General features: G+C 49.6%; 6 protein-coding genes and 2 long non-coding RNA genes across 12 annotated transcripts in view; 6 read left to right on the top strand and 2 right to left on the bottom strand.

The window, feature by feature from the left end:
• The window catches only part of TMCO1 (transmembrane and coiled-coil domains 1), a 19,032-nt gene extending 695 nt beyond the window's left edge, over positions 1–18,337 (top strand). The window contains exons 2-7 of the mRNA XM_084527195.1: positions 1,515–1,592; positions 4,958–5,017; positions 8,399–8,445; positions 9,049–9,116; positions 12,561–12,705; positions 17,984–18,337. Of these exons, the coding sequence (XP_084383321.1) occupies positions 1,515–1,592; positions 4,958–5,017; positions 8,399–8,445; positions 9,049–9,116; positions 12,561–12,705; positions 17,984–18,082 (497 nt within the window). The 3' untranslated portion in view covers positions 18,083–18,337. The remainder of the gene's footprint in view (positions 1–1,514; positions 1,593–4,957; positions 5,018–8,398; positions 8,446–9,048; positions 9,117–12,560; positions 12,706–17,983) is intronic.
• LOC311440372 lies at positions 12,714–17,627 on the top strand. The gene is made up of 2 exons (XR_014695368.1): positions 12,714–15,258; positions 15,956–17,627. It is a non-coding gene; the product is annotated as an uncharacterized lncRNA (long non-coding RNA).
• A 723-nt stretch (positions 18,338–19,060) lies between the features above and the next one.
• ALDH9A1 (aldehyde dehydrogenase 9 family member A1) lies at positions 19,061–26,091 on the top strand. 2 transcript variants are annotated; one of them, XM_084527194.1, is made up of 11 exons: positions 19,061–19,310; positions 20,628–20,773; positions 21,772–21,901; positions 22,203–22,337; positions 22,629–22,825; positions 23,051–23,191; positions 23,529–23,717; positions 23,943–24,030; positions 24,205–24,346; positions 24,899–25,011; positions 25,287–26,091. In XM_084527194.1, exons 2-11 carry the CDS (start codon positions 20,729–20,731, stop codon positions 25,379–25,381), a joined length of 1,275 nt encoding a protein of 424 aa, XP_084383320.1. In that variant the 5' UTR covers positions 19,061–19,310; positions 20,628–20,728; the 3' UTR covers positions 25,382–26,091. The 2 variants fall into 2 exon arrangements, with proteins under 2 accessions (XP_084383320.1, XP_084383319.1); XM_084527193.1 differs by lacking the exon at positions 19,061–19,310 and adding an exon at positions 19,897–20,140.
• A 228-nt stretch (positions 26,092–26,319) lies between these two features.
• On the bottom strand, positions 26,320–34,304 carry MGST3 (microsomal glutathione S-transferase 3). 4 transcript variants are annotated; one of them, XM_084527199.1, is made up of 6 exons: positions 34,232–34,304; positions 29,347–29,470; positions 28,572–28,645; positions 28,124–28,181; positions 27,041–27,113; positions 26,320–26,552 (listed from the first exon to the last, which is right to left on the bottom strand). In XM_084527199.1, exons 2-6 carry the CDS (start codon positions 29,461–29,463, stop codon positions 26,443–26,445), a joined length of 432 nt encoding a protein of 143 aa, XP_084383325.1. In that variant the 5' UTR covers positions 29,464–29,470; positions 34,232–34,304; the 3' UTR covers positions 26,320–26,442. The 4 variants fall into 4 exon arrangements, with proteins under 4 accessions (XP_084383325.1, XP_084383323.1, XP_084383322.1 ...); XM_084527197.1 differs by lacking the exon at positions 34,232–34,304 and adding an exon at positions 31,212–31,317; XM_084527196.1 differs by lacking the exon at positions 34,232–34,304 and adding an exon at positions 30,609–30,750.
• On the bottom strand, positions 31,467–34,695 carry LRRC52 (leucine rich repeat containing 52; the record flags this gene model as incomplete). Its single annotated transcript, XM_084527497.1, has 5 exons — positions 31,467–32,459; positions 33,505–33,997; positions 34,232–34,315; positions 34,438–34,570; positions 34,658–34,695. 5 exons carry the CDS (start codon positions 34,693–34,695, stop codon positions 32,206–32,208), a joined length of 1,002 nt encoding a protein of 333 aa, XP_084383623.1. The 3' UTR covers positions 31,467–32,205.
• A 30-nt stretch (positions 34,696–34,725) lies between these two features.
• Positions 34,726–47,843, top strand: NUF2 (NUF2 component of NDC80 kinetochore complex). The gene is made up of 13 exons (XM_084527192.1): positions 34,726–34,875; positions 35,036–35,110; positions 36,781–36,857; positions 37,576–37,637; positions 38,491–38,588; positions 39,197–39,270; positions 40,976–41,072; positions 41,836–41,898; positions 42,582–42,719; positions 43,594–43,734; positions 44,519–44,694; positions 46,396–46,531; positions 46,993–47,843. Exons 1-13 carry the CDS (start codon positions 34,753–34,755, stop codon positions 47,140–47,142), a joined length of 1,410 nt encoding a protein of 469 aa, XP_084383318.1. The 5' UTR covers positions 34,726–34,752; the 3' UTR covers positions 47,143–47,843.
• Positions 47,844–68,383: 20,540 nt separating this feature from the next.
• On the top strand, positions 68,384–82,561 carry LOC311440951. Its single transcript, XR_014695669.1, has 6 exons — positions 68,384–68,454; positions 70,053–70,385; positions 70,728–70,978; positions 78,481–78,632; positions 79,871–80,044; positions 82,437–82,561. It is a non-coding gene; the product is annotated as an uncharacterized lncRNA (long non-coding RNA).
• Positions 82,562–87,934: 5,373 nt separating this feature from the next.
• On the top strand, positions 87,935–135,652 carry LOC311440495 (uncharacterized protein; the record flags this gene model as incomplete). Its single annotated transcript, XM_084527496.1, has 9 exons — positions 87,935–87,984; positions 90,196–90,323; positions 96,370–96,522; positions 105,590–105,689; positions 122,940–123,104; positions 123,911–124,089; positions 133,828–133,922; positions 134,816–134,960; positions 135,264–135,652. The coding sequence occupies 7 exons, from the start codon at positions 87,935–87,937 to the stop codon at positions 133,875–133,877; spliced, it is 825 nt and encodes a 274-aa protein (XP_084383622.1). The 3' UTR covers positions 133,878–133,922; positions 134,816–134,960; positions 135,264–135,652.
• Between the last annotated feature and the right edge of the window lie 1,993 nt (positions 135,653–137,645).

Genomic DNA, 137,645 nt, shown 5'->3' with positions numbered 1-137,645 from the left:
GAGCCCTCCTGCATTGCGCTGGGCTCAGATGACGTACCCCTCGTGGCCTTGTAGAGGAAGAAGCTGTGTTACCCTCAGAAGTGCCCCCATGGTTCTGTTCCTTGCAGCTGGGCTCTCAGGCACTCAGTAGCACAGCGCTGTTGTCAAATCGAAGCCAAAAAAAAAAGGGCCAAGAGCCTCAGGTTAAGCAATTCACAAACCACTGGGGCAGGGCATGTGATGCAACTAGTTTGGGTCGTGTTTTAATGCACAGTGTTAAACTGGAGGGTCTCGTGAGGTCCCTCCTACCTGAATATCTCTGTTTGCTTTTTTGAGATGTGCTGTAACCAATAGTCAGGTCCTCATAGGTGCAGAAATTATTCCTTGGATCTTAATTAGGTGCCCTGAAAATGAAGAACAAAAAGGTGTTTATTGCCTTAATCAGCTCATAGGCTTAGGGTGAGCAACAACTGAGAAATAGAAGCAGGAAGGGGCTAAACAAAACCACAGAACAGAAGTGCTCCGTGAGATACCCAGTGACTTGCAAACACTTTTGCTTATTTATGACCTGGACAAGCTTGGGAAGCAGCACGCCCACGTGAACCTGATGAGGTTCAAGTCCAAGTGCAAGGTGCTGCACGTGGGCTGGGGCAATCCAGATATGAGCACAGACTGGGAGAACTCAGTGAGAGCAGCCCTGCAGAGAAGGACCTGTGGGTTGTGGTGGATGAAAAGCTCGACGTGAGCCAGCAGTGCGTGCCTGCAGCCCAGCAGGGCAGCTGCATCCTGGGCTGCATCACCAGGGGAGGGAGGGGATTGTGCCCCTCTGCTCTGTCCTGGTGAGGCCCCACCTGGAGTGCTGCCTCCAGGTGTGGGGCCCCCAGCACCAGAAGGATGTGGGGCTGTTAGAGCAGGTCCAGAGGAGACCACGAAGGTGATCGAGGGGCTGGAGCAGCTCTCCCACGAAGAAAGGCTGAGAGAGCTGGGGCTGTTCAGCCTGAAGAAGAGGAGGCTCCGGGGTGACCTCATTGCAGCTTTTCAGTACTTGAAGGGGACTTATAAAAAAAAAAAAGATGGGGAGCATCAGTTTGCTCAGTCAGATAATGATGAGGGAGAATGGCTTTAAACTAAAAGGGGAGATTTAGATTAGAGGTTAGGAGGTAATTTTTCATTCAGAGGCTGGTGAGGCACTGGAACAGGTTGCCCAGAGAAGCTGTGGATGTCCTGGAGGTGTTCCAGGCCAGGTTAGGTGAGGCCCTGAGCAACCTGATCTAGGGGGTGGTGTCCCTGCCTGTGGCAGGGGGTTGGAACTGGGTGATCCCTGAGGTCCCTTCCAACCCAGGACGTTCTATGATTATTTGATAGGCACCACTGGAGTGTGAAAAGGGGATTAGAAGTAAAGTGATGTAACTTGCTGGTGGTTATAATGTGGTTTTGCAGACATGACGTGTGTTTTTGCGTACGTATTTGCTGGCTTGCTTCTTTATTGCAAGAGGCCTTCGCTTACCTAGGTACCTGTTGGCTGTTTGTTTCAGGCATAACTTGGGTGCTGGTGTACCGAACAGACAAATACAAGAGATTAAAGGCTGAAGTGGAAAAACAGAGCAAAAAATGTAAGTACTCTTCAGACACGGGAGAGAATGTTTCTTCCTGCTTTAGCAAATGTCAAATTAAGGGCTCTGTGCTCTGAGAAAATCCTGCTGCATTTTCTGCTGAGAGGGAAGTGAACATTCTTCAGTTTAGGTTTCACAGGAGCTGAACTTTACAGGGTACCCAAACTGGTATGGAGCAGACTTATTTCTGCCCTTAATTTTCCTCTTGTTGGAGGCGGGGCTGGTGCTGAGATGAGTTGTGTTGTCCCAATTGCCCCCTCACCCCCCTTCCTGAAGGGCAGGACAGGAGATCAGTACTGGAATCTGTTCCTGAGCATGGGTAGCCAGTGTGTATATATGTTTGTGGATCCTTTAGATGCCTGAAATAAGTTCAAGGATGTGGTTTCTGCTTTTCAAGGAGAATGGGGAATGAGATGTGTACTGAGAAAGACCTAGAGTAAAAGGAATGCCATGAAAGGTAAAGCATAATAAAAATAAAAAGTGGCTATCAGCGATGGGGAATGAGTAAGGACAAAGTCATGGTAGGAAGGTCTGAGCTGTCAGCTGGTACAAGAATAAATTGTACTAGCATAAACTGGAAACAAAAATAGTAATGACTAGAAAAAATGTCCCAGATAACTTCTGTAGAGAGGAGGTTTTTAGAGGCCTGGGAAGGACTGAATAAATGATGAGGGAGGGTAGGAAAAGGGAGTAGAGGGCCAGCAGCCAGAAGATATGCATCAGATGTTAAAACTTGTTTAAATATCTGCCACGAAATGGTAAAATGGTGATTTGAACATGGCGTGTTTCAATGGACCTGTCTGCATCAGAAGCAAAGGCGCAGAGGAGAAACTGAGCTAAGCTTTCAAACTCGCTTGTATGTTCCCTGTGCAAGTTGCAGCAGTAACAGAGCACACAATGGCTCCGGGGCTGAACCAGAGCTGGTTTTACCTTAAAAAATATTTCCCTGTGCTGTCAGTGCTCCAGGTTTGTGAGAGCAGGATTAGCAAACCGTGTTCCTTCCAGTCTGGCTTACTGCAGCCTTCCCCTGGGCAAGGCAAGCTGAAGAGTAGGACTGTAGTCAGGCTTGAATCAGCTCCTAAATTAGGGGCTTTTGTCATCAAGTGGGATCAGATGGAGATTGCATCTCTGCCTGCCCCCTCTGCTTGATAAAAATGTTTTGGGTTGGAGGAGCTGCCAAAACCCAGCTGCAGACTTGGAGGTAACGTCCTGTGGAACTCGGAGGCAGTTAGCACGGCGTAATCTCGGGGGGTTAATCACTGCTCTAGGAGTTGAGTGCTGTTTGTTTTTATAGCTCTCCTGATATCTAGGTTCTAATCTGTGAAGGGAAAGATGGGAGGTTCGTGCATCTCAATCAGTTCCCAACCTCGTTTGACACTTCCCTCCCACCCTGCCCCCAAATCCCCTTCCTCTCCAGAAAAGTGAAACAGAACCGTGAGGAGTCACTAAAAATCCAGGCTTGATTTTTTTTTTTTTTCTATTTTCCTCTCATGCTGAGGACAGCTGGCTTACAGACAGGTTGTAAAGTAGACCACTTGAACCACACCTTTCAACTGTTATCCAACACATCTGAAACAGGAAAAAACACATTTGAGATCCCAAGTTCTCCCTTGGGAGCACTAGCAATCCGAGCAGTTTGCCAAAACAAGTGGGCCGAGTAGCATGCTTGACCAGACGCTGTTATTCATAAGCCTCAGCTTCGTCTCTTCCTATCCTCTTGTTTCTATTGAGAGCCACTGTTGTTGGAGACTGCTGAAGAAATGCTAGCAAGTGTCCTGGGATAAATGTGGTGGTAAACTTGCAAGGCTCGAGTAAGTCTGATCAGAAGGGTGTGTTTGGAAGGGTGACTCTGTGACTTACGGTCCTGCAGACAGGCTTGTGAGACTGCCTGACAGTTGTTTGCTCTGTGCAAACCATAAGGGCAGTAGGGCTGCAGGGATCCTCGGGGTTGGCATGAGGGTCAACAGTGCTCTTCAGAGTGAAGGTGGGACGTGGAGGAGCCCTCGTGTTGGGCCTGGGAGCAGTAGTTAGGCCAGAAGAGTCAGTGCTCTCCAGCTGGAGTTTGAGCTGGGGGCCGTGGGATTCTGTGGATTGGTCAGGGGTGGACTGGTGAGGATCTCCCCCCTGGATTTGGCACCAGCTGCTCCATCAGCCTTCCCTGTGAGCAGTGTGTGTTGTCTGGCATGCTCCAGCATTCCCTTTGAGCAGGCTTGCCTGGTTTGTGCCCTCCTTGTAGCCTGCCTGTGTAAGATGTTCTTGTTCTTTGGAAAAGCACGTGCCTTACAACATCGCTGCGGAAGGGATGTTTGGAAACCTTCTGTAGGTTTTCAGTGTGGCTGACTTGCAGGTAACAAGCAGGTCGGAAGCCAGCGTGACTTGTGTGTCTGTGAAGACTGTCTTTATTTCACTTGTGCTTTGAAATGAGGGCTAGAAAGTCTGTGCTGAGCTAGCACTAATGTGGGAGAAGTCCTCATGCTCAGCTCTCTAAAGGTGATTGTGTGAGCTAACAGGAGCCAGCTCTATCTGTTGGTGGAGTAGATACAATACAGGTACATAGAGCTGAGAGTAAAAAAGAACTCTTGGTGGATCAGAGCCATGTTTTATCACCCTGGCTTCTTGTAGTACTCATCTTACAGAACTTTAAGAGCTGTCTCTCTCTGGAAAAACTGTTCTTGCTGTTAGCAGGTGAGCCAACTCTTTCTAGATTGTTTGCCCTGCTGGTTTTATGGTATTTTTTTTTTTGCTGCAGTGTTAGTTGTTTGCAGCTGTTCGGTGAGTGTCTGACTTGGGGTTTTAGTAAGTATGAGCTTAGGCTCTTACTTGAAAATATTGGAAATGCTTCAGTACTAATTAATTGAAAGAGAATGGAGAGGCTGTGGCCGACTGCTTGGACAGCATTTCCCCTGAGAATTACATCCCTTCTTCACAGGCAGGCAGAGAACACAGGCTTTCCTGTGTTCTGCTTCCCACTGCAGATAATCTGAGCAGAGCTTGCCACAAAGCTCTTTTCATTAGACTTGCTGAATCAAAAGGACTGTCTAGTGCTAATGACAAATCAGCAAGGGTCATTTCAGCCAAAACTGTCCTCAGGCTGCTTGGTTAACAGCGTAACGGGCACTTGACAGAGTTTAAAATTAACCCTTTGAAACGTTTCTATACCTCATCCAAGATTTGGAAAATATTTTGGGTTTCAAATATTTGGTTTGGTCAGCCTTGGTGGTTTATAGCTTGTAGAGTCTGAACACACTCTACCTTGCTTCCTTTCATGCCCGTCCTATAAAGGTAGTAAAATGGTTTTCTTGTGCGGAACAGGAGGCTGGGATCTATGTAGAACTGATGGAATATTTTTCTTTGCATTTTTGCAGTGGAAAAGAAGAAGGAAACGATAACTGAATCAGCAGGCCGGCAGCAGAAAAAGAAAATAGGTAAGATTAGGAGGGGCGTGCAGTGCCCCAAGAACAGGGGAGCAGTAAGGAAGTGATTTTCCTTTCCTTCTGAAGTGGTGCTAGAGCTGGCTCTTGGCCTGTCGACTGGCAGTGAACCCTTTGGCCTTATTCCTCCAGGACAGGAGGCCAGCCTGTAGCTTCTTGATGCTTTTCATCAAATTCAGACTCCCATTACTATTATTGACTTCAGTTGCTGAAGTTCCTTGCTGTTCTATGTAGAGCTTGCATCAGCTCTGGCTGCATGAGTGACTGTGGAGCTTTTGTTTTTCTTCATTTGAACACGTCACAGCTTTAGGTGTTTGCCTGAGTTGACTCTAACTGCACTGAAATTTACTTAAAAATTGATAAATCAGTACTGCTAAATGATTTTCTTTTCCATTCTTTCTATTTCATCGTCAATATACTTATTTATTTCTGTGTGAAGGTAACTCTTTAAATATTGGACTGTGCAAGAACAATGTGGTAGATGTTAGGAAAACTTTCTAAAGCTGAGGTTCATTAATCTGCAGGATTATAAAGTAAAACACGCAGTAAAGCCTGGTTAAAATATTACAGAAATCAGAGCAGGAACACTTCTGAGAGCTCCTGGGAGTTGGCTTCCTCATTCCTGTGTAACACCAGGTAGCTGGATTAGTCATTTGATCTGCACAAAGCTTGGGAGTAATCATAAACATATCTTCAAACGGTTCTACCTAGGTATGAAAACCTGTTATTGCTAGACTTCTGAAGGGATGGGAACCAAAATTCTTCCCCTAGCATATCTTCAGTTTTTAGTCCTGAGTAATGCATGCATACTGTGACTGTTAACGAGATAAGGCAGTCTTTATAAAGTTGTTACGTGCTGTTGTTATCTATGGTCACTTTTAATTGTCAGTGACTTTTTTTGCAGGGCACTGTCCAAACTGTGTTTCTATCAGAGAATATTTAACTTGTGCTTGAATTAAACTAATAAACAGTAGAATCTGAGGAATTTAAAACTGATTTTTTTTTTTAAATACGCTGAAATAATCTTGTTTTGCAAATGAAAAACAAAGCACAAAGGAGCTGAGAACAAAACTTAGGAAGTGACCACTGATTTTGTTTGCTGTGATGCTTGCTGGCCAAGCTTAAGATACTCGGACTGTTGGGTTGTTTTTTGTTTTGTTTTGCAAGTGCTGCATGACTTCAGTGTCTCATTTGCTTTCAGGCAAGGCTGAATTCTTAGTGCTTCTGCAAAATCAGGTCTAAATGTCAAGCTGGACATCCAGAAAATGACTCATAGCCGTTAACTACTTCAAAAACTCTGATCTCAGTGACTTGCTGAATGTTAAATCATTCTGCAGTGTGTAGCGTTGGTAGAACAGCCAGATCACTTGAGCTGGAGTCACTTAAAAGAACTAGAATTGTAGAATTTAAAGAAAACAAAACAACCCAGGCTTCACAGATAAGCTGTAGCTGTGGTCAGGACCTGCCTCAGCTGCCATCCATCTTCTGCCCAGAACAAGGCAGGAGGTGTGTGTGTGACCTGACCTGGTCACGTTTGGAGGTGAATCATGCATATATACAGGGAGGGAGGATGAAAGTTGTGTGGGCATGCTTAATTTGGTGTTTCCTACTTACCGATTTCTATTAATTGTGAAGCGAGCCCATTTCAGTCATATCCCAATAGCCTTTTGTACTGCTGGAGCAGTGCACCTTTAATGCCACGATGCAGCTTTGTCACTTCAGCTGGAAGAGTGGGTTCGTTAACTTGTGGCTTTGCTGTGCTTTCTGCCTCCACCTGCCCCTAGAAGAAAGGACAGCGATCTTCCCAGCACCCGCAGAAGTGCTCGGTAGACAGCAGAAGAATCAATGCTGGCAAATAAGGTGCTTGCTGTATCCCCATGGTTTGTGTTCTGGTGGGCAGAATTAGAAGAGCTGGGACTCTAGGCTCTTCCCTGTTGACTCAGCCTTAACTAGCTTAAACTACTTAAATCTACTTAAATGCTTCTTATGTGTGGCTTGTGTGAATAACCACTTGGATAGGATGGTAGGACACCTGAGGGGGTTTGTTTTGAGTTTGTAGAAATGGGTGAGAAACAGGTCAGGTATATTGGGCATCTGGCTGTGTTCTTGATCCCCGTGCAACCTTTAGCCCATCTCCTAGGTGGTTAGTTATGTAGCAGAGGGGGGAAAAAACAAGTATTTGTGCCAAATCCGATTCCTAAAGAGCTGGCCTACTTGCTGAAATGTCCGAAAACAAAATTCTCCACCTAGGTCAGGAAGCAGGTGTCTGGGAAGTTCCTGCCCGAGGGGATGGTTTGCAGCTAAAAACAGCTGAAAACAGCAAGGAGGATTCTAAGAGGTTGGGTAGGGGTGTTGCTGTTGCTTTGTGGTAATACTGAGGCCCTGTATTCACCAGGTTTTGATTGGGACTTGAAAGATAACTGTCGAGCTTCTGTGCTGTGGGCCTCTGGTACTGAAACATCACAGGGGTCCATCAGGCAACGCACCCATTGAATAGCCCTTCCCTCCTTCTCTTCTCACACTATTCCTTGTTTAATTCATCTGCCCACAGCCTTACTCCAGCTTAAATGTTGCTTCAAAGCCCTCGTGCCCCTCTGGATCATCAGCCTGAGAGGAGTACAGGGGATTGGGTGACACGGGAAAAAGGGACAGAAGAAGTGACAGGTGTGGGTGGTCCTTGAGACCTGAGCAGTTCTCCAGTGAGGGGCACAGGAAATGCAATAGGGGGGGAAAATGAGCGCTTTTGAAGTTTGTGGTGACTTAAGGACAGAGTGAATTTCAAAAGAAGTGTTTTCTGCAAAGCACAGTAGTGTGTGTTTTGCTGGAATTCGTGTAGGAAACATTTTTCTTCTTTGGAGAGTCTTTTAGGAGTGACAGAAGTACAAAAGTCATTACTGAAACTGGCAACCTTGCTGGCTCTGTGTACGGTTTGGGAGTCCCAACAACCTCCAAAACGAAATCCTTGTTTATATAATGTGCTTACAGTGGTGAGCCTGTAGCAAATCGAGCCCGCTCTCTTTTGGAAGCATGCTTTGTAGGCACTGTCTTTGTTTTCTGGCAACATTGCTCGTGCTACTGTGTTAGTTGGTTGAGTTGGCAAATCTGACATTCTGTGCATTTCTTCCTGAAGTGCTGAATGTGTGATTCCAGCCTCCTCTTCTTTTGTGCCTGCGTTGCTGCGTGCTGCTGGGATGGAGGAGCAGTTGGCTTCGTACAGCTTTTCACTTGATACGTCTGGCACAGAGAGCTGGAGTTGGTTTTGGGAATGTTGCTTGTTTGGAGAGCCAGGAAGGTTAAAGCTTCCTGGAAATGAAAACACTTTGGTTTCTAGGCTGGTACAACTGATGATAACTGTTGTTGTTTTTGTCCTTCCAGAGAGACAAGAGGAGAAACTGAAAAATAACAACAGGGACTTGTCAATGGTAAGGAAACTAAAGCCAGTTCCTAACTGCTGAAGATCTCAGTCAGCAGCTTTCTGACAGAAAGACCGTTCAGTTGTCAGCTGTAGCAAGTCCTCCTTGCAGCTCTTTCTGGATTCTCTAATAGGTACAGACCTTAGTATGAGCCACAGAGCTCTCCAGCAGTTAATTTATCCCCAGCCTCAGCTGTTTTCATTTTTATAAGCCTCCGTGATGTTTTCGAAGTAGAACTAATTTGTCTGACTTCCTCCTGTAAGTTCTGTCTTTATAATGGGTTCCTGCTGGTTGTGTAGGCCTACCTGTGGAAGGTAACAGCACAATTTTTGAGCACTGTTTTTTTTTTTCTTTTTTTTTTTTTTTCCTCTCTCTGAATTGGTTCTTGACATCAGTGGTTTTTGCTTTGGCTGCGTTTGTGCCCAGTTTTTGATGGAATATTACTTTGGGTGTTCTCTGGTCACGTTTTACAATCCTTCCAGCGTTCTGCATCATCCTTTTTTTTTTTTTCCCTAGATTGCAGTGATTCTATACAAAGCCTCTTCTTGAGGGTTTCAGCCCCTAATCCCTCAGTGCAGGCCTGTTGTTCATCTCTGACCTTTCTGCTTGCAGGTTCGGATGAAATCCATGTTTGCCATTGGCTTCTGCTTCACTGCCTTGATGGGAATGTTTAATTCCATGTAAGTATCAACTTCCTGGATTCTTCTTAAGCTTTCATGGACTTCTCATTTTTCACTCCACCACCTGAAGTATTCTAGTGACAGGGTCTTCTCCAAGGCCCATAACTAATCAGTGTGAAACGGATCTCTCACAGCACGCATCTTCTTGAGAGTGGACACTGCATGCTGAATGCAATCGCATTCAACAAATGGAAAGCCAGCTACATGCAGCTCTAACATCCTCCTGTTTGGGACCATCTTCTAGGGCAGGTTTGGTTGATGTCAGGCAAGCAGCTGTGGTTTGCAGCTCCTTTGGCTCTGCTGTAATGTGACTGAAGAACACTTGCAAGCAAAACTGGGTCAGCTCTTCTGCTCTCAGAAATGAGCTGTAATTGCAGAGTTTGTTGCTGCCCTACTTAAGGTGATCAGAGTGGAGATACTAACAGGTCTAGGCATGTGCTCTAATCTTCTTTTGCTTTAAAAATGACCCGAGGTTGGTCTAGTTGAAATCAAACCCAAAAAACTCTGTTTTGCATGGTTATAGAAGGCTTGCTTCCAGACACATGAAACTGAGAGACTGTTCTTGGCTTTTAAAACTTGGCTCAGTCTTGAAATGTGGACTTCCCATTGGTTGTAAAAGCTGAAGATAATTCAGATATGGAGACTGCGTGGTATCTGGGCAATATACTGATGCTGCAAATGAGAATTTACGTTCTTGGACACCAAAACCTCTGGCTTCTCTGCTGGCAGTCCTCAGGATACAGCCGATTGTTATTTTACTGCAGATCTGTGGGTGGATAAATTGCAAACAGGGGGTAACATAATATCAGAACTGCCAGTGTGGACTCCTTATTCAGCTTAGTCAGACCTCAGCATCTAGCATTCTCTGGAACACTCTGAAACTGAGCAAAGGAGCACAGCACTAAAGGACTTTAAAATCTGGGTACAGTCTTGAGCTATTGTTGTCCCATCTGCAGCCCTGAGGGTGGATTGGAGGTGCATCTTGAGCCATGTGCCCAGCAGCACGGTGTCTGTAGTGCTGCACCTGAGGCATTCAAGTGCTTGGCTAGCTATTTTTGGTGCAATACAATTAAAAAAAACAAAAACCCACCCTATTCTGTTTTAGTCTCTTAGAGCGGAAAGAGGCAGCTTGGAGTATGCTGAGTGACAAGTGTTAGGGGACTGTACATTCACTGAGTTTTTTAGGAAGGAATTGGTTTTTGGTTGAATTTTGAGTAGCTCTTCCTTCCTTCCTTATGTATTATCCTAAAAAATGAGTTAATTGGTTTCTTCTCCTTTAGGACCACCAAGATGACTTGTCTTGTTCTTCTGAGGGCTCTTATCTGTAGAGATCATGCTACCAGCCATGGTGCTGATATGTAGCTTATGGGCATATCCTGCCTTTAGCTGCCTCTTTTTCAGAGCCCGTCCTGGAAACCTGAAGACGAGCATCCAAAGAGCAGTGTTAGGATTGAAACAGCTTTCTTGCTAAGTCCGGCAGTTCTGAGGCAACTGAGTCAAAATCTGGAGATTTGGCTGTCTTGCCTTTGGGGGTAGCTAGCTAGATCTTTGCTCTTGGTCTCAGTATGTTTGTATCTGAATGGCAGCTCTGCTGGCTTGTACCTGCACTGTCTGAAGCCTCTAGAATGGTTTGATGGAGTTGTTTCTCTTTCATGTACTGCTGTTCCCCTGACACAGTGTAAGAGGCAGCTGCTTGGCTCAAGAGAATGCTTCAGTTATGAATTCAGGAGGCTTTTAGGCACCGTGTGGGAAGCTGCTGCTGCTGCCAGGTCATTCACTGAAGTGCTGTGGGTGTGGTAAGAGGAGGAGGAAAAGGCTGGCTGACACCTGCAGTGACTATAGCCCCATTTCCTTGCCTTTCCTTTTCTTGAATGAGTTCATTGCTCTGGGGGGACAAGAGGAGCAGGAGTTGCATGGAAGTGACAAGGCGTGCCACCCCTTGGACAAGGGCTATGCAGGCACTGCTGCTCTGTGCCTGGGCACCTCACCTTTGCTAAGTCCGCAGCAGACAGCTAAGCCAGAACAGAAATTAGCCTGATGATTGCCTCTTTCTTGAAGTGGCAGTGGTCACGGACCCCACTGGAGGGATAAGTAGGAAGCTGGTTTAAACCCAGAGAGCAGAATTCCATGTGAAGGTGAGCAGCTGTATGACTGCTGTGGCTTAAAAGGTTCTCTAGGGCTGGGAGCTCTGCAGCAGCGTTGGCCTCCAAGCAGATGGGCTTCCTCTTGGGAGAGAAATTAGCTTCTGTGTGTCTCAATTTTCTCCTGTCAGAAGCTGCTTAATGCAATCAAGTCCCTGTTTTGCTCTGAGCTGCGCGTTTCGGTACCCCTTCTTGATGACTGTGAAAACCTGCTGGAGAAGAAAAAGCAGGTACCTTGGGGTGCTACTGCTGAAGTACTTGTCATTCTCACAGCAGGAATAACGCAGAGTTTGAAACCACTGGGGGATGTTACCGGGAGATAAACATCCGTTCCTAGCTCCTCTGCCAAGCTGCTTGTGAGATGTAAACAAAGTTGGCGTGTGTTTGAGCTGTAGCTGTGTGAATGCATCTCCACAGGAAAGAACGCTCATTTAGGATCTCTTGAAACAAGAAACACCTGTTAGAAAATCAGCACATGCAGAGAAAATAACATCCAGCTATGCACATGCTGATGAGGCATCGTACACGCTTTACTTCAAAAGATTGGGTCGACTGTCTGGGTTGGGAGAAATCTTTGCGAACTGGCCAGAATTCACACTCTGCCTGGTGCCCTGGAATGTGGAGCTGGAGGAGCTCCAGGAGCAGGACAGGCTGCTCGAGATAGGCGCTATCGTCCTGCCTCTGCACTGCCCTTGCCTGCAGAGCTAGCGCAGAGAAGGCTGTTTGGGTTAAAAAGCGTGCTGTTTGTGGTTCTCCTCAGCATCTTGTGCTGAGAAACATAGCTGCTCTAGGAAAGGAGCAGATGTCTTTGACTTAGGCTCTGCTTAAAATGCTGTTTTGCTTAAAGCAAAGAGTCTGTCTTCTTGCAGTAGCTGCAGTACATCGGGGTGGTGGTAATCCATCTTTTTGTTCCAGTGCTGACTGTGTTCTGGGGAGTGATCTGTTAAATCTGGTTTTTGAATAAAATGCCCCAGTAAATGCAAAACGCCGACAAAGATCTCCTGAATCAACAACTTGTCCAGCTGATCGCTTGTATGTCACTATTAAATGCTCTCACCGTGGCAAAATGGTTATTGAGGGAAGCCTACCAACCTTCTGGGTGATTGGCTTTTTGAGAGGTGCATTCACCTCCTGTAGTGTGTATAAAGGTGAGCTGGGGAAAAGCAGCGTGGCTTTTTTAGTCTTCCACATGGTCTTGTCTGCTCTGGTGGCTTGCTAGAAGCGTTCACTTGTTCTTTATATAGCCAAAGTCATTTTCACTCTCCCTATTTATGATCTGGTGCTCTTTTTTTTTTTTTTCCAGATTTGATGGCCGAGTGGTGGCCAAACTTCCCTTTATCCCCCTGTCATACATCCAGGGCTTGTCCCACCGCAACCTACTGGGTGAGGATTACACTGACTGCTCCTTCATCTTCCTCTACATTCTCTGCACAATGTCCATCAGACAGGTGAGTACACTGTTGTCTCTTGCATGCTTGGAGCAAGGAAAGCCCATGAAGAAGCTATCAAAGAAGGGTATCACTGCTGTCCAGTTTGCATGTGTATTCTTTGATCTGTTTGTGTTATTCCTGTACTTCATACTCATAGTAATTGTAGATTGGGATCTTAAAAGCAGCCACGATCCTGGACGGTGTGGAAGGCTTGATTGGAAACATCAGAATTGCACCAGGATGCTAAGACAGGGTTGGCAGAAATGGATTTCTTTGTGTGTGTCTCTGATTAATGTTTTTTTTTTTTTTTTTTTGCTTTTGTCCTTACTGCTTTTGCTGACCTCCTATTTTTTTTTTTTTTTTTTAAGGACATTACCTTCAGAACTGAGTATCTCCCAGTGTTAGGGAGAGACTCGGGAAAGGGGTTTGGTGCGATAAGCCAGGAGTAGGCTACGTATAGTTACCCGGCTAAGTTGGTTAGTTCTGCCTCTTGAAAAGAGAAAAGCATCACTGAGGATAAAAGGAAGCGCCTGTTCAGGATCAGGCTGTGTTATCCAGCTGGCTAGCACCCTCGTGTTGAGCAGCAGTGATGTGTTGCGATGAAGATGAAGGTTCATTAACAGTTTAATTGGCAGAAAGGCTGGTGAGGACAAGCGGACCTCTGCGGCGCAACCAGAAGTCTGCTTTGGTTGCCAAAGTTTCTCAGAGTGCTGGGGATACAATAATAGATTCTGGAATTCGGATGAATGCTGGTGCAACTAGCTGCAAGTGATCTGCCCTTCTGTATTTGTTTCCCTTTTCTTTGATTTGCTTCCTGAATTCTCGCTGCTTTTCTCCTTGACCGGCTTGTTGCTTTTCCTCGGGGGTGCCAAGGGACTCAAAGCAGATCAGCGAAGGGAAGTGGCGTGTTATGCCAGCTGTCAGAGGTTTGGGTGAGCTCGATGGAGCAACTTAATAAAGTTCCTTTAGTCAAAAAGTGCCTGCTAATGAGTCGACTTCAACGTAGTTCTCCGTTTTGGGTGCTTGTGTTGAAATGAATCTGTGCCTGGCTGTGTGCAAAAGCAAGTAATGAATTGTAAGGTACCTCGTGACCTCCAGATGATCCTCTCAACCTTTGGTTCATCCTCTCACTCGAAGCAGGGGCAGCTTCCAAGTGCCAAAGGCCAGGGACTTCCCCATTGTGTTCTCTGGAAGACAAATCTTGTTTCACTTCCCAATAGCTGGAGCAGTGCACGCTGCTTTGAGAGAAAGGAGACCTTTTTACGTCTTTGGATCATCCTCCTGCGATGCTGTGGTCCGGTACTGTTCTTTGAGGCAATCTTCTGTGGTGCTGCTCTGTGACTTTACCTGTTGCATGGAAAGTCCCTTTTTTCTAGTGGTGCAGACTATTACGTGAAACTAAATAACACCATCTGTGAGAATTTTTTTGCACACGTTGAGTTGGTAGGGGAACTCCTTTGCTCAAAAATCCCCCGTGGATTTTTTTTTTTGTCCAGAAATAAAATTCCTGTGGTTGGTTCTAGCCCTGGGCATTTCCTGCTGTGCCTGTTGTGAAATGAATAGAACCAAGTGGTTGTCCACTCTGGTTCTGGGGAGAAATGTTGAGCTAGTTGCAGTGGATTGGGCTTTCAAGAGGAAATTCAGGCAAAAAAAATATCCTTTTGCAGCAGAGTTCATGCCGATGGCCCTGTGAGGATGGAAGTTAACGTTGCTTTGCAGAAAAGGGTCTTTCTGCACTGAAGCACTAGACAGTGGCCTTTGTAGTGCTGCCTTATTGATGTGATCGTGATTAACTGTATCTGAGATTCTCCATCTGCCAGGCAGCTCCTAGTTTCTTCCTCCTTGCTGCACAGAGGGATGGGCAGACCAGCTGCACTGCTGTGTGCGAAAGCTAGGAACTGGAGCTGTGATTCCTGGCATCCTGCTCTTGTTTTTAGTGCTGTTTGAATGCACTTGGATGGTAACAGCGTGGGGAAGAGGACTTGGAAGGGCTGAGAGGCTGAGGGAGAAGGGAAGAAAGCAATTGAGGGCTTACAATGGTGCAAAGACTTTGCTTTTGGTGCTGTGACTATAGAGGTGAAAGTTTTGTGACCCTGTGTGCAGAAGGGGAAATTTCACTAGGCTGGCTTCAAAGCAGCTGCTGGCCTGAGGGAGGAGAGCTGATGTGGGAGTGTCTGGTATAGACAGGAGAAGGAACAGAGCTGTGCTGAGAGTCAGGGACCGGGCTGTAAACAAGTGAAGGGAACGACACAGCCCTCAGCCCTCCCTTAAATCCTGGAGCTGCCTGGGAAGGGATCAGAGGCAGGGAGAAGAGACTTCTCTGTGGAACTCCGAAATAAGGAACTCTTGTGTACGTGAAAACAGGTGATCCTGAGGGAAATGCAGGGGAGTACGTGAGGGTGGGGAGACAAACTGGCTGTTAATTAAGCTCCCGTTAACGAGATGGGTGGCAGCAGGCAGTCTCCTCACGCAGTCCTCAGGCATGTGGGGGTGCTAAACTCTTCAGACACTGACTGGGAAGCTAGCGCTGCCTGTGACCTGGCCAGCATCTCCCGAAATAGTCTCCTCGCAGTGAGTAACTTCCTTTGCGCTGTTCCTCGCTCTCCCTGGCACGTAAATCCTGTCCCCCAGTTCCTCCTGCCTTCCTGTTTGGAGAGAGGAGGGTTGCTGGGAGAGGCCTTCCGAGGGTCCTTGAGCCGCTGGGTTTCAGCTGGGAAAGTCCGCTGGGTGTGAGGCACGCCGTCAGGGCTACATCCTCTGGCCCCATTCCTGTCACTGAACTCCCAGCCTTCACCTGTGAAGAGGAGCAGGCTGCTGGTCCTCGGGCGTTTGCTGCTCTTCGCTTCCTTTTCACACAAGCCTGAGCTGTGGACAAGGCCTCTCCTCTCAAATGTCATCCCAGGGGGGGAGAGGGAGCCGGCAGATATCGCTCCTGCTGTGAGTGCACTTTCCCACATGGCCTCATCCAGGGGCAGGGAACCTTTTGGATCTAAGTTTTATCATCTTCCTTCCGTGCTCCTCAAGGTAGTGGTCTTGTTTGTGGTGGATGTAGGCTCTGCAGGCGTCCTTGTGCAGAGCAGCCGGGGTGGATTCCTCCAGGCAAGGCCTCCTGGAGCTCCCAGCTGTGTGGGTGCTGGGATCGCTGTGCAGCAAAACTGCGTGGCAGCTAGTGCAGAGGCACGGAGAGGACTCCTGGGGAAGGGGAAGGCCTGGAGTGTGACTGGAGACTTGAATCCACGTGCAGACAACTTGTCTCTCTTCCTCTTAGCTCCATGCAAGCAGATGGAGTAACTTCAGCCCCGTGGTGCTCTGCCCTGATACTCAGAGGAACAGGGAGGGAGGTGGCTGCTGCTTTGGATGCTCTGCTAGGACCTCGTTCTGCTCCACGCGTGAGGCAGTACAAAGCTGGTAGGATGCTGCTCCTGCCTGCTGCCAACTCTGCAGCACCCTCTGCTGTTGCCTAGTCTGTCCCAAAGCTGCTCGTTTCCCCCCTGTCCATCTCGACGGGAAGCTCTTCAGAGGAACCACACAAAGGAGTCTCCTGCAGTGAACCACTCTCATGTATCCAGTTGCCGAATTTCATGAGTGGCGAACTTGTGTAGGCTGTGGACTTGACTATGCTATGGATAAAGCTAGTCAGTGGTTGTGCAGGGCTCCCTTTTGGTCTGTCTGGCCTCACTGAAGTACAGAACCACACAGGTGTGCCTGGGCTGCTTCCACAGCCACCTTGGGGCTGGAACCAGTTGGTGTTTCTGTGCTGCAGAGCCCGAGCTGGTTGCTGACTTCTTCCTGGCAAGTCTCAGGTGCATCTTCCCTGCAGGCCGGGGATACCGAGGCATAGCACAGCGCTGCTGCTCACGTGGATATTATCCTGCATGGCAAACATCAGCTGTAGTGAAAGGTTGTCTGGTAAACTGTGCTGTATTCTGCTGCTTGTCACTGGGGTTTGTTTTGAGCAGGTACTGTAAAACTGGTGCCACTCCTGCACAGTGCTCCCCTCCTCTACTTTCATGCTTGTCTGTTCAGTCTGAAGCCTTCCTTTCCTTAGCCTCTACCCAGAATGATCCTTTCCAGTTACTCTAGAATTAAAAAGCTCTGCTTTTTTATCTTTGTTATTCTCCTTCCATGATCAAAAAAAGTTCAAGAACTCAATGACCTCGTTATCTGACCTGTCCTGACAGTTATTTTGGGGAAGACACTCAGGTTTGAAGAGAATCCTCCTTCCTCCTTTTGTTGTCTGGATAGCCAGCCCTCAGCAGATGACAGGAGGGGGCACAGTTGTTTTCTTCTTTCCCTTGCATCAGACGTCCTTGTTTTGCCAGCACTGCATAAGCAGCTGCTTGAGCTGCAGTTACTTGCAGCAAAGGATGAAACTAAGGGAAAAGTTAACTTCTGTAGTTGCACTGTTGAAGATTTTAAAGGGAGTGTCAAAAAAAAAACAAACAGGAAATCTTTGAACTTTTAAATACTCTGTTGTGAGCTGTTCAGCCAGTGCCTGACTCTTACTACTGAATTTCTTCCTTGTTGTTTTCTACCTAAACACCTTGCTCAGATACAGGTGTAAATGCAGAGGGCATTTCAGCAGTCAGTTTCTTGGTACGTGTGGCCTGTTACACAGTACGTCTCCCCCAATCCACTGCTCTTGTCTGCATCACCAGCGTGCAAATTAATTCTGCACCTAACTGTCTGGCTCAAACTTGGCGTGTGCTTTGGTTGCCACGTTGCTGACCCAAATTCAGACTGCACTTCTTCCTCGCTAGTTTTCAGGCTCTGCTGGATGGCACTGCCATTGACAGTGGTTTCTAGAACTCGTGAAAACTGTGGGCTGCTTTGGTTCTGCCTGTGAGCACACGTTAGGAACCTGCTTCTGTGTACACTCTGCAGCTAAACTGCCAGTCTGACTATTGCAGGTTGAAGACACCAGCCCCTAAACAAAGCCATGAATGCATTAATCTCCCAGCTGACTGTGTGCTGTCCACCTGGAGGTGGGAAAGCCCTCAGCCAAAATGAGGATTTAGTCATGAGGCTCCAGCTGGGGTAGAAGAGAGGGGCCCGGCTATAACTGTAGCCATTAGTGGTGGTTGTTTGGCTCTGTACTAAAGCATTTTTCAACCTTGCAAGGTCAGATGTCCACGGTATGTTGGGCAGTTTGGTAATAAGACTGTGTGGGTGAGGACCTGAATCTGCTGAAGCTAGCAGGAAGGCTGCACTTGCAGGCAGAGCTGGGATTTCTTCCTCTTTGGTGTCTCCCTTGCCATGGCCTTACTGACGTGCTCTTCTGCTCTTGTTTTTGCAGAACATTCAGAAGATGCTCGGCCTTGCTCCATCCCGGGCTGCCACCAAGCAAGCAGGGGGCTTCCTCGGCCCACCACCTCAGGCAGGGAAGTTTTCCTAAAGCACAGTTAGAGCCTTCACTGCAGGTCTGACAGCCGCACAAGTCTGCCCTGGGGAGGTAGAAGGATGGGATTCTGCACCAGGCTTCACATGTCAAAAACCAGCCTATGCAGTATCTGCCACAGTCTCGGAAACACCTCGCCTTTGGAGTATTCTACCAGCAGCTGTTTGCTCATCAAACCAAGAAAGTTCTCAGAAGATGACTTGACTTTTTGTCTCTGGTGTTTCTGAGAAATAAACGGCATGGGCATGTTGATTTAGATGTCTGTTAATTGTGCTATAGGATGAGTAGAACTACCTTGGTGTAGCACAGTTGGCATGGAAATCAATTAAGATATCATGAACAAGATCTGCAGAACAGTTTAGAAAACTTGAGACAGTTGTGCTGAGAAGTGTCCCTTGTCTTAAATGTACTGGCTGTACTCCTGTGCAGTGGAGAGCTGGGCAAGGAGGTGTGCTTGGTTTTGTGTAACACTTCCAGTGTGCAGGGTGAGGTTTTTTTTTCTTTTATTAGCTCAGGTGGCAGGGGGCCCAGGAACTGCCCCTGTGCCAAGCTGCCCTTTGGGTTGCAAGTATTGCTGGATGCCTGCCCGTGCCTTCCTGGCAGAATGCAGTGCCACAGAGATTTGTAGCGTCGTACAGCTTCTGTTAAAGTTGCTTACTTCAGCAGAATCTGCTCAACTGCAGAAACAAACCTGGCCCTCAGTTTAATGAGTAAACTGTTAAATTATATCAGTGCTGTCCACCACTGCTGAACCCTTTTTATTGCCTGAGGGGTTAGGACAGCTGCGTTTTTGTTTGTGCCCCTTAGTTTACTGATCATCAGTCCCTTCAGCAGTATAAATCTTAAAAATTCCTCCTTCCTTCATAGGCCAGTAGGTTCCCTGTGCTGTCTTACACTTTGCCAACTAATTACCTGGCTCAGTCCTGGTGGCCAGGCCTTGTTCAAAAGGGCTGAATAAATTTTGCTGCTGCTCTCAAGTTAGGCTGACACTTTCTTGGAGTGTTGCGGTACCTGTAGGGGCTACTGATTCCTTGCTTCTGTGACCAGAAGCGTATAATAGGGAACATCTTCCTAGGAGGTTTTGATGAGGTGCAGGGCAAGGGGATAAATCTGACATTAAATCCTACATGTTGCAGCAGTTCTCCCTGAGAAGCACGGAGCATGAGGATGCTGCATTTTTGACACGGTGTAGATGCAGCCTTCCCCAAGGAGCATCCATAGTTGTGTAAGTCCTGTTTCCTACGTGTGGCCTCTGTGTGATGGCCTGACGCCGCTGCAAAGCCAGAAACACCCAAACCTGCTGCACCAGCCTTGCTGCGTTAGTTTATCCTGCAGCATGCGGTCAGCAATCCAGCAGGGTGAGCGGGGAGAGCTGGGAGAGCCAAATCTGATGGGGCATAGCAACAAACTGTGCCTCGCTGGGCGAGGAGGTGCTGCGTGCAGCACAGGGACCTTCCCCGTGCCATCCCAAACCCTGCCTCAGCACCACGCTGCCTTTGGCTGAGCACATGGGGCATCGTGCTGTGTTTTATGCTGTGAGGGTGATGCACATCCAAAAATTATCTGAAAATTAGGGCTTTGGTGCTGTGCTGGCTCGCCTGCTGCAGCAGCTCTGTGGGGTTGCTGATCCTAACAAAGGGGGAACAGCTCTCTAGGTCTGAACTCTAAGAACCCACAAAATACAACGGGGGGACACCTACCTTTTGGGAGAAGAAAGAACGGTTTCGGTTCCACCCTCTTTTACACCTGTGGGCCCTCCGAGCCGCGGGGGGGCGCCCAGGGCCGGGGCTGGGCTTGCCGGGGGGGGCGTTCCGGGGCTCGGGGGGACTCCCCCCAGCTCCTGGCCACCCCCATTGCCCCGCAGCTGGCCCATGGTGGTGCCGCGGCCCCTGCTGCAGCCCCTGGTGCCCCGGCTCCGCCGCCTGCTGCCCGGCCTCGCCATGAGCAGCGCCACCGGCTCCTTCTCCCTGCAGCAGCCCCTCAATTACCGGGGGGGTGCCCGGCTGCAGCCCGCCGATGGGGGGCAGGTGGAGGAGGTCTACGAACCGGCCACAGGTGGGGGACACGCGTGGGGACACGGCTGTGCCTCGGGGGGGCTGCCCCGACCCTCGTATCCTCAGCCCTTGCAGCCTGGGACTGGCTGAGACCGTCCGCCAAAGTGCCGGGGTTTGGCTCAAATGATTTCCAAATTAATTGGTTTTGCCTCGCCTGGGTTTTGGCAGACCCCAGGCAAGGTGGTGAGGGGCTCACGGAGATGAAGAAAGCGTGGCAGGGTGCTGGTGGTGGAAGCTCAAGGGGGGGGAGCGAAAGAGTTTATAATGCCAGGAGCTAATTAATAACTTAATGTGCATTAAGACCCCTCCAAACTACAGCATCTCGCTGAGAAACCGGTCACAACTAAGTGGGTTTTGTTGGGAACCATTGCATCCGTAGCCTGGTGCGGGTGGTGGGACTGAAATTTGTGCTGCAAGATGAACGGTGTGTTCTGTGCCCTTCCTCTGACTCAAACATCTCGTTTGTTTCCTGCTTAAAATGTGCCCAGGCCGAGTGATAGCCAAGCTGCTGTGCTCCGGGGAGAAGGAGGTGGACCTGGCTGTGCAGAGCGCGAAGGCTGCCTTCAAAGAATGGAGCCAAAAATCAGGCATGGAGCGGTGCCGGGTGCTGCTGGAGGCCGCCAGAATCATTCGGGTATGTCAGGGGCTCGCTTCACGTTTTGTCTGCCAGCATTTTCATGGGTTAAGGTGGCTGCGGTTCCAGCAGCACTTCCCGAGCCCCAGGAGGAGCACAGGAGGTAAAACCCCACCTTTGACCAGCAGAGGCCCTTGGGCAGGGCACCCGGTCTTATCAGGCTTGGCTCAAGGCCGGTGTGTGCTGCAGCACCTTTTCTGCCTAATTCTGGTAGAAGACATAAAGCTGAAGCAATCCAGTCAGGACCCTGCAAGGCAGGTGATTTCCAAGCTGAAGTTGCGTAGCTGTCACGTCCCTGAACTTTAGGATTTCAGACCCTAATGTCACGTGGCGGGAGCGTATTTTGTTTTAGCAATAAGACAACGCAGGAATGCTGTTTTCTTTCCCTTAGACAGCAGATAATACGCGTGGGGAGAGGATACAAATATCCTAGCTTTGTCACAAACTTGTCTGTGAGATAACACATTCCTGGACATCAAAGTTAATGCCCGTTGAGGCACAGGTCTGTAAGAAACCGGACTTTGCCCCGGTGTGTACATGCGATAAGAATAGTGTTTTCTTTCTGCCAGATTTCTGCTCCTGCCAGACTCCTGCATCAGGCTGATATTTCTGTTAAAGGACGCCTCCCAGCTCTGCTGCTTTGTCCGTCTTTTGCTAAATCCTCTGGATCGGTTTTGGTCTTGCTGTTTGCTGTCCCTCCCAGCTTATTTCTGTGAATTCCAGTCATTGTTTACCAGCTGGCTTTTCAGCTCAGTTTTGCTCATCTTTCAGATAAACAGAGCTGTTAAGCAAGACCAGACTAGCAGTGAACCCAGCAGCTCTCTGTTTGGCATTCTCCCAATGGCCTCTGGCAAATCGATAAATTACAGTTGGGAATCTTATCTTTTAGATAAAATGATTACTCAAGGCAGAGCCTGGCTTGGAGGTTGTGTGCTTGGGATGCAGCTAGCTCCTTGTGGCTTCTCTGATGTGCTGTCATTGTGCTGCGCCCCTCACAGGAACAGCGAGACGAAATTGCCACCTTGGAAACCATCAACAATGGGAAATCCATCTTTGAAGCCAGAGTGGACATCGACATATCCTGGCAGTGCCTGGAGTATTACGCAGGGCTGGCAGGATCTCTGGCTGGTGAGAGCTTTAGGGGAGTTGGCTCTTTATTCTCTGTCCTGCCTCTTGTCTTCTCTGGTACCTTCCATGACACAAGACCATCTTTGGTGTCGATTCCTCTAAGAGAAGGACTGCTCCTTTTTCTGAAGATCTTGGGGGAATTTTCAGAGCTCTCTACCTAACGCTGCCATGCTCTGTCAGCTTGTTGGGGTAAAAGCTGTGTGTGTGTGTTCCCAGACTAAGTCAGATCTGGCCCCCGAGGCTCTGATTAAACAGCAAGGGGCTTTGTTCCTCTCTTACTTCTGTCTGTCTGTCTCTGCAGGTGAACACGTCCAGCTTCCCGGGGGATCCTTTGGGTACACTCGCAGAGAGCCCCTGGGTGTGTGTGTTGGGATCGGAGCCTGGAATTACCCTTTCCAGATTGCCTGCTGGAAGGCTGCCCCGGCCCTGGCTTGCGGTATGGAGACTGTGCCCATGGAAGCTCCTCTCTGAAGCCGAGTGATCCTGTGGGGGAGTGAGATTTGGGGGACAGAGACACGGACAAGGATCACCTCGAAGGAGGCGTTGAAGGGGTCGCAGAGCCTTTAGGCAGGAAGGGAAAGGAAATGGAAGGGGGAACCTGGCAGGTGTGAAGAGGGCAGGGGACACATCAGAGACAAATTCGTTGTGTAGGGTGATTTTTTATCGGTGGTTTTTATTTCCCCTGATGCAGTTTGGGTGTTAACCCCACCTCGCCTCTGTCCCTTAGGCAACGCGATGGTCTTCAAGCCCTCTCCCTTCACCCCCATCTCGGTGGTGAGGTTGGCAGAGATCTTCACCCAGGCCGGTGTGCCCAAGGGGCTCTTCAACGTGGTGCAGGGCGGGGTGGCCACAGGCCAGTTCCTGTGTCAGCACCCAGATGTGGCCAAAATCTCCTTCACTGGCAGCGTGCCGACTGGCATCAAGGTAAAGGCACCGTCATGCTGGGGGACACACGGGGGCTGTTCCCTTTGAGAACGTCTGCAGTCTGAATTAAATGAGTCTAAGGAACCCAGCCTGCCCTTTGTGTGCGCTGGCTGCTTCTGTTGTTGGTGAAGACCCCTGGTAGCTCTCCCCTTGGGTGTCCCTTACCCCCTCCAGCCTCCGTATTGCCCGTGTGTCACTTGTCTCTTGTGTCCTTGCTTCTGCCAGATCATGGAGATGGCAGCTAAAGGGATCAAACCCATCACCTTGGAGCTGGGAGGCAAATCCCCCCTTATCATCTTTTCGGACTGCGCCCTGGAGAACGCTGTGAACGGAGCCCTCATGGCCAACTTCCTCACGCAGGGCGAGGTGCGTGGCCGAGGGGAGCGGGTTTGGCTGCAGGTTTTGTGTGATCCCATTGGCAAACTGCCTTACGTGGGTCATCTCTGGGAGCTGAACGGGCAGCAAATCGTCTCCTGCTGGTGACTCGGTGCGTTTTGGCCACTTGGTGGCATCAGTTCTGCTGTGTCCAGAGCAGGCAAGAACAGCAGGACTGCCTGCCTGCTCTCCGCTGTCCCCAGGGTCAAGCTGGCTGGTTTAGCAGCTTTTTTAGGGGCTTTTCAGGGAACCCCTGCAGCAGGGCCCTTGCAGGAAGGCTTGCAGAGTGCAGCGTGCCTTGTTGTCAGCAGCCTGTTCTGTGTCCCAGGTGTGCTGCAACGGCACGCGGGTGTTTGTGGAGAGGAAGATCCTGGATACCTTCACAAAGGAGGTGGTGAAACGCACCCAGAAGATCAAGATTGGAGACCCGCTTCTGGAAGACACCCGGATGGGAGCCCTCATCAACCGGCCCCACCTGGATCGTGTCCAGAACTTTATCAAGCAGGCGAAGGAGCAGGTGAGGTCGTGCTGCTGCCTTGAGACTGCCCTAAAATAATGTCTTTTTTTTTGTTGTTAGACAAGCAGACCGATAGCTCTCTTTTTTTTTTTTTTTTTTTGAGGGCCCAGGCGTGGTTTGTCTGATGGGGCAGCACAGCAGCAGGGATTGTTGTCCCAGAGCTGCTGCGGCTGGGCAGGATGCACCCATCCGTGCCTGCCCACCTCCTGCTCGGCTCTTTTTCAGGGTGCCCAGGTGCTGTGCGGTGGGGACCTTTACGTACCGGATGACCCGAAGCTGAAGAATGGCTTCTACATGCGCCCCTGTGTGCTAGGTATGTCCTGGAAGTTCATGGTGCTGGCATCTTCCACGTGGGTGTCCCTGAACTCCTGGAGAAAGCTGCGTTCGGCGTGACCCATCTCCGTGTGTGCCCCCAGAGGGCACTCGGGTGGGTGTGCTGGAGGTAGCTGAGGTGCCTGAATTAATTGGGAAATCTCTGTGCTTGCAGGGAACTGCACCGATGACATGACGTGTGTGAAGGAAGAGATCTTCGGGCCCGTCATGTCCATCCTGCCCTTTGACACCGAGGAGGAGGTGGTGGAGAGAGCCAACAACACCAAGTTTGGGCTGGCTGGTGGCGTCTTCACCAGGTACAGCTGGGCAGCGCCGTGCTGGGGGGAGGTCAGGGGAGGGGAGGAGAAGGGAAACAGTGCAGCAACCTGGTGCTCCTCTTGTGGAGTCTGGCACGGGCATGGATATCTTCTGGGAACGCTGCAGAAATGCCAGAAGGGAACTTTGTAAGCGACTGCGCATCTCCTCGCAGCTCTCCTGAAGGGTTAGGTGGGCCCGGCCGTCCTTCAGACTCCTTCCAGCCCGTGCTTGGCCTGCTGCCCGCCTTCTGCATCTCCAGGAGGTGTTCGCCAGGAGCCTGCCATGCTGCTGAAAGCGTGCAAAGATGGCTTTTGGCTGCTTGCCGTAGCCTGCTCTGCTGCTGTCCTTGTCCTGCCCTCTCAAATCAAGCGCTGTTCTGCGTGTCCGTGGGGATAGGCGCTGGATCCTCGGAGTGGGCAAGGACTGAGAAGGGCAGGACGGGCCCCAAAAAGCACTGCAACGTGCTGGGGGCCTTTCTGTAGCAGGATGTCAGCTGGCATGGGAGGAGAGGATGGAAGGGAGGCTCTGGCTGAGTTGCCCTTTCCCTGCAGGGACATCCAGAAGGCTCACAGGGTCGTGGCTGCGCTTAACGCCGGGATGTGCTTCATTAACAACTACAACGTCAGCCCCGTGGAGCTGCCCTTCGGAGGATACAAGGCGTCAGGTGAGCAGCGTTTGGCTCTGCTGCGCCCAGGGGAGAGTGAGGATGCGCCTGTGTCTGCGGTGGCAGGCCTGGGCGGCCTCTCTGCTGTGTCACGGGGTGGATACCTCACCGGGGGATGAAAGGGAAGCAGGAGAAGGGGTTGTGGGTTTGTGCTGAGGAAGGAGGAGATAAACTTTAGTATCACCCTGGTCTGGCTCCGTGCTGGTCCCAGGGGGCACGAACGATGCAGGATGGATGCCTGGAGCTGTGCTTTCACCGCTGGCTCGTCCTTGCAGGGTTTGGCAGAGAGAACGGACGGGCGGCCATCGAGTACTACTCGCAGCTGAAGACAGTCTGCGTGGAGATGGGTGATGTGGAGTCCGTGTTCTAGTGGCTCTGGGGCCATCCGGAGGGCGCGCCGGCTCAGAATGGTGAATCATTTACCCAGCAATAAAGTGCTGAGAGACTGTAAGTGCCTGGGGGTGGGGCAGAGCGAGGGCAGCATTTGGCCACCCCGCTGCTGTGAGGGGAAGGGAACCTCGGAGCTGGAGGGAGCAACCTGGCTTTCAGCAGCTGGCACCTGCAGCTCCTTCATGTTAGCAGGGGCTTCCCCCCAGCAGATCTTGAACCCTGCTCTCTCTCACCTTCAATCAAGTTCAGTCTCCCCTTACCAAGTGTGACTCTCAGTGCACCTAAAAGCCCTGGGACACGTTGCTGTGCTGTAGCTCTGTAGACCGTCTTTTCTCTGGCTATATAAAAGCCTTAAGAGGAGCCTTTAGTTTTTCCCTCTAGCCCACTTGTGAACCAAAATTCTGTTTTTTATCTGTGCAACACCTCCAGGTGGGACACGATACTGTAGGGGTGGAGAGCTGATGCTGCCCGTGGCAGGCATGGTGCTGCAGATGCTCTCCTCACACAGCACAGAGGATAATCAGAGTGGTAGCGAGCGCTGACATAGAACAGCTTTTGCCTAAGACAGGCAGGCATCTATTTGATTTCTTTCCTATAAGCCTACTTCTCTTTATAAACGTGATGAAATAGCAAATTTAAATGTTTATGTAATCTTTTTTAAGTAATCAAATAAATACTAACTCTGCAACATCTTATTGGCGAGTGACATGAATCAAGGAGCCCAGAAATACGGTCTGGTAGGGCTGGGCTGTTGCTGTATGGGTTAAGCAAATGGGCTGCAAGATTGCTTTTCTTTCACCAAAGCCATAAAAGCTGGAACATCCCTGCCCGACAGGCAGATTTCTATAGTCCTATAAAATCAGTCGTTCTGGCTTGCTGCAAAACTCAAGACAGCCCTCTGCAACTTCAAAATAAAAATACAGAACTGACAACTTCATTTTATTGAATGAGGAGAAAAACAGCCAACAGGCAATGAAATGCTGTACGAGAAAACAGAACAAGAATCCCTTTGGGTTCCCAGGCAGCCACCGCGATGGTCAGTTAGTCCTGGCAGGTCCAACCAAGGTGCTGGAAAGCTGAATACACGCCCGTGCCCACCAGTCCAATGAGTGCAGCAGAACCGATGGCCCCTCTACTTCGATTTTTTGGCTCTGGAAAAAGACAGATTTTATCAGTTCAGCAGCAGTACCTGGCTCTCTCATCCAGGCCGCTCCCAGCTCTGCCGCACACGACCTTAACTTGCTGCAAGCGTGTTCAGCTTTGGCTGACCTCGCCCTCACCTTCAGAAAGGAAAGCTGGGGAACTGCTGTGAGCGTGACAGACCCGAACCAATACAAGTGCACACTTGGGATGAGCCCCCCCCAGTGTGGTTTGCTGTGACTAGTGTGGGAAGCAGCAGATGAAACTGAAGAGGGAGCAGGAACTAGAGGTTACTCTAATAATAGCCCAAACTTGGTACGCCTTGAGATTAGAGCTCTTGCTATTGTCAGGCAGAGCACAGTGCAGCTTGCAGTCTGTGCGCCTGCACCCTCTGCTCCGCACCCTGACGGGAGGGAAGCTTTGTGCTGCCTCCTTGCCAGGAGCTGGAGAGGAGGCTGCAGTTTCCACGGCCCTGCTGTGCCGCAGGATGAGGACCCACCTCCTGTGTAGTAGCCGTAGGCATAGAGGATTCGCCCGATGATCCAGGCAACGCCCAGCCCCGTGGCAATCCGCTAGGAGGAAAGGAGAAACGTGAAAGGTTTTGGAGGTTTCTTGCTGGCACCTGCTCAGCTGTTACAGCTGCCCTGCTGCGAGAAGGGACCACAAACTACAGCGGGGGTCCTGACCCAGCTGGGAATCAGCCTGGGAGAAGGGGGTGAGTGGTGTGGGGAGCCAGGGTGAGTTTTGGATCGGGTCCCTTTCGAGGCACCTCTGGGGTGCCTGTGATGTGCTGCAGGGCCTTGCAAGCCCCCCTCCGCTGGTGCAGGCAGGTGCGCAGGTTTCCCTGCTGCGGATTTCTGCATTGCCACTTCATTTAGAGCTTGCTGCAGTGTGGCTCCAGTTTGTCAGATCCGCGTGTGCCACTTCCTTCCCTCTCCAAAAAGGAATGTTCAAGATGGACCCGATTTGTCTGGTGGTGGTAAAGAAGAAGCTCCTGGTTTTAGGCTCTCCCAGATGAACTGCCTCCTCAAGAGCTGTCTATCTCTTCGATTTAAAAATAATTCAGGCTTTTTTTGCATCCTTCACACACCTCCTTTGGTGGTGAAGGTGGGTGGGAAGATCACAGTGTTCCCCATCTATTTTTGTTTAAAAACTCTTTTTAAAAGTGTGTTTAAAAAGGAAGTGACAGGGTCCCCATCCTGTACAAAGCCAGCTGCTGAGTGGCCCTGCTGTGAGCCCAGCAGGACCCTGCAGGCTCGGGAGAACCAGGCAGGGTCAGAGGGACCCTCCCCAGCTGTGGGCTGGAGGCTGTGGATGCTGCAGTTTGTCTAACCAGCCCCACTCAGGGGAAGGAAAGGGGCCTAGAGGCTGCAGTAGGGGCAATGATTTATGAAATTCTTGTGGTTCCCCTGCACGAGAGCTCGTACCACTGCATTTTCAGAAGGGGCACGGCCGTGCAGGGGCATGTGGCTGGGGAAGGAGCCTGGCTGCCTCCAGAGGGGCGGGCTTGGCCTCCTGCCTGCTCTGAGTCAGGGATTAAGGGCAGAGTTCAGTCGTGCAGCCCTGCGAGCTAGTCACTTACCGGGTGGTAGATGCCCCCAGTGGCTAGGAAGAACAGGAAGGAGGGATAAACTTCCAGTCTGAAAATGAGAGAGGAGGTTACGTTTGTTCGGATTGCTCGTAGAGAGAACATCTAGGCATGCAGAGAGCTGCGAGCATCCCTTGTCAACTGAGGGGCCTGGCTGCTGTGAGCCTCCATGCTGAGGAGAGCTGCTCGGTGCTGTGGCCAGAGATGGAGGCACAACTTTTTGCGCAGGCTTTCAGGGACTTCATCCCTGCCCGTGCCTCTGTCAGGCCGCCCCCCTCTTCTTTCCACTTTATGCCCGAGCTGCTGCTAAATGCTGCCTACCCCCAGCTGCCCCAGGAGCTGCTGCCCCAGCCTCCCTCGGATGTGCTCTGCCCCGCGTTAGCCGGGTGGACCCTGACCACGAGGAACCAAGGGCAGTACGACAATCGCACGCGGCACTCACGTGTTCTGGTGCGCACGCTGGATGCAGTTGAACATACGCCCGTGCTCAGGATCTGTGCTGTACATGGTGGGGTACTGTCAAAGAAACGCAAGAGCAGAACGTGAGCAACGCAGCCCAAACTCCAGCAGCGAGATGCAGGCCCTGTGGCACCTCTCCCAGGAGCCCTGTGCTGTGCTGCTGCCTCTAACACGGACTTGCTTCAAGTTAGAGCCTCACTCCCTGCCCCGCGGCCCACAGCTATGTTGAAACTGCTGCTTGCTCCCGAATGCTTTTGTTCCACTGAGATCCCTTTGCTCTCAATGCTGCGTCTGCCTGCTTCGCAGGGAAAAAAGGCCGTGTGGTTTCTTGCCTGTCAGTGTTTCCGGGCTCGAAGCCTTCTGCTTTCAGCCGTCTCAGCTCAGTGCCAAGCGCCTGTTCTGCCAAGCCCTGATTTCTGCTGCGCGTCTGCTCCAGTTTGGAGAGCCGAAATGTCGGCTCCATCCCTTCTACATCCACACGGCGGGGTAGGAAGTGCCAGCGGGGCATCCAGAAATAAACTAGGTGGCACCGAGCTTATCTGTAGCACTACAGCCTGGGAAGGCAAGGCCTGTGTGCCCTTCTGGGCCGGGGAGGGGATGAAGGAGGGGTGCTGCAGCCAGGCTGCGCTGTCCCTGCTGCAGGAGGAGGGGATCCCTCAGACGGGGATCGCTCAGCAGGGCCTGGGGCTCTCCCTCCCCACCAGCGTCGGAGCTGCAGCCCCTTCCCAACCCCTCTGCCCGAGGAGAGGAGGACTCACCTCCACGTTGTACTTCTTGCGGGCCTTTGCCACCTTGATGGCGAGGTGCGTGACCAGGACGAAGCTGGCAGCCCCCGTCAGGATGACGTAGCCGTACTCTTTGGAGAGAGCTGCCATGGTGGTGCTGGGAGGAAAAGAGAGCCCGTTACTACTGCAGGGGAGGACTGGAGCAGAGGCAGCTCAGTGCAGGCAGAAACACGTGTGTGTGTGTGTAAGAACTGCTGAGTCCTCCTAGCACAAGGACTGGCTGAAGGAGAGGAGAAACTCTCAGGGATTTTTTACCTTTTGGTGCCTGCTGGGCGTTAAGCAGAACAACCCCTTGCAATTCCTGCGCTTGCAGGAATTTCTCCACAGCCTGGCTGGAGACCAGGTCAGCCAAATTATGGCACTGTGCAAAGCCCTGCTTCACCTCCAGCCTGAGCAGCGCAGCCAGTTCTTGTCCCACCACCTTAAAAAGCTTGCAGCAGAACCAGGAAGGGGCCAGAGTGGCGCTGCAAGGGTGTTTAAAGATCTGCAACAGCTTTCATGTGAGGAACAGCCGAGTAAGTCCAGACTCATCTCGGAGAGCAGACAAGCAGGACTGGTATTCAATGAAGTCTGTAAAAGCTAAAGAGGGCGGACAGAAACCGGTTGTTTGCTTCCAACGCCAGAACTCAGAGCTACCAAATGCAGCCAGGACAGGGATTCAAAACAAACAGAGGTGTTTTTTCACGCAATAAAATGGCCAGACGAGCGACGCTCGCTCCCAGCAGCTTCAAGGAACGGGCTCAGAGTCACAGAGAGCGGCCCCACCACCATCTGGCAGCGGTCCCCTTGCACCATCCCCACCTCTGATTGCACCCACGTGAACGGAGCCTGTGCTGTGTCATGCACAGCACCAGGAGGCAGCGGGCACCTCTCTCCCCAGCACTGAGCCGATTCCCTCTCCAAACCAAACCAAACCGCAGCCCGTTGCCGTGATGCAGCAAGGTTCTGGTGTCTCTGGCGCTGTCCCACCAGCACGATCTGTTGGCACGGGGGACAAACGTCCCTCCTGGAGGAAGCAGCACTGCCAGCCCTCCTTCTGCACCAGCACTGCTCAGCAGGGAGCAGGCGGTTTATTTCCCATTTGCGCAGGGATTTTGATCAAGACAACAGCTGGCTTTGTCCACGTGAAGTTTGGTCAAAAATTCTTAGTAAGCATGCTGAAAGCTCTAAGACAGGTCAGCTGCACCCGCGTGCGACAGTTAGAGGCAGTTAGAGGTCACGCTGTGCATACAGACCCTTCCTGCCGCACAGCGCAGCTCCACGGTCGCATTTCCCCCTTCAGCTGCCAGGCTTGGAGAAGCCCCACGCGGCAGCAAGGACGGGGCCTTTCACCGTGCTACGTCCTTTGGAGTTTTACCTTTTCTCTCAGTAGCAAAGGGCGCAGCACAGCATTAAGCCAGGGGTTATAAACCTGCTGCTGGACCTCTGCTACCGCTGCAGAACTACGCGGCGCCTTTGCTCTAGCAACCAGGAGCCAAAGCGATTCCAAGCCGACACCTGCGGCTGCTCCCTGCTGCTGCTGCCTCTCACCAACCTTTGTCTGCAGCGCCAGGACTCTGCCCACGAGCACCGGCGCCCTGCACAAGCCTAATTTTGCATCTTCCCTGCGGCAACGCTTGGGCCTGGGTCCGCGGGGGATGATGCAGCACGGCCGGAGGGCTGCGGGAGAGCTCCCAGGGAGCGCTTTCCCCCCAGAGCAGTGATTCCCAGCAGGCTCGCCACAACCACACCGCAATAAGGACTCAGCAGGGCCGCCCCGCCTCCCCTGCAGCCCCACACCGGGCTCCCGACCCTCCCCGCAGCCCCCCGCAGCCCCCCGGCCCCCTGCCCACACTCACCCGCACCCCGGGGCCCGGCTCAGGTGCGGTGCGGAGCAGCCCGGGGCGGGAGCGGGGCCGGGACCGGGCTTGGCCGCGCCCCGAGGCGGAGCGAGGGCTGCGGGCTCCGTGCTGCCCCCCAGGGGGCTGCGCCCTCTCCCCAGGCCGGGGGGGATTTTGCAGGCTGCTTTTGGGGTGCTCTCGTGGTGCTCGTGCCCCGTTCTGTTCCCTCGCAGGCGGTGCCGGGTGGGGAAGGCAGCCCCTCACTGCTGTGCGCTGTGCCAGCGATCCGCAGGATCTCGCTTACACCCTGCAATGTTCTGGCCCGGGGGGAGGCACGAGCCCCTGTCAGCACTGGGGCTGGGTGTAAGCGGTGTTTTACCTTAAAAAGCAACGCAGTTGTAGGGAAGCGTGGTACAGAATGAATTAGGAGGTGGACTTTTTTTTTGTTTCTGAGTGTGTCCATAAACTGGGAACCACCACAGCGGGACAGAGCGCGCTTTTTGCTGTTTCAGGTATAATGGAGAAGCCAGCAGGCCCCAGGGCCCTAAAAGTCCTGGGTTTAAGCTCTTTGCTCACACGCCTGCCTTCCCACAGCAGGGAGCTCTCTGGGCTGGTCCCAGTCTGGCCTCGGTGAGCTCCCTGGCTACAGCACAGCTCCGGGGCCTCTCCTGCATCTCCGAACTCCTCACACCTGTCCCCGTGACAGGGCAGGCCGCACGCTGACCCTGCTGTCCCGCAGCCTCGTGGTAAAACAGGAGCATAAATGCTGCTGGGGGTGCATGGCTCTGTCCGCACGCCCTCACCGAATGCTCTGCCAAGGTCCCAGCGGAAGAAGGAAGGCGGAGGCAGCACAGCGAGTGAAACTGGAGCACAGAGATTTTCATCTCTGGCAGTTTTATTTCACTTCAAAAAAAAAATAGCATCTAAAGTGGGGCATAATGTGGGAAATCATCCAGGAAGGGCCTGCCTTCAGTTCCCAGGACGGCGTTCGGAACGCTTTGTAGGGCTGGTCCTAAGCGACCGCGTCTTCCTCCTCCTCATCCTCCTCCCCCTTGGAAGTGTGCACTTGGTAGATGACGGCACAGACGCCGGCCAGCCAGGCCACCACGGTGCCAGCAAAGAATATGCAGAAGCCAACGAAACACAGGAAGATGTAGTCCTGCTTGTGCAGCTGGGTCAGGCAGCTGGAGTGCAGCTGTACCTCGGCTGCAGGCAGCTTCCAGGCGCGGAAGGCTTCGGGTGTGTAGCAGGTGATGTTGTCAGCATCTGCAGAGAGAAGAGCAACGGCACGGTTCTTTTGCCTGTTTCTAAGGCATTAGTGAGTAGGAGTGCTGCTAGAAAAAGGACGGAGCAGTTTGCTAAATTGGAAAATTTCGCCACGCTTCACAGCCTCCTCCCTCCACAGCCCAGGAAAAATCAGAGTTGCACCTCTGCCAAACCACAGCTGCCGGAATGATTTCTGTGGTGGTGTCTCCATGGGAAAATATCGATGGTCGGATTATGGGATCGTGACAAACTGCTATAGCTCACTTTTATTTCAATAGAAGAGCACTTGTAGGTTGCTTCTTTTTTTTTTTTAAAAAAAAAAGCTTCTGAAGTGACAGGGCTAAATTGAAAGAGGCCCTTGGAGACTAGAATAATGAGGCTTGCATGCAGGGAGTCAAGTTTGAAAACTAGAGTGGTTTGCAATTAGGCATAGTCTCACCTGCTTTGTGAGAGAGAAAGAGGAAACTCATTACTGATTCGGTTGCACTGAAGTAGTGACTGTGTCCTGTCGTATTCTAATACAACAGATGCTGGCTTTTCCCTCTGAAGTCAGCAAAGGCTGCTTGTGGTGGAAAGCACTGTCTCCTTTTTGTTTCTGTAGAAGCACAGCATGCCTTTGGCCACAGCCCTCTCCTCTGCCTGCAGTTTAACACCCTGCCAGCCACGGTTACAGCGCCAGGCATTTCGTGTATGGAAATGGGTCAGCAGGGAGCAGTGTGCTCACAGCCCCACTGAGGTCAGCAGCAAAACTCCTGCTGGCTTCCACAGCAGCACCCTGACTCTTCCTGCAGACCCTGGCCAGAAGAGGGGCTGACTGGGTTTTAACCCAGCTTTTCAGCATCGAGCAGAACTGCTGTAGCAGGACTGCAAAGAACAACGGCCTCCCAGGGGTGCTGCACAGAAACAAGGGCAGTATTCAAGGTGAATGAGACACTGCAGGAACCGGAGAGCCCAGGACTGGAGGGGCTGCACCAAGGAGGTGAGAACAGAAGCAGGAACAGGCTGCAAACATTGCCACAGTGTGGAGGGGGGTTAGCTGCCTCACCTGGGAAATGCACGTTGCTGTCTGCCATCCAGGTGATGAAGACCAAAAAGGAACAGTTGCAGTGCCATGGGTTGTCACTGAGCCCCAGAAACCTCAGGTTGGGCAGGTCCCGGACGGTGCTGGTGTCCAGGAACGTTAAGCCAGTCCGGCTGACATCCAGGTGCCTCAGCCAGGTGTTGTTGGCAAAAGCATCCTTCTCGATCGCTACGAGGTTGGGGTTGTCCGAGATCTTCAGCACCACCAGGCTGAGGAGCTGCGAGAAGGTGCCGAAGGTGACCTGCGTCAGGTTGTTGAAGCTGAGGTCCAGGTAGACAAGCTTGGCCACGCCGATAAAAGTGAAATCCAGGTCGTCCCCTAAGAGGTTCTTCTGGCAGTCCAGGTAGACCAGATCAGCCAGGAAGCTCAACTCCACCGCCGGCAGGTAGGAGACGTTGTTGGCTGCCAGAATCAGCTGCCTGGTGTCCAGCGGGATGGCTGCGGGGAACTCCTGCAACTGTCGCCCCGTGCAGTTCACCTCCAGGTACCCGCAGCTGCACCCGCTGGGGCAGTGCGCGCTCCCCGCTGCCAGCCCCGTCCCCAGGAGCAGCAGCAGGAGGAGGAGGAGGAGGCTGAGGGGCCGCCGTCCACCTGAGGGAGACATGGCCTCCCGCCTCACGCACCGCTCAGCCCTAGGCGGGCAGCGTTACCATCGCCGCGGAGCCGTCCCTGGGGAAGCGCTGGGACTCACCTGACTCCTTGGCACGGCGCCTGGCTGGAAGCTGAGCTCCCGGCGGGTTTTCACCTCAGAGCGCTGCGGGGTCTCTGCAGCCACCTGTGGGGAGGGAGGAGGGGAGGGGAGGGGAGGGGGGGGCGCCATTTTACCTCAGGGCAGCTTCTCCCCCTCAGCCGCGTCCCCAAGGGAAGGGGGCCCCCCGCCCGCCGCCCTCCTCGCACCTTCCTCGTCTCCTCGCACCTTCGCCTCCTCCTGGCACCTTCCGAGCCTCCTCGCAGCTCCCGGGGCCGCTGCCCGCCCGCAGGGGGCGCCTCAGCCCCGCTCAGCCCCGCTCCTCCCCCGGCCGCCGCCTCCCTCCCGCCTCCCCCGGCCCCTCAGCGCCTCACGCCGGGCGGTTGGCCGTTAGGGGCGGGGCTGCCTTCACTCCCGCCTCTTAGCCACCCATCCCCGCCGCTGATAGGCCGGCCCCAGCCGTCCATCACACCGCCGGCCAATGGGCGGCGGCGGGGGGCATTTTGAAGCGGCGCGGCGGCAAGATGGAGGCGCTCACCTTCCCCCGCTACAGCCCCGACGACATCGTCACCTACCTGCGCGGACACCTCCTGGCCGGCGCCGAGGCCCGCGGCCTCACCAAGGCCGACCTCTTCGCCAACCCCAAGGTGCTGTGTTAATGGCCGGGGGCTGCGTTCCCGTAACGGGGTGTCAGGGCTCGAGCCGCCGCCGGGGGGGGGGTTGGGGGGTGTGTGAGGGTCGGTCTCGGGGTTAATTACCTCAGGAATTAGCCGGGGAGGTGCTGACCCGCCTCCTGTCCCCTCGCAGCCCGAGGTCCTGCACATGATCTTCATGAGGATCCTGCAGAAGGTGTATGGGATCCGCCTGGAGCACTTCTACATGGTACGTAGCTAGTTGTGGATTTAACAGAACATAAACAGAGAAAAAAACCCTGCACTTTCCACACTATGTGTTCAATTGTCTCCCTTTTATCTTATCTGGCAAGTGACATACTGTGTTTTTGTCTAATCAAATGAGCAGGAGCTTAGAAATCCCTCCTGTCTTGCAGAATACCTGGTATAGGGCATCTTGTGTGTGTGAGGATTTGTATTTAATATGTTCATTAATATGTTCGTTAGGCCTCGTAAGTGAGGCGGCTTACAACGTTTGCTGGGGCAGGACCAAATGTGTGCCTCTGCATTAGCCGTCAGCGTTACCACCACAGGCTTCTTTCAGTTTGGAAGAACCTTCCTAGGAAAAGGCTCTTCGCTGAGGCAGCGGCTGGGAATGCTCCCCAGAGGAGTAGTCACTGCACCCGGCCTGCTGGAGTTCAGGAAACCTTCAGGCCACGCTCAAAATACAGTTTAATTTTGGAGTGGTTCTGTGTGGAGCCAGGAGTCGGCCTGAGTGATCCTCACCAGTCCCAGCTGTGGGTATTCTGTGGTCTGTGAGGTGCTGCTGAGGCCCTGCTGATTTGGACAGCCCGCCTGGTCTGGAAGCTAGCTTCAGCCTAAGTTGCTTGTAGAAATATATAGTGGTTTTGTGGGTGTCCTCCCTCTAGGCATTTTTATTTTTGTTTTATGGCTAGGAGAAGGCCTTCTCCCCAAAGGAACTAGAGGACATGAAGAGCTCACTCACTACGGTAAACTATAAGAAAATTTTCTGTGGTTAAGCTGTGGATTTCAGCTGTGGATTCTTCTCTGATATGCTGCAGGTGCCAGAAATGTCTGGAAGGCCTCAGAGGGGCTGCACAAGCCCTGTGGAGGACTGTTAAATCTCAAGGTGTTATCTCTGGCCTTGAAATTATGTTTTGTCTTCTTGGGCATCTGGCTTTGGCCATTGCTGAAGGAGGGTCTCTTACAAGGACTGGTCTAGAAGGAAAGTAAAATGTGCCTTTTGTGTTTAATCATTTCCACCTCTGAAATTGAGAAGAAGGCAAGGAGAAGTGCAGTAAGTGGGCTGGGCTAACTGATACCTTGTTGATTAACATCTAACTTACCTTGTTTCTGCCAGCCAGGAATGGATTCCTGACAGCAAGAGTAAATGGTATTGTCTTGTGCTGGTTTTGGATAAGCTGAAAGGGAAAATCATATGGGCCTGTGACAACTTAGTCCTTCAGACAATAATATTAGCTGCAATATTGTATTAATGTGATTTAAATAATCAGAAAAGGCAACAGTGTTCTACTGTCTTCTTCTGAATTCTTCATTTTAAGAGTTTAATGTTTGATTTTCAGATCTTTAAAGGAAGAGACAGTCTTGCTGTTTGTTAGGTGTGTAATGCAGAGACTGTTGTGATTCTATTTTAAACAAATCAAAATGGTGGATTTAAATTGAATTCCGGCGTTTGTGGTGTTGTTGCTTTAGTTACTGTTGTCTTTTTCATTTTTGACCAGCCAAAATTGACACTGAAAATACTCTGCTAACTAACTTGATGACATCCTTCTGCTTCTAAGCTGTGTTCCCCAAGTTCTATCTGTATGCTTAACCTATTTGAATGATTTTATGTTGTGGAAGTCATCTGTGGTTTCTTGTAAGTATTCTCTACTGACGTGTTGACTCTTTATTCTTCAGATGCCTGTCAACGTTGAAATAATGTATCCGCAGATATTTGAAGGCTTTCTACCTGTTTGTAATTTGTATATTCACATGTAAGTACAAGATAGCATCTGTTCATTTGTTCCTCCTTATAAAGGTTCCATTTACTAGAAACTTTTGTGGGTAGTGGCTCTGCCACTTGTTGGCTCTGAGTGAAGTGAAGTCCACATAAATGAGAGACAGCAATGCTGTAATGCAGGCTAATTCTCAGCAGGCACCAATCTTGTCAAAAATGTATTAGCTTAGCTATATCAAGCCTCCTGTGAGGAGGCTTATTTTAGTCTTATTTAAAAACAAACAATAAAAACCGTAGCCATGCCCCCCAAACAAGGTGGGGTATTATTCTGTTCTTTTACTGGCTAGAGGTTCGTTACACCTGGCAGAGGGATCTTGGGTACCTGTTGCATGAATCTACTGTCTGAATTCTGTTTGGACTCCTTTGCTGAAATGTGTGCTAGTTTTCCCCTTAAAACAGAGATGAAGCTTCAAATCTGACTCCCTTAGTTAAGTGAAGGAGTTCCTTAATTAAGATAAAAAGTTGATCTAAAGGCAAGTATTTTGTCTATAGAATTCCTTATGAGATACTGTAAGAATACCAGTTTTTAACACTGATATCTAGTCCTACTATTTATTCTCCTGAGACATATTGTGTCATGTGTTTGTACATGTGCTCTGGAGTGAGAGGACAATAACTATCTTCACTAAATGTATATAGCACAAAAAGCGAGTGCTGCTGACTGGAAAATAAGGCTGTATTCTGTTTCCTTACAGGGAGCGCTTCCTTCCAGTGTGCCGGGTTAATGACTTTCAGATTGCTGATGTTATAAATCCAAGTAAGCGAGTGCATTGTCAGCCTTGTGTGTCCTAGGGTGGATATCTTGATATCGAGGTGCTTTTTCTCATTTGGCATAGATGGGTGATTGCTCCTCTGCTCCTCAAGGTGGTCTTTAGATGATGGTTCCAGTGAGTGGTTTTCCACTTTAGTCCCTATGTAGGCTTGTCCAGTTAAATAACTGAGGAGAGTCCCATGTACTGGTCTTGTCTCTTGATCTGGAGAGCAAAGTGTGACAAGCTTTTAATAATGTAGGAATAGGTGGTAATGAAACTCATATGGCATTCCAGAGTTACTAGGAAGAATATCTTATGCCAGTGCCTAGAGCTAATTAAATTTTTGCTTCATTCTTTCCAATACCTAACTTTGGTGATTCTGGTGTAAAGAAACTTAGAGTTCTTTAGAATTGCCTTCTCTATCACTTCTGTGTCTGGCTTGTCTAAGACATTTGAGAACGTTGTAATCATCTTTCACGCAGTTCACTGGGAATAGAGCCAAAATGTCCCTGCAGTTCTAACAGCTAGCTTCAGTTAGCCAGAGTTACAGTGAGGTTCAGTCTTCAGGGCTGTAGTCAAACATTGACGCTTGATTAATTGTGGAGCTGTGTTACTAGTCTTTCTACTAGGTGCCATTTTTATTTGTTAAGTAACAGAATTGCTGAGACCTTGTAAGTTCATAGCTTGGTGCTGCTTTTTGTGTGGTCCATGAAACCTTTGCAAGGTAAGCAGGGAAATAACGAACTTGCATGTTTTTTTAATTTCTGTCTCTTCTCTGAACTGTGTTTTGCCCAACTTCTACATGATTGCAATGGAGGTGTAGACCAAAATAGTGATGTCTGGTTGTTTCCGTTTCAGAGGCAAAGAGGACAGCTCGCTTCTTGAGTGGCATTCTCAACTTTGTGCATTTCAGAGAATCCCGACGTGAGACCTACTTGGAGCTGCAGATGAACTATGTAAGATTGGGTGCATGTTACTCCAGGTGCTTGCTTAAGTATATTTAATGCTAACCTACAATTGGGAGCATAGAGGTAGGGGATTTTTTTAAGTGTGTGTGTAAAATAACACGAGAATCTTAAATATAGCTGAGCAATATAGGAATGTACCCATTTAATATTAAATAAAACTTCTTGTACAGCTACATTAGACATTATAAGCGTACACAACTACTGTAAATGGCTTAAGAAAAAAACATTGCTGTGCTCTTAAGGAAACATTTCAGTTAAGAATAGTGAGTTGATGGACTAGTTGATAATGTTGTAAAAGTTTCTGTATGGTACCATGGCTGCATTTCCACTTAAGCTATCATCTGAGTTTTTTCCAGTAACTTATTTGATTGTTCAGTTCAGCCTTGTAAGTGAAGGTTTGACAAATCACTTTGAGAAAATATAGATGTAGCTCTTGTTGAGCTGAAGCTAGGGCTGCAGGCAGTTTCTTTTCTGAATATCTCAGTAGTTCAGGGATTGTGAATGTTATGTGAAATAATGATGAGTAGAGTTCTAACAGAACTTGAGGAAAAACTATACTCCTCTAAAATAAGTCTTCATGAATTCTTAACTTGCAGAAATTAGCTATGGAGAAACACCAGCAACTGGAAACAGCAAATCAGGAGGCAGCTGTGAAGCTGGAGAAACTGAAGTAAGTGTGAGGAGCAAGTGTTGTGAGATGCAGTATTTCTTGGCTTGCTCAGTGTGTGTGCACAATGGGACGCCTAAACAGGAACTGGATATTTGATTTCAGTGATCTGATGGAATTGGCTGATAACAACTGACTTCTTTGAACTTGATCGCAACATTGTGCAGTTCAACTAGTGCCCAGAATCCCCTTCCATCTGTTGGAAAGCGCTTTTTAGACTGTGAGAGGCATGATTGCATTCAGTAACCTGTTTTTTGGTGTGTGTGTGAGACTAGATTGCTACAGATAGTGGGATCTAAGTGCCACAGATCTAAGATGCTGTGAGTTGAGATACTAATTAACCTTTGATAATGGGAGTGAAACTCATAGCTCATTGTCAACATTTTTCTTTCAATTGACAACCATCTCCTCCAGCAAGTGCTGTCACCAGGTGCATCCACATGCCTGTGGTGGTTTCACCCTCCTTGGCAGCTGAACTCTGTTATAGCCGCTCTCTTACCCACCCCTCCTCAAAGGAAGAGGGGGAGAAAATATAATGGAAAAGGGCTCAAGGGTTGAGATGAGGACAGGGTGACAGCTTGCCAATTACTGTCTCATGGGCAAAACAGGCTCAATGTAGGGAGACTAATATATAACTTACTGCCTATCACTAGCAGACTAGAACAGTGAGAAACTAAAAGCAAACTAAAAACATCCTTCCTCCCATCCGCCTCCTTCTGCCTCCTCCTACTGAGCAGCACAGTGGAATGGGGACTGTGGTCAGCCCATAACATTCTCTCCTGCTCCTTCAGAGCCACTCTGCCCCTGCTCCACGTGGGTTCCCTCCCACGGGATTCTATCTCTTCCAAACTAATCCTCTGCTGGTTAGCCTCCTTGGGAAATAAGCTCATAAGTGCAGAGATGTTTCTGTTGTGTTACACTCACCCTTAAAGAAGTAGTTCTACTGGTATTAGGCTAGAAGAATTGCTGGCAGGAAGTTAAAAATGTGACTTTAGGAGTATGTAATTGCTTTGAGAGAATATTTTGTAAATTGGGGGACTAGGATGAAACTTTCTTGCTGTTATAGTTGTTTTTTAGTGAGCTGTTTTTATTGCTTATATAGCTGTAGGAAGTTCGTCTTTGACTTAATGGATGGGTAAAGTTGCCTTCCTCAGTTATTTGACGTGGGTGCCCCATTCTCTGTTTCAGGCCATTTAGTCATACTGACTGTGTCTTTGCACCATTAAGTTTTGTTTTGCTTGTAGGTAATAGGATGAAAAGATGGCTAGTTTCCAAGATAGCTTTCTGTTAAGAAAGCTCTTCCCTGATAACTGCTCCCAGTATGTGCAAGGCAGGAGGTTTTCTGGCTAGCAGTAGTTTTATCCCAATACAAGCTGTTTCTGTGGCACGTAATATGCAAACACCGTAAATCCAAATAAATTGGTAGAAGTGTTGTGCTTTTGTACTTGTCTTTATTTAACGTTATCTTAAAATTTACAGTCCTATATTAAGCCTGTATCACTTATTTCTGAAATAGCTCTTCAGAGTATGCTTTACCACCAAAGCTTTGTAAGCAGGGGAAAATAAGTTGTATTAATTTCAGGCTGCCTTAACCTGATCCATGATGTTGCTGGCTATAAGCTCTTTGAAAGAGTGTTTTATCTGCTGTACACTGCTGACCTGACTATAATGATGCTGAAACTATCCAACACCTTTATTTTTTGTTTAGTACTGTTCCAGTTGAACAGCAAGCAGAGTTCAAGCAGCTGTCAGATGACATTCAAGAACTGGAGCAACTGCTAAGCCATGACTATCGTCGGAAAACAGTATGATATCTTTGTTATCCTCTGAACTGCTGCCATTGCTTCTGATCACGGGTGTTCCTTAGTTCTATTCATTCTTTGGGTTTGTCCCCTGCTTCTACAAAGAATAAGAAGGACTTTGGTTTAAATCAGAAAAGGTCATTGCAACACTGTGTCCTGTCTAATCCCTAGCATTACCTGTGAGGAGTGTGAAACATGCATGATATCAGAAGTGTATTCAGCTCTTCCTTTTTAAAATATGGTATTGTGTTGACTTGAGAGGTCCCTGTAGTATTCTTAAAAATGTGATGCGTATGTTTCTCTCTTAAACTGTTTTTCCTTCTGAATTCAAAGAAGGAACTGGAGGTGAGTCGTGGTAGGAAATAGGATGATAGTAGGAAATAGGGTCACCCCTGTGGAATGACTAGCAAAAAGAGTAGGGTTGATCATGGGGTGGGGTAACTTTCCAGCAGCAGCACCTTTCACCTGAGATCTCATAGGTAACCCTTTCAGCTGCATTAGAGTGAAAAATATCTGTGGTTAGTATTTTTGTTACTTTAAGCCATGTCACCATTATTAATAACATTAACTATGTGCTTGAATTCTGTATTACCAGGGGCCTGGTGTTAACTTTTCTCAAAAATGGTGCCTTTTAGACTGCAGTTTTGTATTCCAGTCATGGTGCTCCAAAGAAACTATCAGTGGATCTCTCATAGACAAATCAATGATAGAAGGGCAAAGGAGCTAGTAGCTGTAGAGATGTTTAAACTTGTTACTTTTTTCTCAGGCAGCTTTGCAAGAAGTGATTTCACAAAAAAAGTCAGATATTACAGAGAGGACCCGAAAACTGGTAAGTACACCTCTGTGTAGGCCTTAACATAAATCTGTGTTCAGCTAATAGACTGGTTTTCTTTCTAAGATCAGATTATTCTTGGAGCTAGGTAATATTAATATTGTGGTGATTACTAGCTGTCTTTTCTTTCAAAAACTGCTTCAGCAGTTTTTTTTCTGGAAACATTTCTGCAGTAGCCTGCATTGTTACTTTTTTAAAAAGCCCATCCTTGCAATGTAAAGCTGTGCGTTCAGGAAGCTCATCATGGGCAACAGTTCTGAATGTTTGAGAGGCTACAGGCTAGTTTACGTTCATAGAATGGCTAATGAGGCAGCCACTGAGCTGGCTGGAGAGAATTTAGGAGGTTTTTGAGGGGTTGTATGGGAGGCTCTGTGTAGGAGCGATCTGCTAGCCATGGGTGTTACCTGGAAGGACTTTTGTGGAATGCTCGTTAAATACTGTTCTTGCAACTTAGTGCTGTACCACTGTAGACATGTTTAGGGAGCAAAGTGGACTATTAATTGTTTTGAGTGAGAATGTTATGACATTTATTTAAAAAAAAAAAAAACAACTCTGAATAAACTTCCTAATGAGGAATGGCTTACAGAGAAAAGAATGTGTCTAGCCTTAAGATCCTGACAATTCTGCTTTACTGTTAGCAATGTAAGTGAACAAAAGTACATCTTTGTCTTGAAAACTAGAATGAGCTTAAAGTGACAATGGCTACTTTGAAAGAAGAACAAGAGCAGCTAAAATCAAAAATTGTGGAGAGTCCAGAGGAAATGAAGAACTATATGGAACTGATGAAAGAGACTGTCAACAGACTCAAGAAATCCAAGGTGAGGTTTTTCTTCCCTCTTCCATGTGAGGAGGTATTCAATTAGAAAGATGCATGTTTTACTGAACTTACATAGTCTTCAACTGGTTCTTGAATAAGTTATACTTCTAGCTAAAAATCAACATACTGGTGGTTAGTCTCAAATGAAATCAAAACTTCACAGAAAACTGCAGACTTCTGGTGTTTTTTTTCCTTTTTGAGAAACGAAGTTGCAGTCACTGGTGCTTAGTCTTAAGAATAATTGTTTACTTGTGAAACTAGGTGTATAGCTCTTGAATTTATTCTTTCCTAACTGCTTGCTCTGGAGAGATGCCAGTATTTTTGGCAGCTCACAAATGTTCTTAGATTTAAAACGGTTGCTTGATGCTACCTCTTTTCTCATTCATGGTTTCTGGAATTGCTGTCTGTTTCTACTATTATGGTGAACTCTGAGCTCTCTTCCTAGTGTTTTTGTGCTTTTTTTTTTATGGCAATGTCTATTTAAAAAAGTTTGTTCATGAGCACTCATGAATCTGTGAAGCTTACCTAACTTTCTCTCCCTCAGGACTTTTGTTCCAAAACGTGGCACTCTTATCGCTGTAATTCCAGATACCTGTTTTTGTTTCATATAACTCCTGTTTTTGCTAGTATTGAACTTCTTCACTGTACAGTTTTTCTGTCCTCATAGCTTTTGTAGTAAGCTGGCTGATTCAGTGCAAATCACTTATGTCAGTTTTCCTGTGTTTTTGTTTACAAAGATCTAATTTCAACAAATACACTGGAATTAATATTTAGTATGTTAAACAATGAGGGAATGGGCATAAGTCAATATAAATTAGTGCTGTATGAAATAACTGCTGAATTCCTAAGTTGTTCTATTAATACTTCTTTTAAAGGAAGAGGTTATTGAGAAATATGAAGGTTACCGAGACCTAGTTGAAGCTCTGCCAGCATGCCAGTCGGAGGTGCAGTTATATCAAAAGAAGATGGAAAGACAGGAAAAAAATGTGGAGATACTGGCCAGTGTGTTATCAGAGGTTTGTATTCCCCTTAACCAGATACAGTGTGGGTAAGTTTAATATCAATCCAAGTCAGGCAATCAACAGTAAACATCTGCTTTTTGAAAGTGTATCTCATCTGCCCCCAAAAGAAAGAATTCAGATAACTTCAACATCTCATTATGAAAAATATCAGTAAAACAGCTGCTGCTTTGCTGTATGTCGCTAACTAATGTACTGTTGACCATTTTTAATAATCAAGCCTTTGTTGCCATAGAAACCTGACCTAAAATAGTTAGAACTGTCTTGGGGTTGTTGGTAGGAAATGATGGAGTAGGAAGAAAAGCGAGACCCAGTTTCTTCTGCCTATAGGATAGAAACTAGAGCAAAAAATTACCACTTCAGGACTATTTCACATCTGAAGTGCTTTAATTTTACTGATGTTACTAAGCTAGACTCTGACTGGTGAAATGGTTATCTTAATAAAGCACCTTGCTAGGTGCTACTCAACTGTGAGAATGCAATTGTTAAGAGCATTTGGGGGAAAAAATTAATCTTTTGGGGGTGTTCGTATAACATATTCAAATTACAGTTGCCTAAGAGTTACAGCAGACCTCCTAGTAGCTTCTAGAATTGACACAAGTAATAGGATCTTGTCCATTCACATGTATTTCTAATCAGAAACTGGAATATTAGAGGGAGAACTGGTTAGTAATCAATCTCTTAAAAAGCAAGAAGACGGTTCTAATCTTAGTCAACTTCTAACAGGATATACGGTTTTATTTTCCCTATTTAATTTCTCTTTACTTTTTACATGCTGTAGGTCAGAAATCTGGAGGACCAACTTGAGAGTGCTCAGATAGAGCTGAAAAAGGGGAAGACAGATGAAGTGTCCTTGAAGAGGCTGGTCACTGCAAAACATGAGAGGCTGTCTACAGCTGAAATAAGGATAGAAAAGAAGCGTGAAGATGTTGAGCAGTATAAGCAGTCTGTGTTAGAGTACGGATGAGTTGTTTTTTTTTTCTGCCTGGTGCTACTTTATGTCTTTATGTGCTACCAAAGTTCATGTCTGGTACAAGTGTAGCTTAGCAGTAAGAGGAAAATGAGTGATGTGGGATAGCTTTGCATGAAGACCAGTAGTGCTGCAGGCAGGGACTTGGTGTCTCAAATCAATAATTGCAATGTGACTTGACAGCAATTCTTTTATTGGATCACTAATTTAATTTATAATGCTTATTCTGGATTCTTTTATCTTCTTAAAGAGAATGTCACATTGGGATAATTTTCCAACATATCAGACTTCAACAGAGCCCCATTTGCCTTTCATGAATTTTTCATAATTTCCCTTGCCACTTTTGCTCATTATCAAAGATGTTCAAGACCCATGGGGAAATGGGGCTCGTATCTCAGAGGAGTATTATCCTGACATGATGCTTCTAAAACAAAAGGAAAAGTGTCATTTGATCAAAGCCTCTTAGCCCATCTTCTCTTCTACTGTATGCTAAAGGCAAGTTGCACAGCAGTGTTTACAGCGCAGCGGTCGCTTCTGCAGTAGCAAACTGCAGCGTTGTAAGGTCATGGCTTCACTGCGAGATTTGAAGTGCTGAACTGTAGTAGAGAAAGCTCATTGTATAACTTTTTTTTTGGTACACTGCTAGGAAATGAAACATGGAAAATTATTGGCTGGGGTAGCTTAACTATGGTTGAAAATAGCTTTTTCCGCATAGCTGAGAGGAACAACTAAGACTTAATCATGCAGAAAGGCTTGTGTGGTGTGCAACAAGGCAGCAAGATTCCCAGGCCTCTTTTGCTCTTCATGTAGGGTATTGTGTCAGCTAAAGGATATTGGAAGGAAAAGTAGCTTTTAATTTAAATAAGGAATGAAAATAATACTATCTAATGCTCTTCTATACTAAAAGTTGCTGCCAATTTGTTTTTAATGTGTTAGATATTTCCCTTGAGAATTGAAATTAGATGTTTTGATAAGAAAGGGGAAAGGGAGTAACCTTGGTTTGAAAACAAGTTTTCACTGGTGAATAAGAGAATGTGTCCTGATTGTTCCCTTGAGATAAGGAAGCTATAAGTAGGCTTTCACTAAGTTTGAGTGATTTCAACCATTCTTTAGAGAAAGCAGCAGCTAAAATTCCAACTGTAATTATTGTGCGAATGTTAAATATAAGTTGGTAAGTGTTTTACACATGAAATCAGAGCCGATCTCCTGTTCCCACAGTAACTCTGCTGATTACATGGTAGCTCACAATTGAAGCTATCTCAATTTACCTGCAAGCTGGGGTGAATTTGGAAATTGCATGCATGAATCTATGGGATAGAGCTCTATCTTGGTGGGAGGGAGTCTGAGGATGAGGAGAACATGTACTTAATGTTTCAGCGTAATTCAAAGTCAACCATATTGCTTTTGCCATAGACCAGCGGGTCCCAGGCCAGAGCTGGCCTTTAGTCAGGGCTCTCTGCTCACATCTGTACTACGTGGTTCAGAGGTTGGAAGATGCAGCATCCACCTGCCTGCTGGGTCAGTTCCATTGGAGTCCTTTGAGTTGTCTTGATTGGCAGCAACTGAGGATGTTCAATGTATTGCTGTAACTCCATTCTGAATTTTACTTCCTGTACCTATACTGTTCTAGGTTAAGGATCAGACAAATTGGTTGAATAGCTCCATACTAACTCTTCTCCCATTTCTAGGTATTGCAACAGAGTTCAGGAAAAGAGAGGTGCTGTGTATGATAAAGTGACAGCAATTCACAATGAAATTCAGCAGACAAGGTTCAAAATTCAGCAGCTGAATGAGAATGCTGAAAAAGAAGAAATGAAAGCCAAAGTGAGTTGTATGGTTTCCCTGGCTATATTTTTTTTTTAATGGAAAAAAAGTAGAAATCTTGGCAGGTTATAAGTAGAAGATGGCAGTCTGCTTTTAGCATCTCCTTTTATCTGCTCATTGCTGAAGTACCATCTGTGTTGGGAGGACAGGGGTAGCAGTCACTGAGGCAGAGGTCTTGGTGATAGAGATTAATACGGAATGGGGCAGTACCAGTGTGAATACTGTGCTAGTGCTGGTGTTTGACAAGGCAGCAATAGTGAGTGTTAAACAACATGTCGTAATACTGGGGTTTTGCTTGCAGCTGTTCCTATTCTTAGATTGTTTTGTAACTTTCCTGTATTCTGTGAATATTTCCTATGCCAAGGACAACGCTTTAAAATCACTTGTGACCACCAGGCCACCTTCACTTAAGGTTTATGCTTTGTAAGGATTTAAGTTGGAATTACTTTTTCTTCTTCTAGGAAATATACCTAAACCTGAAGGCTGGACTGGAGAAGCGTCATGACTCTCTCATAAAGACAGCAAAGAATTATGCAGCCTCAAGAGAAGATAAAATTGCTGAACTGCAGAAGGGGCTGCTTAGCATTCAGAGTCCTAGAAGTAGTTCTTGAACCTGCCTCTACTTGTATTCCACTTGCATTATATTTGTCTTCATATCTGAACTCAGCAGCTTGTGCTTTATGTGCAATGGGTAATTATTCCAGGCAAAACCCAACTTTCTCTAAAGCCATGTCAGGACATATTTAGCTTTCTAGACAGATCCTGATGCTGTGAGCTTCTTAATGTGGGTAAGAAAATGCTCAGTTTCACCTGTTTGTATTGTTTTGGTCGGTACCTAATTTGAGCAGTAATACTCAAGTCTTGACTTTTTTTTTGCCATTTAGACAGAATTCTGCTTTCTGTAGGAACTGTTATACAAATTTTAATCTTGGATGACCAGTCTTTTTGGGCTGGCCTGAATGAACATACTGTTCAAGATAAGGCAGTAATAGCTGGTATTCCACGGACACTACTGAATTAAATCCTGATGGAGCAGAAGCATCCATGTAAATGTCAAATTATTCTAGTCATATTGGTGACTGTAAATGTTTAAAGGTGTCGTTTTAGTTAACAGGTGAGTACCTCTAGTTGCTGAAACTTGTTTCTACTCTGCGTAGTATTGGACCCTCATCTGTGTTTGGGTGCTTAGTACTTTTAAAATAAAAAAAGTTATACAGATAAATATTTGTAACACCACTTGTGGTGGCGCTCAGCTTGCCATAGTGTTTTGAGAATGTTTTTGGTTACTTCAAGAAATAAAATGTTAATTTTTTTTAAAACAGCTGATACAAGGATATTTAACCCTATTTCTGTTGTGCTTTTTCCCTCCCTACTTTCCAACTGACTTAGCATAACATTCCAAGTGGGAAATAAAATTTGGTTTGTACACTTCTAGGAATGTGTACTAAAAGCTTTCATAATGAAGGGGGGAGGATTCAAATCTGTATAGACAACATCTTCCTGACTTGTGTAATTCTTCAGCTTCTCTTGGAGGTGCTAGCAAGTCAGTTAGGAACAGTGGGTGATCTTCTGAAGCTCTTACTGAGGCATTAGACTGTTCTAAGGTTTTTCTTTGAGTTTTCTTTTTACATCATAGCACTTAAACTTCAGTGAAAGTCTATGTTAATCTGCAAATTTTAACCTAGTACAAAGTTTCTGGTACAGCTTTCCTATTTCCACCACATACAGTCTTGAGTGTGGTAGGTCACTAATGCAACTTAATGTTTTTAAGAGAGTGAATGTGTTCTTCATCCCAACAGTGCTGTGCAGTATTTCTCTGGTGTAGAGACGAGGTAAGTGTAACTGCTCATGCAGTTGATCTTTCCAAGAGATAAAGGTGTTAAGTACATACAAGGCACAGAAAAACTTTGTGGATCTAGTGCACTAGGCCACATGTGGAATAATTAGTGATGTTTTGGGTATTGTGCTTTGAAAGTGAGCTTTTGTATTGAAACTGTATTTCCATGTTGCATGTTGAAGTACTGTTCTCCATGTGCAGGGGTGGAGAAGCCTTCTATTTTTTTCTCCATTTTCTAAGCCATAGCATAGACTCTAGTCTGACACAGCTCCATTCTATGGGAAAATGCAGCTTTTCGTTGGCAGCACTCACTAATGAATTTGATGTCTGTGTAACGCAGCATGACTAGTGTTTAGGTATTTCCAGACTTAGAGTACTTTGGAATCTCCAAAGACAGCAAGGATAGAATTTTCCTTAAGCTTTTTTTTTTTGCAGTATCCCTGCTTCTCATGCCTGTCTAGCCCACGTGGCAGCCAGCAGCAGCACAGGAAGCTAAGCGTTCCTTCTCTCAACTGCTCTGAGAATTTTGGGGTGTGGGTTGTGTTGTTTTACTTTGGGTGATGTTATACGAGTTCAAGAACACTCACTTGACTTGAATTCTGTAAACATAGCAGCAGTGTTTGCTTTCTCATATCGACTGGTTGGAGGTGTTCAGCTGCTTTAACAGCTTAGATGTTACAGCAGCTCTGATGAAAGAGATTCACAGAAGCTTCAATTAGATGCTGCGAGGACTGTTTCAGCTACCAGTGTATTTTGACAGGAGTAGCTGGGAGGAAGCTGTGTATAAAGATAAGGATTCTTAGGTGAGAAATTATGCCTGCATAACCCAGTCGTTAGGGATCTAGGACAAAGTAAATGCTAAGTTCTGGTTCTGCTTTCAGGAGTTTTCTGACACCAGCTGTTGGGTGAAATAAAAGGCTGTAGTTTGGGGCGAAACAAAACTTAGGATATCCAGGGAGGTATTTATGTATTTCCAGTAGGCTCTTGAGCCTTCAGAGAAACTTGTCTACTTGTTCCCAAAATACCTATAAGCAAAACATAACAGAAGCTGTATTTTATCAAGAGATACGTGATTCCTAGTTGTGGAGCTACCTGCTGCCTTTCAAGAACTTGTATTCGTCTTCAACCATATGGCAAGGCAGTGGGGGGAGTTTTGTGTGACCTGAATAGCAGCGCGGGGAGAATGGCTTTGCTAAGGCACCATAGCTCAATTTCCCTCAAGAGGGCAGTGACATTCCAAATTTTCTTTTTTGCTTGTTTGTTTCTTTTAGTATTACTTCTGTCTAAAAGCCTATAATCCTCTGCTAAGCCCTAATTCAAAGAAAACAGCAAAATTCCTTGTTGAGACACTAGAGTGAAATTAGCAAATTAGAGATGGAAATGAATCATGGAGCTGATAGAGGAGAATAGGCAGGCGAGGCTTAGTGGAATGAGAGCTTTGCAGCCTTCCCTGTGGTCTACTTGTGAAAATAATTGAGTGTCAGCAGCTACTATACAGCTTGGCATAGCATTGTTCAAATTAGTAGCTTGATTTTTGCCCATGCTGCAGTGCTTCATGTACAACATAAAGCTTGCAGCAATCTCGCATTGTATATCTTGGGCTGACGGGCTTTCTGGACTTGCTTGTTTCAAATGTGTTTAATTACTGACAATGTCCTATAAGCAATAAGAAACCAAATCTTGAAAATAGCAGTCTGTTAACACTGTTTTGAAAAGACACAGTCTCTGCTCTCCGTACTCTTCCTTTAGATGGGCAGAAGTGGTTTGGCATCTTATGCCTGATACATGGATCTCTTCAGGGTGAAATCTTTAGCATTACAAAAATATTGACTGCACACACAAGTGTATTTGCAGCTAGATACTGAGTTTAAAGAACAACATGAAAAGTTTTCTTGACTTCTAACCCTGTAAGCAAAGCTTACTCATACTGAGTGCTCCCTCCCTATCAGTGTCTGTTTAGTAATGTATGTGCAGCGTTGCCCCTTCCACTGTGTATGGCATCAAGTAATTTTGGCTACCCACCTGGGCAGGAGGAGTTTGTTGTAGCTCAGCAAAGTCTTTAACTTCTACTTTGCTAGTTTTATTTCACTGTTCCTGTATGTTTCTCCCTAGTTCTTCCTTCTCCTCTTGCAGGAGAGAGGGAAGATGCTTTGTTCTCCTTTGGCCATAAGTCTGTAGCTCCCTACAAGCTTTATCCTTGGTAAAAAAAAAAAAAAAAAAGGGAAAACTGCTGTTATGTCTTCAGCTTTAGACATCTCAAGACATTGTCTTGCTGTGCACTTGCTTTGTGCTCTGATTTAGCATGGTCTGGGTCTTGCCAGAGCTGTTCTCTAGGGAACCTGCAGAGATCAGGCAGTAGCTTAGATCACTCGGAACGTAAGTGTGAATGTAGGTTATTGCTCAGAAGGTCACTTTCTAGGAGTGGAAAGTTTAAGATTGTCTCCATGCTCACAGTCTGTCCCATAGCTGCCTCCTTTACAGCTGAAGAATTTTAGCTTGGGATTTAAAAAAAAGTATATGGTGGGAGGTGGGTTGATGAGAAGGCATGGAGCTTATCAACAAAATGATGATATGCAGCTGCTGTACTGGTGGGAGAGTGCTGTACACTAACACAGATGAAAATATTTCCTAACAGCTCAGATATATGAACAGCCAGAATATATGTGGACAGCACAGCTTGACCTTCCTGTTATTTGTGAGTATCCTTCCGTTGTACAGACTGCACACCATAAAAAAGGTGTCTCCTGCCCACTAGGATATGCCATTTTAGAGGAAGGACAGACAGGCCTTTGCTCCAATTTCTTAAAGAATTGGAACCACGTTTGGTGCCTGTGAGAGTAGAACACATAGTGATATGGGAAATGAGTCAGCAGCTTGGATTATGGCTTGGCACTGTATGTGAACACAGCCTTAATTTTAAGAGGCTGTGTGTGATACCTCTTCTCCTCTTGGTATGTATTGTGGTCCTCGTGAAGGAAGAAGGAAGCCTCTTTCTCCGTCCTGGTCTGTCACTTAAAGATAAATATCTATATGTATTGCTGGAAAAAAATGGTCTTTAAAACTGTTTTGGAAGCTCTCTTTCTGTCAGGCTTTGGTCAAAGTGAGGAGGATTGGGTTAGGTCAGCAAGCTTTTATTTTTCAGCAGTTCTTTTTGCTCTGGTTGTAGGATGGGCTGGAAGAGGAGATGTAGGTGTTTAGCCACTTGGTGGGGCTCTTGGCACAGACAGTGGTGATGAATTCATGTTTTGTTTCTGTCACAGCTTTGCTGAGGAAGCCAGAGGAAAACCGCTGAATCTGCAGCCTCAGAATAACAACTTTGCAGCTTGACATTCCTATAGGCTAGGACTAGCCAGGACCAGGTAAACTAAAAGTTAATTATAAGACTTTTTATAAAGATTTCAGAAAATTGATGGTCAGCTTTGAGCAAAGACCATCCAAGCAATGGTAAAAACCACTATGTCCATCTTAGTTTTGTCTTCTATCTGGAGGACGTGAAGGGTATTCTGAGGTCACCTGTACCTGTGAAATGATGTTCTACTACACAGCAGTGGGAATAAGCTTCAAATTGTTAAGGGTAAGCCATCTATGATAAAAGCGTAAAATCTACATTGTAGATACTTGGGATTAAACCTAGGAAAACCTGGTTAAAAGACCCACCACATTCTCCAAAGCTAAAAAGGGAAAGCTACATTACGTGAGACCTTTTAAATAGAAAACTATACATGAGCTGATGAAACTCCACAGCATTTTGCACTTAGCTGATCTTTCTTCTGTGGCTTTCAGTGAGCCCTCCTCATTTCTGGGATTTTAGCACTAACACTTCTACATGAACGTTGGCAGAGTATTGCTTCTGGTAGACTTTCTGGATGCCAGTGGGCTGAAGAAAGTGGTAGGTACGTATCAGCATTGCTGCAGTGTGCTTTTGTTTCCTCAACCCAAAGGTGTGAGTGCTCCTGCTGGCTTTCTGCAGCCCTTTGCTCAGTGCCAGTAGGGTGACTCCAGAGTGGCAGAACCCAGTAACGGGTTTTTAAGAACTGTGCTGATCTCTTACAAGGTACAGATGGAGTTTTCAGTTGGTGTGTGTGATTTGAAGGGGATTGGACTGGGTTTCTTTCACTGTTTATCACCCTGTAGTGCCAGTGAGCCAGAATCAGGTTTGGCTCTTGCTGTGCTCTCTATTGTGTAATGGTCCTTGAAGCTCTTTGCCATAAAGTGCTGATAGCCCAAAATGAACAGAGCAACAGGTAAGTTGTCGCCTTTCTGAAGTGACACCAATGTCACTGTCTGTCCACAATCCTTTGCCAATCTGTACTATTGAGGCTGATTTCTCATGTGGCATCTTCAAGGTGTTTGTGTATAGTTAATGATGAAGCCTGGGCTATGTGACACAATCCACAGGACCTTATATTCCTTGATTTGATGTAATTGCCTGACCGTACCGCAAGTACAAAGCCCATTTGTAGGGATTTTAGGTTTCTGTTTAGGTTTGGTCTCACTCTCTACATGTGAAGTTTGTGAGCAGAGCCGTTGCAGTTTGCAAGCAAATCCCTGAAATGCCTAAAGTGGGACAGGTCCTTGCAGAACCTAAAAAAAACAATCACTAGGGGTGCACATTGCTTACTCTGGGAGAAGGGAGACTGTAGGTGTGGTTTCTCCTTGAACAAAGCCCAAGAAGGCTCAGTTCTCTTCCCCCTAGGCTTTTCTCCCTTTTCCCCCTTGTTCACAAAGCAGAAATAGAGCCAGGTGTTTAAGAGCTGAGTTTCCTGGTGGGGAGCAAATCATACAGTACTTACTGCACAAGCTGAGTTCAGAGGTTGTGGCAGTGATACTGCAAAAGGGTTTATACTGAAAAATACACTCACAAAGAGAACTGGACACTGAGAAAAATAATTCTTGCAAACTGCAAGGCCCACTGGCGGAAATTGGGAGAGGCCGGTGTTTGTAGAAAATGAAGTCACTGCAAACAAAAGGAGGGAAAACCCAGGTTATGTTGAGGTTTCCATAGCAACCCAATACTTTTCCTGGAAATCTCAAATGATGAGATCTAATCTATCTGCTGTTTAACTCTTACGTGCAAAGCCCTCTCCTTCTCAGCCTACCTGTAGTCCTTCACGGTGTGCTCCGTGGGGATGGGTGTGCTGTCACTGTGCAACAGTCTGCATGGGGAATGATGTTTCTGCAATGAGGCAGAGCCTGTCCTGTTCCCAAGTGTGTAGAAAAGGAAGAGCTCGTGAGGCAGAGGCAGTTACATGGGCTGGGTAGGGATGCCAGCTGATTTGGGGAGGGTTCTCTTTTCTGCAGATCCCAGAGAGGAAGGGGTAAACCAATACTGAGAGCAGAGTTGCCAGGCAGGTGCGTTGCTGAGATATCCCACCCCTTGTAGGGTTTACCACGTTAAGGTGTCTGTGGAAGCCATGCAGCTTAGTGTGCGTCTGAGATCTGTAGGAAACTTTGTGTATATTTGGAGAGTTCATCCATGTGGCCTGACTTAAATGGCTTAAATTGGTATCTAGCTGTCCCTATTTGTCTGAAGGGCAGTGGATGTGGGGAATCTGTGATGGCTGGGGAAGATTTTGTGGAGGGAGGGGCAGGGTGTTTGGGCATGATACAGGCAGGATGTCAGTACAAACCTTTGGGGTTTCCATTATCATGATGTTGGTTTGAAGTGACTGGCTGGTGCTTCCTGCTTGCAGACTTGGTGCTAAATTGATCACTAAATTTCAGAGTTCCCATCAAACAACAGTGATAGACACTGTTTTACTTCTTTCTATCAGGGCTTATGAGTTGAGGGCATATGAAGATTCAGAGAGATTTTTACCTGTTTCTAGAGATGCTTCTATTTGGTATCTGCATGTTTCTTTTGATGAAAGGCAAAGCACTGGCAGGGCTCTGTTGCATGTTGTGGCCTTTGTTCTTACTGCAGGCCTTGGGACACTGTCAAGTGCTGTGGCCAGAGGTATGTGACATGCATGTAGCTGTTTTCACTTCTTTCTGTTAGAAACCTGTTGCATGGCTGATCACACAAGCTATTGAATTCTCTCTTCTGCACTCTTGATCTACCGAGTTCAGTGACTTTGTGGTTTTGAAAGGGGAAAGCAGATCATCCAAAGGATGACGTGCTCACTGTATGACAGAGACACAGCCATAGATGGGATTTGTGTGTTGTGTTACAGCCTTGTTAAGGGTCCGTCTGACTGTGGCCAGCCCCTCTAACGTTCAGCAAAAGCAATATTTTGCTTTAATAGTTGGGCTTTGATTTTTTTGTTGTTGTTCTGTTATTAACCTGCTGACGCTTATTGAATCCTAAAGATTAGTGGATACCCAGCAACTATCATCATGATACTTAGAAGAAAAGCTGTTCAGAGGGGTTCAAAGAGCAGCAATCCAGGTACATGCAAGCAAATAGGAAGCAGTGCTTTAAACCAGTATCTGTTAACAAACCATCCCCCCTCTTTAAACATTTATTATATTTCCTCGTATTTCTCCTGACAGCCACCTGTTCAACTTCTGACCTGTTTGTAAAAATCTGCACACCATCTATCAGAGGGATACGTGCACTTACAAACTTCTGTTCTGTGGGCATTAAGTAAATTATTTCTTTAAGATCATATGGCAGATCTATAATTAATTAAACCCTCCATGATATTAGCGCAAAATAATTTAGCCTTTCTAAAAAGGTAAATGTAATTTGCCGATCTGGTATTTGGAAGAATGCTTTCCCCAAAATCAATTCCTTTAGTTTCCAGAGAATAGAAATGAGAAGCAATCTCATTTTAATTATATCTCTTTATTGCTAACAAAGGAATGATTTATGCAATTAAATTAACTGGCTAGAAAATTATTCTCAGCTGGGCTGTCCTAATTCTTTGCTTTCTGAATTGCAGGCTCTTACACTTCTCTATGTAGATTAATTTTTCTGATATGCAAACAATGCTCCTTGTGTTCATTTTTAACATTTTTTATTCACAGCTCCCCTTTTCTTAGTGTCAATGACATGAGTAATATTTGTGCACTGCTGGGCTCTGATTCAGGCCTTTTTTTATGTAGAAAGATGGAAAAAATCTTTTCTTTTGAACCTCATTATTGCCGGTGCAGAGCAAGGTTTTGAAGTTTTCTTATCTATTGCTGAGAAACAGCAGCAGGAACATGGAGGAAATGCAAAGATGTCAAAAGATGAAAACTTCTGAAGGAAAATGTATCAGCATTGAGAAGACAGGTGAATTTGCAGCTACTGTTAAGAAAGCAGCATTATGCATTTCTCTGAAGCCCATCTTCCTGTAGCTGGGTAAAAAGCTGAAACACAAGGAGGGGGGGGAAAAAATGTTTTGTGTTGCACACAGACTTAATAAGGAAGGAATTTAGGATTGTTTTTTCTGCCAGGGATTGCCTTGCAGTGGCTGGCCAGAACATTGGCTGGTAATATTTGGGCTGAGGGGAAAATTACCATGTAACAACACATTGTGACCATGTGCCAACACAGTCTGACATCTTCTGAATGGGGCATTGGTGTAATCTGCTGCTTTAAAACAGCAGTGAACATATTGCAGAGCACGTGTTGGCTCTGTCTGAGCCGTCCTGCCCTCTATCAGTAAAGATGTGTCAGCTGGTCAGTGTTTGCTGTGTTGGCACTCTCACACTGCTATCAGATGGCTTTGAAATAAAAAAAAAAAAAGCAGTTTTGTCTGCTTTGGTATGCAGTGTTTTGGGTGTGGGAAGGTCTATGTCCTTGGGATTTGGGGTGGCTTCTGGTTTTTGAACTTCCAGATAGGAAGGATAGAGCTGTGTTCTGAGCAGGATGAAAAAGCACCTGGATTTTCCAAGGACACCTATGGGACGAACCATTTGCAAAGAAGTTTGCCCTTGGCTGATAGTCACAGTGACTTCCCTAGTCCTGCAAGCTCTCTGCACTGGGTGGCGCAGGTATCCTGCTCTGCGGGTACCTTGGCTTATACAGCATAAAAATCATATCTTAAATGTCTGAGGATGTTGTTGGGGGCCTGCTCACAGGTAGTCTGTAGAGCACGCTATGAGCTCAAAGTGATCTAGACACATTGAAGAAACGGTTAGAAATCAATAAGATGAAATTCAGGACAAAAGCTACCTTTAGGGGGAAAACATCTGATTTGAAAAAAAGAAAAACTGCCTAGGGAAGCAGTATTGCAGGGAAGAATATGGGTCCATAGTGAATCACAGCAAAGTGAGTCAGAGTGATGCTCCTTTAAAAAGAAAAAGTAATCTCGTTCCTGGAAATATTAATAGGAGCATCATGTGCAAGTGCTGAGGGGGAGACACTACTATTCTGTATTATTTGGTGAAGTCTAGGCCAGCAGGATGCACAGTTCTACATGCTGCAATCTAAAATCCCCAAATGGGAAAGAACTGGGAAGGCATGACCTGTGGGATAAGTAATAATGAGCTCCATAGAGGGAGGACAAACAATTGAATTTACAGTAAGGGAGAGCTAAGCTGCTACTAGGAGGACTTTAGCTGTGAGTTACGATGCTTGACACTCTCACCCCAGCCTGCCAGGTAAACTCCTGAACCCACTGGCTGTGTCCTTTGGTCCCCCCAGCTCCACCACCTTCTATTAACAGAGCAAGACGAAGCTCTCCTTCTGCTCCGCATTGCTCCTTGATTGCTGCAACATATGTAGGTAGATGGGTTTGTACCTGTCAGCCTCCTTTAGCTCCTGTTCCCTTCTACTTGTGGAGTGAAACAACTTCCAACCCTATCTTGGAACAAATTCCAGAGGGGGCTGATATTGAAAGCTGCTTCTAGGGAGGGCTGATGGAAAGGTTTCATGTCTCCACAGCCAGAAATCCTCCATTCCTTATGGAGTAAGCACTGGGTGTAAACCTATGAGGAACAGAGATCAATTATGGAGCAAGCAAAGCGATGTGCTGGTGGTGGAATTGAAAAGACAACAAGGAAAGGAAATTAATTATAAAAAACAACAACAAAAAAAAACCACCTTTCCTACAGTTAATTGCAAGGTGATGCTTCACTGGTACCTCAGCTCAATACTGTTGTGAAGGGCACTTACAGACCACTGGAACCCTTCTAATGAGGCACAATGACAACTGCAAAAAAAAAAAAAAAAGCACACAAAAGAGCCCACACCAAAACACCAGGCCAGTCCTCTGCTTTATTCTATTGAAATAAAGGATGTGAATGCTGCAGTACCAGGAATTGTTCAGCCATGCTACATCTCCATGGAGCTGGGAGGGGGGGAGAGCCAAAGAAAAGCACTCCAAGTTGCAAAAATGGTTTAAAAATAAAGGTTGGAAGTGACACTTTGCACAAGCACAGTACTGTAATAGTAACTCTGACCTCTGGGCTGAACAGAGAGTACATAGGAATGTGTCATGCTTCCTCTTCCTATGGTTCTCTGTGTCTGCATTGCCCTGAGAACCAGGGAATTGCTAATAGTACTGGAAGGAAAAGCACCCTAGAGCTGTGGTCTTCCCCCAGCCATCCTCCTGGGGAATGTTTAGGGTTACCCTGTGCAGCAGCTCCTGAAGCAAAGTTGTAAGGATTAGACCTCAAAAAACCCTCTGCTACAATCTGAGTTCTGGACTCTTTAACAATGGAAATGAGTGAGTTCCCTCCAGATCCCCTAATAGAATTAATCACCTCTCCATGGACCATTTCCCAAATGTGCCAGGATTTAATTTCACACTGACTGATATCCAGATGAAAAGCTGTCTTCCCTGGTAACAGAAAATCTTGCCTTCTGGACGGCTCCTCTCTGCTGAAGGTGGCTGTTCTCCCCGTGAGAAGATCCCTGCTGCTGTGCTTCCCTTGGTGATCCTATAGGGTCCTACAGAGATGGCTGCTTAGGAATGCTTTTCCCATCCCAAATAAGGCTTACTGCTTTGTGAAGCTACTGTAGGTGTGCTTTCTGCATACGCTTTTCTTCCAGACACAATGTGTGGTATTAGAAGAACAAATTAGAAGAACAAATGGGATTTACCTGGCATAAGAAAGGTGCCTGAAGCAGGTTAGGGCTGTGCTCTCTGGGATTCCTTGGAAAGCTGGGTGGTATTTGAGGATTGTGTCCATTTCTCCATGGCTTCCTTAAAATAGGAGAGAGAGAACACCGAAGAATAAAGAACAGAACAAGCAAAATGGGAATTCTCACTTTTTTCACTCAATTTCACCATTTTTTTTTTTTAATGCCTAAGATTTCTTCTACGTTTATTCGTGCTCAGGTTCTGACTCTTTTGAAGCAGGATCCAGCTCAACAGAGCTTGGATTTCCTAGCATCAGAGAGGGCATTTGAATAAAAACCAGTATTGTTAGTTTCATTGTCTAACATTAAATTTTTAATGAACATTTTAATAAATATTAAATGAATAGCTAATATTCCTTTTTAAATAACACCAATACTTTTGTTTATGACAAATCCTAGCTATCTTAGTGCTAATAACAAAATCAAGTCAAAATAATTTGAATCACTTCACTGGAAGATGCAAGTACTAGAAAGCTTTATGTTGGCCTCGTATCCTTACTTAAGTATCCGACTGGCCATCAGTTGGACCTCGTACTGCTGATGACCAGGCCAAGCCCATTTTCTGCCTGCCTTATTGTGAGTTTACCCAGTCTCTTTAGATTTCACCAGTCACAGAAGGCAGGCAGGCTGATCAGGCACGACCTGCTCTCGGTAAATCCATGCTTTCTGTTCAGTCACCACCTTGTTCATCCTGTGCTGTCGTGCCAGTGTATGTCGTAAAGCAACGTTGGATAGAAATCTGCCACCCAGGTCTGCTGGGATACATCAGTCCTGAGCCAGGGCCAGCCTGCTGCTGCTTGCCCTCCGTCCTAACCATTTGCAGCCCTTACCCTGAATTTTCTCTCTGATTTTTTTTTTCTTTTGCTCCAAATGAACTCTTCCAACGAGAATGTTAGTGTCTAGGTCTGTCTTAGCATAGAATTGGCCACTCTATTGATTCTTAAAGGCTCTTTTGAACTTTTAAATATGCAAATAATAATAACTATTCCTGGTAACAATGGGCGTAGCATGGGATTTCTTTATTTTTTTTCTTAGATTTCTCTGTCCTCTGCAGATGCCACTTTAATGCAAATCCAACTTTGCGGATTGTGTTACCTATTGAAAAATAGTTTCAATTAGAAATTCAATCATACTGTCTTGGGGGGATGGAACTGACAGTTTCTTTGAATTTTGCACGTTATAGAAGGCTCCGAAGTGCCATAAATCTGCTAATTGATTTCTGTACCTGTAATGTTTGATTAGGTGTATTTTATTGTCTTCTTGGTTTTAATTAACCCCAGGCTTGTCAAAATGCTTCCACTGACAAAGAATATATGATGAACTGAGATAAACTCTATTAACAGAGGCTGACTTTTGTCAGTAATTGCTATCATGCATAAGAGTTATTAGAAATTATCGCACACAAAAAGAAACTGTACTTTTGGTAACAACTTTTATGGGCTGCTATAAATCTGTTGATGGCCCCCTACATGCAGGAGATAAGCGGCTGTGAATGACAAGGGGTCCGAAGGAAAATCAATCATTTGCTACATGTCTTATAAATATTAAGAGTGACAAAATGGGAAGAGTTATGAAGTTTAAGTGCTGAAAATTGAATGGATGCTAATGCACCTAAATTTGTTCTCATTAGAGATTGTGAGGGCTGTAGAGACAAGGGCACCGCTACCCTGGGAAGCTCTTGGTTTTAGTGAAGCAGAACGTGTTAACTCAATGGCAGAGCGCTGAAAGACTAATGGGATATCGAGCCTTTTGCTTCAAGGCCCTTGGTCGGCGTCCAAATCGGGGCTGTTACCACCTGGGGGCTGTCGGCTGCTGCAGGGGCAGGCACCCAACAGGCACGTTACGGGTGTTTGAGGACGGAGGCGAGCAGAGGGATCGCTGGGCTGATGCTGCTGAGCTTTTATCCAAGAAGCAGTTGCAGCAACTAGCTGAGGCGTTCTGCTGAGCGCAGAGGAACTTCGTGATGCTGCGAGCTATTTGTAAGGTCTGCTTTTGGGGAAGTTTTATCTAGGAATGCTATGGCCAACCTGGCTAACGATCAGGCAAACCAAGAAAGAAGGGCTTGCATCTTCATATTTGCTAACGTATCCACCTGTAAGGACTTATTTATCTAAGATCTAAAGACAGAAACGTATGTGAATGTATGTGGAAGTCTCAGCATAAGTATTTGCAGCTGAACTGCGACTCCTATTGCAAATTTCTGCCACTGTTTGGTCTCTGGACCCAAAGTTTGTCCCAGGCTCTGTAGGAACGTGATGTTGGTTTGGGTGTAGTCAAACACTAGTAGCAGAAACACTGCATAAACTTATGGTTTGTATAGGTAAGACAACGTTTGCTAGTTGGCTTTTTTTTGTACGTGAACACAGGGGGAGCAAATACAAAACTAGAGAGCTGCAGAGGTGTACGTGCCTAGGAACTTCTTTGTGCTCTCTGCCAACTTCTGCCCAAGCTTTGGACACTTGTCTGCAGCAATTTTATAGCTGCTTAATAGATCTAGATCTGTCTTGCTCAAAACAGTTAAATTTAGCTTGACTTTCCTCTATAGCTGAGAGGGTATTTTAAACTGATCTTCATTTTCTCTGCTGCTATTTTTTTTAAAGAATTGTCACAGTGACGTGACAATTTTGTGTGACTGCTTGAAGAAAGCAGGAGGGTAGTGGAGCCTTCTGGAGGTCACGGGCAGTCCTAAAAGCTGTTTGACCTGACATTGTTAGGATATATACCATATGATTAATATCCTAGGGAGCACAAAAACAGCTCTGGAGCCTTAATGTATCCCCAAAAATAGACTTTTGGGGGCAGTCCTTATTGGGTACTGGAGAGAGAGCTGAGGATGCCCTGCAGTGAGGAGGTGAGGCAGATCTCTCAGCCTTGGTGTGTTGGGAGCAGTCTTGCAGGCTGCGGGCTGACTTGCTGTGTATGGTGTCTGAGCACTGCTTCCCTGTGCTGCAGCTCTCCTCCTGCACTTGTTAACTCCCCTCGTCATCGGGGGCACTTGGTGAGTTTAGTACCTTCATCCTTCTTTGTTTGTCTTAGTTATATAGCTCTGTTTAGGAGTTTCCATGCAAGTCTCGTGTGTGTGTGTGAGTGCACATATATCTCTGTTCCCTCTTGGGGCGTGCTGAAAACAATCCATTCAGAAACCAGGTGTCCTTGTCTCTCTTGGCATCTGCTTAAATATCAGCCAAGTAGGAGAAGGTAAATCCTAGGACGCTTTAACAACTGCTTGGGTTGTGAAGCCCTCAGCTCCATCTGATGGGATTTGAAGGTCACAGTGGTTGCCTACATGTGAAAGATGTGTCCTTATTCCCCATAGGTAAAACAAACCAAAATAATCTATTTTTAGGGGTCCCCAAATTGAGCTGATGAGAAGCGACGTGTGTTTCAGCCTGCTGAGACCAGAGGTCGCTGTTTAACTGGAAATGGAGAACCCTTCGCTCTTCCAGAGCCACTTTCTCTCTATTGTGTCCCTCTCTTCACCAGCTCTGGTAATACCTCCGGCTTCTCTTCCTTTACAAAACGACCATTCCTTTAAAAAACAGTAGGCTCCTGCAAATGAGGGGCTGAAGAGATGCAGCTGGAGGAGAATGCAGGGCAGTGCAGTCGAGCTCCGTTTCTCAGCAGTTTGGTCTCACTCCCTGCACCTACCAACATGTCCTGCCAATGCCCCTCAGTCTTAATCTGCAGCCTTTCGCTTTTATTAATTCCTGGTCCCCAACGTAACCTTGCTCAGAGCAGATATCTCTTCCTCTAGCCCTGGTGGCTGGCTGAGAAGGGAGAAACGTGTATAACGTTGAGCAGCAGAGTAGCAGCCGTGATGGTGTGAGGGTGAGAAGGACCTGTAGGGTCTTGTAGGTGATGTGGTCTCCCCGCTGTCTGGAGGAAAGAGATGGGGCAGAATCAGATGTGCTTTTGGGTAACTGCCCTCCTGGGAGTAAGGTGCTACAGGACAGGAGCACACACAGCAGCAATGCCTGGTGTTTTTTTTAGGTGGCCTGCACGGTGTTTTCCAATGGTGGGGTGTGTGCAGCTGGATGCTTTTGGCCTTTCCTCACCACACAAAAGCCTTTCCTTCCTTTTACAAGGAGACTGATGAGGGTCAGAAACCTCCTTGCACGTGTGCTCTGCAGGTGAGTCTATCTTCACTGTACTCTGCTGGCACGGCTGCTTGCCAGACGTGCCTTGTATGTGGACAGCTGGTAGCATGTGGGTTCTGGGTCAGACTTGGTCTGGCTAGCAGCACTGCAGGGAAAGCTGTTTTGAAGCTCGTTGAGCCCCATTTTGGCTGGACTAGGGGTTAAACTGCTGCTGCTACACACAGGTGCACTCCTGCAGAAGGGTTTCTTCCTGATCTTCTCCTGGGCAGGCATAGAGTTGCACCGCTGAGCCTAGCTGATCCTGACCTGGCTTTGAACATGTCTGCACAAAGCCTATTCCTGGAGAAAAAGAGCTGGCAGAAAATGCTCAGCTTCCTGGCAGAATCTCTGTGTTATCCCATAGGTCGTCATTTGTCTGCAGCAAGTAGCACAGGTGAATTAGCATCTTCTGTCAGCATTCCTCAGTGCTTGAAAATACCTGGGCTTTTAATTTCATTGCTTCTCTCTAGAGAAAAAGCAAATGAGAGCTTCCAGCAGAGATGATGGACATTTATGCCTTTCTTCAAGAGAGCGGTGAAGCCATCCTGCTGCACAGGCTTGACCAGGTGGGACATTCGTGGCAGCGAGAGCCTGGGAAGCAAACAAAATGTGCTTCACATCACTCCATTGATTCAGTATTCACAGCGTACTGAGGTCCAGCGGTATGTTCTCCATCGATTTATTATAGTCAATACTTATTATTAATAGATATGAAACAGATGAGACCTGAGCCTTCTGATGTTGTAAATCGATGTGGAACTACACTCCCCAAACCTGCAGTCGTATTCTCAGCAGAGTTGAAAATCTGAAGTTACAGTTTTAGCCTGATGCCTGGACTTGTAAAATTAATGTTTGTCTTGGCAGAAAGGGGTCTTTCATTAGTCCTGCTGTTCCACTACGGGTGGGGAATAAACGATCCACTATTTGGCTAGGAAGGGTAGCATGGTGTGGTTCTTTTGGCAAATGCCATGCTGCTGAGTGACGCAGTCACACCAGTGCAGCTGCCCTGCGGACTGGTACCTCTGTTTGGGTGGACTGGGGTTGTGCCTCTTTTTCTTGGGAGCAGAGCTCTGCCTGCAAAGCAGTGGGAGTGCAGGGAACACTCTGGTGTCTAAATAACTTGCAACATCCCACCACGTTACTACACAAAAGGTCTGAGTTAATGATCCAGTTGATTTACAAGTCAAGTGCGTGTCAATAGAAATTAATATTCACTGATGAGCCGAGTTGAGAGGCCTGGATTTTTTTTTTTTTAATTTGTTTCTCTTTAATTGTTTTGTGTGTCAGGTCTGTGGGTGAGTTTATATACTCGTGCATGGATCGGAAGGTATCTGGGGATAAATAGCATCTGGTCGATTTGGGGCTGTCCTGGAAAATGCAGTGCAAGAAATCTTGTGTGAAAATGCCTGAGTACTGCGCTGTTCTGCAAATGTCTCCTGGTACTGGTACGTGAGCATGGGGAAAAAGGAGATTCCTCATCAAATGTGACTTTGCTTAGGGGTGCAGACTGCAGGTAGGTGAGGCCAGGTTCTGCACGTTGGTTTGTACACAGTTGAGCTGCCCCATTGTAGAACCACAGTAAGAGAAGCTGTGGTTATCAGGGGAAGGAGAAGGTACCTTTTTTTAGTGAAACCAGACTGACTTGTAGGTAAAAACAGGCTCGCCAAGTGAAAGCTGGTGGCTGTGGCACGTCCCCTCCCTGCAGCAGGAGGCAGTATGGAGGGGACTTCTGTTTTGGTAGTCAAAAGTGGCCACTTAAGCTGTGTTTAACCCAAAGAACCAGTGTCAGTCACCTGCCAGATACACGGGTAGGTGTTGGCTGGCTGGGGGCAACTCCTTGGCCCCTGTAGGAATGGCTTTGGACACCTCTGCTTTTAAGGTTGTTTTCTTCCTTGGGCTGGGCTGACTTATTCCCTGCGCTGTGCCCGAGGCAAGCGGATGCATGAACAGTTCCCCATCAGCCCTGGTCCCTGTGCGGACCTCCAGGGATGTGTCATCCTTCCTCCCTCCTTGCAGCGAGTGTATTTTAGCAGAGGGAACAGGTAGACGAGCATGTCTGATCTCTTCATTCCCCTGCTCAGCATTAGCAGGGACGGGGTGCAGATGACTTGTCAAACAGACACAAGGCGCAGAGCTCCTGGCCCTGCTTTCTGCTCTCCGAGGCCCTGTAAGGTCTGTAACATCCCCAGGCTGTCCCTCTCCTGGAGCTCCTCTCTTGCACAAGCCAGTATTTAGCAAAACTCCTCTAATAGCATTTATGTTCTTAGCCCAATTTCTTTCAAAACTGCCATCTGCTGTGAGCTTTGGGAGGGATTAAGAGCATGAGAAGTCTGCACTTTTAAATCCCGTGGAAAGGAGACATGGCAGTTTGAGTGCCTGCAGGCAAGGAACAGAGGAATCTCATCACTGCTTCTGTTTTGGGGCAGAAAGACTTACACCCTAACCAAATTTAAGACTGCCTCCTTCAGCAAGGATTTTTCCTAATTGGGGGAAAGTGAGGGAAATCTTGCTCGCTGTTTTGTTGTCTCATTAGGTGATGCTCTGAGATGCTTCCAACACTTGAAAAAGGAATAAATGAGGCTGCGTAGAAGATGATGAATTCCATAGAACCAGATGCTGCAGAGATGGAGCTGAGCCTCCCGCTGAGTAACCAGTTCTTTCCACTTCAGCATGAGATCTGTTCTCGCTGTTAGGGAGACTTCTGCAGGGTGGTGAGCCAGCCAGGTACTTTCTTCTGAATTCTTCTGAATCAGTGGTGTGGCACGTGATGAGAGGTGAAATCATCTGGTTTGGGAGTTCAATACTATGTGTGGCTCTTCAAACTGAAATAGGGATGGCAGATTTCAGAGATGACCTCTTAGCACTGCCGTGGGAATTTGGTGATCCTGGAGTTAGGCTTGGAGGATCCACACAGGATAGATTCAGCCTATTTAGGGTTCCAGATCAGCACGTGAGGCTCTGGTGGCTGCCACCTGGAGTGAAGTCCTGGCTGGGTGAGGAGTAGGAGCAGGGCCCCGTGGCCAGAACACCTCCACCTGGGTGAGAAGGAGTCTGTGTAGCTCTGGGGAAGCTGAAATACCAGAAGAGTGACATTTCTTAGGTATTTGTAGAGAGTCTGTGCAGAATGCGTAATAAAATTTGAAGTATTTTTTTCCTGTGACGCGCTCAGCCTTTGGTCCTGTGGTTTTTGTAGCTCTGTGCAGGGAGTGTTGCATCACAGCATGAAGGTAACGAGTGGGACAGACCCTTTCTCCTGCTTTGGAGGGCTGTACTATGAATTGGTTTTGCATTTAGAGAGGACCTGAGCGAGCTGTGGTTGAAGGACAAAGTGCAGTGATGGAAACACTTCTGAGAAGCAGGATCCTGAGGTCAATTAGTGCATGAGCAAGGATAAGAAAATGGAGGTTGAAAAAGAGTCAAAGATATTTACAGCCTGCGTGGCCTTCCCTCTCCTGGTGCTTTATTTTTAATGGCTTGCTGCTTTTACCTCTCTTTGTTTAATGAATATGTTGCTGAGTTATTGGAAGCGTAAACTGCATCCTAAAGCAGGACACTCAGGGTTTATTATATTCATATAACTCAAAAAGAGCAAAATTGATTTTTTTTTTCCTCCCCTCTCTCCTTCTCCCTCTCATCCTTAAATCTTGCAGCGGGCCTAGCGGTGCTGACAGGGGTGAGGCTGACAGCAGCGGGGATGAAGAAGCTGTGTGCAGGTAATAATGCCAGCCGTGGGCAGTGACAGCAACCCTCTCCTCCTTGCCCTGCGCTTGCTTTGCCTCCAGCCACCTCTCCTTGGTGGCTCCTGGGTTTTTATCTGGTGGGCGGCTGACTGCAGGAGGCCTGTCCTGGTGCTCCCCCTGGCATGAGGAGCTGCTTGAGCACATGGATGGTGTGTCCTGCTCCTGTCCCTGGGCTGTTCGGGAGGGACTGACAGGCAGTGCTTTGCCCTCCTTGCAGAGTGGCATTCCCAGCTCTCCAGGCTGGCTGCTTTCATCTGGTAAGTTTTCTGCTATTGCAGGACTTTCTGCAGCGTGCTGTGGGGTGTAAGAACTTTTTGACCTTGTTATGAAATCTTAGGCTTGATGAATTTTGAGCGGCCTACTGTGGTGGGGGAGAAAACAAAACACTGCATAAAACAATCTTTCTAGGTGGTCTTGTTATCTAAGCATCTCTGGGAGTCTCTGCTGCTTGTCAGTCCTTTCAGTGAAGTGGCAGAGGCTGTATTTGGCTGCTTGTGCCCTCTTTAAAGCACCCCACATCGACCTCTGCCTGCCCTCTCCTGGGCGTACTCCCTCTGCAGTAGTGCAGAGGTGGCCCAAGTGTAGGGCTGTGCCCAGAGCCTCGCTGCCTGCTGGATCCCAGGTGTCTGCCCCGCAGCCTCCCCACCTGTCTGACGGGAGCTGGCTCCAGAGGCATCCCTGCTTTGTCCTCCCGGGATGGAAAAGGAGGTGAGGAGAAACCCAGGGGGGACAGGGAGACGTTAGCTCCCAGGGAGAAATAAAGGACCTCACCCTCAGTGTGAAGCAGCCAGAGGTTTTCATCTCAGCCCTGGTTAATGAGGGCATTTTGATCTACAATTGTTGACTGCAGAAAGAGCCTCCCTGATAAAGGGGGAAGGGATGTCCTGGGGGAGAGGGTCGCTGAATATGCATGGCCCCGGGTCTCTTTGTTTAGCTGATATCTGACTATATTTATTCTTCTAGATTACACATTCTGACTGCGGAACAAAGGGCTGGCAGGAGCTGCTCTCTTGTGCTTAATAATTTGAGTGAATTTACATTTCAATGCAGCCCTGTGCCACTTCCCACCCCCCGTGGAAAGAGCAGAATTTCCCTGTTGTGGGGAGGGGGAAAAGAAATTCCCACCCCGATGGCCGGGCTGGGAGATTTATTGATATTCCTCTCTGAATTTATTCCTGGCGAATCCTATACGTGTCTGCGTGTGCCCACCCACCCGATGCAGAGTTGTTTTCTTCCCTGCCACCTTACCCCATGCCTTGCTCAGATAACTGTTTGCCCCACCTCCCCGCTGAGCAGCGTGATTCATTGTCAAGTAATTAACCATCAGTGCAGCAAGTACCTGGCTGGGCAGAAGTGTGAAAGCACATCGACACCTAATGGGAACTGGATGTGAGATTTCCAGGTTGAGTGGCACGCAGGAGGCTGCAAAGTGACAGCTAGCCAGTGCCAGAACCCCTCAGACACGCTCTCTGCACTCAACTTTGGGTGAAAAAAAAGCCACTTGCTGAGTCAGAGGAGGGTTACGGAGGGGTTCAGAGCTGGCAGAGTTTCTCACTAATCTGTTGACTGGGTTTGGATCAGTACCTGAGCAAATGGCTTGAGCTCATCTCTTGTTTCTGAGGTGAATTTTCCTTGTTCTACAACCTCAACTTGTCTACAAGTGTGGTTCTGTGTCACAGTGTAGGATCCCGGGCCAGGTGTGCACAGTTGTCCTATGATAGCTACCATTCAACTTTTATGATAGGACACCTGTAGTGCCTTTATTCTGCCCTTGGTGGTGTTCGTCCATCTGGTGAACCTCCTGGGGACAGGACCTTCTGAGCAGACAGCCCCAGCGCTCTGCACGGCATTTGGGTCTCTTATCTCTACTGTGCTGTGTCAGCTAATTGTAACAAAAGTTTGGTTTAGGCAACAGATCCTCCGTTTTGTGTGTGCGCATGCAGACAGTGTGTACCTCCTCTTGTGGAGGACGTCTCTGCTTGTCTCGAGCCCCTTAGGAGATGGGTTGTGAGCCCCTGAATACAGAACTTTGGGTGGGATCTGCCTGATGAGCAGTGGATCAAGTCATATTGTTCTCCCATTCGCTCCTCTTCCCTTTAGTTGCACGTCCTCTCATGGCACAAAAGAAGATGGACCTAGAAATAAGGTTCTCCAGAGACTGAAGAGCAGGACGGGATGAAAGGAACAGCCTCAGACACGTGAGTCCAGCAGCCTCCTCTTCCACGAGCTTGTTGCATTTGCTCTTTGGGCAGTCAGGTGATTTTGTTCTGAATCCTTCTCTTGACATCTTCCTTTTGAGTCTGTATGAGGACTGGTGTGCAGTATGGGGGAAGTGTGAGCTCTTGGGTGAGCTGCAGAATGCATCCGTGTGTGAGGGAAGCCGCTTCTGGCCAGCTCCAAAGGTGTGCACAGTGGCCTTTTGCTCTTCCAGTTCAGGCATTCTTTCCAACCCGAACTGCAGAGAAACTTAGAAACGGGATTTATTGCCAAGTTTTACCATTTCTGTGTACAATGGCACGCATCGAGCTCTCTGTGGATGTGCTGCCTTACGCAGCTCAGAGCAACAGGGCTGATTTCTTGGCTCTGCATAAAGCAGAGCAATGATCCTAAGCTAACCAGTTGTCCTGCTTCTAACAGAAGAGCTCACGTATGCCTGATGCTGCTTTCCTTCCCGCTACCCTTTCCAGTTTGCTCAGCATTACAGAGTGCAGGATACAGCGGCCAGAGAACGTGGGCAGCACCAGGACCCTGTGCTGAGTCCCACTGCAGCACAACGGGGCATTTCCTGCTCCACAGGGCTCCAGTCTAAAGGGTGAAAGAGTGGGTGGTTGGCAGTAATTGTCTGAAACGCTTCCTGGAATGGGTGCCTGTTAATTTTAATGGGTAAATGTATACATTTATTTTTCGTTTGTGTTGTAGCGTGCATGTAAATGTAGGAACAGCTATACATATGGATGTTACATATCAGGCGTATACAGTCTGCAATATACACGAACACAATGCAGCACTAAATCAGGGGGTTTCGCTTCTCTTAATTACCTAATTATATTGATTTTTACATTCTGTACATCTTGGTTTTATCTGAACTTTACAGAAGGTGTAAGCAATACACATCTTGTCACATCCCATTTTCACACTAGCGCTGTTGCTGTATGAACCATTGCTAGAAATAAAACACGCCTAGAATAGTCAGCCATCTGTCTGGAAAGCACATGCAGTCCCAGATGGCAGCTTCTCTCCCGCTCGCTGGTAGCAAAGTCCTCTGTCTAAGGAACACGGCAGAAATGTGTAACAATTCAGCGGGGATGTGTACAACGTGCAGCCCTCCCCCATGCTGGGCCCCAGGGCCTCCAGCAAGGGAAGAGGAGGGGAACGTGGAGCGCTGCGTCCAGCCCTAGGGGGGCAGGTGCTCGGCTCCCGTGGAGCAGAGAGATCAGCATCAGAGCACGACCTCCACAGCAAGCCCCTCTGCCACCCATCTCTATGTGAAAGAGGTTCCTCAGCCTCTGTGCACTGCACCTTTCTGTGAAAGGAGCGCAGGACCCTGGCAGGTGATGTTAAAGCCTGTTCCCTCTGGTGTTGTGGGACTGTTCAGAGGAGAAACGAGGCTGTTTCTGCTGTAGAGCTGTGTGCTGGGTCTGGGGACGGCTTGGCCACCCAGAACTGACACTTGCCAACCTCAGAGGCTCCCAAGCTGTGTGCACAATCCGTCGAGGAGCCGTGTAGCTGCAGCTGTGGGGTGTGCAGGGGGTGTAATGAGCGGTGCAGTCCTCTAATGTGGTGCTTTCCTCCTCAGGGCCTCTGCAGGAGCACCAGATACCCACCTGAGCAGCTGCTGATTCGTGCAGCCCCCAGAGCTGAGGGTTCTGAGCTCTACCCATTGCATTCACGTGGTCAGAGGGAAAGACAAGAAACAGCAAGAAAAGGTCCTGCTGCGACTGTGCAAAGGTTCAGCCTGTTTTGGAAGCAGGAGAAAAACAACCACTCCTCTCTTCCTCTTGGAAGTAATTTTGCCTTTTGGCCCAGCCTTTGCAAAATGAAATTTTGAAAGCCTTGCTGAGCTCGGGAGCTGGCGGGAGCCATCATCCAGCCAATTCATCATCACAGAAGCCCGGTGTCTAATAAGCAGGTAATGAATGCACTAAGTGTCCCCACCTTTAACTTGCTCGTGTGCTTCTCCACAGAGGCAGGCCCAGGCTGCAGCTGCTGGCGAGGAGACGTCACTGTGCCTGCTTAGCAGATGATGTCAGGCCTGCAGGAACGATAACTCTCTGGCTTTCCTCTCCTGGCCGCCCTGCAGCACGTGGGGAGGGCAAAGTGTGGGGTGGGGGGAAGAAGTTTTGTGGGCAGTGGGGCCTGTCTGATTCATGCAAGTTACGTGGCAGGTTGGGGCAGGGCATGGATAGGGTTTTACTTTGTCATATGAAGCTTTGCATCTTTGGTAGAGGTGCTAAAATTGTTGTCTTTCCAGGTTTTGTCCTACACGTGTGAGGTGATGGGCAAAAGATGACCAGAGGAGGACGCTTAGGAAGTACAGAGTATGTTGAATGGAGATGCACAGGGTGATGCTCCCCCTGAGAGGACACCTGTGGGGCACAGCGTGGTGCCAGGAGGACCTTCTGACAGCAGGGACCAGCCCAGCAGAGCAGTCCCAGTGGGACTGGGACCAGTCACAGCCAGAGGAGGACGTGGGAAGGGCAGGAACCGAGGACCGCCCTTAGAGTGAGTAGGACCTGCATGGACATAAGCTCTGGGACAGCCCCTTGTGACTGACAAGCCCTTGCTGTCAGTCTTTTAGCTTCCCTGGAGCTCTTCCCGAGGCACCTCACCAGTTTGGGGCGAAGGTGCTGCTTTCCCTGGGCTGCTTCGTGTCTGTCCGGGCTCAAGCAGAAGGTCGTTATCGCAGGGCCCCGCTCAGCAAAGCAGGGAAGCCCGTCCCTATTTGTCACCGAGCGTCAGGGCCTTGGAGGTGAATCAGATGCACTGTATTAATAGATCTAATCATCGCAAGCCTTGGTTGTGCCTTATGTAGCAATCTGTTTCCTGGCTGACAGCGTGCTCGCTGCTAGCAGGAGGGAGAGACGGAGGAAGAAGCATCGCCCGTCCGCAGCTCCGCGGGGCAGGACCTTGAAGGTGGCTGAGCCCAGTTTCTTCTCGCCTCTTGGGTGGGTGAAATCCCGGCCTCGTGGCCATCCTGGGCAAAGCCGACAGGAACAGGGCACAGCCAGGCAGGCTGCTGGCTTTTGGACAGAAAACTCCCCCTGCTTTTAGGATGGAGGTTTCTCTTTTTCATGGGTATCCTGGAGAAAGAGGTCTGCTTCTCGTTTTAGCCTGCTTGGCAGCCCCTCACTTTGCGTTTCTCTTTCTTGCTAGCGCTGGTGCTGCTGCTGGCTGGTGTTTCAGATCAGCCTCAGATCAATAGGGAGCACTTGCTAGCATCATATTAATTGAGCCTTCTGCTTAGAGCCCTTGTGCTATTGATTGTAACAGTAACTTCAGCTGGAATTTGGGAAGCAGTTACTTGAAGTCTAAAAAATGAGAAGAAAGCAGAAACACTGGGTGATTGGATTGACTTCGTTTCCAGCAGATTACACTGTAATAATTGCGTGTGTCCAGTCTGCTTTCATTACTTGTCCCTCCAATAAAAGCACCAGGAATGCTTTCACATTTCGATATGCAGGATTATGGGGCTTGCTTGGAGCAAGCACCAGAGTACACTGGGCAGGAGCAATATGAGAGACTTTATCTTAATAACTGGCAAGGAGATACCCACTCACCCTGCTGTCTGCCCCATTCACATCCTTTTCTTTGCTTTCCTTCCTCTTTAAAGAAAAAAAAAAAAGAAACAAAAATGCCAATTACTGACTGAGAACATGAATTTTTCATTGACCTCCTGTAATTCCCCACAAAGCTGAGGAGCCTGGAAGGTAATGAAATGAGATTTCTTCAAAGAACAAATGAACGGGAGGAGATGACTGGCTGAGCTGAAAGCCCGGTGAGATGCAGGCGTTTTCTAGGGCCTGCCTTTGGGGTGAGGGAAGGACAGAGATGCTCTGGGGTGAGGAGGGATAAGCAGGGGGCAGCTGGAGGGTGGCTGGAGGCTCATTGCACATCTTTGCTTTGCTCCCAGGGTGAAGGTAACACGCTCCCTCAACAACCGATGAGACTATGAGATGCTGTGGGATACCCTGAGGCTTTGGGGCGGTTTTAGTGTGAGCGTGCAGGGCTGTTGTTGTTTTTTTTCTGACACACAGCCTTCTGCTGTCCCTCTGGGTGTGGGGTGAAGCATCCCGAGTGCACCCAACCCGAGGGTGCTTTGGCTGTCAAACCTCTTGGCGTGGTTGGCAGAGCTCTTTGCAGAAGGGCCCTGCTTTCTCCTGGCTCCAAGTCAGCTGGGGTCTTGCCACCTTCCTGCACACCATGGTGGGGCTTTCTAGGATTGATATTTCCCATATGCTTTTTTTTTTTCAAAGCTCCCCACAAAATCTGCTCTCAAACTCATTTTTTATTTTTTGTAAAAGCCCCCCCGTTTTTTAAAAGGTGCTGTCAAGCAGCACTTCTTAAAATTCATGGTGGATCTCCTCCGCCTGACTCTATTACCCAATTTAAATACACAACAGCAAGAGGGGTTGAATGCTACTATGTTAACATGGTGCCAGAGACCTCCATGAGGTTGTTTGTTAAAAGCAAATTGTACCTGTTAAGGGGCTGGGAAGGGGAGCACAGCTGCTGTTAACTGCTTTACCAAATTGACTCTGACTCATTCGTTTCAAATGAAAATTGAAATGCTTTTGACTTCTTCTTTTTCTTCTTTTTTTTTTTTCATCCTTCCAGTGGCAAATTTGCTTTACTTAACGCTAAGTGGGGATCATTTCTTGTGATTACTGAAAAATGCATCATAACTTTTGATTACGCTGCTATTAAGGATGCAGAATGGCAATTGCTGCTGCTCGCAGAGAGGGAGAGAGAGGAAACGCTGCTGGAAAAGCTGGTGTAACCCTTTGCTATGCTGAGTGCAGTGGAGATGTCACCGCTGTAGGTCTGGGGCCACCGGCTGATGGGGCAGGACCTAGGGGTTAAATTCAGGCTGCCTGCAAGCAAGCATGAGTGCTGCTGATCCCAGAGGGCTGAGGGGAGAGCTGGAGTGCTCTGGGTTCCCTGCAGGGAGCCTTCTGCAGGGGCTGACAGACCTCTCTTTAAAGGGGGACACCTTGGGAGCATGGGTGGAGAGGGATGCAGGAGAGGGACTTTGGAGAGCTCAAAGACAGCCTCCAGGGCTGGGGAAGCTGGTGCAGGGAGATGATGGGGGTGAGGAAGGGCAGATTGCTTTACAAGGAGTTGTCTTTCGTTCCTCATGCAGAAGTTTCTTGCGTTTCTTAGGCACCCCCTGCTTTGCCAAAGGGAATATTTGCCTTCCAAGGTGTCTGAAGACCTGTAAGATCTGAGTAGAGAGCCAGGAGATGGAGTTTGTGAGATAACTGTGTGCACAGGCTGGGCAGCACTGCTCCTGCAGGCGGATGGGCTGCAGATCAGCACCAAAGCCCTGACCTCAGGCTGGGTGCCAGCAAAGCTGGTGAGAACATTGCAGGTAACGCCTCCTTGGGTGGGAAAAACACACAGGGCTACTGCAGAGAGCCTTTCCCTGGCCTTGGTGAAGTGCAATCATGTTTTATTTTGCTGCCTAGCATGGCGGGCTATAAACAGAGCCTGCATGCAGTGGTGTAAACCTGTGTGTGTGTCCAAGGTTGCAGAGGACTGGGGCAGTTACCTGCTTGGAGTCGAGGAAAGGACGGGCAGCAGATGAGAGGGGCCACTTTGAGGCAGGACATTCTGGTGACCGATTGCTTAAGTGCTGCTCTTTTATGGCTCCTTTCCAAGGGGTCTTGCTTCACTGTTTTCACCATTTGTTTTGTAGCTTTCCCTGCCCTCCGAGTGCTTCAGTCCTGTTTTTTTTCACTGAGAACTACATTTCCCAGAGTTCCTGTCCTTAAAGGACCGAAGCGCTGTAACAAACAATACCGAGCAGCCTCGGGAGAGACATAACAAGAGCAAGAAATGTTAGAAGTGAGACTGCTCTTAAATAGTAAGCACAGAAGAGCAACCATGGCAGATAAAGGTTTAGGAGATGAGGCTGTCTTAAGAACCCTTTGTGCTGCTGTCCTTGTTGCTGTAGGGGATGGCGTGGCCAGCTGCAAACAGCTGGTTCTTCCTCCTGCCTGCAAATAGGGGAGCTGTTAGTGGGAGTGCAAGCACAGTCCCAGGAGTTAACTGGTCTGTGTTTGGAAGTGAGCCTTGTTCGGCTCTTGGCAGACTCAGGAAGATGTTTCTGCCCTGACTGTACCTCACACTGCATCACACAATGGGGCAAGTTCGGAGAGGACCTCTTAATCATTCTGTGGCTGCCTGTAAGCCTCCTAAAAACAGGGTCAGCAAGGCTGGGAAAGCTAAAGGTCTAGCAAGGAGGCAGGGAACAACCTGCAGAGCTAAAAAGGAAGAAATGTAACTGCTGTTAGTGCTGATGAGACATCATCGGCCTGTATGGAGAACTGTGATCTCTGCTTTTCCTTCTTCTCTGAGCACCAAACTGAGCTAGATGGCAGACAGCCTTGACTGGTCTATCCAGTGAAATCTGATACACAAATATATGAAGGAGCCTGCTTTTAAAGAACGGGCAGCTGTTTTAATTGGTTTCTTAGCTAGGAAGCTCTCTGCGTAACTCCCCAGCTCACCACCAAGCCTGTTTCCAGTTGGAGAGAACCTAAACCACGGCCAGGTTGGGCTTGGCTTTGTCCTGGGAGCAGGAGGATCCTCGTGGCCGGGGGCTGTGGCTGGCAACACGCCGGAGGGCCACCCAATCTCGGCGTTCCCAGAGCTGCATATTATACACACTTACCCATCCATATATATCTGGATATGTATATATATAAAATACATATATATATTTTTTGCTGGCAGCTGAGATAAAAGGGATATAATGAAAATGTAAACGAAAAACTTTACACCAGGCATGGCCTGACAGAGGGAAGATTGATATCCCGTGATGCTTTGTCTTGATGAGACAATGAAAAATAACCACCACGGCAGCTGTGTCAATATCAGACTTGGTAATGCACCACTAGCTGTGGGTTTTTATTTAATCCGCTTTGCTTTAAGATGATAACGGTTGTTACTTTTCAATGCCTGTCTGTCAGCACCCTGGCATTGCAATATTCCTCCGCAGCTTTGCGAGCGGGTTTCATTTATTTTAAAATACCATTTCACACACTGCTGACTTTTAACAGTGTTCCATGTGAGTTTGGGAGATTGAATAGTGACAGAAACAACACTTTTTATGAGAATACAGAATATTAAAAATGGGGCACAATATACAGATGGCAGTTTTCACTACAGCTTGTTTTTTTCCCCCCAACCTGCTTCTGCTACTCAGCTTCCCACTGAATGCATTTGTAGTAACACCATAAATGTCACTTTCGCTGACTGCCTTTTGGCATTTTATTTAAATGGGAATTCGGCTCTTGCTGCTGCCACCACTGCATTGAGCTCGTGTTTTGCAGGAGCGCCGCTGCGCGCGGTCCTCCTGCATCCGGCGCGTTTGTCATCAGCTTGGCTCAGGGGGCTGCCAAAGCAGCCACCCCAGCTGTGCCAGCGGGCTGGGGTGTGCATCTGTACGCACCTGTGTGTCTTTGGGAGGACCCAGGATGGTCACTGAGGAGCTATCCAAGCGTGCTTTCCACGTGGTGAGACACTTTCCTTTCTGCTTGGCTTCTCTAAGGCTCTCCTCTTGCCAGCAAAATGCAAAATCGCTTGCTGCCGCGATGGCACCAAGAGGCAGATGATATCGGGAGTTAGTAACTATTGGTTTTTAACTCCTGGGGCTCTTTTGGCTGCTTTCTGCCTAAAAGCTGGCTGATTGCTTTAGCTCGGTTGCTGTGGTGTTGAAGGAGCCCTGTCCCCTCCAGGTTTCCTGGGGCAAATAGCGGCGGAGGCTTCCCGCAAGGTGTCACAGCCACATGACAAATCCCGCTGCGGGCCTGGCTGCTGCTCCTCTAGCCGTGTAGATCTCAAAGACTCGGTGTATGAAGATGGGTGACAATCCTTGGCAGTCCCGATCCATCCTTGTGACAGGAGCTGCTGTTCTTGGAGTGCTTTCCTGGAGGACCACATAGTCTGAAAAAGGAACAGGGAAGGAGCTAAAGTGAAGACTTGCTTAGGTTTGCACCCCAAAACATTTCTCTCAGGGCAGCTGGAAATGACCAGCGACCTCCTGAAGCATCTCTTCTCTTGGGAGCAGGCAAGAATTTTGCTGCCTTTCTCCCCTTAGAGACCTCTGAGGGAAGGGACTGTCAGCTGCTGCTTGTGTCCTGGGTGCTGTGGGTCACCTTGCCAACCTGAAGCATCTGTGCTCCCTCCCTTTGCTGCTGCACAGCAGCTTTTTGAGCTGAGATCCTGTAAAATCAGGACTCTACCCAGCAACCCGTCAGCTAGAGCTGTGCACGTCCCTTATCAGCACACAATTCCTTCATCATGGGGACAAAAAGCTGGGACAAACCTCATCCATGTGTTCCTTCTCCCTCTTCCTGCTGCCACAGCCCTACTGATAGCCTGTCCTCTGTGATAACTCGCTATCTGCTCTAATCACAGCTGCTGGAGGAACGGGTTGCACTCCTGTCTTCATCTTCTTCTAACACTTTGAGACTCCAAAACATTTCTGAAAACCTGTAATTGCCCCATTCCCCTTGTTTTCTGCTTGCCTTTGGGAGTGTCTGAGCGTCTGAACACAACTGGGCTGGAACAGTTCGGCTGAATTGTAGGGGGTGATTGTGGCCGAGCTGGGAATCCTGCAGTCTGATGAACATCAAAATGTTTTTGTTTGAAAAATGGAAATACTTGTTTTGCTTAATATGGGAAAGTGGATTTTTAAAAATGATTTTGCCTTCATTTGTCATTTTGAGATTATCAGTGGTTGCAAGGAAGTGCAACCTACTTTCAACATGTGTACCCTATAGCGGTCCTTCAAGTCACCAAATGCTTCGTAAGGTTGCTTTTAGATTTGGAAGATGACAGATGTAGGATTGTAATTTTGATCTCTGTAAAAATGCTTTTTATTTTAACCTTTGAGCTTCAGGCTCATTGCACAGGTATACGGGGACATTTCTATAAAATATAACGACCGGAAACAATATTGTTTCCTCTCTCCTTTAATATTTGCAGTTACAGATTCTGTTATTGCAGGACTAAGTGCACCTGCGTGTCTTCAGCCCTTCTGGGAGGCTGGAAATTTGTCCTTTCCGATTCCACTGGGGCACAGCTGCTATTTCTGGCTTTGTAGGTTGCAATGGCATCAGACTCGCAAGTGGTGATATTTTAATGTACATAAAGCTGTTTTCCGCTGCAGGCTGAATCTTCTCCCCTCTTGGCCCCAAGGGAGCATGTAGCAGGGGGTGGGAGGAGCAGGATGAGCCATTACTGAACAGGTTGACTTTTTGAAGAAAATGTGAGCTGTTTGAAAATGCTCTTACATGTGCAATGTTCCAGGCAATCCTGGGAGATGGATGAGCAGCGAGAGTGCAGGTGAGGCAGGCAGAGGCACAGGAGAAAATGTTGCTTTCATGTCTCTGTCCCAACAGGAATAATTTCCACATAAATAGCACCTCTCTGTTATTTAACACTTAAATCATCAAAGTGTCCATCAGCGTGGGGCTCTTTTGTGCGGGTGCTCTACAAATGTAAAAGTGTGTGAATGGGGAAGCGTGGGATGGTTTATGGCTCTTGTTCTAGGACAAGGAAATGTAGTGGGTGACCTCTCTGGAGCCCTTACACCCCATCATCTATTCATCATCTATCGGGACCGTTCCTCGCTGCACCAAGTTTATCATATATATTTCATCAGGTAGGAGCCTGGTGCCCACAAATCAGATCTATGGCGTGGTTTGCTGGAGCTAACCTAAGGGAACTAAACTGTCCTCCTGGTCTCTGGGTAAAATCCCTCAAGTGCAATTCTGAACGTGACGGCGTCGTGTAAGTCAGTAGTAATGCTCTATTTGCATGATCTCCCTGAAAAAAAACGTGTGTGTTTTTAACCTGATTCCTTCTGGATTCCTGGGAGACAACAGGGCAAGATGGATAATGGGGCTAACAGCCTTCATTGTGAGGCTGATACCAGCTCCTGAATGCTTTAGCCTTGCTCTAGCATTTCCTAAAAAGGTTGCTTTCTTGTTTTCCAGGGCCACGGTGTCTGCATGGTGCACGCAGATGGTTGTCAGTGCTCGTTCAGAGGTTCCCCAGCCTCACCTGGCATGGCCCTGCAAGGGGATGCTGCTGGACTCATCCTGCCACGTGGGACTGGCTCCTCACAGCCCAGCAGAGCAGCTCCTTGGTGAGAACTAGCAGAATGCAGTAATTAATCTGAGACGAAAAAAGAAGGCCACTTAATAGGCCCTACCTCTACATGTCTCATTTGTTTTCCGTGGGGCTGGGCAGTGACACCCCATGTGAAACAGATGGGGAAATGCAGCAGGTAAGGGATATTGTTAGAGCTGGGTGAGTTGTGGTGCTGTGGGAATCGTGGGTCACGTCTGCGTCTCAGCTGTGCACATGAGGAATGTGCCTCAGTGATGGACTGCGTGCCTTGTGAAGCTGTCTCTTAGCTCCCAGCATGGCGTTTCTGAAGCTTCAGGGAATCAGGAGGAGCACCAGGCAGCAGGATTTTCTAGGACAAACTGAAGTGATGCAAGGTAGTGTCCTTGTTTTGAGCTCTCTCCATCAGGAGGTGCAGCTTACCTAGGTAAGGTGGTTACAATGGCTCCCCTACATCTTGCAGGTGAACATTTTTTTTTTATAGCCTGTCTTGGTTTTCTTGCCACACAAAGGCACTGTTTAATTGCTAAGGTTGCACGTTCTCCTTGGTGGAGCTGTGGGATTTGCCCTCTGGCTTATTTGTCCAACAGGAGGCAGGATTTTAGCACAGAACTACTGGTGGGAGGCTGGGATTTCTGAAAGTGGAGCTCAGCATGCTTTCTGCCTTGGCTGCTGGATTTGTGGGTACGGGATGACCCCGACAAGCTTCATCAGACGTTTCTGGCACCGATCTGATGAACGAATCTGAATCTGATGCCTCGATCACTCTGGCTGCCTTGTTACTTCTGCTTGTCCATCCCAGCCCCTTTGATACAGAGCCCCATGTGTTGGTATTTTCCACAAATATAGTTCAAGACTCTTTGGAGGTCCTGAGCCAGGTAGTGACTGTGTTTGGCTGTGTGGTGGCAGCAGGGATAGCCAGCAAGCTGTCTGTGCAGAAAAGTCAGGCACCTTCCTGACCTGCAGGCGTGCAGCTGCACCGCTGGACCCCGGCTTCTGCAGGGGATTGTCAGAGGGCATTTCCTCTTTGCCTAGTGGTTTTGTTCTCTCTCCCAGCAGGATCTGTTCAGGTGCACCCACTAAGTCAATTCACCATCGCTTCCAAGGATTTAGATTTGCATTCCCACAATATATGGGAGGAAGGACCTGGTTTAAAGCTCAGTGTTCTTAGCCTTAGCATAATGCTCTTGTGTTTCCAGGGTATTTCCACACCACCTAAACAAGCTGTCCTCTGTTTTGTTTTCTTTCCACAAGTAGGAATGGATCATGCCTATCGCTCATCTGCTGTGTGCTGCTGGGCATGGTGCAGTTGGCTGGTCTGCCAGCCTGTCCATATGCTTTGCTGAGAGTGATTTCTGCTGTCCCTGTGAGGAGAAAACTTTGTCCAAGGAGCAACAGCAGCCATTGGAGTATGGAAAATCACAGAAGGAAGTGAGTAGGTCCCAATTGCCTTGGTGCTGACTCCTGTTGGCTGGGGTGGGTGCAGAGTTGGGCTCTCAGGACCACAAACAAAATCAATTCAGTATGCACATAGGAAGAGTGGATCTAGGGAAGGATATTGTTCTTCCCTGCCCCAGGCTGGGACCTATTCTAGCACTTTTGGGGCAAGAGGTGGCAATTTTGTTCCAGACCTGGTTCTGTAGTTGCTGTTTTCTGTCTCCCTTTGCTTAATGCTGCCTGATTTTGCTTGGGCTCTAGAGCTTGTGGCCCGTAGATGCCATGCCTTGAGGAAGGGTGAGAAGAGCTGTGAGGTGGAGCCTGAGCCAACCATGGATGGTCAGAGGGCTGGAGGGACTGGGATAATCCACAAAAGGAGCCTGTGTGTTGTGTTTGTCAGGGGAAGGAGCTGTAGGGAACTGCAGCAGCCCCATGGCCATGAAGGGCTGGCAGGTCACCTGTGCGAAGTGTTTCCTCCTCTGCACCTTGCTCCCCAGCATCCCAGAGTAAACTTCAGGCTGGCTGGCACAGCTCCGATGTGCGCACAGACAGCCTGCAAGAGGTCTGAGCTGTGCTGCAGGCAGGGGTTACCAGTTCTCCGTTGTGTACCGTTGGGAGTTTCTAGCACTTTCATCCTTTGTTCCAACGCTGTTATTATTATGGATAGCAATATAGGTACCTGGTAACTCTTTCGTGGCAGTTACTGTTTCAGAGGCTATTAAGCTTGCAGATGAACAGTTCTTTGTCTAAGTTAGCGCCTAATCTTTCACATGACAATATCTTCAGAGCTATGCCCATCTGGAGGCTGAGGCAAAATCAGATTCGCTTTCTGTTAAAACTGCAGATTTGGAGAATTACACTGTGTCAGCAGGGGAGGGGGGGAGAGATTTTTGGTAAGAAGATGAAGGAGATGTGGATACAAAATGGCAGCATTAAATCTTTGTCAGGGGATTTTAGGAGGGATAATGTCTTGCTACATAAAAAAAAAAAAAAAAGAAAAAAACACCAGGGAGATAATGGACATTTATGTGAAAGGAAATGATACATGATTTTTGAGCATGCTGGAATCTTCCCCGGGTAATGGACTACTTGTTCAGATGTCGTCTTTTAAGTTCGTTAGCTTTGTTCCACCCTCCACTTGGTATTTTAATATATGTTCTAAAACACTACTTGCATTATATTTCTGTCCCTGTGTTTGAAAATATTGGCTGGGACAGTTTTAGTTACCCTTGTATTATCTCCTGCTTGAGATTTGAGTATTAATATGATTTGGAGGATGAAATACAGGTTCACATATTTACCATGCTGCTCACTGTAGAGCTAGGAAATTACTAAGTTGACACCTTCCGTTTGTCTCTGTTTTCAGTTATGTGTGATGTTCCCTGCCAAATGGGGGTGAGTTATAGATGGGAACTGTTGGGGTTTTAATCTTTGATGCTGCATGTTATGTGCAGAGTTTTTCAAAGGGCTCCAATTCTGTTTCTCGGATGAGAGTTTTGCTGTAGAAGTGAGCTTAGGATGGAGAAATGCACGCCCCTGGCAGTCCTTGGACCTCTCAGTCGCCCTGTAAATATTCTCTTGTTTTTTTTTTTGTCTTGCTTCCTTGTGTTCCTTGATCCTCTGTCTGCACCCGCCTGCCCCTCTAAGCAGCTTGCTGGAAATCGCAGCAGTGCTCCTGGAAGGAGAGGTCTGTTTGCTCGGTGCACAGAACTGTGGGGCTGCATAGATGGGATGATGCTTGGAGGGCATTACACAGTGGAAGATTGCAAACAATTCCTGAGTGTGAATAATTTCCCCTGCCATCCTCCCCTTTGTGGTTTCTTTTTCTAGCTTGATTATGTTCAGATGACTTTAAAAAAAAATAATCTCCCCAAATGCTGTTTTGTATTCCCACTTGATCTCTTCATACTCACGAATCCTGTTTTCTCATTGTGTTTTCGTTGTCTACTTTAATTTTTATTAATATGAACAATTTCTAAATGGTGTAGCAAGGTCTTTTTATTTCTTCCGTGCTTTTGTTTTTATTAAAAGACAACTTGTAAAATACTTGTAAAACGCGGTGCAAAAATGCCCTCATAATTTCCAGTTCTGCTGTATACGTCTTTCACTGCAGTGACCCTCTGACCAAATAATATCTGCAGCCACTTAGATATCCTCATTATAACCATTAGGTTAAATACTGAGGACAAAATGTACATGCTGTACCTTAAGTTTCTAATCACAACGGAGAGTTCAGATTGGTACTCTTTTTTTTATTGTAAGCAATTCAGTTTCTTTTAGGTAGTTAATTGGTTCTTTATTTATCTCTCAGCCTCTTTTTTTACTCTTTGTTTGTGAAACCTCTTATCCTCTACATTTCAGTGTTATCTTTTTTTTTTTTTTATAGACGAAAATGTGCAGAAATTCTACAGAATGCTTGTTTTCGTGGAGATTTTGATCTAAAAGTCATTTTTCCATTGCAATGAAAAATCCCAGCCAGCAAGCATGTGTAAATGAATCTGAAACTCCAGCTGAGCTCTGAGTCATGACTCTAAGTCCTAAGGTGAGAAGAGGGGCCGCTGAGGATTATGTGGGGGAGTGAAACTTAAGGAAAATTGCATTAGAGACTTTCCGTTTGTTTGCCTGCTGGTTTCAAGGACTTCAGAGCCACAGAGGTTAGAAACTTGTAATTATCCTTTAGCGCGATCATTGTGACTCTCATGTGATCTCTTGCTACCAGCAGCTGAAGATTGGAAAAACCTCCTAAAATACTGTGAGACAAGGAAATTAAGAGGGTTTAGGAATGTTGCATTACACCCCAGAACTTCCATCTCTTTGGAAGTGCTGGGGAACTGCTTTTTCATGGGTATGACCTTGGGTTCCAGGTGAAGAGGGCTCAGACATTTGTATGCATGGAGTTGCTGCAAAGCAAGCTGTTTCGTGCTAAAATGTGAGCTACACAGTTTCACTGTGTACTTAAATGTAAGATATGGTGTGTTGGCTGTCTAAGAAAAGTCTCGTAAGCAGGGGAATCTGCAGCTGAGTGAACTGAACGTGATATAACATTCCTGTCTAGCTGGGGAGCTGGAGGCAGGCATGGGCACACCAGCCAGCAACCGTGATTCTAGTTTAATGCCTGAACGCCAGCCTTGTAATTGGAGGTTGCCAAAAACCCATCTGACTTTCTTTGGGCGAAGGAGGAGGGTTTCGAGTGTTGAAGTGCCCATTTGATTGAGAAGGTGACGCTGGGGACACTGGTTTATTATGGACTGCCGAGGGCAGGAAATGCCAGGGCTAAACTTTAACCTTTCGGAGTCGAACAGAGGTTGTTTTTCTTTCCAATCAAATTGAGGCCGTTCAGGTCTATTCTGAGCTGTAGGCTCCAACCTTGAGAAACTTATTCATTGTGGGTCACTAATTACAGGCGGGAGGGAGGGCTGACATACCTCTCCTGGGAGATCTGGTAGAAAGGTCACACGCAAAACAGTTAGGGAGAAATATATTTGTTTCTTCTGCAAGGCAGTCGTCTGGGACGTGAGCACTCCTGTGCTCATTTAGCAGGGGTGTTTATTGATGGTGAAATTAGCCCGTGGAAGTCTGCTCTTGTCATAACTTTTTTGTGAAGTGTTGAGTATGGCTTCGCGTTCCTGCCAACGGAGAAGCTGTGCTGAAAACATGGCAAATGAGTCCTCGTAAAAATATTAATCCCAGTCCCGAGAGGGTTTGGTTTTCTAAGAGTCCGAGTATCAGTGCTGGGGAAATAAGTCCTCGTAACTCAAGGAGTTTGTCTCAGCACTTGTGGCAAGTCAATAAAGATGTATTAGAGGAAAATAATGATGGAATTGGTGTAAGGCTGGGAAAAATCACAGTGTGGCATTATTTTACAGAGGGAACAGTAAAAGCAGTACTCCGGGCTGCCCATGGGAGCGGAGCTGCCTGGCTGTCCCTGTGCCCGGGGCAGGACAGCCTGATGTCCTCCTGCACTGCCCAAGTGTCCCCATGGCCCTGGGCAGGTCTGAGCCTCATGAGGGAGCAGCTGAGACTTTCAGGGGACCTGCCCTGTGTCCCTGAGAGCTTCCTACGTGGTCTCTGCAGCCTCTGCGGGAGCTTCCTCTTGCATGTGTAAGCCTGGGGTGGAGAAGCTGGCTTGCAGTCACTCGTAGCCCCACAGGGAGCAATGAACACTTACGTTAGCTGTGCTTACAGCACGTTATTCCTTAGCTCTGCACTTACACAGCACCGCTAAGCACCTGCTAATGCTCTGGAGCATTTTTAACCATGCATAGCTTGATTAAATAAAAACGGAGCCAGATATGCAAGGAAAATGTGGCTGCGTTCAGGCAAAATCCGTGTGCCTGTAGCTAGATGCGGGTGACCGTAAGTGGGTGTTCTGTATCCAAGCCAGCTCCTGGTGATAATGTCACTCTGCTACCTGTGATTGTCATTGTTGGAACTGGGTAGGGCAAATGCTCCCTCCAGGCATTCAAAATTTCCTTGCTGCTTTACAGAGATTAAACAAAAGCAAGGGATGTGGCTCCTGATCACAAGCAAGTCTCTTTGATTTACAGCCTTGTGGGCAAGAGCAGAGCGACTTACAAACACTTGGAGAGCAATTTATAGAGGAGCACAACAGCAACAAAACGGCTTTGGAGGCTGCAAGGTGCTGATGAAATGCTTCTCTTGTACACCGTTCCCACTGGGACCCCCTCTTGTAGCTACTGTGTACGTTGTTGGAAAATCCCCGGGCTTTTTGGAAGGGTGTACACAAAGGGCAGGTGGCCCCAAGCTCGTAGGGGAAGGGTTTTTTTCCCTGGCAGTGCCCTGATGCTGGGCGCAGCCTGTCCCTGGGCTCTGCTGAGATGGGACGTGCTGGTGAGGCTGGGCTGGGGACGTTCCTGGCTGGGAGGAGGCCACCTGAGCTGCACGTGAGGGCCAAGGCGAGAGAAGAGCATCGCTCTAAGTAAATTGTCAGCCGCCTTTCTGTGTGTCCTCCCCTCGCTCCTGCTTTCTCCTCACCGACATATCAGCGATGTTTATTAAGAGATGACAAGTCTATCAGGCCTCATAAGCAGCCTTTCACAAGGAGGAGATCTTATATCCAGAGAGCATCATCAATCTTGTCTCTGCTCTGCTCTTCTGAGCAGCTGATAGCGAACAAGGCTCCATCCTCTTCCCCCCTCCTTCCCACCCCTTCCCCTCTCCTCCCCTCCACCAACCCTCTGCAGCACAGCGGGAGCCAGCAAAAGAGAGATTTGATTTGCATAAAGTGTGTCTGGTAAAGAAAGGGAGGAAGCAGGGAGAAACCCAGCTTCTCTAAGAAACCAGCTCTGCTCTGTGGAGGCATCCCCCCGCTGCCCGTGCCGGGCATGGTTTGGGGTCGGGGTGAAAGGCACCCTGATCTGCTGCCCGCAGCTGAAGGCTGGCTTGCTCCAGGGGGGAAATGAGCACTGAGCAGGGTCAGCAGAGAGGCAGAGAGCAGAAAATCACCATCCCTAGCTCAGAATGATGCCGCACCGGTGGGAGCAAGGTGTAGGAGCGAGGCTGCAGTCCAGCTGTGGCCTCGTGAGCGTGCCTCATCACTGCTCAGATCTCTGGTGGCACATCCATGCAGTGCAGCAGGCTCAGCTAAGGGCAGTGGCCGCTGCCTGTGAGCGTGGGCTGGTGGAAAACATGTCCTGTGCAGGGCAGATTGGTAGAGCAGCTGTATTGTTATCCCCTAGCATGCAAAAAGAAGGGCCAAATCCAGTGCAAGGGCTTATAAATCCCACCTGAGAGCAGGAATCGTCACATTTGTTTCCATGTCACAAAATTCATTGTGTCTTACATTTTTTTTCTTATTTTTCACGTTTAATATTGGTGGTGAGCTGATGTGTTGGAAAGCTGAAGTTCCTTTTTCCTCCCTGAACAAACCGGGTTTCCAGTTCCCTCCTTTTCCTCCCTGTTTCCCCCTTCTTTCCTTCCTTTTTTTCCCCTTCCCTTCCTCAACTCTGCTTCTATCAAAAGACCCTGCCTACCGAGGACTAGATTCTGTGGGTAGATCCCCTCCCAAAAAGCTAAAAAGATTTTTATTTCTCGGTGTTTCCAGGAGTTTTTGAAGCAGCGTTTCTAGCAGTGAGAGAGGGGGCTGGATGATCGGTGAGGGAGGTGGGTTTTGGGTGGTGGCAGCTGCTTGCACAGCTTTCCCTGCCGAAATCCTGGATTATGTGGATTTGATAAAGGTGATTTTGCAGCTATCAGGCTTGCAAGCGTGGGACAGAAACGTTGACAGGTTACGGTTAAAAAAACTTGTGAAAACTTGCATATCTGGTTTGTTTTCTTCCTTAGACTAAAAACTGTAGACGGTGCCCCAGATACAATCTGGATGCACCTCGCCACGTTTTGCATAGACAGACAATTTCTGTTTGAAGACTTATCAGGAAAGCTGGTAATTTCAAAGGGCTCCCATTAAAACTTTATGATGGGAAATTGAACACAAAGCTCGCAGGATATTCAAAGCATAAAAACTAACCCTGTGTGAAATTCCCCACCGCTCCCTCTAGGAGGATGTGTACTTCCAGAGGAGGAGGCAGGAGTTTATGCTCCATTTTAAGACTCCTTGAGCACAGCCCCAAGCGGGAGGGCAGAACAAGCCGCCTGTGTAACAGATCCTCGTGGGACATGCGCTGGAAAGAAATACGAGGCTTTCTTGGAGGCATTTGAAGTCTGATCTTGGTCCCTTGAGCTCGGTGGGAAAGCTGTTAGTGTGCACGGTGCAGCCGTGAGCGTGATGAGAGCTGAAGGGGTGCCGGGAGGACCGTGTGGCTTGGCATATGTATCTGTGCATCAGCGCTCGGAGCCCAAATTGCCTCGCAACTGTGAACCAGATTTGAGCTTAGTCAGGTTGAGCAGAGCTTTGATTAGCCACCCAAAAGCTTGCAGCTGTCCTCCCTGCCGCATTCCCCGGCTATCCCATGAGATGCGCAGACTGCTTTGGGATGAAGCAGAGGATGAAGTGACTCTTAAACATTTTGCAGGAATGCGGTCTATAATTTGGTTTGTACCAAAACACGGCTGAGGCAGAGAATCAGAAAGGAGAGAGAAAGAGGCAGAAAATGGCTCTGAAATAAAATTAAGCTTAAAAAGCCTGTTAGAAAGAAAATTATTTGCATTAACTGGTTAGGCACAGAGGAATGGCAGGAGCTGAACCAAGATCCATATGAGTCAGGCTGCTGGTCGTGATGGTTCCAGCCCAGTGTTTTAGTGGAAGGTGGAGGAAATTGTAGGGCAGGTGGCAGTGGTGGTGACTCACTTCCCTTCTTCTCGCTGTCTTTCAAAGGTCAGTTGAAGCCCTGGGGTATACGTCCCTCCCAAAACTCTGTAGCGTGATGATTGTCATTAAACTTGCTGCTTACAATATGCCAACATTACCCTTTTAATGCGTACACGTTCCCCTCCTGTCCGCTGTCTGCAGCTGTCTGACACATCTTCCCTCCGCCTGGCGCTGCCCTGCGCTCCCCGAGCCCAAGGGCACTGCACGTTGAGCTCTGCTTGCTGGGCTAGAGAAGCACCGACTGCTGCTGCAGGTTTTGGGCAGTCTGTATTTTTCCAGAGGAAGCTGGTAGTTACCTGCTGGAGGCAAAGGTTGCTCGTTCCTGGCTCCGTGGGGAGAGCCGGGCTTGCTGCAGCCTGCGGCATCCCTCTCCCCGGAGAGGTGAGCTGTGTCCCCGGACAGTCCCTTGGCAGGCAGAGGGTGAGGTGGCTGGAACAGATCCCCTTTTGCTCTCCAGCTCTCTAGTTCAGGTCCAGCTGCTCATTTCTCCATCAAATGGACTGAGTGGCTCAGCCCCTCGCAGACAGCCATCCATCAGGGGCTCGCACGGCCTCGCAGCACAGGCATGGCTGGGGAGGGGGGCAGCAGCAGCTGGAATGACCTTCCTGAGAGCTGGAATGACCTTCCTGTCCTCTGGGATCTGCAAGTGGGCAAAGATCACCTCCAGGAGAGGCTGCTGGAGAAGCAGATGAAGGAAACCTCCAGCTGGGGCTGCTGGGGGGCTAGAGGAGGGGGCTGCAGTCGCTGATGCTGTAGGTTTGCCAGCTGCAGGGACACCCTGGCTTTTTTTTGAGCTCTCCTGGGACAAAGTTTCTTGGGAAGTGCTTCTGGTGCAGAAGTTGGTATGGTCTCTAAAGCTTCTCCCCAGCTGCCACGTAGCATCTTATTACATTTTCTTGTCTGTTCGTGAGGAAGGGGCTGAGTTTCCCCCACCACTTTTTGTCACCTCTGAAGTTCACAGCGGTCCTGGAGAACCCCCTTCCCGTGTTAGAGATGCCACAGCATCGAGCAAGCCAGCTCGGTGGCTGCCTTGCGCTCCTCCTCTGAAGCTGGAGCACGGAGCTGGGGCTCTGGCTTCAAACACCAGCGTGGCTGCGGTTGTGCTGTGGCTGATGGGCCCTGCAGCCATTAATGAGCTCGCAGGAGCGCTGTGCCTCACGTCTGACCGCGGAGAGGAGCAGCTGCAGCCTCCAGGAGAGCCCATAATGAGGCCAGGATCTCCAGCACGGGGCCTGCTTTCTGTCAGCTCTTGGAGGAGACCGTGGGTAATTACCTCTCCTGTCTGCTCCTCTCCGCTGCCGGCTTCGCTTCAGGTTCAAACGCTGCCTGACAGGGAGAAGGGCTTTTAGATACATAATTTAAAATTCCGATGGCATGTTGTCAGGTCAACATGCTGCAACATGGGAAGAGATTTTACATCATAAGGACTCCGGTGTCACTCTTGGCTACGTGGCTCGCCCGGCGCATTTCTGCCTGTTTGAGGAGCCCGCGGTGGGCGGATTTCTGCCTTCCTTGGGGTTTCCTTGCTGGGGGGTTTTAGGGTGCCTCCTCTGCAGGCCTTCGAGGTCAGTGGTGGTCCCTGCAGTCTGGTATCACACTGGGGATCAAGCAGGCTGCTTGGGTTTATTTAACCCCTTGTACATGGAGAGTGCACCTTGGTTGTAGGGATGGGTTTGTGGGGTGGAAGGAGGGGACAGGGCTCTGGGGTCAGCGCTGTGGTGGGGCACAGTGGGGACTGTCCCCGGAGGCCTGTGAGGAGGCGGGATCCCCACAGGAATGGTGGCTGTGGTGGGCTGAGGTCTCCTGTGTGTTTTATTTGGGGTACAAGGCCCTGCCCACGATGGCTGTGGGGCAGTGTGGGTCCCTTCAGGTGGGGCGTGTGGCGCTGAGGCGTGGCTCTGCAGGCAGGCCTGGATTTCAGCCATGTCCCTGCTCCTTCCTATCACCTGCCTTTGCTGTTAAAGGCTGAGATGCTGTAGTGACCTCCTGTGTGTGTGTACACGTCTATAAAAGCGTACAGGCCCATTTCAGCAACAGAAAGTGTTCTGGTTTCTCCTTTCTCCTCTCCCCGCCGTCTCAGGCCTCAACGCGTGGCTCAGCCACCAGGCTCTCGTCTCGCTCCTGCTTCTCCGTGAGCCCAGGGCACGAGGCCTCATGGTATGTGTGACATTCCCTGCTTAGAGACGTGGTGCTTGGCTTCCTGGGCTCGGGGCTGATGGCACAGTGTCCTGTAGCTCCCCGGCACTGGGATAGATGGTTGCTGTCCTCTGTTTTTGGAGGCTGGGCCTGTTCTTGTCAGCTCAACAGAAAAGCCTTTTGCTGCAGCTGGCCTAAATACTGTAGGAAGACCTTTTGTAAGGTTCAGTATGATGTTTTGTCAGTTTGTGTGCACAATCTTGGCTTTAATAGGTTTAAATCTGTGCTTTAATCAGCCCCTGCGTCTCCAGCCTGTGCTTTGAGAGCCAGCTGATGTACGCTTTGCTGTGCCAAGGAGCGTCCAGCAGGAAGGGCATTACCTGGCCATCAGAGGGAAGGATCTAGGCATAATCTCTTCACCTGCCGTTGGTAGGACTGGCGAATTTCTGCTCTGCAAGGACACTTCTCATATGCTGCATTTTGCTCTCCCAAAGCCAGCACAACTGCCTGGCTGTTTTGCATGACAGCCTTGCTGGAAAACAAACCTAATCAAATAGCAGGGTCTGGCCTTGAAGTGGCCTGAGAAAATGTTCCTGCTCTGTGATGACCAAGGGACCTAACTTCTGGATAATTATCTACTTTTCTTTTTTTCTACTAGGCTAGAAGAGAGCAAATCTAGTGTGATTCCTGCTGAGCAGACCTTGGTAAAGCAATGACACAGATCTGCAGAAAAAGGAAGAGCCTGGGTGGAAATTAATGCAGAAGTGGCAGACACAGGTGAGTGTGTTAAGCTAGGGGAGCAGGGTGGGTCTGTGCTGCCTGTGAGCCAATGCAGGTGGGACGCAAAAGGTGAGTGATGGCCTTTGCATGCCTGAGTGCAAAGGTTCAGCTTCAGTCTTGATGTTTTTTGTTGTTTGGTGCCCGCCACCTCCCCTGCCTCTGCATGGTGTGCTGGGCGTGCACTGCAGCATCCGCAGCCAGCTGTGTGTCCGTGACTGGCTTTCTAGTTGAAAGTCAAGGTTGAACACGCACACCAGGCACACCTGCGCTGGAGCCAGGGTGGCAAGGTGGACAGCACTGCAGGGGAAAAACATTCTCCAGCAGTAAGGTCCCCGCAGCAGCCTGGATTTGGGGCTGTGTTTAGGAATGAGAGCAGGGTAGTGCCTCTGCCTGAACTGAAGAGAGGCTGAAACCTGATTTGGAGAGGGCATCCCAGCCATAAAGCAAATGCCTGGGATTTGGGGGTTGGTGTTTGGATTTGTTAGTGTTTTTTTTTTTTCTTTTTATTTTTTTTTTCCTTTCTCCATGACTGTTACCCTTTCAGCCAGGAGGTGGCTCTGGAGCACGCTGTGGAGCTGGGCACATCTCAGCGTGCAGTAGCCAAAGCGACAGGGAGAATCTGTGACCGTCACCAGTTTACAATGGAAGGCAGATGGCCTTTCTTCTAGCTTCCAGACGGGATGCGTGCGTGTCCTCTGACACACATATGCAGAGGCAGCTTCGATGCACTTCCAAATGCTCCTGACACTGTGTGCTCTGATGCAATGTTTAGGAAGTGGGGAACATGCTTCTGGTGCTGGTAACATAAGCTTGGCTCAGGCTGTCCTTTGGGAGCTGGGGGCGACTCCAAACACGCGTCATACCAGATGTAGGCTGTTCTCAAGAGCTCCAGACCTGCAGAGAAAGTTGTTGTGCAAGGCAGCCCTTCTGAGCTAAGAGGGAGCTGTCTTTGTGCTTGCCACAACCCCCAGGGGAAATGTAAGACAAAAGGGGCAAAGCAAGGAAAAGCCTTGACAGAAGAAGCACACAGGAGCATAACTGCTATCTAGGAAGGCAGTAGCAGGCCAGGCTTTGTGCCTGAACTGATGTCTGGGGCATACAGGGCTGCTAAATCTAAAGGACTGGCTTTGTGTCATCCTTGGGCAATAGTATGCAGGAGAACACGTGATATCTGGAAAACTCTTGACATTTAGTCCTCCTGTTTGTGAAGAGCAACATCATGGTAGCCCAGGGCTCTTCTCACGGTTGAAGCCTTGGGATGCCCTGGAATCAGGGAGTCCCTGCTCTTCTGTTAACACTGCGGTGTGACTCCTCAAAGAAGTGGAGAAGTTGGCAAACAAATCCACAAAACCCACCAGAGGCACACCCTCATGTATACTCCCAGATGTGCCTCCTTTAGGTGGCTTCTGAAGAAATTTAAAGGAATTAGCTCTGGAAATCTAACTTACTGTGCACTTCGCTGTTTCCTTGGAGCTCAGAGAGGGACCTTTGCTTGCAGAAACTGGAATTTGCTTTTTGAGGAGCAAGGAGGATCGTGGAAACCAAGCAGGCCTCAACTCTTCAAAGGACATTTAAGAAACAGGCCGAGAGCTTCCAAGGACCAGAACAGAGAGGTGCTCATTTTGTTTAGTGGAAGCACCATTTGGACTCCATTTGGGAGATCAGGTAGGGGATGAGGAGAGAAAGGGCTGTTAGCTGAGAAGTTGCCCCATGACAGAAGGGAGATGGGTGTTGTGGTGGGCATGGGGAGGCTTGGAAGGAAGCGTGGAAGCGGGAGACCGGGCTGTCCTGGCAACAGAACCGTGAGCTTTCAAGGATTTTGAAGTTTCCCCTTCCCAAACCTTTTGATTCCAGGGACCTACAAATGTCAAGGCAAACACTCGCCTGCACAAACAGCAAACTCTGTCCCTGTGCTTGGCTGCGCAGAAGAAGATGGAAGAGAGGAGATGGAAGGAGACTGCTTACGTGTGGGATGCTTTTGGTGCTCTCTGTGTGCTCCCAAGGCCTCGTCTCCTCTGACAACGGTGCTGGGTCAGGACAGTGCCCTGGGGGCGCTGCCTTTGCTGGCTGAACACAGACAGGGACAAGTTGTGCTCAGCATCGCTGTCAGCTGGTTGCAGGGAGCCCTGTGGTCTGGCACTGGCATCCTTATTGCCAGCTGCAGCGTTATGCTGCTGCAATTAGCGGCTGATTTGTGTGTGTGCCCTGCTCAGGGTCCGTGTCAGGTGGCTGTCATCGAAACCCACACCGCAGGCCCTCGGACAGGGCGCGTGAATTCGCCTGGACTCCTGGAAGTGACAACCTGTAGCAAGCAGAGGAGGGCAGAGCACGCTCGCTTAAAGCACGCTCTTATGGAAATGTGTAAATGCAGAGCCAGTGCTGCTCCTGAAGCAGTGGTAGCCCTGTGGGCTGGCTGGGGGCTTGACACAGACGGTGCTGCCCAGGAGAACATCTGACAAAGCTTGGTCTCTTTATCTCCAGCGCCCCAGCTGTGCTGTTGGCAGGGCAGGCCAGGCATTCGGTGCCCTTTCCGATGGCTGGGATGTGGTGGGAGCCTTGTGCTGGCTTTGTGGGCTCGGAGATAAGTTCAAAATGATTTGATTTGCCTGCTGACCCGCAGGAGTCTGCGGCACAACCGAGGGCTGCAGCTGAACCTCAGCCTCCTCTGCCGATCGCCCCACGCTTGGCTGGGAGCCAGCAGCTGCGGATGGGCCCTGCTGTGAGGCACTGATTGCTCTTCATACCCTATTTATGGAGGCGAGAGGTGAAGGAAGAGCAAGAGTAAGGGTTTTAATTGAACTCCGCACTCTCTGCTGTCTACTGGCTTGCAGTATGCTTCCAGTGCCAAGAGTAGAGTGAAGAAAGAGTTTTTTTTTTTTTTTTTCAGCATTGCTGCTCACAGCCTTCAGTCTGGAAGGAGACTTTGTTGTTTTGTTTTTCCTTGTGGCCTACAGGGTAAGACCCACCTCTGCGGTCTGAGAACTTGCAGGCATCGAACTGAAATCCAAACTTGCTGCCGAATTTCAAAGTGCGCGGCGAAGCCTGTCAGAGCTCGGGAGAAAGGGAAGAGATTCCCCAGGCTCCAGGTGAGGGGCAACTGTAATTCAGCCTGGGTTGCTGGATGCGGAGCCCGCTGTGGGCTGTTGGAGGAACACGCGCTCTGCTAGGGTTAAATGCTTACATGAAATCAATAGAAGTTTTATGGCCACCACGTGACTTTGGCTGGAACTCTGCCACCCGTAATAGAAGCTGTGTTAGGTCTCCCCCCTCCAACTCCAGGACAGATATATTAGTCTAGACAACTGAGAAATAGTGGTATATGGGGAGGCTGCGTTTTCATTATGTAAATGGAGCTCCACAGAAGGATTAATTGATTATTCAGTTACTGTGGCTCTGTCTTGGATGTCCTGGCAAGATGAGAGAACCTGATGGAAGCTCTCCAGTGATGCTGTGTGGTTGTACAAAGGAGTCCTTGAGCATCGCCTGCTCCCCTCCAGACAAAGCACAGCACGTTCACGTTGCCCTCCCTGCGAGGGGACTTGCATCCCAGCGTGGTGAGGGTGTTCCTGTGCTTCGTGCATGGTCCGTGTGCTGGTACGGCCAAAAGACTTCTCAGCAGCACCTCTGCCCCCTCCTTGACGCGCCGGAGGGCACGGGGTGTTTTTGTAGGTAAGCAAGCAGGGCTGCCACATCTTTATAACTAGATACGTCCCTTCTGGCCAGGATAAGACGTTATAACAAAGAGAGTAGTAACCGAATGGGAAATACCTGTAGTGTCCTCCACAAGGATGAGAAATGGAGCTGCACAGTCCGTTGGACTCGGGTTGCTGGAGGAAGAAAGGGCAGCTGTGGGGAGATGGATGCGCTCACTTTCTGCTGTCCTGTTGCATGGCATATAATTGCTTTATGGCCCTCTGCTGTTCCAGAACCGCTTTGATACCGCTGCCCAGATCAAATTTTCTGAAGAACATTTGAAAACAGATCGTAGCCTTTGGCCTGAAATTCATCACCTGTGGAAACTTTTGCAAACAACTCTGACACCTGGAGAGTGGGTGGGGAAAGGCTGCGATATTGGCCAAATGAAACTTTCGATTCTTTTTCCAGTGGGTAAATGCAGTTGCTGGAACAAAGTATTTCCTGATTTGAGTGGGAAACAACTCAGAGTTGTTCTCATGTTGAAAGTACAGCGTTTTCTGTTTTTTCTTTGCCTTGGAAGGCCCAATTATGCTGGTGAAAGAGGAAAATTTGCCTCTAATTCCATGCCTGTAAAATGGGAAAAACACCATTCAGCACAGCTCCTGGAAAGTGTGCAGGCTGTCCTGAGGTCCTGCTGGGAACAGGGTGAGGAACTTCCTGGAGCGCAAAATAAAGGCCAGCAGTGATGAGATGCTCAATTTTCTGTGTGAGGAGAATAATCTGTGGTGAACTGCCCCTCTTACCACGGGGGATAGAATAATGCTAGACCACTACCCTGAGAGATGGTAGGGTGGCTTTTTAGGTGCTGCAGCCACCTGGAGAGACAGGAGAGATCCTCTGAGCGTTACACTGGCAGGTGTCTGGGTCAGGGCTTCCACTGCAGGTGGAATTTACATAATTTATTTGATCTGCCGAGGCTTTGTTCAGTGTTGGCTGCGTAAAGGCAGTTCAGCACGTGCTCTCTGCTGGCACGCCTTGTGCTTCCCTAGCTCTGGGCTTTTTCTGAAATGGCCCAGCACTGGGGATTTAAGTGCAGTGCAAAACTTTGCAGACGTGAGGTTTGTTTGCAAGACACGGATGCATTTCCACATCCTGTCTCGTGGATTCCCGAACAAAGATGTTTACAGGAGGGAAAAAAAAAAAGCGCTAATGCTGTACGAGGAGGGGGGAAAGTATAATGTATTCTTAAAATGTTTATATGTCAGCAAAATGCCTGCAAACCATTCAATAGATTAATCCTGTAGCTGGCCTAAAAGGAATGGATTTCTAGCCATAACTGAGATTGGGAAAAATTGATTTCCATGTTCTTGTTGACTGAATGAGATAAAAACAACTGCCTTGGTGCTCATTACCTGGCCAAGTATTCAGATCTCTGCTGCAGAGCTGCAGTCGGTTTGAATACTAGACCAGTGCAGCCCAAGGCTGATGAAAAGGGGCTTCTCAGGAACCAAATCTTAAACCTTTCTCCTGCTGGAAATGGGACTGGCAGTGCTAAAATACCTCGTGGCTTTGTATAGATGTCTGGCCAGGTGCTTTGGTCTTTCAGCCAGAACCACCGAGGCACTTCTGATAATCAAAAATGTGAGTGGGGAAAGGACCTGGGTTAATTTTTCCACTTCAGAGAGCTGCTGCTAGAGATGATGCATGCCTTGCCACCTGGAGTCTGGCTATTAATTCAAGCTCTTGAACAATGTCTTAAACTCTTTGGGATAACTACTGCTCCTTGGCACTCAAAGCCGTCCGTCACAGTCGGATTTGGAAGAGGGGAATAGTGGTTGGCCAGCACTGCTGGTGGAAGTCCTTACACTGTGCTTAGGTGGTGTAGAGCTTATACCATCCAGGGGACCTCTCTGAAGTTATTTCCTCTAAATATAAAAATCTCACTTCAAAAAGAAGGAGTTTAAGGTGTGTGCTCAGGACCTATTCAGGGAGAGTATGTGCAATTTCAGTGCTAAGCAGCTCTTAACAGGGGGAGTAATGAGCTCACATCATGTTTTAGGTTGGAAATGCTTGTTGCTTTCCCAGCCTCTGACAAAAGTTCCCCAAAAAGATGGGAGAAAACGTGCTGGCCTGCTTTTTTCCCAAGTTTTGGCGCTGTGTAGGAGGGCTGACCGGCCCAGGGCAGGACGTGGACCAGTTGTGACAGCAGGGTGGCTCTGGCTTGGCAGGATGTGGCTGGTGTCATGGTGTGAAGGAGCTCCTGTACTCACAGCTGCAGAGCTCTGCAGTGCAAGAGATGCCACCTAGGAAGTACTTTGCATCTTATTTGTTCACAAATGAGCAGTGAGCGGGGTTTTTGCAGTTAAGCCGAGTGTCCAGTGCACCAGTTTTGATTAATCAGACTCTAGGCATGACCGGAGACTGGGAGTGCTCAGCATGGCCTAATCGGTTTCCCATTTCTGTCTTGTTTTAAGTACAGCTGGAACTGTCTGTGAAAATCAACCCAACCATCTCTTCAAACACTTGGGACCAAGGGCGATCTTCGAGGCTTCATTATTACACCGTTTCAGGAGCCTTCCTCTCCCCCGGGGCTGGCTCTGCTCGGAGCGCTCTCACGCAGGAAGCAGGAGAGGTAAGCAATACAAACTCGATTTGAGGTCTGGCAAATCCAGACAAATGCCTCTCAGATCCCCAGTTCCTCGCGCTGTGGATTAGCCCATGTGAAATGGTAAATCCCCGTCCTAAAATTCCTCGGGCAAACTGGGATTCGTGGCAGTTGTTGACTGCCTGCAAACAGATCACTTGATAACTCTCCACATTATTGACATAACTCTAAAAATGCGCTGCAAAAGTGTAAATAATAAATGTGTAGTATCTGCAGCGGAGCAAGTAAACACCGCCTGATGTTGTCTGATATTTCGCTGGCAAGGTGTCCTCAGCGATGCTCCAGCAGAATAATTTTCCAAACGAGTGGCTTGCGTGACAGGTGGATGTGCTGAGCTAATGCAGCCGCTGCATCCGGGAGAGGAGGTGCGTGGGGCCGGCGTGGTTTTGTGCTGGAGGCGGCAGCGAGCAGAGCGCCGCAGGGAGGTGTGAGAAAGCGCCTGGCAAGTGTGCCCTAGTCTCGCTGACACGGGCCTGTTGCTAAAAGCTTTCTTCCTGTGTGGTGGGGATATATCCGCTTCTGAGGCCGAGCGACACGCTGATTAATAATTCACGCTGGCAGCATCGACTGGTGGGAGCTAATCTGAGAACACCTCAGCAAAAGCCCTTTGTGCCTTTGCCCTGGGTGAAGAAGCGGCCTTCCTGCCCAGGTGCCGGGGTCAGAAGACTGTCTCCTGCCAGCGAGGTGGCTGCTGGTACGTAGCCAAATCCTTCCAAGCCTACCAGCCAAGGCTTTGCTCCTTGTTACCCAGAGCGTGCTCCGTTCTGCTGCTTTCTGGGCTGTCTCCAGGTGGCCAGAGCCCCAGGCTGCTAAAGAGCAGCTTCTGCTGTAGCTCGTAACAGCTGGACTTGTGTCCCTGCTGCCCCAGAGATGCTGGGATCTGAAATCCTCCTGTGACAGGATGCTCTCTGGAGTCAAATGCTGGCTGGCTGATCCTCTGCAGTCACTCTTCTGGCACATTGCTCTGTGTAGGCACTATCTGCATTCTTCCTGGGCTTTGTGAGGTAGGAGAGCAGAGGTCTTCCTTCCTTGACCATGCGGAGACAACAGAAAGTCTCTGAAATTTCCTTGGCGTCTGAACACTCTGGGGTTGTACAATAACAGCCTGTGGTGCCTGCATTCATGGGTGGCAGGCAGAGAGCAGTGATATGTCCAGGAATCCTGGGGAAACGGTCGAGCCCCCCTACCCAAAGCTGCCTTTCCCTTCTCCTTGTCCTGGCGCAACATTGCAGTGATTTTCCAAATAAGATGTAAACGGAGCTGATGGATTTTTGCAAGCATTAGGCTCTGTAGCACTGTTAACAAGAACAGGGATGTTAACCTTGGATCCCTGCCCAAATTGAAATGGATATAATCTCTAAATGGCTAATACCAAAATGAAATCCACTTACAAGGGAATGTTTGTTCCTTTCTCCCCTGCAGCGCTGATGTGTTGAGCGCTGAGGGGACCAGCGAGCTGTGGGTGGATGAATTTCATCTCGGCTGGATGAAATGTCTGGGTGCCACCGCCCCTGGAACGGGGTCGTGCTGCCATCCAGCTCCGTGGGACAGGGCACCAGGCTGGAGGAAGGAACACCAGGCTGTTCCTCTGCCCACCCTGGCCTGGGGAAGTGGCTTTTTTCCTGGGGGCTGTGGTTAAAAGGAGCCTAGGGGACTGCCCGCCATGAGGAAAGGCTGTGAGCCAGGAGTTTGGGGAATGGCAGTGCCTCAGTGCAGCTTTACTTCCCTCTTGTGCGTGGAATTTGGGTTCCTCCATCACCCAGGGGCCGTGTGGGGGCATAGTTTGAAGGTGCAGAGCTGCGATTCAGCCTGTCTTAATGTCTGGGTAAAATCTGTGCCTGTGCCAAACGCTTGTGTGGGCTGTGGTCCTGTGAAAAACACTCTTAGGGGTGCTGTGGCAGATATTAGCCACTGGGCCACTGAAAAAAAACATGGATTTCCATGCCACAGCGCTGCCACGTGCAGCAGGCACGGGGTGGTAAGTGAATGCAGCGCCGTGCAGCTTGTGTGCCTGCGTGTGATGTGGCAGAACGAGCTGGGTGTCTGCTCCAGCTCCTCAAACACTCGCTGCTGGGCTCCGGGGGCTGGCAGCGTGCCGGGCACTGCGGGATCTCGCCGTCGTGGCCACCCAGCAGGACCACACCAAGGCCCGGGAAGCTGCTTGCAACTTCAGCATCTGCAACCACTTGCTCTAGCTAATGCAAATGTTGCTTTGGAGATGCTGAGAGGTTTTTTTTTTTTTTTTTCCCCCCTCTTAAAAAGAGCATATGTTCTCACTACTAACAAGCAGGTTTGCGAAGAGTCTATTTTTAAGATGATTACAGGGTATCAGTAGCTGTTCCAGTGTCAACTGTCGGTTTTGTTTCCTTGTCGGCAGTAAACTGTTGGCAGGTTTGTGCACCAGAGGTTTACTCCTTCCCAGCTGTAATTGCACAGCACAGAAATTATCACTTGCTCTGTGCCTGCCTCTGCTGCTTTCTCCCTCTGAGCCTGCTGTTCGCAAGCAGCTCCTCCACATGCTTTCTATCCAGCGAAGAGCTGTGTCGTGGCATCTCCTGCTGGCAAAAGGCAAGGCCTGGGTAGCTCTAACAGCAGAGAGGAGAGGAGATGAGGCTTTATAATACACGTGGCGGTGCATCCCATGTTGTTCCACAGGGAAGGAGCTCAGAACCCAGCTCCTCTCCTGGTAAGCTGAGCAAAAAGGGTGTTTGTTTTATTTTCCAGGCTGGCAGTTTTCCCCCTGTGTGTCCGTGCTGATACCCAGCCCCAGCTGGGATCTTTGGGGTGCTGAGCACAGGTTTTGGGGTGGCTGCTCTCCTCGAGCTGCTGTCAGGTACTGGCAAATCGCTCAGTTATTCCGTGCCCTGGGTCCCCGTTTGACTGGCAGGGCAAACAGCACGGTCAGCCTCCGCAAGGCTTTTTTTCTCCAGATGGCCACAGAGAATTGGAAGTCCTCCGCTGCTTTGGTGAAAGAGGCTGTGAAGTGCTGCTGCCGCTGCAGAAGCTCCCTGCTGCAGGGCACTGAGCGCTGACTCGCGCCATCCCCTTCGTCCTGCTGCCACCGCCGGACCTGCACTGACTTATGGGGAGGAAACAAATCGGATCCTTGATGGAGAATTAAGGAAATGGCACTGTAAACGTCTGCATCCTTTCTTTTCTTTTATTTTTTTTAAGAGTCTAAATAACCCCGTGATTTGTGACAGCAGTTCTGCACACAAAGAGGTGACGAGGGAGCGCAGTGGCGGTGTGAAGCGCCAGCCACTGGCAGGATGGCTCAGAAGTCCCTTTCCTTACCCCGCAGGACACGTCTGGTAGGAAACGGCCACTTGGAGCACCCTTGCTCCCTCTCCCTCGACACAGTGGGCGGCCAGCACTGCGAGGAGGCTGCGAGGCCTGCTCCCTGTCCTTGGCACACCTCTGCCTTCAGACTCAGCCTTCTCCCCCCCTTGTCCCCCACGCCGAAAGTTTCCGAGTGCCACGGAAGCGATGGGAGAGAAACAATTGTTGTGTTTCCCAGGCTGACACCTCCCGCTGAGCAGCCTTCCCTGCAGGAACGGCAGTCCTCCCGCGTTACTCTGGGGACACGATGCCTCGGTGCTGATGGGACCAGACAGGATCCGTCACTGTGCTGATGCGTCTCCTCCACAAAATATCCTCAATGACACCAGTGGCTGAGAAACAAGGAACAAAGAACAAACAAACAAACAAAAAATATCTGCTCCGTTTGCTTCCCTCCGGTCATCTCTTGTCAGCCAAATCTGGAGAGGGAACTGTGTGTGGGCTTCGGCTTGGGTTTGGGGATTCTGCTGGGGTTGCGAAATGGGTTGGCTTTTTTCACGTGGGACCAAGAAGCCTCGCGGGCCAGAACATCGCTTTGGCTGGACTGTGTGCATGCATTGATCTGTGCTTGTTTTTAGCTTGTTTTTAGAGTATAGGATCCTCTGGTGCCATAGTGAGTCCCCTGCGGTGGGACAGAGGAGATTGGGTGTGGGGCTGGGTATTTTTCATGCTACAGCATGTGGCCGCAGAAGGAAAGTCCTCAGAAAGACCTTGCCAAGGTCGTGTGAGTCTGCCTCTGTGCCCCAAGGCAAGATCAACTCTACCTATGTCGTTTCTGCACTAATCTGTTTTCAAAGACCCTTAGGGATAGAGGTTATTCAACCTCTTCCTGGGCTTCTAACAAGAAAAACACAACAGGCAAGAAGTGTGGCTTCCTCCCCCCTTGATGTCTGACCTAAATCTTCCTTGCCTCAGTATTTACCCTGCCGTTGCTGTTCTCTGTGAGAAAACCATTCCCTTCCTGTTCCTAGCTGCCTGTTTGAAGGCTGCTGCGGTGTCTCGCCTCGCTGCTGCTCGTGGATCAATGAAAACCCACTGGGATGGCTGTGCTCCTGTGCAACAGATGTGTCACCTCTGGGCTCGCTCTTTGCAAACATCCATTTTTGTCTCTAAACAGGGTGTCCAGAACAACAGAGCTGTGATGAAAATCAGCCCTGTACAGTAAGGTCCTGAAATGTTCTTATTTGAATAAGACTCATGGAGAACCTCGCCCAGTTGAGGATGCTGACATTAAACCTTCAAGCCTTTGAGAACAGCATATCCTGTTCGATTGGGCAAGATTTCTCCCAGGTGTGCTTTTTGTTTTGAAGTAGGATAGCAGGATTTTCCCCCCTTTATATGGACAGCTGCTTCTGTTTTCTAGCTTCAGCAGTCAAGGTGCTTTAAACTTTTAAGTTTTGAAGTTGGGTGGCTTAATGCTCGTGAAGCAGTCTAGGCTGTTCAGCTTTGTAAGATTTAAGACTGACTTTCTGGTTTTGTGTCCTGAATGTAGTAGGAAGGCTCTCTTTGCTTTGCCTGGAAGTCATTTCACACTTAAACCGGTCCCTACTGAGAAGGTGAATTGCTGGCTTGACTCTCCCTTCACTGAAGTTGCACCAGCTGTGAGTTGTGTGCTCTCTGACAGCCTCTTCTTGTGCGTGACAGCGTTATTTTGGGACCTGCCCTGATGGCCATTTTGAGTGGCAGCGCTTCAAGGTGTGCTGGAAGTACCTGTTGGTGGAGAGCAGGGAGGAGAAGAGGCCAAAGGAAGGTTGGGAGCCCTGCTGCAGGAACTGGCAGGGCATTTGGCTGAGGAAAGGAGACTACCAGGGACAGCACAGCCAGCCTAGAGTCAAACAAATTATGTCAGGATAGCTGGACTTAAAATCCTGCAAGATAAAGTCTTTCTGGCCTCGTAGGCCAGCCGCAGGTAAGCCACTTTTTTGGGACTTCAAGGAAAGATTGTGAAGAACTGGCTGCGCAAAACAAAACGTGTCTTAACCTGGAACATAAAACACCCAGTTCTGTAAAAATACTCTGGTCTGAGTAGCTGAAGGCCTGGAACTCAGCTTGACAAATCAATAACCTGTAGCTTTGACTAATTATGCAATAAGGCCGCCGCTCCCTTCCACGGGGAGGCACGAAGCAGGTCAGAAACTCCACACACCAGTACAGCGACAGCAGAGCTTCCAGCAAAAGCACTGGCTGCGGTCCCTGGGCAGCCCTGCTTAGGGAAGAAATACATCCACAGGCACCAGTCCTCCTGCCTGCTGCTGGGACCGCTCGCCAGCGATGACATCTCAAATATGTTTTAATAACCAGCGGCTGTTAATAAGCCCTAGCTCCTCCGCCGGCTTTAGATGCATCTCTTTAAGTTTAAACAGGATTAGATAAGGTAGGGAGATTATTAAATACCCAAATGAACATTAAGCAGATATATTGGAGGCTTAACAACTCTGCAGCAGATTGTTAAATTGCTCTAAATATTTCCCTGCTAGTCTGGGGGTATTTAATTAAAACAACCCCTCTAGTCCTCCGTAATGTGCCTAGCAGGCCTGCGAGCCCCGCGTAGGGCGGGACCCTAATTGGCAGCGTTACCGCCAAGCTGAGCTCTGCTCGAGGACAATTAAAAAAAACAAGAGCCCCCCCTCCCCTCCCCACCCCAGCAACCACCCCGAGCCCCTCTAATTAGCGTGAGAAATGACGACAAAACAACTCCGAGTGTCTCCAGTGACAGGTGCACAAATAACAAGGCTGATGAAAGATTTTGCAATTAAGATTGCGCTATGAAGATTAATGGGATATTTTCATAAACTGATGTAAGATTGCCTATAACCCAGTCGCCTTCACGTAGCTCCATCTCCTTCTGCCCAACCCTTCCATAGCTTTTTATTTTTTCCCCCCGTTTTCCCACCCTACACAAGCTTTTCCTGGTTTGTGTGGGGTTTTTTGTCCCCAGCCCTGGTTTCATGTTCCTGATGTTTCTGAGCGTTTTTCTTCTCTTCCTTAGGCTGGTGTTGTCCAAACCTGCTCCGTTTTAACTTGCTGGGTGGGGGTGTCCCCATTGCAGGGTAGTGGATGAGGTGTAGGTATTTCCAAGCTCTGCTGCTGCTCCTGGTGTTGCTGCACTGTGCAAGAGGAACTGGGGCTTGTCGTGTTGTCTTTCTAGCTTGGTTTTCCAAGCTGGTGACGTTCCTGCCATTTTGCTGGGCGATTACTTCCCCATTGATTTACTTTTTGGGTTTCTCTGGAGCCATTTGACAGTTTTCCAAGGATGGTCTTGGAAACAATCACGGTCATGGTCTCAAGTTCCTACCAACTGCCTGGAAACACCTGGCTGGGTAGCACTGGGGGGCGTTTAGCACCCCGTAGGAGCAGGATGTGCGGCGTGCCATCGACCTTTATCACCACCCCAGGGACCCAGCTGTGCAGGTCTGCCCCTAGCACCACGCATGCGCATCGTTTTCCGAGGTCATGCTGTTGGGAAGAGGCACAGGCAGCGTTTCCCCTGAGCATACCAGGGGTCCTGGTAGCCCAGATCGACTGTGCTATGAGAAGTTTGATAGGAAGCATTAAACTGATAAAGAATTACACCGAGAGCTGGGCCAGACCCCCTTCCTCATGCACTATTTGAAGATGCACCCACTGCCCAGCCCCGCGCCGTTCCCAGAGAGGTTTGCCCGTTGCTGCTGTCATTGCTACTTCATTATTCCTAATTGCCTGCTACTCTCGATATCTCCAAGCCAGGCTATTACACAGGGAATTTACATTTTTAATCTAGTGAGAGCAGTGATTGGACACACAGCCTCCGGCCCTGCTTTCCTTCCTCGCTCAATTGCCGCGCTGCACCAGGTTTGATGTCCGGCTTTGCAGACTGTCTGCTCTTGCTGCCTGCCCCCCTCTCTCTCTCTTGCTTTTCCTTCCTGACCTCGTCCTCAGCCCAGCCAGGGGCTTTGTGCTGTGACTTTTCCTGCAAGACCTCGGAGGGCAGGATCTGCTCCATCACTGCTCGCTTTTTCCACTGCCTTGCGTGTGTCTTATGGTGTGCTAGAAGAGATGCCTGCCCAAATGGGCAGCCCCTGGACTACCCAGAGCCCTCTCACCAGCTGGACCAGCTGCATGTTTCAGCCACTTCTCTGTGTGCAGAGGGTGCCGTGCACTCCACGCTCTGGTGCCCTTTTTATAGGGTCCACGTGAAAAAAAAACCCAGACCAGCAAAAGGCAGAGGGATGCCAGGCTGAAGGAAGAGGTTGCTGGTGACACAGAAATGTAGCTTTTCCTGAGCCCGGTCTCTGTCTGACAACGTTCCACTCACCGAAGCAAACAAGCCAAAATGAGGTCTTTCTGTCTCTTGTCCGTGAGCCTTTTTGACTTGATATCTCATTGTCTCCGCTTTTCTTTTAATTGCTCAGCTGTTGTCCTATTAGTGTCATTGCTTGGCACAGCACAGGGCTTGTAGCTGAAATATTCTGGCTGTGTTATGTGGGGTGTCAGCCTGGATAAATACAGCGGTGCTTCCCGTTCTCACTCATCTCCTTTCCCTCCTCTTCCCCAGCACCACGATGCTGCAAACAGCTGACAAAGTTAAAGCTGCCAGAGACTTCCCGGGCTCCTTGCTGACTCTTCTGTCCTGCGACGTCCCCTGGTGTGTCAGCTCCTGGCAGAAAGCTCGTTAGCTGGCTCCATAACGAGCCTGCGTTGGGGGAAGTCTCAACCTCGTTAGATTCTTGCCCGGACCACCAACACCCTCTGAGTGGCTAGTGTGCTGCAGTGGCCCTGGCAGCCAGGTAGCTTGCCTTTTTCTCTCTGCTCTTGGTGTCCTGGTGCTGCTGGGTGTGTAGGGCGAGGAAGGGAAGGCAGCGGGGTTCAGATGTCCTAGCAAAGGATCACCCAGTCCCTACAGGACAAGGGAGCAGGACGTGATGTGTGTGAGGCTTTCCCTGGGGGAAGCTCTTTTTGCTTTAAATGAAAAGCTTGCCTGAAACAAAAGATGCAGTTCTGAGGGTGCCCAAATTATTCAGCAAACCCCAAAGTCTTTATTGCCTGACCCAGAGCCCTGGCAGGCCTCTCTCCTCGTTTTCTTTGCTGGGAGTTAAGTGCACAGTGGCCAAGTGACGCCAGCGGGGGGGATGCCAGTTTTTGTCTGAGGCAACTGAGCCGTGACCTTCTGCCAAGGAGAAAATACCACTTGTCCTGGAGTTTGGGGGTAAAGGGGAGCTGCGTGCCTCTGAAATAAAGATCGCTGAGTACACGGGGCTGAGCAAAATGCTCTTCCTTGGGGTTTGTTTCTTGGCAGTGCGACTGCTGCTCTGGGTTTGTGTTGTGTGTCTTGTAGGGGAAGGCATGAGGCTCCTGGGGGGCTCCCATCACAGCCCTTCGCTCCTGTTCCTAAGCCTTGTGTTCATAAACATCTGTGGCATTGCCAAGTCCATTGCTGCAGACCTCTTCCCGTGTCTCCCAGGGGCTCCCCAAGGTGGTAGAGGCTTTGTGCTACCACCAAACATCTCTTTAGGCTTTGGTCAGGCTCCCCGGACCATCAGCCTGGCCAGCAGGTCTCTTCCACGCCTGGTCTGGTGTCTGCCCTGCTGTGTGTGCACAGCTCCGTGCTCTGCCTCACCAGTGCTCCTCGGTGTCCTGGACTACGAAGCCCTCTGCTCCACGGCTGTCCCATCCCCTGTGCCTCGTGTCCCTCTACCTCTTTCTCCTTCCTTCTCAGGCCGAGGTTGCTCAGGCTGCTCGTCTCACACGGAGAGCACCACAGGGAGGACGAGGGCTCAGCAGGTGACCGGACTTCGCCGCCAACTCTGCACCACAGGGTAGGAAATGGCTCTTGCCAAAAGCTGCACTAAAATGCTTTCCTGTGTCCTGGAAGAAGCACAGATGGTGCCAAGCTGAGGCTGCCAAAGAGCAAGTCCTGTTGTCCTCGTCACCCGTGGTTCTGCTGTGACCTCTGTCATTTGCTCCCCCTTTGCCTTGGAGAGCTTAGAGGAATGTGGTTGTGCCTCCCTGCTCTGTAGAGAGCTGGGGGCTCCAAATAGACACGTGCTGACCCAAAAGGCTCCCATTCTGTCAGGGGATGCAACAGTACAGCCTCAGGGATCCCTTCTGCATGTACAGCCTGGATGAGACAGGTCCTGAGGAGCAAGCAGGATGTGGTCCTGCCAGGAAAGATGCTTTGAAACGAGCAAACACGTGGGCAGGGTGAGGATTTGTGTTGTAGGGCAGATTTAATTCCTGGTATTTTATAGCCTGGGAGCCTGACTTGTACAGATGTGTTTTTACTATCCCCTCCCATCTTAATAGCTATTTTATAAATATTATTACGAAGAAGTCTTGGTGGTAATGCTAAAGTAAAGCTGGGCTTTGTTTTATCTGAATAGTGCTTGCTTCCAGCTTGGGATAAGGGCTGTAACACCACAGAAAGAAGCTGAGCTGGAACAAAAGGAAATCTATTCATTAACTTAAATCGTAGTAATTTTAGCATGACCCAAGAGGAGCCTGGTGAATCTAACCCTCTATTTTCCCACATCCATCCTAGCAAGTGCCTTTCTTTCTAGCTGAGGTTTGAGAGCTGACTCACTTCTAGACTGGAGTGAAATCTGGGGTGGATTTTTCTTCTATAAGATTAAAGCCGACGCTGTTACAATTGCAGTGGAAAGAGAAATGATTGTCATTGTCGATTTTGATGTGTAAAGGCTGAATTTAAGCTGTCCACTTACCAGTTGCCTAGTTATCAGATTTATTTTTGTTACGCTTAGTTACAGATCTCTGTAGTTGCTGCTGCCCGCCCTGGGTGGGAATCGGTGCTTGATCCCTCCTAACGTTAGCGACTGTCTTTTAGGGACACGGCCTTGGGTTTTGTGGGGAGGATGAGAGGTCAAACCAGGCTTGCTGAGACTGTTTGGGGCAGGTAATGGCCAGGTAAGGAGTCCTGGCTCCTGGCCTCTTGTGGTGTGAGCAGCCTTTCTAAGAGACCCTGGACCTTTTCACCACCAAGGGTCAAAGGCAGAGCTCAACTTCCCTTGGCAGGTTTTTATTGTAGGGTTGTAGGTTGTTTTTTTCCTATTTTGCAGAAGCAGCCACAGATTTAAGAGGTGAGTGGAACATCTCGGAAGGAGAGAAGGGGGATCTCTGGGGGCAGAGGGATGCAGGATGTCACAGGTCCCTCTGCTTTTTGCCTGCTTTCTTCATCTCAGTCTCCCAGTCTGTAAAATGGGGGTAAGGAGGTTGATTACTTATGTAAGAGCTACTGGCATGCAATATTTTGCGAAGGCTCTGAAAAACCTTCTGGATGGCGAAGCACAATGGGAGCACAGACAGCCTCATCACTCAGACAGCAAACTCCTACGTGTGAAAACGTGAGCCGGGAGTTTGACGTATCTGCTACCCAAATGCTAGCAGGTGATGAGCAGATGGGGCCGCCGGGCGCTTGTCTGAGGTCTGTCTGAGCAGAAGGCGGAGGGGGAGTGGGGATCCGAGCGCCGGGGATGGTTTTTTTTTTTTTTCCTTTTTGTGTGTTGTCGATAGCTGACACGTGGTTCTCACCAAACGTGTAAAAATAGAAGCCGTTGGCTTCCGTGGGGCCGTGGCACGGCGCTGCGTTATCTGGGCGGTTAGATGTCACGCTCTCCCGGTTATTTATAGGCAGCAGGCAAAGCCTGGGAGAAGGACGGGAGCTGCAAAACGTGGGAGGCCTTTCTCCTGGTGGTTTTGGGCCACGGTGGTGCCTGCTGGGCTGCGAGGAGCAGGGCAGGGCAGCTCGCCCCTCTCACTCTGCTCTCCGAACGAGCAGAGGGGGAGGCTCTTCCCCAGGGCTTCTCCTGATGCTATCTCCATCAATTCTGCAGGGACCAGAGTTGGGAGGGGGAAATCAGACTTCGGAGGGGCTCACTGTCACGGTTTGGGTTTAAGGAGTGGGATTCTGCTTTTCTTTGGGCAAGCTGGTGGAGCAGCACGTGTAGCAGAAGGTTGTGTCTTGCTGCACAGATAGGTTAGCGTGTACCAGAAGGTTATGTCTTGCTGCAGTTGGAGTCCTTTATCTGATGGCTTCTCTCTGCACCCTGCATGGTTCCAGTCTTCTTTCACTGTGCAACCTCCCGTGCATTTATTCTTGAAATCCCAGCACCGTCCTGGTGATGTTAGGGAACTGGGTATCGAGAGGAACGGCTTTGAAACACACAACCCCAAAATGAGGTCGCCACCACAGTTTATTCTCTTTTCCTGAGGCCTCGGAGCTGTGCATGTGCCTGAGCTTTTGCTCCTCTGCCCCAGAGCATCCTCAGGAGGAGCTGGCGGCACGCAAAGAGCCAAAACACACGGGCTGTGCTCACAAATCCATCCTTGAGCTTGTGGGGAGTCAAACAGTGAGACATGGGTGGCTGGGGGGATTGTTCCCCTCCAGACTGCACCCTCCCTTTCCATCCTCAAGGCAGCATTTAGTGGCAGTTTGTGAGCTGGGGGGAAATAGATGCCTGCTGGTAACGTGCCGGAGGGGCCAGCACACCTGGTGGTGGCTGGAGGAGGAGGCGAGTGATTACAGCCAAAGAGGTCGTAGAGCGCCGTAATCCCGAACAGCAACATTATGATTCATCATTCCTGATGTAATGTCATCTGTTTAATAAAGCTGTAATTCACCCCGTGCTCGCTTTTAATGGGGCTATTTAAGTAATGGCGTTGGGTTTTCTCCTTCCCAACCTCCCCCCACACCCATACTAAGTAGGGCTTGGACGGAGCACTTGAAAAGAGCTATTGGAGTTGAAGACTTTTTTTTTTATATTTACAATATCTTTCAGGTCGCAGCTGAATGGGGCATTATTTATGTCAAATCGCTACTTTCCCTGAAATATGGGGAGAAGGAAAGCCAACAGCTGGATATGGTAATGAGTAAATAAACCATGTGTCTCTTTAATGATAGGGACATGAATTTGTGCCGCATGGGGAAATGGCCGCTGATAAGATGTCTGGCTGGAGCTGACCACAGAGCAAGGGCACCCCAAAATTTATGTTACCCTTGGCAGCTTGCTGGGAAGAACGATGCTCGGATGTTGCAGGGGTGGAACGGGGCTGGATCAGGGCTGGCTTCGCCGTCTGCTCCCTGCGGGGTGTGGGCCACGTGCAGGCACAGCAGCACTTGCTACCTCTGGCTCGGGGGTACAGGGGGATAATTCCCGTGAAAACTGGGATCCCGAAGCTGTGGTTTCTGTGGTTGTGGTTCTCAAACTCAAGGCCAGAGGAGGGTTGCTTAAAAGCAGAATCCAAAGGGGTCGTTTTGGAAAGAGGAGGTGGCAATGGGAGTTCTGGTGGCTGAGGATCCCTCTGGCTGCGTGCTGGACAGACAGATCCTGTATCAGAGCAGATCCACCATGGGGTAAGCGTTGAGACACAGCCACGTGGGCCTGTTTCTCTTGAAGCCCCTTATGCCTGGCTCTCAAATAAATAGGATTTGCCAGTGTGGATGGATAGCTTCAGATGTACTCCTCTCTTCTTGACAGTGGCCACGAGCAGATGCTTTGGGGGTGGGAAGGACCAACCCCTCCCCGTGTGCCCACCTGGCTTTTAGCAGCTCTTGATGGAGGGACTTCCCGAAATAAAGGAGTCTCTTAATGTCAAAACCAGACTTGGCTTCCTGCACGAGAATCATTTAACCTTTGGAAATTCATTTGTATGTATTCACCGTGCAGTTGGTTTATTGGAAAGCAACAAGCCATCCCTGCCCTCTGCTATAGTCCTTCTGAAAGAGAACCAGGTCTGAAACTTGTTACGGCTTCTTCTAATGTGCTTTGAGACTTTAAGCTGTTAAAATTTGCACCGTGCCACCCCCAGGCTGTGTGGCTGGGAGGCACACACAAAGGCCAAACGTGCTTTGTTGAGATCCTGCTGTTTTGTCCAGACTCTTATTTTTTGCCCATTTGAGCGAGCGAGGTCATTGGTTTTTAAAAAGTCACAAAATAAAAATAACCCAAACCCCTCACGGTTCTCGTGGCTAGCTGCACTTTGTGTTTCTCCCCAGGCTTTGGACATAAACAACAGGGAGTTCCCAGCTCTCTCTCCTCTTATCGCACCAGGAGTAAGAAAGGAAACTATTAAGGAAACTTGGAGAGGGGGAAAAAAAAAAAAAGGAGCCCTAAAATACCCCATGCTTAAAGCAGTTTCTACTTGTGTCCCATCCGGAGGCCATGAATCACGGTGGGATTAGGAGGCAGCCAGGAAAGGCGAGGAGAGGAGGGGGGGCCCTGGCCCGGGAGCACGGTGGCACATCACGGGCTGGGCGTCCCGTGCGGCTCCCGTGGGGGCTGCATCCTGTTTGCAGCGTGGGATCTGGTGCTGCGAGGCCCTGAAAGGAAGGTCGGGGCCGTGCGAGGACACTTGGCCTCTCAGGCAGGCTGCGGAGGTGAGAGGATGCCTGGAGGAAGGGCACGGGGTGCGCGGCGCCTGGGGACGGCGCGGCTGGGGCAGGGCCTGGCTCTGCCCTTCCCTTCCCTTCCCTTCCTTCCTCCTGCCGGTCCTCACCTGCAGGATGGGGATCGTGGCTCTCAGTCCCTTTTAGAGGACTTCAGGACTGAAGCACTCGATGGCTGAGCCCTTGGGTAGGTGTTGACTGTTGGCACTTTCCCTGGGGACATCCAGGACACCTGCACCGATGCCAGGTGCCACCCAACTCCTCCTGGTGTCTTGGTTTGTGCTGGCCTTCCTCCCTCCAAGCCCATATAAGCATGAATGCCTTTTGTGTGGTGAGGGGAAATCATTTCTGCCTGCTTTTTATGTCTTCATGGTCACCCAAGGAGCCCTCGCAGCAAGCTACCCGCCTTGTGCTCCCGTGGCTTCGAGCGCGTTGCAGGTGGGAACTGGAAGCGGAACATCTCCCCTAAACCAAACACCAAAAATCACATCTCGTGAGATCCGTGGGTAAATCATAACGTCGTCCGCCAGGTCAGCGGAGAAGGATAAACCTGCCACTTAGAGCTGTTCGAGGCAATAAAAAGGGCCTGGAAAGACAAGCCCCATGTTGCCAGGCAGGCCCAGGAGCGTGGCATCGCTGTGTGCCGGGGGCTCCCCGCCTTCCCGGGAGGCTGGAAGGGGTTAAGGCTGGAGCCGAGTGCTCGGCTTGCTCTGTATTATGTCCAGGTGGCATGACGTGTGAACAGACGAAAGATAAAAATCGCAGCGGATAAAATCACAGAGGAAATGGCTCTGTCTGAGCCCGGATCACGACGCCTTGCGCTGACCCCGCAACCTGAGCTCCATCAGTCAAGTTGTCCTTCCCTTGACTTCTCACCCCCTGCTCTGCTGCTGCCGCTGCTCCATAAAGAAGGAGGCTGGCGGGAGGAGGGGAGACGCGGCTCAGCCTGATGACTAAGAGGGGCTGAGGACACGGGTCAAGTTCTTTCTGCTGGAGTCTGGAAGAGAAAGCTGTGAGTGCTCTACCAGACCCCGATATTAAACCATCTTCCCCCAAAAAAAGGAGCGATGAGGAACCGGGAGGCGAGCAGCCATCCTGCCTGGGCTGGAGGTGGTGGAGCAGAGCCAGGCTGCTGGCACAGAGCAGCAGCAAGGTTTTGGAGCCGTAAGGTGCATGGCTCATCTCTTTGCTGCTCTCCCTTTCGGTCCATCCCAGCCTGGAGGTGAGGGCTGGCCACGCGCCCTCGTGCAAGGGCATCCCTGTGCCCTCCGTGCACGAGAAACCAAAGCCCTCGAAGACGTCCTCAGCTCTTCCCCGTGGGCATCTCAGGGGGGAATGAAAATCCTCATTCTCCTTGTTTATCCGGCACAGGTGGCACTGGTGACAGGAACGAAGCGTGCCACCGCAGCTGGGGGAAGAGGTGCGCTCGGAGCTGGATCGCGCCGCGCTCAGAGCAGCGATGTTTGCCGCAAGGGCTGGAGGACGCTGGAATTTGCTCCCTCTGCCTGATCCAAAAGAGCCTCTGATGCTGGGGAAGGCCTTCTGGGCTCGCTGCAGAAGACATCTGTTTTACGGGGTTTGTAGGACTGGGCTCAGCTCAGCCTTCCCAGAACCGGGAAGGGCTGGGGAGAGGTTCCCAGCAGTAGCTGGCCGAGTTCCCCCGCTGTAATTATCTCCTGCAGTCCTGGGATTCGAGAGCGTTACCAATGACACTCGGCTAGGGCAGTACGAAGGGGAAGGGAATTTTTAGGTGGCTGGGCTGTAAGCTGCCCCACGCATTTAAAACATATATGAAAGATGGGATTTGCCCTCTAGATCCCTGTATATTGTAGTCTAGCTTAACTCAGCCTGGTTTGATTAAAATTGACCTGGGGCTCATGGTGGAAGAGAAAGGCTCGTGGTGCCCTTTCCCTCCTGGAGAATTACTCCCCTGAGACCTGAGGGCAGTTGACCATCTCCTGCTTTATCACGGCTTGCTTGGAAGGCCGTGCAGTGGCAACGACAGGTGAGCACCTTCAGACCCAGGCATGACCTGGTACAAGGAGGATCCACGCGTCCTTTAAAAACCGATGTAGAGCTCAATGAATTTCAGGGAGGGTGCCTCTCCTTGCTGTAAGGAAGGGCAGGGTGTGGGGAAGGGGTGCAGAAGTGTGTGTTGGTTAGAAAACGAGCTGCTGTGCTGTTCGACAGCACGGGTAGCAAGAGCAAGCGGGCTCCGAAAACTCAAGCAGTGGTTGAGAAGACTGGAGACCAGCTCCACGTCCTGACCCCGAGGGAGCAGTAACCTGACCTAACTTTTGGAGCACGATGCTGGTCTGTGCACTGCTCTGTGCGGATCGGGCAGCTGCATTTTGGGCTCCTGGCAGGCTCTGTAGATCATCTCGCGCTCAGCGAGCAGATGGGGAAGCCTGTCTGCACGTGTGTCTGCTCCTGGAGAGGCTGGAGAGCATCACCACTTCTCCTCCCCGGGGAAGGCAGCTCCGTGGCACGACCTCCCACCTGGGGAAATGAGATCAGCAAATGACTCCTAAGTAGCGTGTCCATCACTGTCAAATTGACCATGGATGTCAAGCGTGAATCGGCTGTCCCCGCAGCGCGGCCGGAGCCAGCCCCTTAGCTGGCTGAGTCAAGCTGTGCTGACTCCCCGTGATAGCATTTTAATGTGAGGGATGACAGGGGCCTCCCAGTTAATGCGCGCGGAGAGGTGACAGTTTTGAATGTCAGCCAAAGTGGAAGGCCTGCCTGGAATTTTGCAGGGAGGGAAGAGGCCGGGCATGAAACCAGCACAGGCGAACGCCGCTGCCGGCATCCTGGTGGTGCTGATGCCTTGCGCTCCCCAGAGCAGCCACCCGAGAGGTTTCCTCCACCCCAGTCTCGAAGGATGACCCACCACGTCGCACCCAGCTCTTCCCAGGAGTTTCTTCAAGGTCTGCAAGGAAGGACTCCAGCCTGGAGCTCCCCGCTGCCCTCCTTGGAGGACGCCTGGGAGGTGGAAATGCTGATAGAAACCCCGTGCTGCTCTGGGCCACGCGGATGATAGGAGGTGGAGATAAGGTGGGAGCTGGGCTGGTGCCTGCCTGCCCTTACTCAGAGTGATCGTTGGGGGTATGGAGATCAGGCCTGGCCCTCGGGAGCTTGGCTGGCTGCCTGAACAGCCCCAAGGAAGGCACTCCTGGTGATTAAAATCTGATGGTGAAGAGCATCCGAGCAATTCCTAAGCACCTTGGTCATTAGAGGGAGAAGAAATCCCCTGATGCTCATCATGTAGATAACAAAATAGCCAGTCCAGATCAGCCCAGCCCTAAAGAGCATGTGGTCCTGTCCCCCTCCTCATGCCAGGCAGCTCGCCTTGCCGTGCCTCAGTTTCCCTCCCCTCGATGGAAGAAAAATCATCATTTCTTCACGGAGAAACGTTGGGAGAGAATAAATGGCTCCGGGGCTACAAGGTGCCCGAAGCCTGCAGGTGGGAGGCAGTCCTGAAAGGAGCCGAAAGCGGTGACAAGATACTGCACGCGGCCAGGAGCGAGGCTGGATTTATGAAAGAAAAAATGAGGGAGACGTCTGTGGTCAGCTTGATAAATCGTCTCCCCCTCGAAGCTGTATTTCCGTGTTATTGTTCGCCTGCAGTGGGATCTTGACAAACTCTCCTCGGGCTCCGGGGCTAATTGCTGAGTTCACCAAGTTGCAGCTCTTCCGTGCTGTCGTCTGAGCTGGGGCTGGGCTGAGCCGGCTGCGGGCCAGGAAACAGGAGCGGGACTTTTTGGAAACACAGGACAGGACGGCACCAAAGGCCGGGCTGAGACAGCGTTAGCACCCCGGGCAGCAAATTCTGGCTGTCCTTATCTCAAGGGATTCACCTCTAGCTCCTGCAGGTATGGGGACGAGGAGATGATGGAGGCTTCGCCCACCTCGTGCTTGAACACAGTCCCAACTGGCTTTTGTCGCTGGATATTGAGAGCTGCAGGACAGCCCCAAAACACTGCAGATTTTGTCTCAAAACAGCCCCAAATTCCTCACAGGTGTGTTGAATTTACATTCTATGTTAAAAAAAAAAAGTCCAAAGTAAAACCAGAAATTAGCTGTGCACCACCCAGCTCTCAGCACCCTGGTTTAGGTTGGTGTTGGCTGTTTCTCTGACCACGGGAAGTCAGGCTGGTTCGAGGTGGATGCAGAAATAAAATGGTATCGGTGCTGAGTGGGAAAAGCCTGCTTCAAATAAGGGCACGCATACATCTAAAGTGGATTTCGAATTTCCCATTTCAATAATGCTGCCTTAGATGGCTGGGCTTTGAAGTGGAGAAATGCTGGGCTTTGTTCAGCTCTTTCTTCTTTTTCCTCGGCAGCGCTTTGACCTCTGGGTCTCTCCTGGCTTTGACCTTCGCTCTTTTCCAGCGAGACAGCCTTGGAGGAATGCTGCAATTTGCAGGCTCTTCATCCCGATACGTCAACCGCCAGGCTTGCATATCCTGAATTACTGACCCGTGTTGTCCAAGCCCCTGCTCGTCTGCGCTGCTCTTGGCTTCATGCCTCTGTCTCCGGTAGTGCCGCAGGACCCCGGTAAGCTTGGGGTTTGGCCATCTCCTGTGGACCCAGCGCCCAGGCAGCTTTCTTTGCTGGTCCAATCTCACCTGGTGGTGGCATGGGAAGGAGCACAGGGAGGCTCTGACCCACGTGAAGCCCACTAAGGTCCACCAAGAAGGTGCCTCTCATCAGCTCGTGGCTTTTGCTAGAGGGCGACTTGCCAGCAGTCCCCACCGCCACGCAGAGCCCCGGTTTTCCTTCCCACCAGCTCATTTTGCACCCAATTTGGAGTCAGCGTGAGCTCCCAAAGAACGTGGGAGAAGACCTACATAGGCTGAGCTCCCGCTTGCTGCCTCCTCCACCAAAACCTGGGACCCGAGAGCGTTTGTTCCCCTCGGGCTGGGGCCAAGAGCTAACGCAGGGGAGAGATGTGTGCGGTCGTTTATCCTCCTCGTCGACAGATGGGATCCGACAGCTTCTTCCCTTATGCAGTCACAGACTCCACAGCTTGCATCTTTTCCCCTTTTCTGCCAGGAATAACTTTGGGGGAGGGAGGGCTTTAAAAAATGTTTCATTAATGCTTCTGGAAGTGTTTGGTGTGTGAAATACAAGAGCTATTTACAGTAACTTCTTCAGTGAACCCTGCAAAACAGGAATAATTTTGCAGCGTGCAAATTCCGCAGCCTTTTACTGTTTGGCTTTTATTTATTTTTTTGATGGCTTCTATGTTTTAAAGTTACGGCCTCAGGCTTTAGAAACCCGGTGTCTTTTTGGGCCAGGTGAATTATGAATCAGCCTTGAACTCCCTTCGGAGCCCTGAGTATTAATGTGTCCGTGCTGCGGGGGGTTAGGGACTTAACCGGCGGGTTCAGCAGGGAGCAGAGAGGGGACTCGAGGTCTCCAAGCGTTTAAAGCAGGCCACTATATTCTTGCCCTGCTAGACAGATGGGAGACAGTGAGGCCCGTGGACCTTGGAGAAATTAATGGGGCCCTCTGCAAAAACATCCCCTGCTCGGGGATGAAATGCTGTGGGGCTGCTCTTCTTTGTCCCTCGCCCTTAAAGCTGTCGCCTCCTGCCCTCATCCCAATTTTCTGTGCTCCTTAACTTATTGAGTTACCTGCAGATCCTGAGCTTCTGGAAAAATAGATTTGCTGATGTCACAGCCCTTCTCCCCAGCGTCCCGAGACTTCTTCCTCCTGCCTCCCCAGGCAGCCCTGCTGGCTTCGGGGTAGGATTTGCAATTTGTTGGTTTGTTGCCCTACAGTTGAGCGTGGCTCCTTGGCGAGTGTGAATCTTACAGATTTGTCCAGCTTCAAGAGAAAAAACAGTATTGGAGGATTGAAAGCCAAAAGGAAACCCAGCATTTCATTGTGGCTAATTAACAGATTTTTGATAGGAGACCAGCACTGATATCTTTGCTGATATTTAGCAATAAGTGCTGTCGCTGAAATGCCTCCTTTGAAATATAATTTTAATTGAATTTGAAGCAGGAAGAATTTCGAGGTGCAGAAAGCTGAACTGCTCGGCTCCGAGAAATATTGCAGGTAGACATTTTGGTTTTGCAGAATTAAAACACTTCAGTGTGAGGAGCCTTCAGTCTGAAGGAGTCAGGAGCGATTTGAGAAGCATTTTGATGTTACCGAATTTGCATTTCTCCCTGGTTAGACACGCAGCCGGTGTGTGTGTGTGGCGCTGGAACACTTTTACCTGCTTCCACAGCAGATGAGTAGGTCACGCAGTCCTTTGATGAAAAGCCTGAGAATTTAAATAGACAAACTGGCAAGTTGTTTCATCTCTGGGTACTTTTGCCTGCCAGTGAAAGAATAATTTCTCACTTGCCCAGCTCGGTCTTTGACCAAGCCAAGAACTGAGGCTGGGTCTTCCGAGTCCTTGTCCGGTGTCCCATGACAAGATCCCTGTCTTTCCTCTTTGTTTGTGCTTTGTGATTAATCGCCCGAGTCTGCTGATATTATTTCTGTTCTGCTCCCTGACTGTATGAGTTGAAATTTTATAAACAGGCCATAGCAAATGCATGTGACATACAAAAATATGGGTATTCATCAAAGTAGCACAGCTGCTCCCGAAACAATGGTGCTAAGGAAGCCCATTCATACTAATTACAGTGCCACAAAGAATTGTGTTGCTAAATTTGCTGGCAGGTCCAAAAGATGTTTTGGCTTGACCTGAAGCAGTCTCTTTTGGGGAAGAAAATTTTGGCGAGTTGAAACGTTTTCATTTAACTCTAGAAGAAACATTTTGCTTTAAATCCCAAGGATTTGCTTTAAATAGAAATGAGAAGGTGGGCACTTTTGTTTTTTAAGTTGGAGTGGAACTTCTCCTTTTTCAGGAAAAAAAGCCCTTCACCACTGTTTGCTGAAACGGAATAAGTAGGTGACCTGTTTTAATGGGGCTGGGATGGTATTTTTGGCTTCTCCCAGATCTCAGCTCTTCAGCTGCTGAAGGCTCGCCTGATCCTCCTGCAGTCGCTCAGGACAAACACCCAGCAGGGAGGCTGGAGCTCGGAGGCTGCTCACCCTCTCGCTGCTCTGCTTTGCTTCCAGCCCCAAATGCTGAGCAGGTAACCCTGGTGCTGCGGGGAGGGCAGGGGAAATTCCTCTCCTACATGACACCGAGCCCCAAGGAAACTGGACGTAATTACCCTCCACTTCTTAGCATTTCCACGCACAACTCTGGTGGCACTCCAAGCAGACACTAATATTTTCCGTTCTGAAAATAAATGATTTTACTAAACGGGGACGTTCTGTTTAGAAAATCTGGAAATGCGTAATTGAGGTATCCAGCCCATTCCCCTTTTTGCCTTGTAATTATTGTTTGTTCATTATCACCCCGACTGACTTCTGCCACCCACTCGAGTTTGACTTTGCCCCACAAATCTGTCAAAATAGAGACACACATCCACCTTGCAAATTGCTAGTACGACAGAGGGAACAAACTTCCCTTTTCTCTCAGATGAATCAATTTTCAACATAATTTCACAATCGTGCAGTAGGTAGAATGATTTACTGCCGAACAATCTCTGCCTTCCTTTCTCTTCTGCTGCCTTACCCGCTCAGACCTCCAAGCCCCTGCCTGTGTCTCGGGTACCTAAAACAACCCCAAAGACCTGCTGCAATCCCTAACACCCAACATCACGCCAGTGAAGACCGTTCCCAAAGCTGTCCGGGAGCTGGGGCAGTAAAAGCAGCATCATTATGTAGCTGAACGTAGGTGGAAAAGCGAAATGCTTCCAGCCCTCTGCTGCTTTGCTGACTTCACCAGGAGCTGCTTTGGTTTAGTGGTGTGGGGCTGATGGTTGTCCACATTGGGTTGGTGGGAAAACCACGTTTCATGTTGTTTCAGTGCCTGACTTTATCAAACAGCCACTCTGATGGCATATGTAAATTGATGTTATATTTAGGCATGTTCCTGTATGTCCATGCAGACAGTTACAAACCTATTTTTAACTCTAATTCTTGTACTAATCCTCCTAAAACTCACCAAGGGGCACTAACTCTTCTCCAGCACCGGCGGAAGACTCGGTGTGGGCTTTAGGGGGATATTTCTGGCTGGGAAGACGTTTGCTGCAATAACCCTTTCCGTTCTCTCCGTTTCCATCCCCAGCTCCTCTGCCCTTCTTGCCAGCACCCCGCTGCTTCCTTTGGCTGGCGGTACCCACAACCTTGCCTTAGCGAGTCCCAGCACTTGGCAAGTGCCTCGAGCTGCTCGTGGTGCTGGCAAGCGCCAGCAGATGTGTTGCAGATCTGTTCCAGCGCACATCTGTGTGGGGCTGTTCCTGTCACTACATGTCCCATGTCAAAAGCTGGGCTGCTGCTGCTTCTGCATGCCCCGCATGATGTTCCAGGGGTTTGCTTCCAGCTCTTGGGCTGCACGCGCCCGCCTGCTCCACGGGGGTCTCCTGAGCCCTGCAGCTAACCAGCAGCACCTCCTCTCTGCTTCTTGCAAGCACGGAGAAGCTGTAAAGACGGGGCTGACATGGATAGGCCATCCAGGTTGCCAGTGGAGATGCAAAAGTGCCGCTGAAAGCTCCGGGATTGATTTCTCCAGGAGCTTTTTGCAGAGGCCAGAGGTGGTGTGCCAAGATCTCCCGGGTTGGCTCCTGGCCGGGGTATAAGTGCAGGTCTGTGTTCGTGCAACCCTTTTTCGAGCCCCCTGGGGTATTTTGCATGCTGCTGGGTGTCAGCAGGAGGATCCGTACCAGGCTTCAGGCACAGCTTCCCCAGAGGGGCAATGTGTTCCTGTAGCATAGTGTGTGTCCCAGCTTGATCCCTGTGGAGCACGCAGCTCTGTTCAGCAAGTCTTTCTGCTGGGATGCCAATTCTGCTTGGGCTCGGACAGTGCAGTTGCAGGACCCCAATTTCTGGCACTTCAATTGCTTATGTTTCCTTCTTTGGCTTATTCTGCCACCCCACATCAACCCCAGGCCTCCTGTGGGAGCTGCTCTCCCTGTGCTGTTCCCCTGTAGGTTGCTCTGCCCCGCTGACCTCGCTGAATCCAAGCTCTGGGGCACACAGCCCCACGTCCATTGGCCACGGAGGGGAGCACAAAACCCCAGAGCAGGCGAATTTCTCTGCAAGCAAGGAGCAAGATCCCTCCCTGCCCTAGGTGAGTGCACTTCCCTGCTGACACACGCACACCGAGACGTGCGTGCCTCCTCCTGCGGCTGGGCTGTGGGCAGCTCTGCTGGCCAGCACGCGAGGGTTATTACCTTGCACTCCTGCACTGCAGCGTGGTGATGGCTGCAATTTATCAGCCTATTCCCTGGTGGACTGGATTTGACCCGAGCGCTGGAGTTGTCTCGGTGCTTCCAACCCGCTCCTATCACGTGGTGCCCACGCCAGCTTTCCTGGAAGGCAGGCTGATCTGGCGGGAACTGCCTGACACGTCGCCATCAGTGCATAATAACCTGCATTAAAAAAAAAAAAAAAAGAGAGAAAAAAGGAAAAAAAAAGACACACAACTTTCTGCACACGATCCCACGGTAACCCTGGTGATATGGGCTGTACCGTCCAGAGAGCTTTCTCCTCTGGAAGGGGGGAGTTAATGGATTTAGATTATTTGTGGTTATCTGGATTTCAGATTGACACCATAAATATTCAAACTCTGAACCTGGCTGGATGCAGCCGCCGCTGACTTTTGTATGACCTAGCTGGAAACTTTAAATCAGCTGTCGACTTGACTTTCAAGGGAATGAACTGCTCCAAATCCACTAGATAGCATCTCCTTGGTGTTTTATTACCTCCCGAGAACCTCACTTGGGTAGGGTCCCAACTCCAGCCTCCTCTCAGAAAGCAGAGCTTTGTTAGCCTCGCTTAAAGCCGCCGGTGGGAGCAGGGGTGCCCTACCTCGTGGCAGCACACAGGGTTATTAAAAAATGCACATGATTAATATACCAGCGGAGTGAGTCCAGATGCAAGCCTTGCTGCGTGTTATTAATAGGATAACATAGATCTCTATCAATGGCACTCTGTGTGCTCCATTTTGGGTTGTTTTTTTCCTTTTTTTTTATTTTTAAGTGTTCCTTTGTCATTCGAGATGGTTGTGTAGGGCTTCTCTGCGGGTACTGAATGCGTTTTGGTCCGGACTTGTGGTGTGCTCTTGTTGTGGTGCTGAACCCAGGGCTGGTTTGTGAGGTGCTGAGCAAGTCCCAGGTGAAGCACCGGGAGCACCCACAGAAACAGCTGCCCAGTGGCCCTGTGGTGCCAGATTCATCAGAGCAAGCTGCCTGCGTTGAGGGCCACTGTGAGCTCAATGGATGTCCCAGCACGTCACCAAAGGTGGGAGACCCAAACACCGGTTAAGTAATTGCATGATGCCAGCGGGGGACGTGGCAGGGATATGTCTGGCTGTGCCACGTGTGCATCCTCCTCTAAAAGCCAGAGGTGATGCTCTGAAAACATCACCAAGGTTACAAAAAAAAACAAAGTCATGGCCAGATGTTTTTCTAGAGTAGACCTGGAGGCTCTGTGTTGAGGATGCCTGCGGTGTGGCTAAAGCCACGGCTCCCAGCCTCGTGTATCTCTACAGCAGGCCCTGCAGAGCTGTCAGCACCTTCCCTCAGTCTCCGTGGCTCACCTCTCTGAAGGCACTGCCGAATTCAGTTGCCTGGCCCTGGGGCTGCTCTGCTTTTGCAGCCCCCCCAGGCGCTCCAATATCGACGATCCCGTGGTGTGAGGGGGTCTCAGGCCCACGCAAGGTGGCTGAAGGTGGTCCAAGGTAGGAGCTGGATTGGAAAACGCAGGGGCTGGCAGGTCTGGGCTGACAGCTTTTAGGCTAATTGGCTTGATGGCCGAGTCCGTTAATGCAATGCTTTATTAGGTCCAACAGCTTTCTGTTCCAAATTCCCCGGGGAGCTCTCCAAAATACCCGTTCAATGAATAGCTTTTCCCTGCAGCAACGTGAGGGAGGCGCTGGCAATAGAGAGATTTTGGCAACCCGGCCCGACAAAGACTTGGAAAGGCTCTCGGGCCAACCTCACAGATTATCTCGCATCTCCTCCGCTCGGCTGGTACTGAAAGCGCATCACGGGCACGTGGCTGGCTCTTCTGGTGGTCATTTCATTCCCACCTCTCCTGTGGAGCTGTTTGTTCCCCCGGCTCCTGTTCCTGAGGCGCTGAGATCCCTCAGATTTGCGCTCTCCTGAAGAGCAAGGACAAGGAGCTGGAGGTCCTGGCACGGCCACAGATGTCCTCTCGTGTCCCCAGCCCGCCTGGGGTTTATCCCCCAGCCTGAAGCAGGCAGCTGGCTCTTGTAGCGACGCCTTCCTCCAAGCACACTCAGCTTTATGAAGATGTCTGGAGCTCCTTAAAAGCCTTCTCATGCCCCGTGCTTTTAATATCATGTGTGAGTTGCTATCTGCTGACTAAGATTAATTGAATATGTAAAACAATAGGTGCTAAGAATTAATACAAGGCTTTATAATACAAGATGACTTTTATTCTAGTTTGAATACTTCACAGAGAGGCTGTAAGTACATTAGTTTTATTGATCTATATTCATAGAATTATTTAAATGTACCCTCTGGTGCTGAGTGTCAGGGATTTTCCAATGCTTGCCACTATGCATTTTTCATTAGAGGCTAGCAAAGGCAGATCCAAACTTTGACTGCCCAGGCAAGATTAATTTCATCTCGTCAGCCCCAGCCAGACACACGCTCAGGGTGTTTGAGAGCTGACCCTGGCTGTGGTCTCCCACCTCGTACCCCAGATCCCTCCGTGGGGCTCTCCTCAGGCGTGCTGGCAACCAAACGTGCCGGCTTCACCCAGGCTTTTCTCCTCCTTTTTCTTCTGAAGAACAAGAACGGGGCTGTTCCTATACGGAGCTGGAGCTCGTACATTAAAACCTTGCCTGCACTGTGCATGCTAAACCTGGCTTGATCTCTCAAGGTCGGATGTTTGGCAGGTGCCAACTGCCGGTAGCTGGTGCGACACTTTTCCCATCCATATGGGGTGGAGTTGTCCTTTACTTCAGCAGATGTTTGTCACTTTTGCCTACAAATGCTCGCTTCATTTTCTTGCTTTTCTCTGGTGGGTGGGGGATTTAAAAAAAAAAAAAAAGTGCCAGCAGCTTTGATTTCTAGTGAAGAGCACTCTCGAGTTTTCCTTTTAACAGCGTTTGGTTGCAATTGCTGGCCAAAGGAAACCCAACTGCTTTCAGGGAACTTGGGATTAAAAGAATCAAACTTCCTAGAGGTGAATGAAAGGTGATGGTTTTCAGTGTCCACAAGGGAGATGAGTGGTCAGGCAGGAAAGCTGGGCTTCCCACAGCTTTGTCCTGAGGTTGGGTGAGGGATGGGAGCTCTCGTAAGCTGCCTTTCCTGCAACTTGTGAAAACTGCAGGGAGTCTCCAGCGTCTCCTAAGAGGCTGAGCTCCTGCTGCAGCCTTTCCTCGAGGGAGGACACTAAGGAAGTGCCTGTCCTCTAGCTGACAGCCCACTGAAACTAAAACTCCGAGTTCTCTCTCTCTGCTAAATTGAGATCAAATCAGTTGACAGGCTCCAAAGCGGTTGGAACACACAAGCCCACGGTGTAATTCCATAAGCCACTTCTTTGTGAGCCAAGCTAAAAACCATCAATGTATTTTACAATGCTCATTATAACCATTTTGTGTCTACCTCCATGTTCACAGTGCCGTCCAAACGTGGACTTCAGGAACGCTGGAGGGGTGCGTGGCTGATGGGAGGACGGCTGTGGATGTGTGTGCTGCAGCAGGAACACCTTTGGGATTTGGGAGCCCAGCCCTGCAGAGATGCTCCTGCACTCAGACTGGGGGAGAAGGAGGCTCTGGCAGTGGGTTCGTGAACTTTGCTATGTTTTATAGCCACTAGAGGGGGGTCAGAGACTGCTGGCTTGGGCTACCTTCGTGCCAGGCTGCCCGGGCTGGGGGTAGCACAGGGCAGCCGGGGTGGGGGGCTCAGCCCGAGCCCCTCGGTGTGCAGCTGGGGTTGCCTTGCCTGTAGCCTGTTCTCTGCATCTGTCACAGCCTCAGCAGGGATTCCTTTGTGAGGGTCCGAGCTGGGATATGCTGCCTGCCACCACTTTGCTCTCTCGGCCAGGGACCAAGCGGTGTCACCCACAGACGGCCCCCTTGCTCGTGCACAGGCCTGAAGCCAGCTGTGCTGTGTCCCCTTTCCATCGATTCTTCTGGCTCCGGGGGAAACGCAGCCCTTCAAACCTTGCTCGTGCAGGTGCTAGCAAGGAGCAAGCCCCTTGGTGGCTGCAAAGTGACACTGGGGGCACAGTGCATGCAGCCCAGGGCCCAGGTGGCCTCACAAAGGGAAGCTCTGGGAGCTGCTGAGGAGCATCAGCCCTTGGGGTCACTGGCCCTGGAGCAGTTTCAGCTGGCCAGGAGCGAAAGCCTACTTATTGTCTGCACACCCAGGCAGTCAAGGTGCTGAATTCCCTTTGCTGGCAAAGCACAGAGCAATATTTTGTGCTGAGATGAGACTTTCAGAACGCTTTTACAGCTCAGCATTTTCCCTTGAGGGCCCATCTACATGATATTTCCACAGGGGGTGGAAGCGCTGGGGGTTCCCTTTCTCGGTGCTGCTCTCCAAACTCCGAGTGACACGAGCCCTAACACTTGCTAACTTCTCGCAGGCACCTTGGCAAGACTCAGTTAACTTCTGAAGAGGAAGAAAAGGGTAAAGAGCCCACGTTAGCCCTTAGCAGAGCCCGGCACAGCACTGCGAGGACTTCATCTCCCTGTGAGCAGCACACCCCTGCTGCCATTGCATGTTGGATGTTCCTGGTGACACCAGAGCAGGATTCAAAAGCAGGTATGTGGTGGCATCACACCAACACTTTAAGGTCCTGTACTTCTTGCTGGGAGCAGCCAGCCCCTAGCGCACCGTGGGCTGTGATATCAGCTCTCCGTGTCACCGGTAAGTGATGGGCACTGGTGGCCTTAATGGACGGGAAGGATTTGCCCTCGACACAGCTCTGGGATTGTTTTAAGTGCAAGGCTGTGGATTATAAATTATACGGCATTTATAATCAGGAAAACATCTGCTGGGTGCTCTTTGCAGTGGACAGGGCCAGCCGAAGGCTCCAGGACACGATGCGTAGGGGTTGCACCAATCGCCACCTGTCTGCTCCTATAATCGAGTTGATTTTTTATGGTCTTGACATCAGCTTTCAAGACGCATGATCTATGTGTTTATTTAGCTGTCTTTCCTGGCGTCCCTTAGTTTTGAACTCCTGTAAATCCTCCCACAGTTGGATTTCTGCACTTTTCAGAGATTACGTTTCCTGACAGTACATTTCTCCTTCCCCCTCACTTCAGTGACAGTTTAGGCGAGGCTCCAGGGACCGAAGTGTTCAAACCAGGCTCTGTAAATCTGAGCTCTGCCACGGAGCAAGCCTAACTTTTTGGGGGCTCAGCAACTTGTGCGAAGTGGGAGAATCGGGCCCAGAAATGCTGATTTGAGACCGGTGGCCCCATCCAGCTTCAAAAATCTGCTTTAAGGGGCTCAGGACCTGGGTCTTTCTCCAGGACTTGGCAGCCGGAGCACAAGGGGGGGTTGGCTCGTGACACTGCAGGATCTGCTCAGGTCCTGTCTTCTTGCCAGGAAGATGAATGGAGTCGGCGTGGCCAGAACAGCAACTTTTTGTTAGAAAGCCCAAATTCTGGCTGCTGGGGAGCGAGGTTGTTGCAGCTCTGCTCGGTTTCCAGAGGCTGTGTGTTAACCCTTGCAAAGGGCTTCCCGCGACTCCCAGCTCAAATGGTTCCCAGAAGGTCCTGGTCATAAACACCCTTGTTTTTCACAAAACCATGCCTCCTTTTGGCTGCTTCTGGGGATGTGCAGCTGGTGGTGAACTCCACCAGCTCCCAGACGTGTCCAGATGGACAAATACTTACATACCACTACGAATACACAGCAGCCTTTGCTTTTTGTGCTTCTGCTGGCCGCTAAAGCTGTCTCGTTCAGCAGTTTGCAACCACCCCTCCTTTCCCAGCTGATCCTAGCAGCCTTTCCATGTTCCTTGGACACTTTTTCACAGGGTTGGGCTAAAATCTTCTGGTTTTCACCCACTAAGGCTCTGGCTGGGTAACTGAATGCACACACAGGTGACAAAGCCCCCTGAATCCACGACAGCTATGGATGTTAACTGTTCGCCACCACAGTGGATGCTGCTCTTCCTGCACCCTTGTGAATGCTTTATGGGGCTTTTGCCGTGTGTCTTGGGCTGCAAAAACACCCTTAGCTACCACGATGGAGGCAGAGAGGATGGTGCAGCCAATGTCTGAGTGCTGGCTTCTCCTCCCCTTCCTTCCCCACATGGTCCTCCCTGCTGGGTCCTCTCAGCCAACCTTGCCCAGCTCAGCAGAGGGGACGAGAAGAATTGATGATTTAGCACGGCGTGATTTACCTCTGGGTAACGAGATGTAAAAAGATCTCTTTCACACTAGGCTGGAGGCTTGCCTTTATGGGCATCTCAAAGCCTTGGCCTTGAATGGAAACCTGTCTCCCGCTAGCAGGAGATTGGATACACCTCATCATCACTTGTGCATATTTTTGCCTGCCAGGCAATCACAGGAAAACAGATGAAGAAAGATTGATCCATAGGTCTTAATTTTATGGGCTTGAGTGGAATTCACCTCCCATCAATTTGCCAACAGCGGTTAGAAGAGCCAATATCCTTATCGTTCCCCTCATCGTGGCTGGGAATAATCTCCCAAATGAGCTATCCCTTTATAAAGGTGCCATCATGTAGAAGAACGGAGAGGATTTGCACCTCCGAGGGCTCTGTAGTTATTTATGCTGTGTGGTGCCCAGCTGAAGCTGTTTATCCGTGCACGGGCAACCTCCTTTAAAAATCTGCTCGTGTTTGACCCAAAGCAGGAACTGTGTCAGCCCAGGCAGCAATGGTTGAGGTCACTCAGCATGGAAACCAAACGTGAAAGCCAAGCGGTGGCTCTGGTTTTAGCTAGGCGGGGGGTTGTTCTTGTCATCTTCCTGCTTTGAATGCATGAGATCCTTTTAAAAGTGACTTAAACGGAGCTCATCCCACATCAAATCCCCTGTTTTCAGCCCCCATTTGCAGAGAGGTTCAGCAACCTGCATGCTCGGTGCAGGGCTGGTGAGCCCCACTTCCACGTTCAGCCTGTGTGTTCCCATCCTGCAGCTTGCAGGGACACGAGAGAGCTGGTGACATGGCTTCCTAGTGGTGTCACAACCAGATTTTGCCCTCAAGGAGCTGATACCCATATTAGAAATACTCTCTTCCTGTGTTTTTTTTTCTTTTTCCCCAAAGTCTCGCAGAGAAGTAAGGCACGGAGAAACGGGGCCGTTTGCCCAAGGTCACTTAGCAGCTGCGAGTCCGGAGGAGGAGAGCCCCGATTTCCTGGCTTCGTGTCACACGTGTGAAGGGCTCCTTGCTCTGATGACAGTGAAGGCTTTACAGTAAGGGGGGAAAAAAAAAGGCATCTTTCAACAGGCGCCTTGCTCTGTTCCCAAGTGCGTCCCGCGGGGTGCGAGTGAAGTCAAGAGGCTGCTGTGGAAGGGTCACACCACTTCTCTGATCACAGCTGCCTAATGACAGCCCCGGGGAGCCAGGGCCCTCAGGCTGGCAGCAAGGAGGTGTGCACGGAGAAGAGACAAAGTTTTAAATGCAGCGGCCAGAGTTGGATACAGCGGGGGAAAAAGCTGTGCTTGAGCCCGTGGCAATGGTGAAGAAATGGAGGTGTTTTCCCCATCCGTCTCCGGCAGTTTGCAGCCATGCTTTTGAGCACCAAAATCTGCTCTGCTCGGACTTGTTGCTCTGAATCAGCTGTGATGCTTTTTTTTTATTTTTCTATTTGTTCAAATTAAGCAAAGAATCGCCGTGGGCATGGGTTGGTACTTAAGCAAACGCTAGCGCCAGCGCGCGGCTGCTCCCCGCCAGGGCGCAGAGGGAAACCGAGGCCGAGCGCCAGGCTGGGGCCAGCAGCCCCGGGAGGAGCCCCCGCTTCTCCCCACCCCGCCGCGCATCCAGCTTTGTGCTGGCCTCAGCAGAAACCTTCCCTTAACGTAATTAGAGGATGAGCAGCGACGGCGGCGAGAGGAGGCGGCTGCTGAGGAGCGCGGAGGAGGAGGGCATGCCGGGAAGCTGCGCCGCTGGCTCCTGCTCCATCGCTGCACGGGAGCATGACCCCAGCCAGGAGGTGCACGGGGCTCGCTGCTCTCCAGCTCCACCAAGAAGGGCTAAAAGCAAATCTGGTGTTAATGCAGGCGGCCACGGGCTTGGCTCAACACTCCCGGGCTGTGGGATGGAGGAGGAAGCCCATGCTCCTTCCCCAGCTGGTCCGAGCCCGCTTGTTAGACCTGGTCAATAGTTTGCTGTCAGAAACAATTCTCTTGTCAAATAAGGTTTTTTTTTTCAGAATTTTTCTCAGAACACGTTAATTTTGAGCCAATTTGTTTTGTTTTTTTTTGGTGCTTTCTATTTATTATTTTTTGTCTTGCTTAAAAAATAGCAGCACTGGAAACAATGTGTGGTTGTCAGCTGCTCGAGTCTGAGCACCTGAGGGCTCAAGCCAGCAAGGTCTCCGAGTGTATTTTTGATTTTGTGTCAAAAAACGGAGCAGGATGGCAGCAGTTTTTAAGGACTGATTATCACCGGGGAAAAAATGTGCGTGTTTAAAGGACGTCAGGAAACTTTTCAGAGACTTGGTGTTTGTAAGTCTCCTTACTGCGAGCCTGGGAGCAGTTCAGGGGGAGCAGGGTGCTGAGGGACAGGGCTGGCTGCAGCCAAGCACTGGTGACATCCAGAGGTCCCACTTGGTGTGCTGCACTCCTGTGTGGGTTTATGCTCGCTCAAAGGACCGGCGTCATCCTCTGGGTCAGCTCATGCGATGTTCACATTCAGCATTAAACACGATAGCTCCAGGGCATGATGGAAAATGGGCTGTGTGGAGCAACGCCATCTATTTTGGAAAGCTTTGGGTAGGGTCTGCGCTCTCTCCAAACCTCATGGGACAGGTCAGGTATGGCTGGTTCAGGTGATGGGGCCACAGCTGCTGTCCCACCCCAGGAGAAGCAAAGGGATGGATGATCTCTCTATCCTGCCCTGCCACGCTGGGGAGGCTGGGTCACAGCTGGGAGGGACCAGAGCAGCACCCGGAGGCTGAAAGGTGCCTCGTGAGGCTGTGAGGATGCCCAGAGGTTGGGGGCAGCTGATGGGGACTGGCTGGGGAGTCCCTACAGCCCCAGGTCCACGTGCACGTTGGCCTGGGAGGGCGTTTGGGTGTTGCCAGAGTTAATGCAGGAGCGTGCGCGCCTCTCCCGCGTGTGTTTATGCATGCAAAGACGTGCCTGCTGGGGAAGGAGTGGAAGGCTTGTGATTTATCATTGCTCCGTAATGGGTGCCTTGCTTCTAGTGAAAGAGGTCAGCCTCCCTGCGAGATACCAAACCCCCTCCTTATTAACGTCCTGTTAGAGCTAATGGCTTGGGGTAGGGCAAGCAGGTCTTACAAGGAAGGCATTAAAGAGCAGTGCTACTTGGAAGGGAAGCCAAAGAATTTACAGCAATATTTACACAGAGGCTCTCCCCGGAGATAAGGAGGTACACAGTCGGCTCAGCAGATAAGCAGAGCTGTGGGACGAGGCGGAGCAGGCACGGTTGTTTGTGCATCCTGAAGTTCAGCAGGAGCGAAAGGCAGAGCTGCGAGGTGCAGGAGCAGGGGACGTGGTTGTGGAGCAGGGGATGTGGTCGTGGAGCAGGGGATGCGGTGGGGTCGTGGTGCCTGGGAGGTGCGGACACTGCCTGGGAGTGAGGAATGGGGCCGGCAGAACTCCCCAACCCGCTCCCTGAGCCCGGATTTGGAGACGTGGATGGACGCAGCAGTGAGTGGCACTGCTTGTCCCGGTGAAGACGCGGAGGTCTCGTCTGGGTGCGTGTCCCACGGCAGCTGCTCTCCGTCCCGTCTCCCGCGTGCTTTGTGATTTGCAGCCCAGCTGATAATTGTTCCTCCAGCGGGTCGTGCTGGTGCCTCCCAGCTCTGGCGTCGAGAGCCCTGCCTTGGCTCCACCTGGCCGCGTCCTGGGGCACACAGGGATCTGCCTCACGGGCTGAAGGCCAAAGGCAGCCCTCCCTGGGCGTCTGGAGGGTTGATGTGAAATGTAACTCCTTAGCAAGCACGTGTGCCCAGAGTACAGGGCGTGCAAGATGGCCCAGGCTGGGCAGCGAGTGAGAAACCTCGACTTAGGGCTCTCTCCTCTCCAGTTGTGACCAGGTGCCACCTCCCTAACGCTTTACTCCATGCTCACCTCTTCACATGCCTTCCCTGCTGGCTCTGTCGGACCTGCGGTGCATCTGCACTCCACTGTCCCTCACACTTATGGCCGAAGATTCCCCCAGACTGTTGTTTACCTCCATCTTCTTCCTGCCAGGCAGGCCAATATCTCGCACCTACCTGCCTCACCCACCAAAGCATCCCCATCCCAAACCTGCTGAAGACAAGAGGACTTTCACTTTTTCTTTTCCCCCACAGACAGCACTGGGCTTTGGATCCAGCCACGTCTGCAACAGCCAAACCCAAGAACCCCCGGCGCAGCAACCCACACCGAGCCAGCCCTGCCCGCACCGTGCCCCTTCCTCCAGCACCCAGACACCTCCCCGTGCCTCCCTGTCCCTCCTGGCTGCTTTTTCTGTGCTCCAACAACCCACGGCCGCCACCTCGTGAGCATCCAGCCCCACCTCACCCTGCTCAGACCACATCTCCCCTCCGCCGACCTCCCCAGCCCCTAATAGCGCTCGGCCCCCGATCCCGGAGCACGCCATCCATCATTTGACTAGCACATTATTTATTTACCATGGGGGAGAGAAGGGAGTTGGGTTGTCTGGAGAACGTATTAAATTTTCATTTGTTCTCATTGATTCCTGAAAGGAAATTGCTGAGTTATGCCATCAGGGCGGGCTAGTTACGATACGGCGAGTATTTACTAGGCTGGCTGGGAAATGGGGACAGAGTTGGGGTTATTCTCAATCTTCAAAGTACAATTACGGTGACTATTTAGCTAACCAACCTTGCGAAGTGTCGCTGAGCGTATTTTCTCTGCTACAGCTCCGTGCCCAGAGACGTGCTAGACTCTTGCCGATTCCTCCTGCCATATGGGCCGTGCCTGGTACCGCTTCCTCCTGGCTGCTGGGTGAGTGGCTGGCGCGGGGCTTTCTGCACCCACTCTGAGTTTCCACGTGTGTGGGAGCAGCTCCTGGCGAGGGCTTGTCCCCAGTCTGCAGGAGCTGCTCGGCCTCTTTCAGCTCATCCCGTTCAGTTTGGGGACAGCTGCCTTCTGTATGGCTTCCCCTGCTGCGCCTGGTTTCTCTCCCCCTTGATTTCAGCAGTGGTAGTTAGCACACGACCTGGGGCAAATTTTCCTGGGTTTTGGTTAGTATATGCCACAAGTCAACCAAAAATACCCACTTTTGCATGGGACTCCTTGTCATCCAAAGGCTGCTCCTCTTCCTTCCCCAGCCAGAGCTGGCATCCCAGCCAAAAATGATGATTATGTGTCAGGTTTTCCATGCCTTGGAGCCCACCAAGGACTGACTTGGGGTCTCAGCTGAGGACTGACTTCCATTACTTGGTTTTGGACCAGTTCCCTAAGCAAGTTAGAAGCGTTGTTTAATGACAATCAGACACAAGCGTTGACCCATCCTGCTTTTGGAGCACGTCAGGGGTGAAAACAGCGCGACCTTCTCATGTGAGCAGGACGGTGAAGCAGTTGTCCCCAAGGAAAGGTGTCGTGGCTGGGATTTTTTGATCCCAGACAGAAGGACAGACACTTTTTCTGGGTTGAAATGGAAACCTCATCATGTCATCCCCGGCCCCTCAGACCCTGCTCTCTGCCTCCTGGTACAGAGTCTCCTGAATTCAGGGAAAGAGCAGTGCGGAAGGGGGGTGGATTTACTCGGGTTTGATTTTTTTTTTTTGCAGTCTGGAGGATAATCAGGGGTCCTCGAGTTTCTGTGGGAGTTGAAAGAAAGGACAGCGCAAACTGGCACCGTTCCCAGTCCAAAATGTTTTCACTAATTGCATGCAACCTTCCTTACAAGAGAGAGAGGCTGCAAATACCACAGGCAGTTTAATTACCACTGCTGCTCCGCATTGATCTTATTTATGCTGCTGCCGCCGCTGCGTGTGTGCGCGGGGCAGGAGTGGGGCGCGCGGGGAATCTGGGGGCGGCTGCGAGAGGGGAGGGGAAAACCAAGTGGTTATTTTGGCTGTGGGGTCTTTCCAGAAGGACGTCAAGGTCTGTGTTTGGTGCTCGGGGCGGCCGTACCCCAAATACCCAGCGGTGCAGATGGGAGAAGGGTGGCACGAGGATGAGGAGGGTGAGACCGCCGGCGTGGCTCGCGTGGCCCTGCCAGCAGCTGGCGAAGCTCCGAGCCCTGTCGGCGGATCCTTTCCCCTTTGCTAACCTTCCCCTCGTCCAACGCCAGGCGTTTTCCTCCCCGGCCCGGAGGGGGGGAGAAAGCGGCACGGGAGGAATCGGAGGCGAGCAGGCTGATGGCTGCCGTCCCAGTGCAGCCTCAGCAAATGGGGCTCGTGATGGATGAATGTGCAGGGCAAGAAGTAATAAAATGGGCCCCAGTCATGTAATCTTCCATTAAAATGAAATGCATACCAGAAATGAGGCATTTCTGCAGCTTGTACCATCTCCCACGGAAGATCATGAATAAAAGAGGCAAGTGTACTGTTGACAGATGCCGGCATGCATAAAGGACAGTTCCTATAAAGGCAAAGCCCCGGCTAACAGATGGACTAAAGATGTGAGATGCAGGAAGATTTACCAGTCTAAATAATTCAAGGGAATGTCGTATGGGGAGGCAGTGCTGGAGAGGGGAGCCGGCAGAAGGTACAGATGGAAAGGCAGGCCAGGCCTTCCCCACAAAGCCATTAAGAACGGCGCTTGTCTGAGTGACGGTATGGCGCGCGAGGCACCAGCCGAGATGGGTGGGTTTGCCTCCAGCGCTCCTTCTGCAAGGTCAGGAGGAGAGGGAGCTCTCGAAGGGCTGCAGCTTCTGGAGGGCACGCTTTGCCCCCTCCTCCCCCCAGCTGCTTTCTTTTACCCTTCCTCCTCGCGTCCTCTTCCTCGCCGCTGGGGGAAGCGGGAGGATGGAGACGGTGATGGGGAAGGTGTTGGGCTCCCGTTGCTCTTCTCTTCTCTTCTTCTTTTTCTGGGGATTTTGGAGGTGCCTGGGGGCAGTCCTGGTGCTGGCTGCCGTGCACCCATGCTGTAGGAGCTCCTTACCCCTGGCTGTCTGTGGGAGGTGAGTGGGAAAAGTGCACAAGGGGAGGTTTGGAGGCAAGGAGAAGGGGTGCTGGATTTCAGTTTGGGACTGGAACAGCCCCAAATTGCTGACCAGGAGCTCCAGATCCAGCCCCTTAAGACCAGACCCTGCGAAAAACCCGGGCAATAGCTGGGATGGGTGGATCGACTACACTTGTGCCGTGCCTGAACACGGTCCCACATGGACTGGGTGGCCTCGCAGTGCCCCGTGCTGCGGAGAGAGGTTGCTCAGGGGTGGCTCAGCTGCACATCGAGCATTGCAGCTAGGAAGGGGAGCGTTGGCCTCATCTGCTGAGAAACCCTGTGATGCCAGGGGATGGAAAAATGGTGTCAAGCTCTCCAGATGTCAAGCTGAAGGCCAAGAAGCATTTTGGGAGGGTCTCGGCAGCGTGGACATAGGGAAACATCGCAGGGCACACTGCTCATCCCCTCTGGGGTTGCCCCGGCCCCCTCTCCCTTTGCCCCTAGGGGATTCTGGGGCTGGCTTGGGGAACACGAGGCATTTTGGGAGAAGAGGGAGGATAAAAGGGCAAGATGCAGAGGGTTAGATAGAAGTCAGCGGCAGCTGCTTGGCAGAGATTGTGCGCGCTCTCCGCTCGGAGAGGACGCCTTCCCCGGGCTCGTCAGCCGTCTGCAGCACGGCGATTAATCATTGGTGTCAGAATCCCTAATCCTATTCAAGGGAAAACAAACAGCGCGGCATCCAGCCCTGTGCTGAGCCCAAGCAATTAGCATGTTTACATGGACTGGGAAAGCTCAACAAAGAGTGGCCAACGGGGGCCACGGGAAATGAACCCTTGTCAGCCCTCCGTGCTCGGCGAGCCCCCAGATCCCCGGGCTTTGACCCAGGCCCAAGCTTGGAAACGTGGTTTCAAGGGGTTGAGTGCAGCTCCTTGCTACCAAAAATGTGTTTTTTTTCATCAGGGCAGCTGCTGAAATGGAGGCGGTGTCCGAGTTGTAGGGTCAGCTGGGGAAATAGGGTCTGGGGGCGATAGGGTTTGCTCGTGGGTTGGTGTTGAGCTACGAAAAAGTAGTAGCCAAGGCTTTTGCAGTTGCAGCAAACTAAAGCCTGTCGCCAGCCCCATATCCCAGGTCCTGCCCTGGGTGAAATTGGTTCTGGCAGGACTGGTGGCCCTGGAGTGCAGGGGCTGGGGGCTTGGGGCCATCAAGCAGGCTCCGAGGAGGTCTGAGAGAAGCAAAGGGAGATTTATTTATTTAACTGGGCTCTGTTATTTGCAGTTTCCCAGTGGAGCAGACAGCAAACAGCAAGCAAGAGAAGCAAAACATGACGAGGAGTTTCTGTAGGACCTACCAGAAGCTGGCTGGCAGTTCAGGTATGTAAGCAGTGGCTAAAAAGGAGTTTGCATTTAAGCTCCAAGTGCAGCTTCTGGGCTTGGCAGGCTGGGAGGGAGACGCTCCTCGCGAGTACTCAATTCCTCTCAAAACGAAGGGACTTTCCTAGGTGCTGCTTCCCTTCCAGCAACGCATCTGATTTTGGGGGGTGGGCAAAAAAAAGAGGATTGATTCAAATAAAAATGTATTTGTATGAGAAAAATTATTTCCTTCCATGAGAAAACACATAGTTTGAGGCAAATTTATGGCTTTGGCCTGGTCATTAATATCTGGTTGTCAAAAAGTATTGGTTTGAACAAAAATATGTTGTAATAAAAATGCATTGTTTTGAAGAAATTTATTGTCCCCATGAAAACCTATTCAATTCAGAAAGATATGTTGATTTCAATGAAAATCTATTTGTTTTAAGAGACAGAGAGAAGTTGCATTCAGCTGAGAGCCAGGGGCGTCTCTCCTTACACATCTCCCTGCAATCCTGTTGTAATTAGACAGAAGAAATGCAGAAAATCTGCAAATGGACAGCAAAGGGAGCTTAGAGATGCTGCCTGAGAGGAGATGGGCAGCGTGGCAGTGGTGGGATGGGCTGCTGGGGGGTGCTGGAGGTGGGGGGAACACCCTGACGTGTGTGGGTGCAGGTTTTTAAGGTGCCTGGGGCCGTGGTCGCCTCCTGTCCTTACGAATCAGGTGGCTTCTCACTCCAACAGCTCTCTCCTCGCTCTGCAAAGCTTGTGCTCCCTCTTGCAGGTGACCAGAGGGTGCCTGGCTGGGAGATTGCAAGAGCCTCGTCTCCCTCTTCATCTCCCACACCAAACCGTGTGGGCAGTCAGATTCTCATGGATGTGACCCATCACCAGGGTTTTCTCTCTGTTTTCAGGCTGGCAGTGCTCTCTCTGAAGGCCTCCCCTTGTGTTTATTGTGAAGGAAAATGAATGCACGAGCGTTCTGGTGCGAGGAGAAGCAGAGCAGCAGCACTTGGGCACGGCTGTGACCTCGGGCAGGCAGCACTCGTGCGAGTGCAGGTACGGGGCCACACACTGCTGGCACCTTGCAATCCTTTTGCAACGTTACTTGGGCTTGCAAATCACGAGTGCTGTGCCGACAAGCAGCCTGCACCCTGGCTGCTGGGAAGGGGACGGAGACCTGGTGACACCCCAGCGCTGCCCCATGCAGCAGGGCCAGGTTTGGGGACCCCTTTGGGGTGAGGGGGATCGCATGGCTGTGCACTTCCCAGCCCCGCTGCGGCGTTAGCCCCAGGTGGGGCCGAGGAGAGGGAGCCAGGCTGAGCTTTGCTGCTGTGCCTAAGCCTCTCTCCTCACCAGCAGGGACCAGGCGAAATTCTCGCTGAGCTCCAAAGCCCTAATACCACCTTAGCCGGGATTATGAGAGGAGCCACCGCGGCATCACCTGAAATCCACCTCCCGGCGCCTCCCGTTTAAAACAATCAGCACATGTTTGCAGTGGGCTTTTTCTTTCATTATGCTCCAACGCTGCTATTTAATCAGCTCCTTCCTTCCTCTGTTTGTACAAGGCAGCGCAAACCCATATTAAAGGGGGGAAGGGAAGGCACGAGATAAAATAAAATCGCCTACCCAAGAAATGTCACTGCTGCAGTGTTATCCCCTCCCTGCCAACACGCGCTCGGGTTCTGGTGTCAATGGAAAGGTTGCCTCTGATTAATATTAATAAAGAATTAGAGCTGTGTTTGTCATGATCACCTCGTTTGGTATTGCTCTGTGTGGCAGGTGAAAGCAGAGGAAGGAAGGGAAGAGGTCTGCGTGGCATTCATTAATCATTTCATCAGGAAGGAGTTCAAAGCAGAGCCCTGCCTTAACGAGGGCTGCAGGCAGGGACGAGGCCGTGCTTATCCAGCCGTTCCTCCTCATGTCTGCGACCTGCCTGGTCAGCTGCTAAGGTGCTCTTTGGGATGGATCTAGGGCATTTCGGTGCCCAAATGTGGGCTGCCTTGGGCTTGGATAGTCCAAGGTGATGTATGAAAGACGGGTATAGGTCTGCCACTGCTATCTGTAGATCAGTTAAAAAATGACAGATGACTCCGGATCATTGAAGAACTTCTTTGGTTCCTCTTTGGCTCAAGAAACTTAAGAAACAGTGTTTAAGGAGCTGGGTTTTTAGCTCTTTCTCTGGCAGTAACCTTTCTTGTGCCTGCTGAGACAAAGGACTCCTCAGGGCTGGGACATCTGCTTGGTCTACAGGTGGCCAGGAGCTGGGAGATCCTAGTGAGACACAGGGCTCAGCAGGGGCTCCTGGAGTAAGCCCCAGGAAGGCGTTTTATCCCCAGAACGAGTGTGGTGGGCTCACAACGGAACTGAAAAGAGGTATTCAGTCTAAGAGGACTCCTTGACTTCCAAAAGATGGTTCTGCCCACCATAAAGTAGAACCCCTGATACCTTTTCTCCCTTGAGTAGGACTGATGGATGGACATGTGCTTAAACAGGTATTAAATGGTGGCCTGAATCCTATCTGCAGCACCTTTGCAGACCTTCTGTAGCAGACCAGAGGTGTCTCCAACACGTGGTGTGGTGGGGAACACGAGGATGAGTGTGGTAGGACTTCAGGTTGTCCACTTACGCAGATTGGTGTATTAAGAGCAAGTGACTCTGGCTGGGGACACCCCCTTGCTTTGGAATCACAGTACTCAAGCACATGTGGGCTGATGAGAAGGGTCTAACACGGGCAATCTATCTCTACTTTTAGTGGGATTTTGTTTCTTTAACGTGGAGAGCTTCCTGTTCGTCTTGGCTTGGTTATCTGGATGTGGCAGAACTGGTCTGTGTTTTCTTCTGTCCTGTATTTTTGGACACAAGGCAAGAAAGAGATGCACACGTACATATGGCAAAGACTTTGTAGTGAGAATTTCCAGCTCAACCTTCTTCTTGCTCCCTTTTCCTTCTTTTTGTTTGTGGATGCTATTTATTATTCAAATGTGGGACGAGTCGAGCCAAGTGGTGCATTGCTCTCATTAATTATTCTCTGGGATTAAGGAATCAGTTAAAACCATATCTCCCTTAATCCTGTTTTATTAATTTTATGTTCTTGGCAAAAAAGAAGGAAAACAACAACCCCCCACCCTCTTTACAAAGGGATCATGCAGCTTTCTGCTGGGAGCCCGAGAAGAGGAAGTCTCTGGTGTTCCATGGATGCTCTTTTTATTAATTTGATAAAATAAATTAGCACAGGATTAGCGCCTTCCTGCGTGGGCCTGCAGCATAGCTCAGCTGTGGTTACCACCTTCGGGGGAGGCATTAGGCATTGCTTTGGTTGTGCAGAGGTCAGAGGGAGAATGGCAGAAAGAAAGGGGAGTTTTTGGGGTTTCATCTGCACTGAGTGGCAGAGGTGCTCCAGCTGGTGCCTCGGGACCTTTGTGAACCTTCTGGCCGGAGACCGGGCTGCGAGGGCACAACGTGTGGCTGCAGTGCAGGTTTAGACCAGCAGTGCTGGGCTGGGTCTCTCAAGGCTTGCCCTGAGCAGCATGGTGTGGAAGCATCTTGTCCTACACCCAAAAGAAATTTCTTAGGTAGCTTTTGGGAAATCCACGCTATCATTACAATTAAACTGGCATTGGTAAGGCAATGCTCCGAGCTCTGACGTGGATGGTGGGAGACTGGTGAAATAGGTTGTATTAAAAAAATATAAAAATGTGATGTGGCTGATATGTTCTTGTCCTGCTCTAGCCTGGGAGCTGA

Source organism: Aythya ferina (genome assembly GCF_964211825.1).
Source record: "Aythya ferina genome assembly, chromosome: 8".
Classification (NCBI taxonomy): Eukaryota; Metazoa; Chordata; class Aves; order Anseriformes; family Anatidae; genus Aythya; species Aythya ferina.
Note: the sequence above shows the minus strand (reverse complement) of the source record. Positions and strands in the feature narration are given on the sequence as shown.

Coding starts and splice junctions, on each gene's coding strand:
- ALDH9A1 (XM_084527193.1), top strand. CDS start 19,957: ATGGTGGTGCCGCGGCCCCTGCTGCAGCCCCTGGTGCCCCGGCTCCGC. Junction 24,031..24,204: donor CATGCGCCCCTGTGTGCTAG/GTATGTCCTGGA, acceptor CTGTGCTTGCAG/GGAACTGCACCGATGACATG. Junction 24,347..24,898: donor GCTGGTGGCGTCTTCACCAG/GTACAGCTGGGC, acceptor CTTTCCCTGCAG/GGACATCCAGAAGGCTCACA.
- MGST3 (XM_084527196.1), bottom strand. CDS start 30,643: ATGCGACCGTGGAGCTGCGCTGTGCGGCAGGAAGG. Junction 28,182..28,571: donor CAGCGTGCGCACCAGAACAC/GTGAGTGCCGCG, acceptor TCTCATTTTCAG/ACTGGAAGTTTATCCCTCCT. Junction 26,553..27,040: donor CTACGGCTACTACACAGGAG/GTGGGTCCTCAT, acceptor GTCTTTTTCCAG/AGCCAAAAAATCGAAGTAGA.
- NUF2 (XM_084527192.1), top strand. CDS start 34,753: ATGGAGGCGCTCACCTTCCCCCGCTACAGCCCCGACGACATCGTCACC. Junction 35,111..36,780: donor GCCTGGAGCACTTCTACATG/GTACGTAGCTAG, acceptor TTTATTCTTCAG/ATGCCTGTCAACGTTGAAAT. Junction 44,695..46,395: donor TATAAGCAGTCTGTGTTAGA/GTACGGATGAGT, acceptor TCCCATTTCTAG/GTATTGCAACAGAGTTCAGG.